The following is a 144,179-nucleotide window of genomic DNA, read 5'->3' as shown; positions in this document are numbered from 1 at the left end:
AAGCTGCCAATGTGCCTCTTGCATTCATGGTCTGCAGTAAAGGAACCATATTTGTGCATGTAAAATTACTTTCACCTTTTCAAGGAAAAACCTCTTAAAAATACCTGTATTTATACCTGCACTTGTGAATGGTATCATTAGGATCCAAGGTGGATGGGTTCTGTTAGACAGAAGCGGTGTGGCCCCACAGACTCTTAGGATGCTACATGTGATGACATTTCTACATTGGCTCCATCAGTCCACTCTTGCAAATGTCTCATGTTTTTTTTTTCCTCTGCTTTACTAAGCAGTGTAATCCTTTTCTGCATTCTCTTTTAAAAGTCATCTTATTGCTTGCTAATCCTTCTAATAAAAACAAAACAAAACAAAAACAACCCCATCATATTCCTTTCTCTTTCACACGAGTGTGGTTTCCTTCTACTTCAGTTTTCGTTCTTCTCTGCAGCACCTACATAATCTTTCTATACAGTCTCTGATGACACACTGGGCATATGCTGTCTGTCCTGCAGGACCTTGGTCTCACACTGAGCAGAAGGATAGGGAGCATCCACCACTGAAGGGGAAAGCCTGCTCAGTCTCTCGAGCCCAGGAGGGCTTATGCACAGATTATTCAGTCGGACGTGTTCTGTACCCATATACACAGAGAATACCTGTGAAGTACTTAGAATACAGTTAGGCAAGAAGACACACCAAATACTGAATTTTCCAAGCTCTTCATATTGTTCTGCTAGGTACTTGCACAATGATAATCATCTAGGCTAATCATATGGTCAAATGTGAGCCCATTTCCTAGAGATGGTGAAAATTGTTGATATTGAAGGATCCCTTACTATTTTCAACAGTTCTTCAAATCACAGATATGCTAGAAGTGCCTCATAAATAGCTGCTTAATAGCTTTAAGAGTGTGCAGGGTTTTAAAGCTAATTTTGCTTTGCTTTGCTGAAGCCTTCCAAAACTGTTTACACCTGTCAAATTGTGGGCAACATTCCATATCTGCACTAGCTCTGTGTGAGACTCTGATAGCACTGCACCTGATGCACTTTCCTCCAGTAGTACAGATTATAGTAGTCTCTCATTAACTTGGTTAAGGAGCTGTTTGCATTTTTTTTTCCAAAATCAAATTCGAGGAATAGATCAGGAGAGTTTTTTCAGTTCATTAAAAGTTTTTAACATCATGACCTTGATCAAGAAAGAAAAAGTTAGTTTCCTAAGGAGTTGAAAGTATTACAGAGATACAATTTATTTTCTAAATAAAGAAAATATTATGGATTTGGATGGCTCATTCTTCCATTAGTACAACACTTAAGCTTTTAATGTTACTATTGCATTTACTCTGGAATCTGGCATACATAGTAATGGACCTGAAACCTTTAAAATGACTTGCTGTTGAACTGAGTTGGCTTCTAAAACCATCAAAAGTATGTAAATTGCAATGCAATTCCAGAAAACTAGGAAAATAGGATGAAAGTGCTGTGAAAAGAGATTGACGTGCTCCTGCCATCTTGTGGCTATGTTGCACAGAGTCCTAAGAACATAAACTCATACTTCAACTAAGTTCCAGTATTAGCTCTCCTAATCCCTATGCGTGGCACAGGATTGCCAGTAATAGTTGTGTACACATGAACAGTTCAGATAAAGCATAGCCATGTATCAAAATATAAAACACTATGTATCAGGACATCATACCTGGAAAGAGAAAGAGATTCTTACTTTGCAGACCTCTTTACTTCTCCTCTGAGCTCCAGCCATCCTTTGCAAAGGAAAGAAAATTATATTTTATTACATTTATAGAAACACAAGTATAACAGTATAACAGTTTAAATGTTATATATATTTTATATCACATATATATATATATAATATATATGTTATATATAAATGCTAGAGATTTTTAATCTAAATGTAAAAGTATTTTTAATGCATTTTTATACTAGAAATGCATACATTTGTACATATATGTACCATTCAAAATGTATGTATATAAATGTCTGTGATTCTTAGTTGGACCTGAAGATGCCAGAAGATAAAGTACATGGTCAGCCTAACTTATTTCAATTTCACTTCTTCCTAAGAAAATCAAGACATATGATTACTTTCCCCACAACTGCTGCTTCCAGGAGCTACCGCATCAACTCAGACAATCTGACCTGAATGCAGACCATTTAACTCAATCCAACAAACCACCATGTTTCTGTTCAGATAGATTCAGTCTGAAATGAAATATTGAGCTTCTTTTCCCAACTGGAAAGCAAAACACTGCAACAAAATTGAAACCTAAGCACTGAAAATATCAATTTTGTAGACTTTGGTTTGTTCAGCTCATTGTGGTCACGCTCAGTTTACATTAGGAAACCTTAATCAGATCTAAGCAAAATCCACCAGCTTATCAATTCAGTATGGATGGAAACTGCTGGCTTAATTCATGTGCTTGTTTTGCATCTCAGAAGTGATGTTTTGGGAGCGGCTGTTGGCAGTTTCCTCCATGTCTGGCAGGAAACCAATCATTGGCTGGTTTTGGGAACTTACAATCTGTTGAACCACTGGAAAGCTGTACATGCCTCTGTGAAAAACACACGTTAAAGACCTCCCTCTTTTTCCTTCCTGTGCCTGGAAAGATTCTCTCCCCAAGTCCTGGCCTGGTGGCCAGGAAAGGCCTCCAGCCAAGGTAGGGTTGGGCCATGGTTGATAACACCGTGCTGACATCACTCCTGCCCCACTAACCGGCCCAGGGCGAGGCGGGGTCTGCAAGGCCCCAGGAGCAGCCCCGGGCCAGGCTGGCTCAGCCAAGATTCTGCCACCATTTAGACTGACCCACAACCACTGGGCCAGGGGGAGGAAAAGCCATCGGCCCTGGCGTGTTGGCTGCTGAAATGCCAGCCACTTCCCACCCCAGCCCCAGTTCCTGCCACAAGCTACTGAGCCCAGCCAGGGTGACATGACCGTCTGCAGGCCCTGAGCGAGATATTAATTCTTTCAGTGCTTCAGTCCTCCCTCGAGTGAGGGAGGACTGAAGCAAGAAAAGGACAAGTACAGGCATATAGAGGAGTAACATGAAGACACTGAGGTCAGTGAAGAAAGAATCAAGTACCAGATGGGAGGGATGAGGAGATGCCTTGATCTTAGGGCTGAAATCCTCTTGTAAAGCTATAGAGAAGGACGTAATTGACACATCAGACTTTTTTTTCCCTGCAACACATGCAAGTATGAGGAGATAACTTGTTCAAATTGTAGGCAAAGGCCTCCATGCTAAAGTAAGCAAATGTTGAAGTAGCTGTGATCTCATAAGAAGTTTGAACAGAGAAAGAGAGAAGAGTGATGAGACCCTGTGACCCCAGAGAGATAAGAAGTCTGTTCTCAGAGATGAGATAAATGAAGAAAAGTTTTGCTCTTGAAAAGCTCATCTTTAAAATAGTACCCCATAAGCTGACATGGCCTGTAGACACAGTTGTGGGAAAAAATGTGGAAAAATAGGAGGGACTTCATGACTGCAGATTTTTCTGAGCAGCTGCTATTCATGGAAATTGCATCCACAAGATAACTGTTTTCTTGTGAAAAAGTCTCCATAACATCAACAAGAGGGGCTTCTCTCCCTAAATGATCTTAAGGACTATTCTAGAGGTGACAAAATGACTGAAAATTTTAAGTTTGTCTCTGTATATTGTCAGTAGGAAAGAAAAAGTTGTAGGGGGAAGTGTTCTGAAGGTTTTGTTCTTATTCTTATTTCTCTTTCTTTTAGTTACTGTTAACAAATTTTTCTTTATACCGTTTTAAAGTTTTGAGCCTGCTTTGCCTTTCTTCTAATCCTACCTTACAGAAGGAGACGAGTAAGTACATTCTGGTGAGTAGACTAGTGATTGGCCAACACTAAACCCACCACAATTCATTTTACCTTGGAGCCCAAACATAGAAACTAACAATATTTCTCTATCCTAAGATCTTCAAGCCTGACCACATAAGATCAAGGCTTACATAGTTCATCTGCCACCAGTTCCATAGAGCTAATACACACCCATATAAAAACCAGAAAGTTAGAGTGTGAGCAATGAGTGGCCAGGTTCTTGGGGTCTTCTCGAAAAGAAGTGGCCATGATATGTGAATTTAGCAGAGAGTACCCTACAAAGAAGGTCCGTGCAGTTTCTATTGCAGATGCATTGCATCCTGGCCATATCTTATGACAATATATTAAATGCTCTTAATTTTTATGTGAAATTATTGGCCCATTAGAGCACTGCCACGACCACTCAGCTATAGATAGCCCTTTCTCTTTCTGATGGAAAACTATATTTGGAGAGAAAAGATTGAATCAGCATCTTCAGGGGACTATAACTCATAATACCATTCAAGAATTTTTATCATGGTGAAGAAATTGCAGGTGTTCACTGAGAGGATATTGCTGCTAGTTAATGAATATTCTTTGGTGCCAAGTGGCACAAATAGTTAGCAACTGTGACAATTTCTCATACACAGCTGGCATGAGTGGTTAAAATGGAAATTGAAAAACCCATTTGACTCCTTGACTCTGTACAGTGCTTTCCCAGCCATGAAAACAGTCCCAACACAGGGACTGTACTGACTCACACGATTGGAAAATACAGATCAAATACTCCCATTTCACCACCATTTTAACAAAGCAGCTAACTGGGACTGGAAGACTTTACTCCCTTTTTATAATCACCATAACTGTGTTTCAAGGGTTTGCTATCCCAAAAAAAGTGACTGTGACATATAGGATCAGCATACTGCATTGCACTCAGAAGTGCTCAGTGCTTCTCACTTTCATCACCCAGAATTTTATCATAGATAGATGAGCATGTTTATTGTATTGTATCCCTAAGCACCAACAGATGATTGTTAGTAAACTAAATATTGATGAGTCTTACCTTAAAAGTTTGTCTTGCTCAGGCAAAGAGACTTTTTTAGAGATTATAGATCTGTATAGCTTGTAAAAGACCTCTGGAGACCTGCTCAAAGCAGGATGAACTCAGAGCCAGTTGCTTAGTTGAATTACGGACATAATCTCCAAGGCTGGAGATTTCACAATCTCTTTAGAACATCCACTCTATTACTTGAATAATCTTATTGAAAAAAAAAAAAGAAAAAAAAACAAAAGAAAAAAAATTCTAGTACCTCATTGGAGTTTCCTGTACTGCTCTTTATGCTCTTTATCTCTCAGCCCTTCACTGTTCAACTGAAATAAGACTCTGACTCCATCCTCATTATACTTGCTCATTCACTATCTGAAAGCAGCAGCACCCCCCCCCCCCCATCTCAGCCTTTTTATCTCAACACAGAACAAAGACAGCACTTGGTACACCACATGTTCCAGCCCACTCTTCGTTCCAGTTGCCCTCCAGGGAACTTTCTCCACCATGCCTATGTCTTTCTTGTACTGGGGAAGCCCCAAACAGGCCACAGTAGTCCAGCCCAAATGCTAAACAGAAGAGAATGATCACTTCTCTAAGCCTGCTGACTACACTTTTGCTAATACAGTGGATATGGGTGGTTCTTTCCTTCATTGCACTTTGCTCATTCATGTTCAACTTGTGAATCTCTTTCTTGAGACTGAGAAACCCAGCACCTGGATGAGAGCTCCATTGTTTCACCAATCTCACTACCATAGCATACAGCAGGTTCTGGTTGGTATCTAAGGATCCTGAAGCTGAGGAGCCAGAGTACAAAGAATTTTTGTACAGCCTTTCTGTCCCTAGAATATCAGTTCAGATAGGAATTATATCTTGAAACTTGATATTAATACTATAAAATATTCTTTGCATATACTGAAAAAAACCCCATGATGATCATCAGAAAGATGCACTTTTCAAGTCTTTGTTCAAAAATATTTAGAAGTTTAATATCTGATGTCTTCAGGTGTCTGAAGAATAGCTCACCTAAAATAGTTGACAGGTAATAACAAGCTCTACTGAAAGGGCGAGTTTTCAGGTGCTCTGAGAAACAGACTGATTTTTCCACAATACACTTATGTTTCCAGGCACTTTCATTCTTTTGAACAACTTTTTTTCCAGCCAAAGTCTTGTGTCCTCTTGTCCTGTTTGTAAATTATTGCAGAAAATTGGAGGAGTATCAAGTGAGATATTGGTAAAAAGAAATTATCTTCTTCAGTTATGAGAAAAGAATTATAATATTAGTAATAATAATAAAATATTATAATACTGAGAGCATATTGCTGCCAATAATAAAATATTATAATACTTTTCACCTTTATTTGGATCAAATATGCTGGAGGAAAAAAAGCTTTAAGTATGAGAAAAGGTATTCTGCATATGAGCTGGAATTGTATGAGCTATGATAATTGAAAACTGAATATATAACACATTACAGTGTGATAGATCTCCATGAAACATACTTCATTGTGGATGACCATGCCTAATTTTCAGAAAGAATAGTGAATATATATGTTTAACCATATTGCAAGAGCCCATACCAGGATTGCAGCCCCCCACCAGCATGCATCGTCACCAGAATCCTGTAGCGAAAAGTACCATGTGTAGAACACAAAGACTGTCTCTGCCTCAAGCAAATAGTATCTAGGACGAGGACAAGAGAAAACAGAGAGAAATGTTAAACAATTTCTGAGGACATCAACATGAAAAAAATTCCAAAATTAGTAACATATTAAAATACTCTAGGTCCTCTATCAGTGGCTAAAATTTCCAGCATCAAGGTCCTCTGATATTAGACAGAAAGCATGAAATCCACTGGCCAAATGAAAGTTTTAGCACCACTTTAGTAGCAGTACACAGAGAATAAGTGTCAGTTTTATCAGTTGCTTTTAACTTAAATGCCATAAGTATGAGTTATTGATTTAAGAGTAGCAGCTGGCCTAATAGTTGTATGTTGCTATAAGCCCTAATTTTCTTTCTTAGCTCTTTGTCTTGTGATTTAAGATCTTGAAAATTATGCATAATTGCATATTTTTAAGTGACTGCTGCAAAATAAATTACACTAAAATTGAGAATTGTGAGGATTAAAGTGGTGTCTGGTACACTTATTTCATACTCCTGGTTGAATGCATTTAAAGGTCTTAATTATACTATCACATGTTGTGCAGATTTCTACCTCTCTCAGTATAGAGTACAAATCATTTCTTGGAACACATCACTGCTTTGCAGCAAAATAAGCACTTGCTCATAATACCTTGGTTTGATTTGTCATTGACACTGGGAGATGTAAACTGAAATTGGAATCAAGATGGCCTTCTGAGAAGGCAGCTGAAATTTATCCCACTGAATCACATTTTATCCCTGCTTCTGTCACAGAGACTCATCAGCTGATTAGAAAAGTTTTTAAATTATTTTCTCAGGTGTCTACTAATTATAAGTTTCTCATTAAATCCCTGGATAAAAATCAAGCTCTGGACAACCTGAAGTTGGCAACCAAAATTGAAACACTTTAAACCTAAAATCATATTGTACCTCAGTTTCCTTGTAAAAAAAAAAAAAAGCTGATATTTTTACATCTCTAGACATGTAGTGTACTAAACAAATTTATTGTAGTTCAATAATCAAGATCACAAGTTATAATTTTGTCTTCAAAGAAGGAAAATTAGAGTAAATATTGCAGTGAATCACACTGGGATATTGATAAAATATTAACTAGCTTCTCACTAAGTAAGCATAAATTTGAAACAATAAAAAATAAACAAAATACCTCAAGAAATATATGCATAAGGGTCTTGCTCAGCAGTAAGGTTTCACACACACAGAAAACCTTAGTTTTTGCTTCTTTTATGCTCAAGATATTTGATCTTGCAGCAGGTTCCTTTTTACGTAAGAGATTAGATTTGCAGTATTTAAATTTCAGGTAATCCCCTTCAATCTAGTCACTGATTGAATTACAAATATAGGTTAATTTTGACAGCTTTGCAAGAATCAGCATATTTATATGGTGATATTGCCATCAAATTGGAACCCTTTTTTCTTCAGCTCTAGAATAGGGCAAACTCACAATTGTAGTTTATCAGTAACACCTCACAACTACAAGAGTTCCAAATAAATCACTTCACTTGACTCAGCATTTTCTGTCTCACAAGATTGTTACGTTTTAAAGTTCCTATCACTGGGACAGACTACAGACATTAATCAGGAAAAAAAAAAACTTTAGTGTATGGCTTTATTGTCATAGAAACTTGGCTGTTGCTAGTGTGTATTTAAGCAGACAAAAGTAATCACTCAGATGCAAAGATAATTGCAGCAGGTAAACCAGAGGTAGAAATTTGTTTTTACATGACTGTGTCTATGTTGAGCACTGCAGCTCTATGAAAGACTGCAGCTTTGTGGTAAAGGGAACTTCTGTGTACTAATAATACTAGAAGTTGATTTTTTGAGACTGAATTTTCATCAGCTTATGAAAAAGGCAAAAGACTGTCAAGTTCAAAAATAATCTTTCATATACCAGAACTATATGTGGTGTGCTTTTTTTGTGGCAGACTGGCTTCAATTCAGATCCCCAAACTGCCTTTTAATGATACTTCACTTATGATTAAGTCTTTACTCACTTCGTGTATAGACTGTTTAACATTTAAAAGGAAATTTTATTGAAAATGTTGCTCCTGTGGTCAAGACACTTTTTTCTTTTTCCAAATTACTAATTACTATAGGAGAAATCCTTCCTGCACTGATTACTGAACATTCAAAAGAACAGTGGAGGACTAACCAGAAATATCCATCTCATTCCAAAGTTAATCTAACCCTATGATCCAAATGTAAACTTTCAGACCAGCTATCAGAGGTTCAGCTCCTCAAATACAACTGATGTATCTTCGTGGCCACTTATTACCATAATTAACTAAACTAAAACTTTTGGATGGAAGATGACCGACTTGCAAAATTTTGGTTTTACTGATCATAGACTGGCAAAATGATAAGAAAATAAACTGAGGTTTTATGACTAAAATAGTGAGGATTTTTTTTTATAATAGGTGATGACTTACTATATGGAACAAGTCTGCCAACACAAAAAATTTTTGCTAAAAGGGAAGTCCCATTTTTAAATTGTAAAAAAGCAATCTTTTTCTACTTGAGGGATTTCTCAGTAAGAAAAATCATCAAAACTGAATCCATTTTAAAATTCTGGGGAGAGGATATACCAGTGACTATAAACAGAGAGTCACCTGAGCATCAAAATTCTGTTCGAGATCCAGACACTAAAGAGGAATCCTAAGATTGGAAAGAAAAGGTACTGTTGAATTATTAAAGATGAGGAAGAAGATACATCACAGTATGTAGAAAGGACAATCCTAAGAGGGGCTGGAAAGTGACCCTTCACAAGCAAGAAGCAGCAGCTTCTGCTTTTTAAAAATTATACTTTATGAGCAATCCTTCTGACATTTTGGTACAGGGCTGTTCTCCCCAAAAAATTAATCCAAGCTGCCCCCAAATTACTCTTCTTTAGTGTATGGAGCAGAACTATGAGAATATGTGTAGTTCTACAGGGGACTTTTAGACTCAAAAATATTTTAAAGCAATTTAGCTAATGGTATTTGAAAAATTATCAGTAATATATACAGTTGAAAAACACTGGTGCTATCAGTACAGGAAGAAAAACAAATCCTTTCGGTTTAGGGGATATAGGAATACTGAATATTAGGTATGCAGGCTACAGCATTACTGATTAGACTGTGCAGGAAATAGATTCACTGTGGTTACTAGATCTGAATGCATTGCTCACACCTTGTCATATGAGATGCAAGGTGCTTGGAAATCCCCAGTGGAAGCAGTTCATTTTGCAGATTCAAGAGACCTTCCTGTGCCTCCTTCAGAAGGCTGCAGAAATGTAGATATTATACGTGTGGCATCCCTGTCCACAGTTACAGCATTGGGCACTCAGCAGGACCTGGCATCTTACTCAAGCTCCCTAATGGAAATGCATAGTAAGACCAAGTTTATTTTCTAATTCTCTTTAAAGAGACAGGAAGAAATGCAAATTAAAAGTTATGCAGTAATAGTTGTCCAAGAGCCCAATGAGCATTTATTGATAAAAATTTGTGTCATACAGTCACACCCACAGGGTAATTAATTGCATCTTAATATAGGTCTGTAAGAAAGTAAGGCTGAATCAACAGCTGGTAGGAACTATCTTTAGCTATTATTTTTAGAAAAAAAATCCCACATTAATAAATTAGGTTAAGAAAAGTGTTAGTGCAACCAGATATCTGTTAGACAGCCACACTTGATGAAACCTAACATATTTCTTCACTGATCACAACCTTCCCATTTGTTTGTTACTGTTCCTCAGCAGTCAGTGTCATCTTCTTGAACATCATTTCTACTGTTGTATTGAAATTTTATATAACATTTTACAATTTTATTCTTTTTGTAACATCAAAAAAGTATCTACAAACTTTTACTATTAAATGGATTGTAAATGAACAGTTTGCTACGAGAGGCAGAGCTCTGACAAGTGTCAGCTGCTTCTTAATTCTGCAGTTTTAGTCATTTTCAGGATCATCAAAAATTCAACAAACACTATTAAGTAGTTCAGCACTAAAGAGTACCTGAAAATCCAAACAGTGCCACTTTCTGTCTTGATAAAGATTGATATAATTTTCTTTGGAAAACCCTTAAAGACAGTTTTTTTCCTAGTTTCTCCATTGTTTCCTCATTCTTTGAAGTAGAGCTGGTAAATCTCAAAGGGTTTGGGTTTTTTTCAATTTCTGTGAGTATTTGGTTTCTTTTACAGTCAGGAGGTTATAAGTGAAAAACCAAAACTTGCAAAGAGGAGAAAAACAACTCAAGTAATATTTTCCAAGGCTGACATGGAAAGGCAACATTTGGGTATAGAAAGGGTTAGGGTTTTTTCATAATTTCTGTTCCTAATTTTTTTCAAGCCTTCTTTAAAAAAATAAGTACATAAAAATTACATGTCTACTAAATGTCAGTGTTGTTTTTGTTTCAGCACAAACAAGATTTAAAGAGTGAAAAAATAGTAAGCATATACATTCAAGTTAAATAAGGACCTTGGAAAGTACTACACTAAAATTCACAATACAACTACATTGCTTCATTTGTTGTTTGCAGTTTTTCTGTTCTCCCTCAGGAACTTCATGCCTATGCTTTTGAATGCTAATGTAGGTGTCTCCCTTGTATACGTAACTTGTTATTTAATCTTGTAGTTCAAAGTTTTTCATTTTGTCTGTACTACCAAGGTTATGCATAACAGAAGTGAAAAATCTGATTAATACTGTGATCAAGAGTCTGTACTAATATCTGCTATCCAGAGAAGTCATAGGTTATTTCCAAGCTGATATCATTTGTAGGGAAAAAAAGCATTTTTGAAGTTCTGACATGATTGGGAAATTTATAATTTAAAATGCATCCTCCATGTTAAGATTTTTGTTCTGTGGCCCCTTTTGCCACCTTCATTTTGTGAAATACTTCAGGAGTCTCATGATAGGCATGAAATAAGCAAAAGGTCAAAACTGACACATAAAAATGAGTACTTCAGAGGTTTACACTTAGAAGAGGTGAATCAAAACCACATATGTGTATTGCCCATCTAAACAGAAATTATTGCTGTCCTGATATTCATCCACAGTACTCATTTGTGCCATGAAAAATTTGCCTTCCACAGTATGTGGTCCCCCAGCTCAGAGGGCTCTGTAGAGAGGCCAAGGCAAGGCTGTACCTGAGCTGAGGATCCCAGCTCAGCCAGGGAGAGAAGGTTTGGGGCTGATCTTAGACAGAGCTCCTGGAATCACAAGTGTGGGTGGAAGCCCCAGGTGAGGCTTATGGCTTATTAGTGTACATAAGGCCCTGATAATGGTGAGATAGAAGGAACAGAGCAGTGCCAGACTACAGGTTCTTGGTTTTACCAGTACATAAATACAAGCTAAATATTAGCATGATTGTCCCCAGCCAGAGCAAGACAGAAACAGTAATTTCTAACCAAATAGACACAGAAAGCACAAAAAACAGCTCTTAAATTCAAGACTAATACTTCTATATGCAGCAACTTTTGGTTTGTCTATCAAAAGCTGTATCACAGAACCACAGAAACCAGGAGGAATAGGTTTAAAAACACCATCCAGTGTATTCACTTGTTCCAATTGCTGTAGAACTGCTGCTAGTCCTAAAAGCTGATCTGAAAAATCTCAGGTAATGGCTTTATATAAGGCATAAGCCTAAGATACATGCCCTGCTGGAAATTATTTAGGGTTTTGTGTAGGCTTCTTAATTCAAAGACTTTATATCAGAGTCTATTATTTCTTCTACCTCAGAGTCTATTATTTCTTATCCTAACAGTCAAGAACAGAGAGAACAGATTATTTTTTTCCTCTTTCTTCTGGTTTTCAAAACTGATAAATTGCTACCTCTCTCATTTCCTTCCTGACTAAACAACTCCAGATCCTTCAAGATTTCCTTGTAGGTCACATGTTTTAGGAGGTCAGCTATTCTTACTGTTTGTTTTTAAATCTTTTCCAATTGTTCTGTATTGCTCAAGTAGCACGAGGATTGAAAGAAATACTCTGGTTGATGAACACATGGTAAATATACCAGAAAATTGACCTTCAAGGCACAACCTGGCATTTGTCTTTATTGCATAGCACCCTTTTCAAAATTTTTTTGCAAGTTTACCAGGAACACTGAGTTTTAATGCTATCTTCTAGTGTCATTCATGTAATCTGTAAATATAAGTCATGCTCCCTATTACTTCATCATGGACACTAATGAAAATTTATTCTCCTCTTCTGGTGAAGAATCGCTAATTGATACTCTGTAAGAACAGTTTTCCAACCAGTTTTGCACTCTACTGCGGTTTAATCTAGATAATTTTTCTACAGTTTACTTATGGCAATGTCATGTAAGAAAGTGTAAAAAGATGTAAAATCAAGAGTCTTTCCTAGCACAAGACCAAGTTCATCTTCATAAATAAAACTGTTGGACTCATTTTGTCTTTAATTAATCTATACTTGTAGGGGTTTGTAAATTCCTTGTTTCATTATTTGTCTCAGTATTTTTTGGTAATAAAAGATAAGTGTCTATAATTCCCTAGATTCCCTTTGTGATGTGCCAGCCCTCCTGCAGACTTCTTTAGTATCACCTGTTTTCTAAAGGTTTACAAAGAGAACTATGAATGATTTTAAGCCCATATCAAGCTTGCTGTCTCATTTCAAATAGCTGCCCCAGGCAAAATCAGCTCCAACAAAACCTGCCTGTAGACCCCATCACTCCCTTTTGCACTTCCAGGGGTGTGGAGTAGGGGGTGACCCCCTGCATGACTGTCCTGTAGACCACACGCTGACATTTTCCCGGATCCTAAATCCCATGGATAGTTGACAGAAGATGAAGGCAACACTTCCTAAAGAACAGGGCCCTTAAAGGAATTGTGTTTGTTCTTTCAAAAGCAAAGTATTTTGTGTGTTATTGCCTCATTCCTTTTCAACTCTTTTCCAGCACAACTAGGTGTGGCAGATCTAGCAGCTGCTGTCAGAAGTATCTCATCCACTGTCTTCAAGAAAAAGTTAAAGGAAGTCAGTCATCCTCCTTATTGTATTCATTGAAATCACTGAAATAGTTTCCTTCCAGAAAGAAATGCAGTCTCTGCAGGGAATGAAAACAGCCTGCCCTTAGGTAACATAGGTTAAACCCATATGCCATAGTTTTAGATGGCCATTTTCTAGCCAAATATTTGGGTTTTTGGAGGAACAAAATAAAGTAAATACATCTTTAGCAAGTAACAATTATCTAAACCAAAGTATTATCACCTATATATTATTGTTATCACCTATGCAGAAGTCTTTTGAAAGTCAAGGACGCACAATTATTGTTGCTGGTTTTTTCATTCCCAGCAGAGAGGTTAACATGCTCTAGATGGAATAAAGCAAAAAACTTCTCAAGAAAAACTGAGAAACTTGATGCTAATCTTTCTGCCATAACCTGGAACGTCATCAACAGATTTCCATCTCCAGGTTTAAAAAATCACCTTGAAGTAAAGGTTGAGTTGAAATGTGCCTGGAATATTTTCACAGGAGAAACATCCTTTTGACCAGTTTATCAGCTATGTCTACAGTAAGAGCTTCCACATGCAAAGAGTCACTCTAGAGGTGTTTCAGCTGCACTTCAGGATGAGACCCAGTGTTTGGAGTGGGGGGAGGGTGTTGAGGAAAAGTAGATACAGAGAAAAAACAGGAATCAAATGTGCTCTAAGGTGCTTCAGTTCACTCATGACTATCCAGATTTTCAGTTTGGTTTATCAATAGATGAAGATTGCAGCATACATGAGTTCATCAGCTTAGATCCAGCTTTTCAATGAAATTTCATCTGTTCTGCATTTAAGAAACACATTTTCTTTATCTGTTTTTAGCTTTTAGCTGTAATATCCTAATTTACTTCTTGGAACTAAAATAACAGCTCCATGTTAAAAGTGCTAGAATGTCAGTCACAAATGCTGCTTTAAACAGCACTATTTTGATTGCTTTCTGCTTCTCAATGTGTCTCCTCTAGTATACATGTGTTTGTTAAATTCTGGAAATTCTTCAGAAGCCAAATTTCTAGAGACAGTTTTGACAGTTTTCACAGTCACTGAAATGTTGACAGCAGAGGGAACTAGATAGATAGAATCATAAAATCCTTTAGGTTGGAAAAGACTTCCAAAATCATTGAGTAAACCCAGGATTACCATGTTCACTGCTAATCCATGTCCTGGAGTGCCACATTTATGTGTCTTTCAAACACCTCTAGGGATGGTGACTTAAACACTCTTTCTAGTGTGTGATTTCTTCTTTCAGTGAAGAATGTTTTCCTAGAATGCAACCTAAATCTCTCCTGGCACAACTCTTGTCCTGTCACTTGTTTCCTGGGAAAAGAGCCCAATCCTCTCATGGCTATACCCTCCTGTCAGGGGGCTGCAGAGGTGAGAAGGTTTCCCCGGAGTTTCCTTTCCTCGAGGCTGAGTGCCCTTAGCTCCCTCAGCTGCTCCTCATCAGACTTGTGCTCCAGACCCTTTCCCAGCTCTGTTGCCCTTCTCTGGACACACTCTAGCCCCTCAATGAATTTCTTGTAGCGAGGGCCCCAAAAGAGGATTCGAGATGTAGCCTCACCAGGGCCCAGCACAGAGGGACAATTACTGCCCTGGTCCTGCTGCCACACTATCACTGATACAGGCCAGGATGACATTGGGTACCTTGGCCACCTAAGCACACTTGGGCTCATGTTCAGCTGCTGTAACCAGCACCCCCAGGTCCTTTTCCTGCTTTCCAGCCACTCTGTCCTCAGCCTGTGGCACTGCCTGGGGTTCTTGTGACCTAAGGGCAGAATCCTGTAATTGGCCTGGTTGAACCTCAGACCACTGGCCTCAGCCCACTCATCCAGTCTGATCCCTCTGCAGACCCTTCCTGCTCTCCAGCAGATCAACACTCCTGCCCAGCTATGTGTCAGCTGCAAACTGGCTGAGGGTGCACTCAATCCAAATCACAGATAAAGAGGTGAACCAGGGTTTTCCCCATTCCTGAGCCCTGGGGACACCAATTGTGACCAGCAGCCAACTGGATTTATGTCCCTTCACCACCACTCTCTGGGCCTGGCCATCCAGACACTTTTTAACTCAGTGAAGAATACACCTGTCCAAGCCATAAGCAGCCAGTTTCTCTAGAAGAATGCTGTGGGAAAGGCTTTATTACAGTCCAGGTAAGACAACACCCTCATCCTTTCCTTCATTTATAAGCAGGTCACCTTACCATAGGTGAATTGGTCAGGCAGGACCTGCCTTTCCCAAACAGTGCTGGCTGGGTCTGATCTGCTGGCTGTCCTACACATGCTGTGTGATTGCACTCAAGATGGTCTGCTCCATGACCGTCCCCAGCAGTGAGGTCAGGCTGACAACCCTGTAGTTGCCCCTGTACACCTTCTAGCCCTTCTTATAGAAAAGTGACATATTTGCCAGTTTCCAGTCAACTGAGACCTTTCTGGGTTAACCAGGACTGCTGGTAAATGACTGAAAGTGTCTTGGATAAAAAACTCAGGAAGCCAAGAGGGTAAGATGGAAAAGAGTTTTTCTTTATTGTTTCTAATGAAGATTTTTTGAAAAGGAAAAGAAGGTATGGACAATGAGGAAAACCGTATGAAAGTAAGTCAATAATTACATGGAAATGGTACCATGCCCCTCCACTTCACAGTTCAGTGCCCGCCAGCACCCCCCCTCCCAGGTTTAGGTAGAGGGAACGCGAGTGAGTGTCAGAGTGAACACATCAGCAGATGCACATGTAGGATGATAAAGTCCTGATCTTCACAACAGGGCTGAGATCAGAATCTGCTGAGATGCAGAAATTCACTTTCAAACGCTCTTTTAGAATTACCCTTATTCAGCGGGAATCCCCATTCAATGTATAAAATCAACTGAGAATTGCCAGGATGAATCATAGCAGTGGTTCAACCTACCCTAGTCAAAACCAGAGATGTTGTTCCAGACACCTTGGGCTTAAAATCACTAAAAAATATGTTGCTTTTTAAAGTCAAAGCTTTCATTTGCCATTATTTCTGTATGTACTTTAAGTCCACTCTGCATTAGCCATGTTGCTTCATCATAGCTCTAAGACTGCAGTAATAGCAAAGGAATACATTTATTCATAAATATATACAAAATTAATAATTCTTTTTAAATTGTTGCCTGTAGTTTGGTGGCAAACTTGATTTAGTTTTTGGTTTTATTTTCTCTTTGTGGCAAAAGCATGAAGATCTGCAAAAATTAACATAAGTAGATTTCAAGAGATGAAAACATTTAAAGAGTCAGAATCATCACTGAACAGTACGCGTATATATCACAGAGTAAAACAGCTCCACCCTGGGATGCAAGAAACAGCTGGAATTATAAGGGAACTTAATGGTATGTATTATCCAAAGGAAATAATAGTCATCTCACTGCCTTTTCTCTCTGTGATTTAGAGCCCTTAAAATACCAAAAAAAATGATTCATTGCAGGTGCAGGTCCCAAGAAGGAAACTGATTACTAGCCAAAAATGAGATGCAAATGTTCTTTAGGTAACAGTCTTTCTCAAGGGTTTGTTACAAGGGATCTAAAAAATCATTTCACTGTCTTCTCATGTGCATCATGGTGATCTCCATGCAGAAATTTAGGTTCTGATCCTACAGATTTACTGTACCTTAAACTTTTGAATAGTCCCATTAGTTTTGCTGAAATTCCTTTTTCACATGAAGCCAAGCGCTGTTATCAGGATTTCTACGACTACAGGAAAGTTTCCAGAGCTCATTAAAATATTTTCAAAGAAGAAGATTGCTGAGTAGGCCACCAGGAGTGAAAGTGAGATGTCATGTTAAGGAGAACTACACAACACTGAATATTGCTGAAATACCTGAAAATAGGTGAGCATATTTTATCTGGACATACTCCTGGAATGAAATAATTTGAAGTGCATTCAAGAAATTAATAGTGAACTAATAAAAAAAAAAAGTAGCGAGAACAAGTATCATTACTTTTACTTCACTTAATGCTTCACAAAAAGATAATGGATGCATAATCTTCTGACACGTTGAACAGAGTCGCTCTCACTTCTGTGTGCACAACCACTATAGCAGGCCTGTAGACCAGGAGAAATGAAGGGAAGGCATCGCTTCGTCCTCTCTGAAAGCAGAAGATAGGTTTGGGAGCACACTCTTCCCCTATGGCTGGTAAGAACCCTGAGTAATTTCACATTAAAACACAACGTTTCAGCGTGAAAGATGCAAAAGTGAGAGGTTTTAGATTTTCCTTGCAACATTCCTAAAAGCACTGTCAAACCATCACCACACCAGTGAGATTCTCAGCTTAAAATGACCACAGGGCACTACAAAAATCAGATTCATTTCTTGAACAGAAACATGAAGAAGTGACAATTGCGTAAAACTCCATGTTCTTTCAGTTTCAACTAGTTTTTCATTCTGAGACCTGATTTTTAATTTTGAATAAAAGATATTACTTGAGTTCCAAATTTAATTAAAATTTAAAAACAAAAAAAAAAAAAAAAAAAAAAAAAAAAAAAAAAATCCCAGATGAGATTTTCTACTTCAAACAGAGAAATCTGTCTCCACATCATTTTTCTAGCTGTTGAGACGTTGGAAAATTAAAAATAAGTAACAGCTGCATATGACAAAAAATAAGATTACACAAGATTTTCTATTTAATTTAACAGTATGTTTCCACAGTGTGTCTGAGTAAGTGCCTGTACCATACTAAGGTATATATACCTATCATATATATATATATATATATATATATAAACTCTTTGTTCTTAGAAATAGTTCATATTTTCTGTCTTCATATATTTGGATCCAGCTTTTTCCAAAGTCACAGTGAAGCAAGTGAGAGTCTTCAACAGATACAACATTATGATATATATAGGAACAGCGTGAATAAATCCACTTATTCTCTCCAGTCAATCTTCATTAATTTTACATAATATTGAGACAAAATAAAACCTGCTATTTTATGGTATATATCCCATGGGCTTCAGTATTAAGATCACAAGACACTAGTTAATATGGTTTTGAAAAACCAACTATTTTTAGGAATCCATTAAACTAATGAGTAACAACTGTTAATTGTTAATGCCATGTTATACCCTGCAAGAAAATTGGCTTCCTACTCTATCAGTGTTAAATTTAATTATATATTCCAGATGATAATACATTTCGTTCTATTTAGCTTTATTTTATAGTTTCTTAGCAAATCTGTTCCAAAGGAAAAGTCTGGAAAACTCATACTGCTTTAAAAAAATAAGTAGGAACATGTGTGCCAATGCAAAAGTTTTATTGTTGTGGTTTTAAATTAAATATCACTCATGTGTTTGATATTTAATGGACAAATTACCTTTCTTAGCATATTCCCCAGAAGGAACTGAGAATCTCAGATTTCTATTGATGTAATTGACTGGAATGAAGCATCTTTTCTTTTTTGAGTCCTTCTAGGTCACGCTGCTCCACAAGTTAATCTCTTCACTCTCGTGACCAGTGACAGGACTCAAAGAAATTGCTGGAGCTGAGTCAGGGAAGGTTTAGGTTGGATATGAGGAAAAGGTTCTTCACCCAGAGGATGGTTGGCACTGGAACTGGCTCCTCAGGGAAATGGTCACAGCACCAAACCTGACAAAGTTCCAGAAGTGTTTGGCACATGGTGGGATGCTTGGGGTAACCTGTGTAGAGCCAGGAGTCAGACTCAATGATCCTGATGGGCCCCTTCTAACTCAGAATATTCTCTGATTCTTTGATTGTGACTTTTGCTGCAATCCAAGTTAGATTTTTCTTTAAAAAATAATTACTTATTTTCCCTGTGCATGTGCATGTCTCAGAAGTCAGTCAGAATATAGTAATTTTGTTTCATAGAAAAAAAATGTTGTGGCTAAAACACAGTCCTGTTTTTAAAAATCTGATAAAACTGAGTGGCGTTTCCTGTTTGAAAGAGGGGAGCAACAGAGTCTTTCAGGAGAGTGCAATGCCAGAAACATTCAAGTGGTGCAACTGCTTTCATAGCACAGTGCTCTGAGCTGTGGGGTATGGAGTAACCTTTATTTACAGCTCAGAATGTAAGGAAAAGTATTCCCTGCACTCAAATACCCATGTGTATTGTCTTACTTATTTTACCAGGTGGTAGGAATGCAACATCAGAGGAGGTCCGTAGTGGCACATCTAAATAAAGGAATAATGTGTACTTCTGCAAAGCTGTGAGTAAATTCCTTCCCTATCCACCACATTTTATGTCTGTGGCATTGCTAGATTATGGCAATGCCATAGGTTATGATCTAGATTAGATTAGATCTAGATTATGGATCCAGTCTACTAACTCCAAACAAATCTGATCATCTGAATATGACAAGCCTTTAAGGGCTCAAATATGGGTGTCATAATTTGGACTTCTGCATATAAACATCCACAGAAAGTTTTGATGTTTAGATCAAGATAAATGTTCTTGCATTGCACTCTGTAAATAAGAAACTAATCAGTTAACTGCAATCACTGCCTGTCCAGAAAGCCCTCACTGTGCCAGAAGATGTACAGCCTCTCTCCTTATTTACAGCCTTTGACAAATAGAGGTCATTACAGGTACATTTACTCAGATGATTTTTTGAGCCACTTGTAGATAAAACCACAAATTGATAAAGTCCATGTAGTAGCTTTCACAAATGGATTTCAGACATTTTCTTTACTTTTTAACTGTGGAATCTTAGAGACTTATTTGGATCATGTTACAGCAAATTCATATATTCATTTGCAACACCATCTGTTTAAAATAAATCAATTTTGTTAATACACACCTGAAATATTTTAGAATAACTCTACAAAAAACTTTGGCATTGTGTTTCTAAAGTTGGTAATCAACACTGGATCTCAGTTACTATACCTATATAATCCCCTGCTTCAGGACAATGCTGAGATTAATGCACTTCATTGGGCTCTTCTGACCAATCTATGATTTAACCTGGGCTCCAGGAATAGGATTTGTCAGAAAAAATGTAGTGTCCAGCATAAGCAGACCTGAGCATCTGAGATAAATGTATAGGTTTTCTGCATAGGCATGGAGATAAATAGGTCTTCTAGATTACAAGTCATCTCCATCTAAAGTAGAAATCTAAACCAGGCCAGATGAACTGTGTCCAAAAAAGTATGTTTCTTCCCAGTTACAGACTGTACAGAGCATGTAACAGGGACACAGACATCAATATCATTACAGTTCATCTCATGAGATTGATCCCTTGTCAACGACCTAAAGCTGCTTGCATTCAAGCCCAAAGGGACTTCAGAATCACCCTGCTCCTATACAAAGTCCCAAGTCCATTAAAATTATTGTCCCTGGAACACTGCTGGCAACAAAGGACTCCATTAACCTACTTTTCACCTGCATATGCAGTAAATCTTGAGCAAGAACTGTCCTTTTCCATGCATCCAGACCTGCTCGGTTCTAGTTTTCATAGGAAACAGTTAAACTTTGCCCTAGGCATTTCTTACTGGGATTTTGAAATATCCTGTAGCCTCTGTTGGCAAACATCTGGAAATTTGTGAGGTCACCATGTGCTGCAATAGGGCAAATGAATTACTATACAAATGACTATAAATTGTTTAAACTAGTAAAATTAGGACAGTAAATGTAAAATAAAGCCTTGTACCTCTAGTATGACATACAGGAGACAAAAATACATGTATCTGGACAAGCTAGCTTTTAGAGTTAATTTTTAAATGTCTGGCTTTTTCAAAAATAAAGCATCCAAGTGCCCAGGCAATATACACAAAAGTCCATGCAATATGATAAATGGTGTGTCTGTAAGTAAATGAACACACATCCTTATACAGGATTAAAACAAAATCTAAAACAAGAATGAGTGTGTAAGTTTATGAATAAGTGAAAGTACACAAAGTGAGGCATATGTAAACTTATCTTGTTTTATATGAATCATTCTTGACATATGACTGTAACGGCAGCCTTCGTTAGAAAGGGGAACAGCAAAAACTTCTAAGAAATGAAGTAGGAATGCTTCCTAACGTTCAGTGGTTTGGCATTCTTTATTTGAGAAGGTGAAGAAGTCATAAACAGAGCCTGCATGCATTTCATGAGTCACTTCAGAAATTCAAATTTTGTGGATGAGGCTATGTCACTTTAAAAAGAGGATATCTATGTGGAGGGGAAGAAAATACTAGACATACATCTCGTTATTAGTTTTGGGATGTCCTTTATAAATGTTGATCTTTCAAAGGCTGAAATTTCAGAGAAATATGTGACATTTAATACCTGAACATTTTCTTTTTATGCTAGAATGTAGGTACACCCCATAGAAAGGGATTTTAGGATCTTGGGCAAGAAGTGTATGTGCATATCGGTGAGTTGCAACCTTGTACATTTTCTGGAATCATAAATTAATTTACAGATCTACTGATCCTCCATCTGATATCTTATTTTTTCTGAAAATCATTCATCAACCCATTTAGCATTGTGAGAAGTGCTCACAGTCATCTGAGGACCTACAGCAACTAACACCATGGGCTGGGGTGGAGACAAAAGAGATAAATCTGTGTTAATGTACACACTTACAATGATTACATTCAACCTGCAAGGGCAGACTGAGCAAGGTCTTTGCATGTCCTAGGAGGAATGGAATTTGCTTGCAACCAGTTTCTTCATCTCAAACTATCTTCCCTCGGTTTAAAGGGTTTTACAGCTACTGATCTGTCTCATCTCTCCCAACTAGATCACCTCTTTCCATCTCACCAGCTCTGCCTTGGCAGCAAACTTTCTGGCCAAATAAATGGTTTTTTGCATGCTTAAAACTGGAAATTCATACCAATTTATCTCTTTGTAGCATCCAATGCACAGCAACACAACTGTCTGATGTTTTAAATTATTAGAAGGGACTATGTCCCACAAAGTTTCACTTGTGCTTAGTAGCTGATAGCTACTGCATGGAGCTGAAATGACAGAGGTAAATGTTCTGGCTGATACTAGATCTTCCTTGTTCTATTCTGCCACCTGTTCTTCCTGCAGGATAGGAGCATGCAGGGTAAAGGAGCACAAGCTAAAAGAATGAGGTTCTGCTGTGGCTACATTTCACTGGGCAGAGCACAACACTGAAGTGTTGGGTTATTGGGTGTTTTCCTTAGCAAACTCAGACTCAAGAATTCTATAGTAACATCATAGTTGCAGTTTTCATTCAGGGGAGCTTGCAAGCCTTCATGGCTGCACATAAAGAAAGTGAAAAAATTATCCTAAAATGGAGAATACATGAAGGAACAGGAAAAAAAAATGGTTTACCACTTCTAAGTGAATATGCTGGCATCGTACTTCTGACCAAAGCTTTTGCACTTGGAGACATCACATGCAGCTGGTCAAGAACCCAGCAACATAGTGCAATTTTATGATAACCATAGGCCTCATGGAAACATTTCTGTTTCAAAAGACTTTTACTAAGTAGGGAGAAGCATTTCCCCTGGTTTCCTGCCACCTCATCTCTCTCAGTGAGCTCTGCTCACTGAGGCTTCTGGCCCCAGACTATTACTTCCCTTCCATTAGGACTGCCTCAGGACCAAACTGCCCTGAATTAAAGCCTCAGGACCAAACTGCCCTGAGTTATAGAAGGACTTTTAAGATGCCTTAGCAAAAACTCCAGCAGTTCTGGAGGAGCTGGAACCTTGGTCTCTGCTGTGCCCCATTATGCAGGGTTTTATGGAGTCTCTTCTGAAGCCAGCCATTCTCCTGGGCTTTACACTTCATATCAGGGATCAGCTCCTGTGTGCCAGAGATTCTCTGGATTGAAATACCTGCCCACAATTTAATGTCTGCTTCTAGAGCCACTGATTTGCCCAGACCTCCAACTGCATCACATTTGAGGAATCTCACTTCCACTTCACTTTCATGCAGTGACTTATGTGTCCAGGTTAGCCATTCTTAGGCTGAGGTAGCTTGAAATACTGGAATATTCATAGAACTACAACCTACATGGAAATAGATAGCTAGAGATAGATAGATAGATAGATAGATAGATAGATAGATAGATAGATAGATAGATATACTCTGCTACATTTTCACACAGTCAGCCAGTTTATTATGTATAATGCTACTTCTCTACTCATGTGTGTTTGCCCATATGTGTTGAGGACAGCTCTGGTCTGTAGTATTTTAATTTGTTTTTCACTTGTTCCAAAAATGTAGATGATCCAGGTCCTACTGTTAACAACCCAACACATGACCGGCTGTGTGAGGAGGGACTCTCATCTCAGAGTCCTCAGTGCTACCATGTCCTTTTATAAAAAGATCATGCTGGGACATGAAGCTGTAACTTTTCTCAGTGAAGGGTTTTGTTGCTCTCTTTCTAACAAGACAGACATATTACTTCAACCTTCCCTCCAAAAGAGAAGAAATCAGTTGAGGCTGTGACTCAAAATAAAAGTAATGGCCCCACTGAAAACCACTGCCTCTCCTTTGAAGGCCATGTTAGATCTGATGTAATAACATGATTTTTAGGTACATTATTACTAGTTGGTTTCCCAAGACAACCTGATGCTGGCACCACATGCTGTTATACCCTCAAGGCTTGATTATTCTATTTCTGCCACTGCCACTTAGTGGCACTGAAACACCCTGTCCTCCCTGCAGCCATGAGCTTCCAGGATGCCAGGAAATGTAGACCCCATTTTTCCTTTCTTCTAAAAAGCTAAATGGAAGTGAAGTTATAGTGATATTGGTTATAGTGACATCTTCCCTACCCAATGGGTTTCTGCTCCCAGCTACAACTTTGTGACACTCTCCTGCCTAAAAATCTTTCTCAGAGGTGTGTTACCTCCCTGAAAGCCCTCTCCACTTGTTTATATGTTGCTTTTGTTTCACTTATCTATTCACCCATTTCTTGAATGCAGAGTGCTTATATCTTATGAAAATTTTTAATGACTGTGATTCAGCAAATGAGTTTTTAAATTATTCATTGCTGTTCTTACTCTATTGCTGATGCTACTTTTAAAATAAACTCTATTGATTTTTATTAATACACCTTACTAACATTTAAAGAGAAAATACAATTGTGGAACAATTTATAAAGTTATTCCACTTTCCTAGGAATACAGAAAAGCATAGAATACATCTAAACATGTAATTTTTTGTTCAACATCCCTCTCTCTTTCTGACACAAAAATACTTACTACCATATTACCAGGCAATCTTTTTTCTTTCATTAATCTCATGTCTCTGTAGTACCAACCAATGTTGTCATTAAGGGTATCCTGGGAAGGAAATATTCATCATGAAGAAAAAAAGCACAAAATCCCGTGTACTTTACAGAAAGAAAAATCATTGATTGAAGACTGACTTCTTCAGAAATTTTTGAACTTTTGTATAGCTTGTAAAAATTCCCCTCCCACGTTATTATCTTTGAAGATCTCACGGAGCTGCTCCTTCCATTTCTTGCCATAAAACTGTCAGCTGAGTGTTTCATTGTGTGATACAGCTCTCTATCGTACAGGAAATTGACCTAAGTCATTTTCCCGTGAGTATAAAAGAAGGAAATAAATTCCATTAACCCTTTCAGTACATGTTATATTTACACTCTTGTAACCTTGCATGTCTTACAACAAAGAAAGACAGTCTCAGTGGGAAACAGCAGTGGCTGTGGTGAGGGTTTTTTATTTTTATGTACTTTTTGTTCTACTCATTGGGTAATTTATTTATGCACAGAAAATATTTGTGGGTGTTTTCACGTTCTTTACAACTTTGCTTTTTCTAACAGCTACAAAATATTTTTGTTATACAAAACTTTAGCATACTCTCTCAGCCTAGAAAATTAACATCTGTTTTTCTTCTTGATTTGGCAGCCTAGTATGTTCTAGTGTGTTGCTGAAACAGAGCTGTGCCAAGAGCTCAGACCCAGCTCTAAACTATCAACTCATGGTAGATATTTCTGATTGAGTTCTTCTGAAGTCTTTTGCTGGATGATTAGAGATGGGCAGACTGCAAGAGTTAAGGAGCTGTGAATAAAACAATGCAAATTCATAAACCTTATCTAAATTTTCCTAGACCTCTAAACAAAGAGAAATTCTGGAGCTGTAAGGATAACCTTGCACTGTGGAATTCTTAATGATTCTTAATGTTCTGCAGATAATGGCTTATCAAAGTTGACACTCACTTATAAGTATCCTAGTTTTCCACATGGATAAAATTTGTGGTACAAAGTGGAGAAGACAGGGCAAAGGTCCTTAGCTTACACCATAACAAGAGGTGAGCAGTGATCATAAACTCGAGATTCAAAACCCAAAATATGTACCATTAATTTCATCTTCTATCAGAATGTTTTGTCTACTACCGGTGAGTTTTGCATTCTTTTCCAAGAAATCCTTTATCTGTGCTATATTCTACCTGAATTCTCCTGTTGGAACCACTGAATAGCACCAGGCTGGAAGGAAATTCAACTACAAGTTCAACCTCATCTTGCTGCATCTGACCATAGGGCAAAGTGAGTAAATACAACCACCAAAGAAAAAACAGATGCAGCTCAGAAAGAGCAGCATGCAAATCATCTTTAAAGGCAAAATAAGCAAAATTATTTCAGGGAAAGGATTTTTGACTTTCCAGTAGCACTCAGAAAAAGCTGCAGATAGCCCCTAAAATATTGCCAACTCTTCTCTTGTGAGGAAACAAAAGGCTCACCATTCTTTTGCTTTGTATTCAGTCTTACATTCTCATAACTTCTGATCTGCTGTTCTACTTCCCACACTTTTGCTGAGCATATATGACCATGTACTTTTGGAATTTAATAATAATATTTCATTAACAGTTAGTGATTATTTTTGAAGGCAGGTGTCCCTTGGTCCAATTTCACATCTAAAACTACTTATCTGGGGAAAGGTGGGAACAAGAGAATACAGCATTTCTTTCACAGGACTAACCTGGCTTATGCAAAAAAACCCCACAATTACAACCCTCAGAAATACAATAAAACTTCTGAGAAAATAAATTCCACAGACTTGCAGTTTTCTTCAGCTTAAGTGATCAATAATCCATAGACATGTTCTTCTGATTCCCAAAAATTTCATTCTGACTTTTCAGAAGGAAATGAGAACTGAAGGATTTGATACCTGGTCTGCCCTTGGAGGCATTTACCTGTGACCAACACATTTTTCTGTGTAACTTGTATAAAAATCATACAACTACTGTTCTGACTACTCAGGGTACTTATTCTCACATGCCACACAAGGAAGGCATACAGCAGTAAATGGCCTACAGATGGAAGGAGGTTCCACAGCAGTGAAGGCAGTCAGAGTTTTCTGGTTTCCCCATCTCTGTGAAAATACAAGTGCAACAGTTGGGCTAGGAGGAGAGAAAAATTCTTTTTTAGTTTTGGGTTGAAGCTTAGCTGTGATCCCTACTAAGACACATACCAGATGTTTTAGCTTAGTGAGGGACCTAAGGGGTTGTGAAGGTCATTTCTCGAAGCTGGTGTCATGTTGTCCCATACCTACCAACACCAAGGGTAAAAAAAGCAATAGAAACATAAAACGTCCCTGCTTAAGTTTACATACATATTTTTGTGATCACAGCTTGGACTACACACATTTTGGGGTGATTAACTTCCTCAGTCATATTTTCAATGCCTAATGCAATTGTAGACTACATTATACAGCTGAACAGGAAAGCTCCAATAAGTTCTTCATGAGAAGACAAATGGAAATTCAACTTTTCTGAACTCTGCTACAAAATCATCTTTCGCTATTTCATTACACAGGCAGTGCTTCCCCCTCCTCACTCCTTTTTCCTCCTGCCAAGCCCAGCACGGATTTCTATTCTACCTGTCCTATGCTGTCCCTTCCTTCCTAGAAACAAAGTGGAAAAAGCATGGATGATAAACAAAACGAAAAATAAAGGACTGTGTCACAGTCTGCTAGAAATTAAAATTACTGAAATCCTGGTTCTCCTTTAAGAATGAAAGGCTGTAATAAAGAAAACATCCAGAACATGCAAGCTCCAGCTGTAAGCTGAGGACTCTGTTAGGAAAAATGACATTAGGATATAAATGCAAACATTATTCTTTGATGTCTGGATACAATTCAAAGCACTTAAAAATTACAGAGTATTTAGGCATTAAAAACCATCTTTTAAATTATACCTGAATACTCTTCAGTCTCATTTAGACTTATCCAGGATGCATTAAAATGTATATTTTATGACCATAGCCAATTCTGCCATGTAAAGTTAATCTCAAAAGCAATTCACATGAACATCCATTTCCTTCTTATATTAAAAACTGCTTACTAGTTCCAGTTTTCATTGCTTTCTGGGACTGAGTTTTTCCTTTAAAGAAGTAGAAGAAATCTGTTTTCCATAGGATCCAGCTTTTCAAGCAGTTTTGTCCATCACTGCTATGTCTTTCCAGGGCTTGGGCATAGGGACTTTGGAGTCAATGTTCAAATTCTGATGTCCAGTTTTTTCACTGGAACACCTTCCAAGCTGCACTCCACCATCAGCACCACCTACTTATTGTTCTGGTATGTGCTCCTGGATTCCTCACTGTCCATTTTGACATGAGTGGAGGAGGACCACGAGGTTTTCCTGAGCCTGCACATCTCCTGGGGCACTGACTCTAGGTCCTCAGAAAAGACAAGTTCCAAGTAGAACTTGGAACCTGAAGAGCATCTTCCTTTTGTGGCAGATTTAGAAAGCAGCATGTCCATTGCAAGAACAAGAAGATGGACAAGAAAGTGAAGGCACTGTTCATCAGTTTTAAAGCTCCACCAGAAAAGGAAGATAGATCTGAGCAATCACAATCTGTCTTCTCTTTGGCTCATCAGTACAATTTCATTAACACAGTAGCAGGCACTTAAAGAGTAACTTGGGCAGAATTTTGGTGTCCACAAGAAAAACATATTTCCTTATAAAAGCAATTCATTTTACTTTAAGACCCAGGACTGCACAACTTGAAGTGCCAGAAACTGTGGCAAAGGAATACAGGAGAATGGGGAGAGATGATTTTAAAAAGCTTCAAACATCCATCTCAAATGTTTTAGACTACACAGTGTGACAAGAACTGATTAAACTATATAGAATACTTTTTGGCTAACTGAAATGGTAACATTTAAGGAACTTTTGTTCAAAAATATCTTGTCTAATAAATGTCAAAATTTCCATTAAAATATTAAAAGGGTACCGAAAATAAAAAAAATTACAGGCAGCTTTTATTGCAAAGACAAGTTTTAGCAATTTTGAAATTTTCAATGGAAAAAGCCTCATTAAGGAACAAAACTTATTTCAAAAGGGAGAAGATAAGTCTGGACGGTCTGAAAAAAAATTGCAGCTAATTAAAAGAGAAGCTTGCTACATGTAGATTTTTATTACTTTTCCCAGTGATCCATATTTTAAAGCTCTGCAGTTACTCATGAAGAAGCTCTGTTTGAAAATGGTACTTCTGTCATTAAGCAACTTAAATTAAACCTAACATTTCCACCTCCTTCATTGTCTATTTTCTAATAGAGCCTAAATTATGATTTGCTCCTGTCTCTGGTAAGTTATTTTGAGCCTCAAGTGAAGTTAGTGTTGAGTGTTATGGGTCTGACCAGTGCCATACTCAGTTCAAACTCACCTAGAATCCCATAAGTTTTGGAATGGAGTCTATTCCTTGTATGAATATATTGCTCATAGAAGACAGGAAACCTAAGCATCTTTGCCTTGTCATCCAGGAGATTTATGTTTCTATGTAAGCTGGATAACTAGAAAGACTCCAGGGCTTTTCTACTTTTTATTCCTGCAAGGTGATGATATTGCTTTGGACCTCAGAGTAGCTACTGGATTCATATGAACACACCTGAAAATATAAATCATGGTTATCCTCTACCTGGAAATTATGCTGCACCATACTCAAGTGCAGAACCATGTTGATAATTGCTGAAAGGTGCAAAATAGAGTTTAGGGAGTGAAACCCAGAGGAGCAGGAAGAGAGCTTGGGACAGCCTCAGCAGCACCCCAGACCACAGGAATGCCACCAGACCACCTCACAGCATCTGTGGTCTGAGCATTTGGAGCTGATTTTCTACCTGCCTTCACACCAATGCACATACAGAACCCTGAACAGTCTAACCCTAAGTAGGCATCAATACCTAGTTGACAGTTATCCTGCTAAATTACCTGTGCATATTGTTCTTAGCAACAATAGGATTTTATATGTTGTTAAATCCAAAATTATGTATCAATCAATGTATGAGGTGTTGTTTTCATGCATTTAAAATAATCCCTTACAAATCTGGTCATTTTTTGAGCAGCAAAATGAACAAAATCTCATTGCCTATAGAATTGCAAAATTGTGATATTTAATAAGAGTTGAACTCCAATTACCATCCTTGCCACAAAAGGGAATTTTAATAATGTCTTTTCTAATCTCCACATTTGTTTTCACAGAAATTATAGGAACTTCATGTCCTCGAAATACCTCTTCATCATCAAATGCGTTCAAATTAATCCTTTATTTCAAGTTATTAGAGAGGAAACCAACAGATATGCTCACAGACATACAAAATAATTCCTTAAGTCTCATCTCCTTAGGAATATAGGTTTTCAGTTTACACTGAGATCAAGAGAATCAAGCAAGTTTAAAAAAAATAAAAAAGGAATATGTGATAAAAATTAAGAAATTGTCTTGTAATATGATCAGGTTGGAGACAATCTCAGTGTCTAATCTCACACTTCCTTCCCATAAAATCTGGCCCCAAGTTTTGGCCCTACATCAAGTACCACATAGGAGAAGATCATTGGGAAACAGGACCAAGTAGCTCAGGATTTTTTCTTTTTCCTCAGTAAGTGCCCAAGAGAAATCCAGCCTTGTTTCAAGGCACAGGTGCAGGAAGAACACAGAGAGGCGTCTGCCACAGCCTCCCCACCTGTCTAGACACATGTCTAGAGCTCAACCCAGCTGACCACCCTCCTCTCCTCCAGCAGTGTTCCCAAAGCAGGGGCCCTGGGAGACAAAATTGTTTGTGTTTCCAAGAGCTGCTTTGCCTGGGATGTGTCAGGGAAACATCACTGCTCCAGCCACAGCTTCAAACTCGTCTCTATAACCATGGAAGCCAAACCCTATCTCATTGTTAATGAGCAATGAGGTTCTGATGGAACCGTGGAAGTGCAGACCTGAGGACAAACACCAGAAACTTATGTGGGCTCACTGGAGAAAATTAAGACATTTGTAATCACACACATAAAACAAGGATAATAACAGCATGTTTAAGATGGGATTTGATGATTTTTTTTCCTTATATATCAATGGTTGGTAAATGGAATTATTGTATTTCAGCCATCTTAATGAGATCTGAAAGAAAATATTATTAAAAGCATCATAGAACTTCCAAAGCTCAAGGCAAAAAGATTCACAGTAAAAATGCATTCATTTTGAAAAGATACAAAGCTCAGTGTCTGAGAAAAATCAGGCAGTACTTGCCACCATTTTTGCTGCTGCAAATTAAAATAAACTGGATTTTTCAGGGAATATTTTCAGAACCTAAGGACTGTATGATACTGTATCTCCCGTCCATTTAAACCAACCTGTCTTTCCAGTCATCTGCAGTTGTCTTTCAATGGTGTTAAAAAATGCTATATAATTTTAGTAACAGGTTTCCACAACCCACTGGTTTACAGTCCTCCACATACACCCTAACTTCACTAAAGTATATCCCTGGTTTTAGAGGTTTTGCAGCTGTTCCAGCTACAGCTGTCCAGTGTCTCTGAACATTTCTTGAGTTGTTTTTGGTTTTTTTCCTAGATCTGCCAGGGTTAATTGTTACACAAAAAGTCCAGTCAGCACAGCCTGGATGTAAAAGGAATACAGAGAAAAGTAGGAAACACCTCACCAAAGTGAACTCCCTCTTCAGACAGAAGATACTGGCATGAACTCTCTCCCTCACACAACATACCCGCAACCTGTTTAAGTGTACCAGCACCACTAAACAATCATTTGCATTTATTATTATTATTATTACTCAATTCAAAGGCTGATGTCAAGATGTCTGAGGCAAGGAAAGTACATGGTGCATTTTTAAAAAGTCCTCAGTTTGACTGGAGTTTTCTGTTTTCCTTGGGGTTTCTCTACCTTTTTTTTCTTTTTTTTTTTTTTAAGCTCTGTTCTAAGAAAAGGAAAGCGGGGGATTTACTAAAAGCAGGGCAAGTCGGTTAGTTATGAGTCACCTTCATGACTTATAAAGGGTCTCAAGTTGTTTGGAGCGGGCTTTCTTCACCTAACTCATGCTGAAGGGATATCAGGAGCCAGCCAGACCAACACCTCTGTGGCAACTATTCCTGCCTCATTTTTCATTTACCTTCTTTTTCTGTCTCTCTCTTTTGCTCTCTCTCTCTCTCCTTAAAAGGAAAAAAAAAAAAAAAAAAAAAAAAAAAAAAAAAAAAAGCCAAGCTGAGTGATCATGGTTAACCTGTGAGATGGAACAAAGGAAGTCTGTGGCCTTCTTGCTGCATTGGTTTTGCTTGTATCTCTGTGTGCACTGCCTCATAGCAGGTAGGTTTTTCAGCTTTGTTCTTTGGTGTTTGTTTATTTTTGCATGCACTCTTTTTTAAAAATGAGAAGCTCGTGTGCTAAAGGAGACAGGACCAGACCAAGGGAGGGGCCTCCAGGGCAGGGCTCAGAAGACTCAAGAGACAGGGAGGCTGAACTTCAAACTTTTGCACACATGCAAAAATATTCTAGCAGGCATCCTTATGGAATATGCCTCCAGCCATCCAGACTCACACAGCCTCCAAAGAATGCAAAGGCAGCTCCCTTGCTGGTTTTGAATTCTCCTTCATGGTGACCTCGTTTATCTGGTGGGACAGCACACACAGGAAAGGTGCCCACATGCTGCTTGCTAGCCCGTGCACTGCTCCTTTTGTTCTGAGGTCAATAGTTTACAAGACCATACAACATGGAATAGAATTTCTACAGCATTTCAATTGCCTGCTTGGAAGAGTTTCATGATGATGCATCTGCAGTTACTGTCTTGCCTGCAGCTTGCCAGAGGCATTTTGAGGTGTGGAAAACTAACTGTGTGACTTTTTAAATTTTGACCAAAGAAGTAGTTTTGGATAATGTGTCAAGTTTTTTGTCCTTATTTCATAAATAAGCAGCAGAGAAATGCCTTCTTTAAAATATATCCATTAGACTTGCGTCATTTACTATGGTTTAATTCTTTTTAAAATTAACATTATTCAAATGCCTATATGAGAACTCAACACGGCTTTCTTGAAATCCCTAATCATATCCACAAAACAGGATCTCCATGCTCATAATTAATACCTGTCTGATGAAAACTCTAAGGTTTTATTTGATGATAAAAATTTTATCTGGATTCAAATTTTGGCAGAAAATATATAGGATCAATAATTTATTCTACTAGTTTTTCAATATGGCAATTCTTAATTTACAAAGGAGTAAGCAAAGTAGTTGAAAGTTAGTATTTAAAAAGCAGATTATCCAGCTACTGAGCCACAAAGTAGAGGCATGTTTTATTATACAGGAATATTTTTGGCAGACAAAAGCTTTTTCTATCTACCTGCATATCTTTGGAGCTCTTCCAGTATCTTAAAAACCTGAATTCAATATTTTTTTAATGTTTTTAAAAGAATAGTTTTACTTTCTGGGAAATTAGATTAAAAGACTTAAAAACCTCCTGAAAATGTAAACAGAGTATCTGAAAATGGATGGTTGTACACTGTTCATATGTAACAGCATTTTGTAGGTGATTAAAATATTCATAGAATTGTTAATTGTATTAACTCTAATTCTTTTTCAGTCAAAATTAGATTTCTGCTATTCAAAGCTAAAAACACCTCTGAAACTGGCACATTCCATTTTGGCCTTATTTTTTTACAAAAAATGGGGTTTTCCATGACTGCAGAACAACAAATATTCAAAAGACACTCTTACACTATCAAAGCGTCAGGCTTGGTGTCTATCACAGTCCAATTCTTCCAACATGACTGTGAGTTTACATGCTTATACATGAGTACTGCAGATTTCCAGCCTTTGTGAACTGCCTTTCCTCCCACCAGAAAAGGACTTGGTAGATGTGACAGCACAACCCTAAACATCAGCAGATCAGGCTTCCCAAAAGGCTAGTTCTAAATTATTTTTGCTCTTTGGAGAACACCTTTTATCTTTCTAAACTGGCTACTGAATTTTGCAGAGTTGGCACTACTTTCCTAAGCTGCACATGCTTTTCATTAAAAAAAAAAAAAAATATTGGGATGTACTACCAAGGCTTGCATGTCTTCTTCCTATCAACCCAGCAATAAAAAGTTGAATTTTATTCCAGATTGTGACAAAGAAGCCCCTCCAGTTGGGCAATAAGTAAATAAGAATTTGGTCATTGGAACTGGAGAGGCAAAACTGGCTAAATTCACATAACCTGACTAATGAGCTAGATGCTTCTAATCCTTCAGTGGACTACCATAAGTCCCCTCAGAACCTTCAGGTACCATACAGAAGTGTCCAAATGTAGAGGTGGGATTTGTCACAGTTTAAGTACTTTGAACTATACTTTTGATGATACTTCTGAAGGGAATTTGACTTTAATTGGACAGCTCCCATGGAGGCAGTAGCAGTGAAAGCAGATATGAAGTCTGAAAATGAAAATAAAACACACACCTATCTGAGGTCACTGCAACAGATGAAGGAACAGAGAAGCAGATGAGAGAATGGGACCTAACGACCAGAGATCAGCAGATAAGATAGGAAGGATACATGTTTTATTCTGATTACAGGGGAAGAAAGACAGTGCTGGAAAGGGGAAGAAGAAAGTCACACCAGATCTTCTGATTTTTTTCTTCATTAATGTTGCAAGGGAAATAACAGGGGATTTTATTTCATTATATTTAAACCTGAGGAGATAGTCACTGTTTCCACTGATGTCAAGGCCACATTTTTAGAGCTGTTTGAGAAGACAGCGGGGAGGAATACAGGTATTTGTTCATGTAAAGGAAACCTGACAGCTGTACAAAAGGCTGTTACAAAGGTTCAGCAAGAGGAAACGTGTCATTTCTCACCACTTCCTGAAAAAATATGATTTGTATTTCTGCCTTTAGCACACAGAAGCCAAACAGTTTGCAGTGTTGGAGGTGCTATGCAGCTTTTAAATCCAGAACTGAAATGCAACTATAGCAGCCTAGGCAAAACTATTCCATTACATAAATCCAAGATCATGGGAGTAGAAAAGCCCCAAAGTAAATTCTCATCTGTGGTTATGGCCCTGTGCTTTTGCCAGGAAGGGCTGGCCCTGGAGTAAAGCTGCAGAGACCAAGTGCTGCCCAAAGTCTCTCACTGCTGTCACTGCTCAACAATACTGCTGGACAGGCAAGTACAGCACTCATTCAGCTTCTAGAGAAACAATTATTAGATTATTTAAGTGATCAGTTTCAAAACTATCTCTTCTCCAAATCTGAAGGCAGACTGAAAAGTACTGTCAACCACAAATGGCTGCTGCAAACCACAGATAAAAAATTTTCTTTTTAGCAAAAGCCATTTAAGACATTAAATAGTTAGAATTTGGAAGGATGGTGTAAAGATTAGCAACCTGGAATACATTTAAGAGAGTGCAAATTAACAAACATATTCTACAAATATTCTAGGCGCGTAGACTTGGAGTTGACAGAAGCTTTTGGTATGAAAGCTCTTGTCCTATTGCCTAAAGTGATTCTTTTCCAAAGCTTAATGAAGATAAATTTAGTGTTTCCAGAGAAGGAACTGATGTTTTGAATTGAGCCCTTCATACATACCTTTTCCCACTGGATGACATCAAGTGAATAAGGACTTAGAGACATTAAAAGCACAATAATTGAATTCAAGAATAATTTAGGTTAAAAAGAATTTCTGAAGATCATCAAATTCAAATCCCTGCTCAGAGAGGGTTCAATGCAGAATGAATTTAGGTAAGACAATAATCTTTTGTTAACAGAAATTACAGATTTGCTGTCTTACTAAAAAAAAAAAAAAAAAAAAAAAAAAAAAAAAAAAAAACCCACAACACCAAAAAAAAAAAAAAAACCATCAAAAATTAATACCTTAACTTGGATCTTTTATCCTTCTCCCCTGGCCTTTGTCCTTCACCTTACAAACACATACCACAAGTAGACACACAACATTTTATCACAGGTTTAAAAACTTTTCACTTCACTGCCCACAAATGCAAATCTTACACCACAGCTCTCTGTGCCCAACTTCAGTGGGAGTTTACTCTGAACACTCACCAGAGCTCTGAATCATCACTTTAAACCTGAAGTTTGGAAATTTCTAAACCGCTTCTTTTCTGCCTACTAAATTTTATATTCACCTTGGAATTTTTGCTTGCCACACACATATTGCAGCCATGTACAAGGCTGGTTTCATTTAGAGTGGCACAAAGTGAAAGGTAATTTCCCTAAAATCTCTAAATTAGATCACATTCTTACTATGACATTTTAACTTCCTCTTAAAACATGTGTTAGTAACAATAAGGAACTTATAAAAGTACATCAGTTTCTTTAAATTTACATACACAAAAAGATCTCCAAAACTGCCTCATATATAATGTCTCATTCTCATACAAGCTTTCTTGTTACTTTTTGACTAAACAACAAAAAAAGTGGTAGTTGTTTTTTTAAGTGGTTACTGGGAGACTAAAGAGAAAACAAACAAGATTTAACTACTTATGAACTCTGCAAAGGAGCTGATACTTTGTTTCAGAAGGACAGATAAAGAAAAATATATTTCAATCAAGACATACTTAGCTGAGAACTACATGGGCACTACTTAGGCCTTTTTAAAACTGCTTGGAAAGACTGTCTCAACAATTCAACTCTTATTACTGATGTAAGTAACTGAAAATTCTAAAAATAAATCAGGTAGTTTAACATATAATGATGATTCTCTACCCTTGCTTTTACTGAGTGTTTTTCTATTTCATTATGTGATTTCTTTGCAGATTTTTGAAATTGCTGTTTTCTAAAACTCTATCTCCTTGTTTGTTTCCAGAGGAGAACTGATAATAGGCTGAAAGAAGTAAAAAAGCATTCAACTTTGGTCAAAAAGATTCATCAAATTAATTTTATGGTCAAATCATCAGTTAATGGACTGGTTAATATTATTAAGCAATTAGGAAATGGTTCAACACAGACAATTATATTAATTCATTTCATTCTAACGTACTGGTTAGAGATAGGCGTGAGGGTGTAGGAGCTCTGCATATAGATTCTAGACCAGCAAATAAAACTGTCCAAAAGGTTTTCTTTCTGCTTATTTATACCAGAATCCAAAGGAATATTTGTTGCCTAATGATCAACCTTGTATACTGAAGAAACTATGATTGTGTTTTAGCTCTGTTTCACACATCCTGTTAAAGAGTCAGCTCTCCTGAGAGGCATTTTTTCTTAGTTAAATCAGAATAAATCAAGTCATTTTTGGTTTTGTTTTTTTGGGGAGTTTAAAACATTTTGAGGAACAAGGGTTATATTAGAAGTCTTCATTAACTGATATCTAAAGGTATACAAAATTAAGCACGACCATGCTGCAGTCTGTATTCTGCCTGCTCACAGCAAGCTCAATGCACTCTGGTTCTCTCTCTCTAGCTAAAACAATGGCAAGTTTGACTGGGTTTAAATGTACAGCAGATGGATCCTGTGTATTTAACTGCAATATTGAAACTGAAATATCTCTGATATTTCTCCATTGTCTGCCATAATTTCTTGATATGTATTTTTTCTCTTTTTTTTTTTTTTTTTTTTTCTTTTTTTTTTTTAGGTATGTCAAAGGGAAAACCCAGTGCTTTGAGTTCTTTATGTCTCATACTCCAGTCTCTGGAGTTCTGTTGGCTGTATGTTGTTAATGCTAATTGTGATAGGGGTTTTTACCTATGACTGACTCCTACACATTAGCATTAACACTGTACCATGCCTCTTACCAGAAGTCACATGGAACAAACTGTTGCTGTGGAAGGAGAACAGAAATCATGAATCAGTCAGTGCTATGCTGGGAAAAACCTCTGCTATACATGTAAAAAGACAAGCTGTTCTGCATACAGCCATGCTTGCTAGAATACTTGCTAGGTATAGTCTGGAAAAGCAGTGAAAAAATAGCAGCTTTGTGTATTAGCAGGTCCTTACTAGGATATCAAATGTGTAACATTTTGAAAGCAACAACCTCGGTTGCTTTATCACTTTTTAGCTCTTTTGGTTTTACTTCCTACACAAATATTTCATTTCTTCATTTTTATTTAGGAAAGAAAAAATATGGATTAAACTCTTGACGTGTGCAACTTCTATTAATTTCTATAGAATTTAATTATACGTAAGAGCAAAACTGACAGAAAATATGTCTTTGATATTACATTGTCAGTTCTTTAGGAGAAATGGGTCAATGGGTCATTATGAGAAAATGAAAGTATCTTTAGTGTACTTTAGGATTACCTAAGCATTACAAATTTCAAGAAGTCTTAGAAAATTGTAGAGAAACGGAAAAGTATTGTTATATTTATTTTGTGGAAGGTCTAAATAGTTCCTGAATATTCAGTCACAAAACTTGAGTGACAGTCAGTTCTTAAAACTCTCTCTTATCTCTCCTTAAATCTGCTTGGGGAATAGTTTAGCTCTGAAACTTTAATTTGATGGGAGAACAAAGGGAAAACTAAAAAACTCAAAATACTTACCATAAATTAAGAAATATGGTTAATGTTTGTGATGTATCAATACGAAAACCTTTCTGTTAGCAATGTTCTGCCTGTGAATCCCCCAGTACAAGGAATGATCACAGAGCACTCAAGACCACAGAAACTTACAAATCAATGGTCTCATAAATAAGTGTCCCATACACAGAGTCTCACTGAAAGTGATTTTTACACTCAGACAGAACTGCTGCAGGGCATGGATGTTTTCCAAATCAGGCTCTAGGTTAAGTGGCTCCCCCAGGATGCGTATATTGAGAAGCCATAACCACCGAAAAGGAAAAGCCACTTTTATCCCTTACAAAGTCATAGCTGTAGCTCTGAGAGGGAATTCCCAAAGTGGTGCAGCATATTTTGGTAAAGGAAAGCATATTCCTATTAAACTTCCAGAGAAAATAGCTTTAAAACCAGGAAGAAAATTGTGGCAAAAGCGAGGAGAGTCCAGAGACAATCTCATTTCTTGGGTGACACTGAAGCTCAGTTTGATTTCCCTGTCCACTTGAGGCCACATTCAGCAGCATTGGTTTGCTGAAGCAAAGATGATCCCAGAGTGTCTATCCTGTATAGACACATGTCAATAGAAGGTGTCTTAAGGAAGACACCAGAACTTTCCCCTCACCATCCTGATTCATAGTCATGCCATAAAAATCAAGTATTTGTTCCCTCACATTTTATCTCTTTAAAATTTCTCTCTAAAAAACTTGCAAACTTAAGAAATAGATACCTATTATAAATATGGTCAAATGTTAGACCAATTATGTGTATTCTTTCTGCATAGCTGGTTCCCCAGAAAAGTGGACATAGTTAGGTTATGGATATTATATTAGCAGATACTAAAATAATAGGGTTTTTTTCACTCTGAAAAAATGTTAATGCTGTCCATGACTGGGGTTAAGTCTTGTGAAAAACCACAGCATGATAGCATTACCATTTTCAGATGGTTGGTGTTCTTCAAGAAATACCCTCTGTCAACTCTTCCCATCAAACACCTTTATGCTGCCAAGCTCCTCTGTCTGTAAAAACTAATAAAATAAATGTAGCAAGTTCACTGGCTTCAAACATAACAAAGTACTGTGCTGAGTGGAATAGTGCTAGATAAGTTACCAAAAAGCAGTAGAAGGTTACTCCTTGACAGAAGTTAAAATTTAAAGGAAAACTTGCTCTGGCTGCTGCCATGAAAGGACTTCATGTCTACCTATGATTGCTTTCATCACTTGCAAGTGTTCCCAGGGAAGACCTTTACTGCCTGGCAAGAAAAAAAATTACTCTTTATTAGCATTTAATTCCTTCTGTTATGAAATAAGTCATACTATATCCCAATTGCCTTTTCTATCTCCAAAATCCATGATAACATGAAATACAGAATATTTCTTTGGAAAAAAAATTTTCAGTTCATTATATGTGTCAGCTGATACTGCTCAGCCTTCCTACTGCCACCTCTTAGGATTAAGACACCCTGTAGCTTTAACCTTAATATAGGGTTTTCTCTTTTTGGATAAAACCAGTAAAGAAAAGGGAAAAATTAAAAGTTTCAAATTTCAAACAAGATGCAGAAGGAGGAACAACTTGAATGTGAGAAGCCATGAAACTACTGCTGAGATGTGCAACAAGGAAGAAGGCTTCAGGCCTTTTCCTCTATCACTACAGAATCCTGGAATGAGGTGGGTTTAAAGAGACCTTAAAGATCATCCTGTTCCAGCACCCCAGCCAGAGGCAGGGACACTTTCCACTAGATCAGGATGCACCAAGCTCCATCCAATCTGACCTCGAACATTTCCAAGGCTGAGGTGCTTATAAGTTCTTTGAACAACACATTCCAGTGTCACTCCACTTTGACCATAAAAAAAAAATCTTATTTATTCCTTGTCAGAACCTGGCCAGTATCAGCTTCTGCTCATGTAATGTTGGCCTAAGTGACCCTGCCCTCCCCTTTCTCCACTTTGCAGCATTGTGTCCTCCTAGATACCTCCTTACTTTTAGCTGGTTCTGCAGTTCTTTTCCTGAGGAAAAATTGCCTCTTTACACACAGAAATTTAATAAAAATAGCCAAGAAGGGGACTTGGCTAAATTCTGCAGCCTCTTTTGCCCATCTATCCACCTCTAATCTCTGCAGTTTCCTATAGTGTTCAGTATAGAAAATAACATCTACTTTCTTGTCTCTTTTTAAACTGATCAAATGATGATGTCTTCTGACTACTTCCAAAGGAGAAGATTGGGCCAGGCCCCAGGGAGGGCAGGAGAGTGCACAAGCATCCAGAATCCACACTCAGTCAGAGCTACACCATATCCATTTTGGTATTTTATATAACCCCACATCTTTAAGTTTGGTATGCAGTGATAGTTGCAGGTATGTATCTGAGCACAGCCCCAAACAGCCAGCCAGGCTGGAACCACCCTGCAGCTCAGCTGAAGTTCAGAAAAACTAAGTCAAAAAGAGAAAGGAAGCATCACTCTAGCTCAGCTGCTGCAACAGCCTTCTCAGCAGACAATTTCAGCATTTTATGCACCAATAGTCAATGGTAAAATAGGTGGCCTTGAGCTCAGGGTCGTATCTCCCTGCTGCTCTCTGGCTGCCGGGGGAACTGAGCACTGCTTCCATCTGTTCTCACACTTGTTCAAGAAATGTTCACAACTTTTCTAGCAGTGCCATCACTTAATACAGATCAAGCAGGGAGTACTCAAAATATCATATGAGGCATCCCCCCAAAAACCACAGATGTTCTTCTCTGCACATGTGGCTCTGAATCCCATATTGGCAGAACAGACTTCAATCTACATTCCTATTTCAAAATGCACTATGGTGAGAAGGAAATGAACACTATTACCCAGTTCTCTTAACTGTTGCTATGCTCTGTGAGGATCCTGGTGCTTTTCAAAGGCATCCTCCAGCTACATCTCTCCCTAAGGAAGACCTGTCTTCTGGACCTCATGGAAGTCAAGGTGTGAGATAGCACAGAGCTCTATAGAAGTTTGAGCTTTCACCATTTCATGCACAGTCTCCAGGGAAGGGTCTGCTACAGAATATCAACATTTTCAGTATTGTAATTGCACACTTGCAAAATTCCCTTTTGTGGGGATTCACCTGTGGGGTGACTTTCCTGCTGCTCCAACCAATAAAACTCAAACCCCAAATACAACAAACAAACAAACAAACAAACAAACCCAAAAAAAAAAACCAAAAAAACCAACACCCTCTCCCCAGCCTCCGCAAAAAGAACATAGCAGAAAAACTGTGAAATTCCAGACAGGGTTAAAAAAGGTATATTCCTAAGTGATAGCAGCCATGTCACGTTCCTCTGCAGCTGGTGGAATCCAGGAGGAATTCTGGATACCTAAAATAGCAAGCAGACATCAGGGGCCTTTCTGGGTTGTAATAGAACAAACTTAAGATTCAAAACAGATCACCTGGACTAGATCCCAAAATTCAGATGGCAATATTTCACCAGTCAAAGATGGCAAGTACTACATTAAACAGCAAACAAAAAACAACCAACCAAGCAAGCAAAACTAAAAGAAAACCACAACAAATCTAAAAGAAAACAACACAAACAACAAATTTTTGTATTTCTTAAGACCTCAAACAATGCCTGCTTCTTCAACAGCACGAGAACAACAGGTTCAAAGCCCAAGTACACTCCAGCAGGTTCAATTTAATGGAAATAGACAGAATGTGTAAATGCATATGTGTGCATTGAAGGTAAACTTTGAATCACAATCTTATTTAAAAAATAAGCATCTGATACTATTATAGACTGTCCTCTGCAACATCAATCAAGAGGAAAAAGCCCCATCCGTTTTCCAAGTATCCTGAGAAGACATGGGTTATACCTAAATGTATTTTACTGAACTATTACCCTGCTCTCATAAAACTGTGGTGTCAACTGATTAGGAACAGTTAATGTGATGCAGTTGATGGTAAAAAGAATAACTGAGATGAAATTCATAGAAAATATTTGCACTTCAAAAAGTAATAAAAATTTCCTCTGGTATAATGAGAACAGTTCTAATGAGTTAGGGATGAAAATACAAAATATCAGAAAACATTATCTAACAAAACCCCCTTGCAAAATTTAATTGAGGTCACCATAATCAAATCTCAAACAAAGAAAATGCATAATAAATCTTAGTACACTAGAGATCCAAGTAATGAACTAAATTCTTGGTATTATTCTGGAAAATTATCTTTAACAGCACTTGTGCAGCAGAAAGAAATCATTAAACTCCAAGAATTTTCTGGCTTTTACATTCTACTATTTTTGTATTGGTAAAGCAATGGCAATTATACTTTTAGATACTTTTAAGAGTATCTTTTTAAGATACTATTTGTCTCAACTTTTGGTTGCAGTAAGCAACAACATATGGATGGACACATGCAATTACTGTTGTCAAGGTAAGGACAGGGGCAACTTGCAAGTTACTGCAGATAAAAAATTAACTTCCCTCCACCCGCCCTTTTTTTCTTTAGGGAAACCTTTAGCTTATACTTATCTATGATTTACATCACAGAATTCAAATTAATTACCCAAAACACTTTTGTACGAGGCAGCAACAAGTCATGTAAAAATACACATTTTATTATGTTCATTTAGGGGTTCAACTTAATTTAAATTGACACAGGTTTTGCTTCTTCAGTTCCATCTTTTGCCTCAAGACATTGTGTTGCTGTTTCCAAATAATCTTCTTCAGTGACCTGCAGAAAGATATCAATTTTGTTATATTTTTAAAAATTATTTCACTCTCCTTGATCCTGAAAATCCTCCCCTCATACTGTCACTGTAACAAGAAAGGACAATCTACAAAGACTATTATCTTCTCCAAAATGAAACAACCTGAAGAACAAGAATATTCAAACTAAGTTCAGGGAAGATGCCATGGGGCAGGCTCAGAACATATCCACAGCTAACAAGTTTCAGAAGACATTAAGTACTTTTTTTTCTCTCTCTTGTCAAACAAGTAAGTAAAATTATTGATTGAAAGGCTCTACAACAGCTGCTCTTTAATTCTTACAAAGACTTCCTATGTTTAAATATGTCTTGATAGTGGTTATTTGGTTATATGTGGGTTATAATATCATATAGCTCCATTTACCTTGAAATATTTTTAATTGCACAAATCATATCAATGAAATAGTGTATGTTTTTTAAATAGTGCAATGCTTTTTAATAACAGATCTCAGAAACAGTGCTAGCATATCCTCTAATAAACAAGCAGTCAGATTTCTGATTTCCATTCACCTGTGAATATTTCCATTCTTAAAGATATGTTCTTGAGTATATTACCTACCTCTAATCATTCAAAGTGTCCTCTATCAGAGCATACCTTTGTATTTGGTAACCTGTACTTCACCTCTAGTGAGACTTACCAGCCTCTTTGATCTTTCCAGCAGTTTGTGCCACACAGTGTGGTGAGCCTGTGTGAAATGTCATTAAATGATGTTAGCAGAGGTAAAAAATAATTTTATCACAGAATAGATTTGACAAATGTATAGAAATGACGGCACAAAACCATAATAATGCCTAGTTCAAATATTCTGTTTTAACAACTTACAATTTTGGTGTCCAATGTGCCCATATTCATGTGGGGGACTTGAATAAATGTTTACATGCCCATCACATGCCCCATCCCTGAAGTGTTTCATGGCCAGGTTGAAGGGAGCTCTGAGCAGCCGGGTCCAGTGGAAGGTGCCCCTCCCCATGAATGAGAAATTGGAACTGCAGGAACTTTACAGTCCCACCATTTTATGGTTCTATGATTCATCCACTGTGTGGAATCCTTGAGGAATTAATTGGCAAAAAAGGGAATTATGCTTAGGAAGGGAACACAGAGATGAGCTGAGGAACCCTTGAAAACTTTCCCAACTAAGACAATAGTACATGTGCTGGATCACAAGGTCAAAATCATGTAAGTCAACACGAATGGGACTCCTGCCTCCACCTTCAAGTTCTTTGTTTAAGACTCGTTAGAGCTAGGACATTTTTTATTGTTGCTACTTTTTACTTTGGTGTCATGAAATTCTTTGAACGGTGTATTTATCATGAGTATAAATACAAAGTTCTGCTCTTTTGAGCACTGTCAGAAGCCTAGATGCCAGAACACTGGCATGTACAACTTAAGCAAGCAGAATGAAATACCCATGCAGGAATTATACAACCAAAACAACACCTTCCATACTGAAAAATAACATCATAGGCCCTCTCATGCAAACTTTTCTATTTCTGACTGCACATCCACAACTGTTTCAGGAAAATGAACCCCAAATATCCAACACAGTCACCATCAGGGGCCCTCCCTTTCTATGGCTCTCAACTGAGAATTCCATTTAGCTACCAACAGAGCACCTAACAAAAATGGAAGCACAGGTAAAATGCCCTAATTTAAAGAAGGAAAACCTGTGCAAAATGGATTACTGACCTTCAAATGGACTGGCAAGGACACACCCTGGAATCTTCTTATCAATTCAGACTGGTCAGTCTGAAGATTATGGGCTGCTGTTATCTCATACTGGAAACAGAAACTTGTTCTTGGAATATGAGGACCTTCACTAACATCTACAAAGTCACCAAACCTGGGGGGATGAAAAAAAACCCCAGCTTATATATCAAATATATTTGGAGCAAAATACAAGGAGATTAGGTTTTATTTTTGATTAGCAAATTCCAATCAACACAAAGAAAATCCACACAAATCCCAAACCAAATCTAAACGCATCTCCAGCTCAGCATTTTTAAGTTTCCTAAACAAAAAGTACAGGTCACACACTTTCCTTGAATGAACTCAGAAAATTTAAACCTCAAGTCTAGGAAAGGATCTTAGGTTTAAAAAGTCTTTGATTAGTTGGCTCTAAATCTGGATAACTGGAATAACTGTCATTCACCAGAAAAAGATTTGTCTCCAAGATCACCTGGTTTCCACAGTACAGTGTTTACAACCTGCACAGGCATTTCCCTTTCCAGTTCTTGGAAAAATGCAAATCAATTAAGAAAAGACAGACAGCATAGTACAGCAAAGAAATACTGAGAATGAACCTCTCCCAAAAAGCAAGAGGTAAGCCCATTTTCCCCTTTATTGAGCAAATCAGAGTGGGAGGAAGGAAAGAATGACACAACATTGTTCTACAATTTCAAGAACCACCACTGTAAAAACATCTGTTCCTTTAGACAAATGATGCTCCTTAAGGTAGAACAAAAACAAATTAGGAACTCTTTAGACATCTATACAACCTAATATCCTACAATAGCCTAAGACAGAGAATTGTCTGAGATACAAGCAATTATCCTGCCTCCAGACTAAGAACTCAGTATCTTACACTGTATCCCCAGGATGCTGTTCTGTTCTCATCTCCACTACTACAAAGCAGTAGATTGCAAGTTAGGAAGATCTTGACAACTTTGAAAGAAAAATCCATTATACAGTGCTAACTCTTGCTTTCAAACCAGTATTTGGCTTGTGTTTTATTTAGCCTGTCAAGCTCTAGAGATTTGTTTTCATGTAAAAGCACTGAAAACAGTAAGACTTCTCTGGCACTTACCACCATTAACATAACAAGAAATAGAAACATAGTATCACAAAGTATCACAAAATAATGGCTATATTTAAAAAAAAACAAGCAAAGAAACCACACTAACAACTTCAGACAAACCACAGACAGTAATGAATACAAGTGATCTTTAAATTTAAAACCATCCCAAGTAACTTGCTCTTCTCACTTGCAGAGAGTACTTGCAATATACTCAAATGTTCCAGTGAATCACTACAGAATGGGAGGGCAGTTTTGCTTACCTATGTAATGGTACAATTCCTTCCATATTCTGAGCAGCTTTTCTTTCTATCATCTCCATTTTGTATCTGGACAAGAAAAAAAAATGTTTTAAAAATCCTCACCTTTAACACCTTGCTCTTATAAGAGCACTTCAGAAACTAATTTAATTCATTTAAAATTCCTAAAAATCATGCTTGTATTTATGTGAGCTTTGAGACTGGTTTAAATTCCTAATGAGAACACATATTGAGGTGCTTCATTAACAGACCTGTTAGTTAACCTCATTTCATGGAAAAATTACAGAGATTTTACTGAGCACTACTGAAAGGCACTTTACAAATAGTGCAATCATCAGGCACACTTAACATGGGATCCTGAGACAGGATGTTTGGGAATGGTTTAATGCTGTGCTGGGAGGCAGTTCAAACAGGACACCAGGAAGCATTTCCTTAGGAGATGGTGCTCAAACACTGAACAGGCTTCTTGGAGAAGTGGTCAAAGTCCCAAGCCTGTCACTGATTAAGAGGCATCTGGGCAATGCCTTTAATAACTTGCTGTAACTTGTCAGCCCATCAGTCAGGCAGCTGAACTCGGTGGTTGTTGTAGGTCCCTTCCTATTGAAACACCTATTTCAGTCTATTCTGTGCATATTTTACAGGAGGACTATGCTCCCACAGCAGTTTTACTCAGAAAGATACAATGGACCTACTACTACAAATAAGAATTTTTCAGGTCACCTGTAAGACTAGAAAACACCATGACACCACTTAAACTGACCTGATGCAATGTGTAGCCCTTAACAGCTGGCACCTGCAATACAGGCAAGTGTATACACAATATCTAAAGGTACCACCAAAAGTCAGCTCCCACCTGGAGATGATGATCCCTATGTCATATTAAAATGACCTTCAGCATTAAGCTAAAAAATCGCTGTTTATTTCACAAAATTATAAATTATTTCTCATTTTCCCCTACATCTCTCCAACTGCCAAAAAGCTGTGGACCAGAAACATGGCTGAGGTATTTTTTTTTCAGCAAAGAAGGCAGGAGGTTTTGAACAAACCTTTTTTTCGTAGCACAGACCAAAGTATTTTATACATTTCCCCCTGCACAATTCAAAAACTGCATTTCATTAAATCTTCATTTGAAGATACCAGGACATGAAAAATATACATTTCTTTAAATATGGAAGACTTTCAGAAAAGGCTACCATGTCAAGGCTAACCACCAGAGTTTCAATTTAATAGCAGTGGAATCTTGAAGCTCACTGGCGAACAAAAGAAGTCTCAGTCTTTCAGTTTGTCACAAAACTACATCCAGTAGAGTGCCTGGTGCTGGCTTCTGAAGAGAACAAGAACTAAGTTGGTGTGAGTAAGTTGGTGGAAGAGAATGGAGGCAGGCTCATTCAGAGCAGTGGGAGAAGTACCTTCTTACTTCACCCATCACATCTTACTTTAGATTTATAAAACCAAGCAGAGATTTGACTTGATTTCAAATTGCCTCTTTGAAAGAAAGGCAAATTCAGACACTCACTTATTATGCTGAAACATTTCACATGCTACTTTTGCTTCAACATGCAGTGTTTCAAAGGGCAGGTCTTGCTGGATCAGCTTTTTGGCATCCCTTGTAAGAGAAAGGAAGTTGTCCTAATAAAAGAACATAAAAACTGTAACCACCTTTTCACAGCTGTAGTGAGCAGATAAAGCACAGCAAACACTAAATATTAGTCGAAGAAACAAAGATCATCTACTATAAACCCTAAATACAGCAATTTTACTGCAGAAGTGTCTTACTATTATCATAAGAGCACTACAGATCATAACTGTTTTAATGGACAGACTCAATGTCCAGTCATTTCAGTGAGAAATAAGCATTTTTCCATCAAAAACAATATATATTAATTAAACTGCCCATGTAGGCAGTTTAATAGTAGGTTTTCCCCACATGGTACTACATACACAGTCTTTCTACTGTTGAATACTCATCTATAAATCTTGTTTCCCAGAGTATTGTCTTCCCTTATAAATAAGCTCTATTATGATAGATCAAAGCTAAAAAAAGGTACTAAACATTTAATAAATAAAAATTTGTCACCTTGGACCAGAATCTGAGGTTCTGCGTAATTCAGATTTACTCGTAAATAAGAAATTGTTATGAGGTGAAATTACATTTAAAATGTCACATAGAAAATATTTCTAACTAAATTACTTCAGCTACAAAATCATATTGAAGAAAAATTCTGCATTGTACCAATATTGCTTTGCTGGCCATACACCCTGCTGGTTTTTGGGCACAAGAATAAGAATGGGCCCAGATGGGTAAAACATTTGTGATCACAAATGGTTCTGAGATTTAGAGCATTCAGATTATTAGATTTACAGCAGAGCATGAAACATAAGCAAGCTATTAAGGAGAGCTGCAGCTGAATGTGCTCACAGATTTTATTCAACAGCAAACTGATTCTGCCGTAAACCCCCAGAAAATATGCCTTATACACACTTTTATTTTCAGAGACTCTACTCACACAAAGACTGTGGCTGCATCTACATTACCAAGCAAGAGCAGCTGAGGAGGAACAGACTAGAATTTTCTCTAGCTCCACAGACCTGAAGCCTGAAAGCATGTGGAAGACAGCACAAGGTTTATTTTTGTCTGAAAGGAAATGTGAGAGCACTCTGCCATAGCACCAGTGTGTGGTAAATGCAGATATCAGCTCCCAAAGACTACTCTTTGGGAAAAAAGCTCTGTCTCTTCTCCCCTGTCAAAAAAGAACAACTGGACAAGGACACAAGCTATAGAACTTTTTGGGTTTATGCCTGGAAAGTGCTTACATTTGTTGGTTTCCAGTCATTCAGTTTACTGTCCAAAACCACATCATAACAGAAAGCTCCAGAGATCACTGCAATTCCAATCCAAAGATAAAAAGATTAATGTTAGTAACAAAGTATGCGTTTCACAATCATACTATATTCTTACAACAAAATTAATTAGAAGAAAAACATAATTACTTCTAGAAATTCATCATAAAACAATTTTGCAGCCCTGATTATACTATAAAATGACAGATTGAACTTGTGTTGTTTTAATTTCATTTCACTGAATGAGAAAGTAATTTGAAAGGAGTTTTAATGCTACGTCAGTGTAACAGAATCCAAATAAAGAGGGGAAAAAATAAACTGCTTCACAAAACTGCAGCTAATGCTGCAGAAAAAAACCAAAACCACCTACCTTAAAAATACGTCACCACATTTCCATTGTATGCCTCATATAATAAATGAGAGCTATTAAATTTTAAAGAGGAATTTTTTGCATAGAGAAATCAGACAATATTACAACTGTTTATCCACGACAGAAGCAATGCACAAATTTCTGGTAAAGGCAACACAAGTTTATCTGGCAGGTGTTAGAACACTCTTTTGTGTATATTGAGTAATGGCTATTTAGAAACCAAATCTATGAACCCGGTAAGATCACACTATTTCTATACATGCAGTATAATGATATAGTTGAATATATCCAAGATTATTCCAAATTCTGGTAGAACTGAAATATTTACCTGTATTTATCAATCACAACAAATGCTAAAATTGCTAAAAAGAAAAGCAGTTATAGCACTCCACATGACCAGCAACCAACCTTTTCATATATTAATGCATAATTATGCAGGTTCTGTTACTGAAACAACCTCTTCTCTTGTGCATTTTCTCACTTTTCTAAATCTTAAATCAGATCATGGATGAGCAGAAGTTGTTCCTAAGCTTGTCTGTACCTCAACAATCTTCCAATTTGGTGCAGACATTGTCATTTTTAGAAACTCAAGTGATGGACAAGGTTATGCAGTTATTAGAGCAAATTCCACAGAAACATGTCTCATCACATCTAGAAACCTTGCTCATGTCACTTCACAATACAGAGGCTTAGTTACTAATTTCAGCTATGAAATCCTAAGTGGTCTGAAACCCAGTGGCCACACGGACCTATTTTCTGAATATTAATAAAAAAACTGGTTTTAGTGTGGTGATTATAAATTAAAGGCAACTACAACAGCATGTAATACACATACCAATGCTAAGTACCATCAGTCATTGGAAATAATTTTTTTCTAAGTTTGGTTATTAAACACTCGCTTGAGAAGCAGCAAAAGACAATCAATATAGAACACTTTTATCACCTGGCACTTCTGGAGCTTTAACAAGGTTGACAGAGTATTCATCCTTGAATGCTCGCTTTAGCACACACGCCATGATCATGGCACAGGAACGCCAATATGCCTGCAAAGAGAATTTCAGAACAGGAATTTAATGCCTGGAAGCCAATTATTCCAAAAAAATTCCCCAAAAACTTGGATGATGCACAAACCCAAACATTCCACCCCTGGAAGTGTTCAAGGCCAGGCTGGATAGGGCTACCTAGTCCAGTGGAAGGCATCCCTGCCCATGGCAGGGGGTGGAACTGGATGAGCTTCTAATGTCCCTTCCAACCCAAGCTTTTCCATGATTCTATGATTACTTTCTTTAGTATTTAAACTTCTATTCAGAAATTATTCTCCAAACAGAATAAAATTAGAAAATCAAAACTGCATTTAGAATGCAAGCCAGATGTAACCCTGGAGATATTTAAATATGAAATCCCAATAGTACAACAGCTGAAAGGAAAGCCAGCAATTCACCTAGCCCACACACTAGTCCAGCTAATGATAGCCATGGTGCACATTTAAAAAGACATTAAAAATGTCTGAACTTCAATGACAACAAAGTTCAAGAAAGCAGACATTGATGGAACTGAAAGGTGCACACAGAATCAAGAGGTCATAATGTGATGAGACAAGGTACAGAGAACCAGGGTCACCTACAACGGAACAAGGTAATAACTTACCTTGTTTACTTCCTCTGGATCTTCATCTTTGAAGGTAAGGAACTGAATTTCACATGATTTGGTCAGGGGTCTGTACATGTCCCAGATTTCACCATCCACAACAGCCAGAACAGAGTTCATGCAATGCCATTTGCTTAAATCTAAAGAAAAAAAAAAAAAAAAAAAAAAAAAAAAAAAAAAAAAAAAAAAAAAAAACCACCCACCTGAATTATTAGTTAGTTATTGACCATATTTTTCAGGATCAGCAGTTCAGACTGCTACATTTCTAACAACTGCAAGTCTCCTATTTGTAGATGACCTGGAAGGGTGAACTGTGAAATAAGCCTCCGAAAATTAACTGTTTCTATTTCAACTGGCAGCACTACATTCACCCTGAGGGGCTAGGTCAGAAGTCCATCCACTTACGCATGGCACAGTTATATGGCGTAGACAGAGCCTTGTTCATGACGAACACACTGCCAGGGTGCTGCTTCCCAGTGTATTTCACTTCAATTTTCTCAATCCGTGGGTGAAGAGTCAATTGTCTCTCTTTCTCTTTGGTGAAGAGCTCATGACGCATCTGAACCACCTCACTGGGCGTCAGCTGAGAGAAAGCTGGTGCGGAGATGTACCCTGGTGACAGGAGAGACTGAGTAAGCAATAATCCTGGAAAAAGCAATCCTGGGGTGAGTCCAGCCAAGCATCCCTCTCATGAGGAAAGGCTCAGGGAGCTGGGGCTGTTCAGCCTCCAAAACAGATGAGTGAGAGGGGATCTCATCAGTGTCTGTCAGTGCCTGCAGGGAGGGGTCAGAGCAGGGACCAGGCTCTGCTCAGTGGTGCCCAGCAATGGGACAAGATGCAAGGGACAGAAACGGATGCACAGAAGTTCCACATGAACATGAAGAACTTTCCTGTACAGTGACCAAGCACTGGAACAGATTGCCCAGAGAGGGTGTGGAGTCTCTCTAACGGGAGATATTTCAGAACCATCTGGATGCAATCCTGTGCCATGTGCTCTGGGATGATCCTGCCTGAGCAGAGAGGTTGGACCAGATGGCCCAGTCTGGTCCCTTCCAACCTCAACCATTCTGTGACCCATCCTGAGTTTTCAAAGCCTCTTTATAAGGTTTTGGTTTCTACAGCACTACTGATCACCCATATTTTTTTATTATATTTTTTATTATATTTTGTATTATTGTCTCAATATGTACAAGGTAGCACTTATGCAGCTCCAGCAAGTGGCCACGCTGGGCCCCTGCACTGCCTGCCCAAAGTCACAGCAGGAGACTGAGGCAACAAAAGGGGTCAAAAAGATGATGAGGGGTCACAAGCATCTCTCTCATGAGGGGGGACGACAGGAGCTGGGCCTGTTTAGTTTGGAGAGGAAAAGACTGAAAGGGAATCTCATTAATGCATATAAATATCTAAAATAATGCATATAGATAGCTCAAAGGTGGGTGCCAAGAGGTTGGTGCCAGACTCCTTTCAGTGGTGACCAGCAACAGGATGAGAAACAACGGCCATAAACTAAAACACAAGAAATTCTTTCCATGGAGAGGGGCAGAGCACTGGAATAAGCTGCTCTAGGAGGGTGAGGAGTATCTCCCTGGAGACATTCCAAATCCACGTAGACATGTTCCTGTGTCACCTGCTCGTGGTGGCCCTGCCCAGGCAGGACTGGATGATCTCCAGAAGTCTCTTCCAACCCTAACTACTCCGGGTAGTTGATCCTATGCAAAGGTTAATGTCGCTCCCTGGCTGCAAAGGTCCTACCCTCAGGTCAGCTCCCCCGCGGCCTAATAAGGGCACCTCAGCCCCTGAAAGCACCGCCGTAGTACGAGCCCGAGCTCGGCCCAGCCCCGCACTCACGGCTCCCGGCTCCCGGCTCCCGGCTCCCTCCCGCAGTCCCGGCTCCCTCCCTCACTCACGTTTTCCGGCCCGCACCCCGCGGGCGGCCCAGGGCGCAGCCATGCTCTCGCAGCCGCGGTGCCACCTCCCCGCGCTCCGCCAGGAACACCGGCCGCAGCCGCGCCGTTCCGCCGCCGTTCCGCGCGCGGCCGCCGGGCGGCGGGAGCCTCCTGGTCCCGCTGTCACCGCCACCTGCAGCAGCCCCGCCACAGCTCCGAGCCACAGAATGTACTCTGCGTTGGAAGGGACCCGCAGCGATCATCGGACGATCTCATCCCGGTGGGTGAGAGGCTGGACATTCCTCGACCGTGTGCTCATCCAAAGATGGGCAGCAGGGCAGGGAGGGGATTCTGCCCCTCTGCCCCGCTCTGCTGAGACCCCACCTGCAGGGCTGCATCCAGCTCTGGGCTCCCGGCACAGCAAGGACAGGGAGCTGCTGGAGCCAGGCAAAGGGAGGCACCAAGGTGATCAGAGGGATGGAGAGCCTTCGTTATGAGGAAAGGCTGAGAGAACGGGGACTGTTCAGCCTGCAAAAGGGAAAGCTTTAGGGCGTCCTAATTGTGGCCTTTCAGTCAGTCTGTCACATGTCTCTGCTGCTGCTTGCTCCTCATGACTCCTCATGAGGAGCAAGCAGCAGCAGAGACAACACTTTTCCAGAGTGGGCAGTGGAACCTCTGCTCTGGCGCCTGGAGCACATTCTCCCTCTCCATCTGCACTGACCTTGATGCCTGCAGGCATCTCATGCATTCTCAGTCCTTCCTTATCTGCCTGCAATTGCTGCTGAAGAGTAACTTTTTTCCCTTCTTAAATCTGTTATCCCTGAGCACTACCACTATCACTGATGGTTAATTTTGGCCAGCAGTGGGTCTGCCTTAGATCCAGCTGGCATTGTTTCTGTTGGACACTGACATAAATAGGGCAGGAGATCTTTCTCCTTTTCAATGCCTTTATTAAAGAGATTCAGCTCAGCTGGGGAGAAATCGACAGGTTGCGTCCACGTCCACGCCGCCGCTGTCCCCAAGAGTGGCAAGGAGGAGGAGGGTGATGCAGCTCTGTCCGCTGGTCTGCAGGCAGAGCTGGGGACTGCGTCCTCACGGGAGATTGGCAGATTCCCGCTTTTCAGTCCAACACTTCGGGTCCCCTCCTTATGGAACATCTCTTGAGGTCAGGGTGTGAAGCAAAAAGGATCCAAGCAGGCACTGGACTTCACGCCCGTCCTTAGACATCACCTAGGGTCCCCTAATTCTGCGTTGGCTCGTTGTTTTTAGGGGGTTTCTAGGAAAACGGGAAAATTTTGGCGCGGTGCATTTCTCATTTGCGTACGTGGTCCCAGGCCACTCCTATTCTCCTGGGCTGCGTGTCCAGGTGTAGCTCCGGGGCAAGCATTGGGAGGACAATGGCTAAATCACCAACCATTAACGGGCAATTAAAGAACTCTTTACAATTAAGCCAATTTAACAGCAACTGGTCCCACCGTTTTTTTTTCTCTGTAACCTTAAAGCAAAATAGGTATATTTTTATTCATAACAGACACCAGGAAAGCTTCTGTTATCTTCTCACATAAAAATACACGGGTTCTCCCCGGTAGCTCCCCCGCTCTGTGTTGGTTTTGCATCATGGAAGTGATGTTTTGGGAGAGGCTGCTGGCAACTTCTTCGTGTCTGATAAAAAACCAATCCGCTCTGCTTTTGCTTCTTGCTTCTGTTAGTTTAGCTAAGCGGTCCAGATTTTTCCCTGGACTGTTTTTTCCCTTCCCTTTTTGAAACCATTCAAACCTGCTCCGGACTGGGACCTGGGAAACACCAAGAGTTTACATCTTGTGGCTGCAGCAGCCATCCCCAGCGCCAGAGGGAGCAACAACAGAGTGACCTCTCCCAGGAAAGACTTTCTGAATTTGTCATCCTTTTCAGATTGGTGAAAGTGTTGTTATCTGGTATTGTTCATTTTGTGTGCTGGGGGTGTTTTGCTTGTTAAATAGGTTCTTTCCACTTCTCTCTGAGGAATCCTTCCCAAACCAGTGGGGCAAAGGGGCTGTGTGGGTTTGCTTTCTGTGGGGGCCCCCTTTGGAGGTTTTCTCCCAGATTTGACCTAATCCAGGACAGGGAGGTGCGTGGTTTGGGCAAAGCTGAAAACTGCATCTTGGGAGTCTGGAGGCTCCCCCGTAGAAACTGGTGGGCTCGGGTTCCTTCTTTCTCCGCTGCTGTGGTCCAGGGCATCGGCTGCTGGGGCGCGGCGATCTGCACGGCCCTCCCGCTCTGCGGCCCCGCTCCCCCCGCCACCTCCGGGCAGAGGGCTGCGGGCTCGGCCCTGCCGCTGCGGCGGCTCCGGGCGGCCGAGGCTCCGAGCAGCCAAGTGGCAACCACATGGCGCGGCGGGCCGGCGGCTCGGGCCGGGTGTGCTCTGCATGGCAGCGGTGGGCTGGCGGCGGCAGGCTGGCGGCGCGGTGTCTTGCGGGGCCTCTGTGTGGTGGTGGAGGGGCTGCCTGGGGCCGCCCCATGGTGCCAAAGGCAGCGGGGAAGCGGTGTTCTGCGGGCTTCTGAGCTGTGCTGGCACAGTCCATTTTCATCTCGGGGCTGTCAGTGCTCTTGCCGAACGTTGGGTGCCATTTGTTGCAGTTCGTTTGGTGTGGTGGGCACCCTGGAGTGTCCCCGGAGGGCCCCCTAGGCTGTGAGTTGGCTGGCAGCAGCAGGCAGGCAAGGAGACTCCACATGACTTCTGAGGGTGCTGATTAGATGAAGGATTATTGGGGGTCCCATCCCCGGGAACAGCATGGTTACTGAGGGAGAAGGGAGAAAAGGGGGGGGAAGCCTAGAGGAAGGAAGGGGCAAGAGGGGGAGAAGGCTAAGAGAGAAGAAAGGCTAAGGGGGGGTAAAGGCTAAGAGAGGGGGGAAAGCTAAGAGAGCGGAAGGGCTAAGAGGACGACTGATTTCACTAGCACAGATTAAGAGGGGAATTGAAGTGGGCGCAGAATCAGATTTGGGCCAATGGGATGACAGATACATGATGGTTCAGGGCAGGACCAGAGGCTTGGGATATACCATACATTTTAGAGGGGTGAGACAGAGCACACCATTTAAACAAAATGCAATACTGCAAATAACTGAAGAGTTCATTTTGATGCTTTACAGTTTAGCTGATGATGGTCTTCATTGCAGTCCTTAGCTGGCAATGATATAAGTAGCCATCATGAAGCCAGTGTTAGACAGTTACACTGAATTAGTGTCATTAAGAGCTAAAGCATGTAATTAAACTCAGTATCAAAAAAATAAAATACATGGTATTTTATATTGTGGCAGTACATCTCTGGAGCCGTGGGACAGCTGGGTCCCCTTGGTTTGGTACCTGGCCCTGGCTTCCCTCTTTACGTGAACTCATCCATAAAACCAGGGGTGTGAGTAAGGCAGCTGTTTGTGCCCTTGGTTACATTATTTGATAGGTTAAGAATTTCACCAACTCAATCATCCTGTTTCCTCATTTTAAAAATTAGTTAAATACAAGTTATGTAGAATGATGCCAATATTTGCGTAATTACAGCTCAACTCCACCATTTCTCCTATTAACTCAAGGAATCATATGCAGTCAATGATCACATGACATAATCATTTTGGTTTAAATGGTCAAAAAACCATAAGCAAAACAAGGTTACTAGACTAGGGTATAAAAGGAACACTTTTATTCTATAAGTAGATCATTCAGAATGTTCATAGAATGAGAGACAGAAACAACCCTGTTCTGTCACTGAGGGAGTATTGAATGACAGGAGTAAAGTCCTACTTAATACTGCACACTTTATTATGCATATCTATATTAAACTGGCACTTCCTAATCGCTCAACCTTCTTTTGTACAAGTATTTGCAACTTTTTATTCAGCTGAATCTTCAGAAGAAATGACGGTGGGATATCTGCTCTGTCCTTTTACTTGTTTGGTGTAGCTCTGGAAGCACAATGTAGATATAAAAAATCTGGGATTTGTAACACACTGAAGACTATAGAGAGGAGCAAGGTTATCTGCCTTTTGGTAACCCTCAGCCAACACAATGACAAGTGCAAAGCTGTACCACCCAGAGAAAATCAAAATACATCGAAAAGTGCTGTAAATTTCACCCAGAGTTCATTGAGAGCAGCTTTGTGTAGAAGGACTTGGTGGTGATGGTTGATGAAAAACTGAACATGAGCTAGCAGTGAGTGCTCCTAGCTCAGAAAGCCAATTGTGTCCTGGGCTGCATCCAAAGGAGCCTGGACAGTCCAGCTATTGATCCCTCAATGCCTAAAGAAAAACAAAGAAGAGATCGCTTAACAGAGCTGTCCAAGAAAAATTACAATCAACCACTCTTCATAAAGCCCTTTAATTTTCAGGAAAACCATGTCTATTGTTTTATAATGGTCAGAAAGTATGAGGTTTCCCTCTGAAGCAACAGGAACCCTGTTATTGCTCTTATGCCATGGTATGTGACCCAACAGAAGTGTGTAAGCAAGAAACCACGACTGTTTATCACCCTCATAGTCCCAAAGCCAGCTCTGAGCTCACTTAAAGATTGCTTCAAAAGTAAAATTGGCTTTAAAATTCCTGTGCCTCCCTTTGCCATTCTTTGCTGTTTCTCAGTGCTCATCCTCTAGGTAAGCAACTGTAGCAGCACTGTACAAGGCACTGAATGCAAGTTTGCTGAAGTGATAAAATTTGCAGGATGAGTACTGCTGAAAGATAATGTTTTATTCATATGATTAACATTATTTCTTATACTAATTTTCATGCACAAGCAAAGTGAGAGCAGTAATCCATGGCCAGAAGCAGCAACAGCCTTGTAAGACAACATACAGTGTAACTATATCTTATGAGGTGTATTCTTCATAACACCATAGAATTATAGAATCATGGAATCATTGAAATTGGAAAAGACCTCCAAGACCATCAAGTCCAATCTTTAACTGAATACCACCACATTGACTAAACCGTATGACAAAGTATCACATCTACTTATTTTGTGAACACTTCTACCACTTCCCTGTGCAGCCTGTTTCAGTTCTTTGCAACCCTTTCTATGACAAAATTTTTCCTAATATCCAACTTGAACCTTCCCTGGCATGACTTAAGACCATTTTCTCCTGTCCTATCAGTTGTTACTTGGAGTAGAGACCAGCCTGGCTACACTGTCCTGGGAGGTGGTTGTAGAGAATGATACTATCTCCCCTCAGCCTTCTTTTATCCAGGCCAAACAACTCCAGGTTCCTCAGGCACCCCTCAGCAGACTTGAGCTCCAGATCTTTCCCCAGTTCATTGCCCTTCTGGACATGGTCCAGCACATCAATGTCCTTCCTGAACTAAGGAGCACAGAACTGAACGCAGGTATCGAGATGTGGCCTCATCAGTGCTGAGTGCAGGGAATGGTCACTGCCCTGGCTGGCCATACTTTTTCTGACACAAGCCAGGTGCCATTGGCTTTCTTGGCCACGAGGGCATGTGCTGGCTCATGTTCAGCTGCTGTAACCAGTACCCCCAGGTCCTTTTCCTGCTTTCCAACCACTCTGCCCTAGCCTGTCCTGCAGGGGGTTGTTGTGACCTAAGGGACGGACCTGATAATTTGCCTGGTTGAACCTGGCCTCAGCCCTTTGATCTAGCCTGTCCTGCTTCCTCTTGCAGACCCTTCCTGCCCTTCAGCAGATCGACATTCCCACCCAACTTGGTGTTATCTGCAACTGACTAGGGATTCAGTCAATCCCCTCATCCAGATCATTTACAAAGATATGAAACAGGGTTACTGTAGAAATGTGCCCCCTAATGACAGAGTGGCAAAACTAACTTTTGTCCCCCAAAAAAGGAAAGAAGCCCAGAAGTTTCTCTCAGCGATTAGGTGAAAAGCCACCTCATAGGACCTCAGGGACTTCACCAAACACTAGAGAACATCTAATTGGATAGAAGCCAAAAAGTCCCGCCTGAGCCATCAGGTAGAAAAGAAGACAACAAAAGAGCTAAAAGGCTTTTGTGAAGTGTTTCTACCAGGAGCAGACTTCTGCATCTGGCTCGAGTTTTATTGTTTGTTATTTTGCCTTTCATTAAACCTTTTTTGTTTCTAACACTGCAGCAGAAGCCATCCTGCTTATTTTATGTCCCCAAAGCAATAGCTGAGCTATCCTTGGGTGTATTAAGTTTGTTTTGAGGGCCTATAAGAACTGGCCCAAGAAAAACAAACTTAATAGGTTACCCCCAATATTGAGCACTGGTGAGCAGTTGCCAACTGGATTTAACACCACTCACCAGAACTCTGAGCTCTGCCATCCAGGCATGCTTTTACCTAGTGAGCAGTAAAGCATTATGAACACTGTGGCAAAATAATTCTGAATTCTCCACCAGCAGCATCGTGGCTAATGCATTGTCCACTGTGGCTTAGGCTGAATTGTGTCCCACAATGACATTCTATGTGATGGATCTTTTTTGGAAATGTACCTTTAATTTCTACTGAGCTGCCTACTCGGTGGCAGTAATCTTGCAAGTTCATCTAAAAAAAAAAAAAATCCAGAAAATTATGGTGGGCTGTAGGAGGTTTCACTGAAAAACACTACTGAATACCAGTAATTTGTATTGCTCTTTACTTGTTCTACCCTCACATTTTGTGGCCTTCTTGGTTCAAGTTTGGCAGTCCCATTAGGTAAGAAATATTTTAACAGTTTAATAGCAATACAGTGTTCTATCACTACTCCAGTCCATTGCATTACAGCCTGGAAACTAATCCATGGCATGCTCTGTCTTTAAACAGCCATTAATGACAGCTTGGAGAAAAAAAAAAAAGTATCTGAAAATGTTTTTTTGCTTCTTTTTGCAAAAATATACTTCCTCACTTAGTTTTTAGTTTCAAATTACAAAACAAGCAGATAATCTGTCAGATAAATCAGGGGGTTTTTTCCCCAGATTTGAGTTAAAAAAATTCACATGGAGCAGCTATAAAATATAATAAAAAGGCACAGAACTGAAAAGGAGACAAGGCCTTCTGTAACCAGGGGAGTGGACAGGCATTAAAGCAATACCCCAGGACATTGTAACAAAACAGATGTGGTGATAACTAAAATTGCAAAAGAAAAGAAGTGTCCCTTAAATTGAAATATCAGCCTGTCTACACACTTACATATGGCTGCTGATTATTCTTTGCACTAAAGGGCAAGGTTTTCAAGCTGATAGATTCAGTGTACTGCAGGCTGGCAGTCAAAGCTGCACAAAAAATGCACAGCACATCAATCAAAGGATTTTAGAAAAAAAATTTTTGAAATGGATTGTAAAATATGCATATTGGCAATATAGCTAAATTAAATGGAGTCTGTTTTAGCAGTTTTACAAAATACTATTCCATCAATTTGTCCCTTCGCTATGCCTGGAATCACATCAGAATGGTCACTTCACAGCTGTGTGCTACTGTATTCAGCATTTATTAGAGCAAATATATGTGACAACAATGTAGTGTGCTTAGAAAAAAGATGTGTACAGAGATCTTATGCACAGGCTATGGCACCAAATTTCAAATGGCATCTCTGACCATCTCAAACATAACATTTCTCTTTTTAGAAATCTGAAAAAAATCTGTTTCCTCTTCATTCAATATGGAAAAATATTCAAATGTATCTTCTTGATCAAAGCTGAACCATGTGCGTTCCAACAACAGTAAGCTCTCAACTGTCCATATAAAGTATGATAGGCATGCTTATGCACAGGAATACTTTTTTATTCTGTGTCTTTCATCTTCTCCCTTTGTGGCTCCATATTCTACATCTTCCCCACTGCTACTCTTACAATTATTAGGCACAGTTATCAGCAAACTTGCAGGGTTATCTTCTCTTATAGATGAACCAAGAGACACTAAAACATTTAAAGCTCAATCATGGTAGGAAAGCACAGGAAGAAAAAGGAAAAGCAGCACAGAACTGTAATCCTTTATGCTTTGACTGGCATTTCACTCTGCAGACAAAAGAACAGCTTCTCCCAGATCATCAGACATCTATACTACCTGCTTATCAACAGAATAAAAATATGCGCTTTCTTACATGGAATGAGGGTTGCATTATTTAATCTACTTTAATTCAGTGAGTAAACTTGAGATATGCCTGAATGTGACTGACTAGGGAAACATTGTCTTTCATTAAACTTTTTTTCTAAAGTTGTTTTTAATGGCAGTGCAGGGATGAACATTCATTATCTCTTCTGCAACTATCTTCTAGTCTGGCATATGTAAGCCATAACAGAAAAGAGATTCCATAGAAATTAGCATCTTACTCTTCAAGGTGCTAATTAAACAGCCAGTTCTCTTCATGTACTGCCCTGCTTTTGCCCCTCTTCTATGCAGGTTTTTGAGAAGAGGAATCAGTCATCTTCCTTGCTAATCTATCTGTGATAGGTGTTTGAGTATCTACATTGCAACACCTTTGCAACCAAATTTAGCAGTTCTAATTTGTTATACTGATTTTTTGTTATTGTTATTTTACATCAAAGCTATTCTAGAAATCAGCATGCAAATTGTAGAAGAATAAATCTAGAGAGATTTTGTTCCTTCTGAAAAATAAAATATATTTTGAGTGGAGAAATCATCAAAAGGAGGATTCTTTCAATATAACTTAGTTTCTCTTGATTTGTTTTTAGCATACTACAGCTAAGAAAGATAAAATGTTTCCCAAGTGAAGAGCTAGAGGCTTATGGTCTTTCATAGAGCTTTTACAAATTATTTTTCAAGAAGTTTTTCTGTTAGGTGGGGAGAACAGAACTCTTCGACAGTGTGTCACGGACTGAAGTAGTTCATGCCTTAAACATTGTTATGAAAGAGTTTTGCCTGTTATACTAGAAACTGTATAAAGAAGCTACAACCTCAGGAGCCTATCACTCCTTGAAGATGCCTGACTGGAACTTTACACTGTGAGTTAAGCTGCCCAGATAAGAAAAATGCAACGTTATGTTCAATCATCTCAAGTCCGGGGAGAAACAAACAAGACTGAGGGAAATGAATGCATATCCACAAGAAAGCCAAACCCAGCAGAGAACCATCCCTGGCTGGCTTTGGGTTGGGGGAGACCACAGCCCACGGAGGCCAGGTTTGCACAGACTCCCCACAATGGAGGGCTGAGGAGGAGGTTTCAGATGTGTGGTGTAACCTCTGGTCAGAGGCACTGAACACCCATCCTCCCTTACACAAAGCAGCCCAGCTGTGGAACCCCCAACCCCACAGGCCACATCCATGCTGCATTCACATGAGAGGCAGCTGAGGGGGTGTCATAATCTATCAAAGATCCTGAATGTGTGCCCTAGAGACCTTGTACCACAAGATTGCATGGATGCAAAAAGACGCAACAGATCCAGAGCCTGCTGCAAGAGACTCCCTCCTTCCAGGGGAGGCATCTATCTGGGCATTCTCAGCTGTCCTGGCCTGAGTGTATATTAACCCATTGGATTCTATGCTTTTCAGGGGGGGACACTCACCACCAAGATGACCAGCTGGAGAGGATCAGCAGAACATCGCTGGGATTCACACAGTAGTGATATTTTCTTTGATCTGTCTCTGTTACTCTCTTTCTGTCCCCCACCTCTTTTCTGTTTCTTTCTTTCTCTCTCTCCTTCTCTCTCTCTCTCTCTCTTGCTGTCTCTACATATTTATAATTAAATAAAATCCATATTATTGGCTTTGGCATATGGTTTTGTTAGCACCTTAATTCAAGCAGAGGCATTTATAATAACTCTAAAAATTGGACCATAACACAGTGATGGTGCAATAATAAAAGAGGTAAACTCATTATTAGAACGATTATCATCAGCACTTCACATTTGCAATAGAAAATTTCATTAAAAAGAGGAAGAATTCCATTGCAATGTAAGAATGTAGATTTATCTAAAATATTGCCTAATAAAATAAGGGCAGTCTTTCATTTTATTAATTCCTGGGATTGTTACAAAACATCCAAATCTTGAAATCATGTTGCAATTATATGCAATTTTTCAAGGCTTTTCTATACAAAGAACTTGACATACTAGACATACTAGTCTATCTCAAAATAAGACAGCCATTCTTGACTAGCACTTTGGGTACAGATGTTAATTATAGACTATTTTTATTATTCTAAAAAGGAGTGTCTATGGAAAATTCTCCAAGAATAACTGTTAAACTGAGCATCTCAAACAAATTCTTCCATTTTGGACTCTATGTGTTATTTAATGAAAAAAATTTCTACTCCAACTTTAAAAGGTAAGAAATATGGATAGCAGTCTTGTGCCCTTCTAATAAAGTACTTAACAGGATTTTTAAGAATATAATTGTTGAGCAAAGTACATAGAGAAAAACTGTATATATTACATTAACTATATGTATTACAACCACTTTTCCAGTAATTCTGTAAATGCCTTCAAAATACTAACATTTAATTGTTGGTGTTTCCTGTAGTTGTATAAAACAAGTGGAGAAGCCATGATCTAGTCATTGCTGAAATAAAAGAAGGGAATGGAAAGAAAATATGAACTGTACTAGAAAAAGTCAGAGAAATGTGGGGGAAACACTAGGAATTTGCTTCACTTGCAAGAGAAATGAAATAGTGAACAGAAGAAAGGAACTTTAGTCTGACCTCATGCTTGTATAAAACCTTTTCATTTAAATGGATTTACTGTAGTATAAGAGCTGTGTTAATGAATCACAGAATCACAGAAAGCTTTAGGTTGGAAGGAACCTTAAAGTCCATCTCATTCCACCCCCTGCCATGGGCAAGGACACCTTTCATTAGAACAGGTCACTCAGAGCCCCATCCAGCCTGGCCTTGAACACTTCCAGGGATGAGGCAGCCACAGCTGCTCTGGGCAATCCATGCCATCATGCTCAGTGTAAAGAATTTCTTCCACATGTGTAAACCTAAATTTTCCCTCTTTCAGTTTGAACCCATTATTCCTTGTCCTATCACTACATTTTCTGATGAAGAGTCCCTCTTCTACCTCCTTTCAGATGCTAGAAAGCTGCTGTGAGTTGTCCATGCAACCCTCTCTTTTCCAGGCTAAACAGCCCCAAATCTCTTAGCCTGTCTTAATCCAGGAGGTGTTCCAGCCCCCCATCACCTTGGTGGTCTCCTCTGGACCTGCTCCAACAGGTCCCTGTCCTTCCTGTGCCAGGAGCCCAGAGCTGGATGCAGCCCTGCAGGTGGGGTCTCAGCAGAGCAGGGCAGAGGGGCAGAATCCCCTCCCTGCCCTGCCACACAGAAGGCTTTGGATGAGCCCAGCACACGGCGGGTTCTGGGCTCCCAGCACACGCAGCCAGGGCATGTTAATTTTTCACCAACCATCAGTATTAATAACATCGTATCACCTATCCTTTAATTTAATTCCATACTGCCATTTCTTAACATTCCCCATGTTTATAACTTTTCCACTAGACTCTTGCCATATTTAAATGTTATATCAAGTCAACATTTCCATCATTGTCTGACTAAATAGTAAAACAGTCCTACTGAAATCAATGAACCTTTGTACTTGCCTAAACTATGATGTGCTGGGACACACAAAAAACTTTTCTGTTTTCAATGGGACAGTTTTGATTTTATTAAATGCATGTCATAATGCCAGTAATATATACTGGACATATATATATGCAGATTTTTTAAAGAAATATTACTTGTGTTCTGTATACATTTTTTCCATGTGAAAAAACAAACTAAGGAGCTTTTGCCATGAAGAGCATCATGGCATCCTACTTCTTTGCTCTCCATTAAAATAGCTGTTAGAGATTTTATTTATAAATTATCTTTCTTCATTTTGTTGCCCTCTAACAAAATATAGCTGACATTGCTGTACTGATTACCAAAAAAAAAATACTTGTGATACTTTTCTTGTTATAGAACTGCTTTACATCAGTGGTAATGCATTTTTCAGATGTCACTGGAAACTACTCGGATACACTATTAACTATCAAGATGAATAATTTTCCTTGATTCATAAATTTAAAGAACCATTACACCACCTGTATATTTAACAAAAAACTCTCCTAGTCTGGTATAAAATAATAACATAATAAAAGTGTTTTGAAGGTCACTGTGTGAGCCATCTCCTGCTGTAGGTGGGATTCTGTCCAATCCAGCTGTGCCTCCAGAGAGGCACAAGGAGTCACTGTGACTTCTTTCGCCTTAAAACAGCGCCTCGCCCTCACATGGCTTTTTTTATTAGCCGGAATATCCAAATGTTTGTTCCGTGATTCCACCCCGTTATCCCTACTTCCTCTCTGGGGGGATTTGCCTGAGGGAAACGCACCAACAGGACAACGCTCTTCTTTGAGAAACTAAATCTTTTCCTAACGAAAAGTTTATTCTGTTGCAACAAATGTCCTTGAGTTTATGAAGATATCCCAGCTTAAAAATAAATAAATTAACAAAACGGAGAGAAGAACTTCTGGATTCAACATAGCACAGTCCCCGGGATGGGCGGGGGCTTTGCGGGGGCGGCAGAGGAGAGGGATGCTCTCGGAACCGCGGCTCCCCGCTCTAGGGCGGGCGGGCGGGCGGCCAGGGCACATCCCCACCTCAAGCCCCAGTTCCTGCGTTCGGAGCGGGAGACGCCTCCTCGGACACGTTAAAAGTTTGGGGCGGCTCCGGCTCCGGAGGAGGCAGAGCACGACGGCAGGAGGCAAGAGCTCGGCGGGCGCTGAGCCCCCGGCCCCGGGCACCGCCCCACGCCGTCGCCGCGGGAAGATGGCGAGCCGCAGCCTGCGCCTGCTGCTCCTCCTTTTCGTGGGGCTCCTGAGCTGTAAGTCCCTGTCCCGCGGGGCCATCGCGAACCGCCGCCTCGGGGAGCTCCCCGGGCCTCCCGACCCGCTGCGGCGCTGGGCTGGGGGGGACGGTCCCCGCGAAATCTCCGTGTGGATGTTGAGGGTGATGGCTACCAGAGTGGTCGCTTCCCCTCCCTCATCCCGGAGCGAGAGGAGCCAAGGCGCGTCTCCAAGAGCGAAAGACGAACGAGCGCGTCCCCCCGCCACAGCCGGGGCGATGTGCGCTGATTCTTTCCATGTGTCTTTCCATGTTTTTGCGCAGATGTAACCTGTTTAAGGTCGGCCTGGTTAAATGCAAGTCAGCGGCCGTGCAAACTTTAGGATACGGGCTGCATAGTTTGTTTTTCTGATGGCCTTTGCAAGGCGAATGAACAAGGGGCGGGAGCGCGTTTTCTGTTGCCAACGCTGGCTGCTGCATCTTCGGAACAGACTTGAGTTTCCAGTATTTTTGTGGTCCTAACTCCTTAGGGAGTTAGTACTATAGTTAGTACCCTAAAAGGGTAAGATTAGAATAAGTTGAGCAAAGATTCCCCAGCTGGAAAGCACCCATAAACAATAGGAGAAAGGAGATATGTGCAGCACATACCTGCAGAGTTGTGATATGACTGTCACTTTCAGATCATGTCTTGCAGTGCTTCTGTTCTAGGGTTTTTGTGTCTTATTGATGTTTAGGGAAAGGGCTGTACATGAAAATAGTGTTTTGAAAAGACTTATGTAGCTTATGTCTTCCAATGAAATGATCACCTAGGACCAGACCAAGATGGGTTCTCAATCCATTGTAGATGTGGAACATTCATGGGTATATTTTGAGGTTTACCTTTCATTTCTCTTAACAGAAAGTTACCTAACAGAAAGCTCTGTGTGTGTAAGTTATGCATGTCTGATAAGTCTTTGGCTTGGAAATTTTTTTTCCTCTGTTTTTTCTCCTACAAGATCTTATGGAAATGTTGGGCTGTTAAATGAACAGCTAGTGCAGAAATTTTCTTTCACATAATAACTAATAATAATAATAATAATAATAAACAACATGGGTTTTGTTTTTTTGTTTTTTTTTTTTTTTAACCTAATTTCTTCTTAATTGCATGCTATACCTGAGCAGGTGAAACTGCTGTGATTTTTTTTGGTGACAGGTTTCACTGTGTTCAGGCTGCTCAGCCTTCTGGTTAGTCGTCTGTTGGCAGTGCTGGCTTTGACTACTAAAGAAATTATAGAGCATGCAATATGGTGCATCAAAGTCTGGTGCCTACATTGTTACCAGACTTGGAGGCTTCTTCTTGGTGGGCTTTTTTTTCCCCTTCCTGTCCCAATTCCAAAGAAACACTAGGTGAAAAGCAAGTTTACAAGCAAGGTGCTGATAAGAAGTATTTTCATTAAGAAACTGATTGTAGGCGCATGGGTGTGCAAATGCCTGTTGTTTGTGGGAGCCAGAGGAAAACCAGGAAGAAATCCAGGCAACCAGAAGTCTGCTGCTGCTCCTGTGGCTGGAGTGTGTTTACATGAACAGTAAGGCTGAGTAATTCAGGTGCCCTAGCATATGGGCTGAGCAGTCCCTTATGTGGGACCCACGTGTTCTGGAGATGGTGGAGAATGGGCAGAAACTAGTGAGGAAAAGGAAGTAGTGGTTGATACCTCACAAGCAGCATAGGGGTTGGCCTCTTCTCCCAGGCAACCAGCAACATGGAAGAGGACAAAGCCTCAGGCTGAGTCAGGGGAGGACATCAGAAGAACATGGAAAAGGTTGTTAAGCATTGGAATGGGCTCTCAGAGAGGTGGTAGGGTCACCATCTCTGGAAGTGTTCAAGAAACAACTGGATGTGGCACTCTGTGCCCTGGTCTAGTTGTGAAGGTGGTGATAGGTCAAAGGTTGGACTCAATGATCTTAGAGATCTTTTCCAGCCTAAATGGTTCTGCAATTCTGTGGTTAAATTGTGGAGGAGGTATAGAGAACTTTCTTGGTAGCTGAGCTGCAGAAATCAAAAGCTGTGTAAGTTGGTCACAGGACATCAGCATAGCCAAGGCAGATGATGTTTGAATTGCTTTTCATTGTGAACTTGCTAAGAAATATTAATGACCTGCAAAAATTATAGTTTCTGTGAGCTAATCTTCCCTTTCACCTTTAATTTAGGGAAAGTAAGGGAGCTGGGGGTCTTTAATCATGTTCTCTCTCAGTATAAGCTTCTGGAATTGACATCTCAAAGTTGTCAAAGGTGCCGCAGTATAAGACTTGTGAGCTCTGTTGGCAAGACAGAATATGTACAGAAATTGTTATTAACCATCACGGCTTCATGGGAAGAGATAGCATGTACTGAGCCTTTCTGAGAAGCGTCTAGATGTGATTTTTCTTAATATTAGTGCACATTGAAATTAGACTTCAGGTGGTGATGCTGGAAGCAAATGCAGGACAATATGTGAGTGTGAGGACAATGCAGAGGCAGTAAATAGTAGTCTTACTAAACATTTGATGAAGCTCACTGGGGTAGTTTGAGCAGTAAGTAAGGGTGATATTTTTTAAATTTATTTTGGCTCAAGAAAACCCCACTCCTTATTTATCAGAAGACTTTCACTCAGATACAGAGATTCTAGACCAAAGAAGCCTTTTGTTTCTTTCTCCCCCCAACCCTGACAAAAAAAATCATAAAGCATCACTGCATTGCTGTAGGAATTGACAGTGGAGGTGTTTAAACTATACTTTCTTCACTATATGTGATACACAACTGATGTACTCAAAATTAAGACTATTGTCAACCCTCAGCCTTTTGTTGAACCCTGTTTGTTTGCTGGATTAGCTTGGTAGGAACTGATTTCTAAATTAGGCCATATTCAGGTGAGATGGGTTTTCTTAAATTTGTAAAACTGCATACTTCTCTAGTAATGTCTGTTCAACATAGTGCTATAAAGCAGACAGCCTGGTTTTGGAGGAGGAGTGGGGGAAGAGGCATCAACTGAATGTTCATTCTCTTGTTGGTTTAGGTAAGAAGCAGTATTTCTTTGCTAAAGGCTGCTCAAGGTTTAGAAACATGCACAGACTCTTAGACACTGCAATATAAGTTGTAGGAGGATAATAAACTGCTATATGTAAACAATCAAATTAAAACTAAGTACAAAAAAGCAATGTTTGTTTCTAGTCTTCAGCCTAATATTTTCCATTTATGACTGTTGTAAGACTGCACAAGATACCCATATGCTTCTAAAACTGACACAAATTGACATGGTAGGAAAGACTACTTCTGTCTTTAAAAGGGATACGTGCTTCTCTCTAGCTTATTTAATAACCTTTACAATTTTACCCTCTTGCTTAGATCCTCATGCCTCAGAAGAAACTGGCTGTGAGTTCTGTCTCTCAGAAATCATGGCTTTTGCTGCATTTCAGCAAGTTATGCTGTTTTCCTTAAACCTGGGCATGCTGCTTAGAAGAGGCTCTGTATTCCTGAGAGGGCTCAGCTACAAGTGTTGCTACTCTCTCTCTCCTGTCTCTCTCCAGCAGAGGAAGCAGAGAGAGAGAGCTCTTCCTTGGTTGGCCCATGGCATCATTCTTCTAGGTTGCTGGCCCCACAGACTACTATTGGATGTGCAAAAGAGAAAATGAGGGTGGCTGTCTTCCCTCACTGTATGGAGGAGACAAGAAACATGCCTGGAAATGTTACATCAAGACAGTTGCAATTCCTTGTTTCTTTTTTAAGGTGGATGTTTGCAAGAGGAGGACTTGCTTTTGTTATTGCTTGGCCTCTGAGATCCAGTTTTCTCAGTTGCAACAATTCTTTGTTCATGTTGTAGGATACATATTTTTGGCATCTCATGTGAATATCGTAGGTCATCTGGCATTAATAATCACAGTTAAAACTACCACTGTGATTTGCAGATCTAATTGAGCCTGGATAAGGTCGTCCCATTGGCTATTTAACTGAATTATACAAAGAGATTTATGTGATTACTTCCTGTATTACACCTGTAATTCCTGCAGCCTGTTTTGGTAGCTGCCAGGCTCTGCTTCAGAAACTGGCTGATGCCAGTGCAAATGATTTGGTGAGAATACAGAAGTAGTTGAATTTTGACATCATCTTTTCGGTTGATTGATTTAACAGAACATCTGGTTACATCTTTCATGACCTAGAGCTACCAAACTTGTGTGTGTTCACTGACTAACTCCAAATGTTATTTGGGGTGTGGACAGACCTGTTTTTAAAGAAGTGAACTAAAAACTTTACAGCAGACACTTACCCCCCTCCTCCAAGGGTGCCCCAGGTGCTTTAATTTCTTCTCAAGTGGTGGTGGTCACTAGGGAGAAGTCCTCTTCTGAAGTATGGGAGAATCTTCTTGTAGATCTGATATTAGGAAAATTCAGTTTCCTCGTAAATTCACATGAGTAAATAACAGTAGTATTTCTTCACTGAAGATAAACAGTGACATGCATATGAACCTTCTGCACTAGCAGTAAGCAAGCTTCCTTTGTTGGAGATGGAATAGATTTGGGTTGATGGTGCTTTTAGAGAGCCAGGAACAACTAGTAATGTAGTTCTGCAGTTGGGATATAAAAGTTTCCATCTGGTATGAACTTCTTAGAATCCATCAACTCTCAAAATGTAATCCTCGTGTTGGACCACTTCTGAAAACACTTGCTCCTTGCACATGGTGAACCCTTTTAGGAACATTTTTCTTAAAGTACGGCTTAGTGTCATACTTTCCCTTAGAAATGCTAGAGGTGACTCCAGTACAAATGCTTATGTAAAGGAAGGTTACTTAGAAAATAAATATCTTGTCTATTAAAGCAACTGAAGCACAAGGCAGACATATGTATTTGGCCTTGCAGACTGTTTGCCAGGGCCATATGGAATGACTAAACTCCCTTGAAGTTATATAACGATATCAAGCAAAACAAAATTTGCATAAAATAGTGTCCTTGTGGATGTGTACAATGAGCTGTCTTACTGCTGTTTTTTCTTGTTTTGCTGGGGTTTTTTTCTCCACCATGTTAACTTTGTGGCAGTTTTGCATAGATGTGGGAAAACAGATGGTTTACAAGTTCTTACTCTCTGGTTCAGGGGCTAGTTTAGTTCTAGTTCAGTACCATGGGGAGAGCACTTTAATGGAAACTGAGGGAAATGTTATGTGGAAGCTGTTTATTTTGTTTCAAGTCATTCATTGTGTTCTGGTTAGCTCACGCTCTCTCCCACCCCACTTTTGTTAAGCTAACTTTGTTACAGTTTTACTTTCTAGCATGTCTTCTCCCATCCCCAGTACTTTCCAAAGAACTATCAGTTTCAGCAAAACATTTCTGCAGAAAAGCCTGTCACATCTTCCTCAAAGCATTGTGATTGTTCTGTAATTCAACTTCAGGAAGCTTAAGGCAAATATTATGGTGTCTTGTAATCAAGAGAAATTATTTGTTTCCTTCATCTAAATGGGGTTTTTTAGAGAATGGAATATGTATTTCAAAGAATGAGACAGCAGATGAGGCTGGAGAAGCATTTGGATGATTGCCATTGCTTGAACTCACCTGTATCTCCAAAGTCACTTTTTTTCCTGGAGGACTCCAACTCATTTTGTGACCTCTATGCTCACAATATATCATCAAGCACTCAAGTACTTACATAAAATTTCTTAAATCAGGAAGAAAGTAAGCTTGGCAGCTGAACATCTGGTCCTGTTCACTTGTTGTTTTGTAACACAGTGGGAGGTGGAGGAGCTTTTGGAGAAAGAAGAAGGGGGAAATAGCAATTTCTGAAAAGAGCAAGTCATAGCATTCATAGTTGTTGAACCACTACTAAGTCTGTAAACCTTTCTGGTTAATAAAAATTAAAGCAGACATCCAATTTCTCCCAAAGATTATTTGCAGGTGAAAACATGAAAAAAAATCTGGTACTGAACCTTTTTGAATTAGTCCTTTTTAGAAGTTCAAAACTCAGCAGTTTTCAGTAAGAGATGGGAAAATAAAACTTGAATTGAAATAGCTACAATTTGATTCTGATTGTTTAAAGAGGTACAAAATGGTGAGATTTGAGCTGGAAAGAACAGACCCTACAAGTATGAAGTTTCAGTAGATATATTTCATAACTCTAAGATGGATTAACATCTTAAGGATTGAAAATGCTTTTGACCCCATCCAAACCACTGGATCAGATTCAAAGATCAAATCAGATTCAAAATGTATTATTGTCTGGATGGAAAAATGATGGTTTTTTGATACTAGATAAAAATAAGTTTTTTTTGATACTAGATAATTTTAACAAAACAGGCTATATTTGTTGTTCACAAACTTCTAATATACTACTTGGAGGTAATGATGGAAAATTCCTGAGAAGTTACATTAGCTCAAATTAATATAATATACAAACCAAAATTATTTTATCTCAGCCTGCAGAAAGAGCCCAGTATGAGCTGGGAGACAATCTTGGGGGTGTTATGTGGACTTACGTATGTTTGTTAGAGTTGGGCAAGCGTTTGTGTTTGGCATACTTGTAAAAATATGAGGAAAACATATGCAGTGTGAGAAACAACCTCTCACTTTAAAATTTCAAAGATTTACTAAACCTTAACAAATACAACAAATGACTGAATAAGGAGAAATAGCAGCACTAGAAGCATGGAACTAAACCACCACGTGCTCAACCACAAAATGGCTGCTTCACCTTTTATACTCCTGGTGTAGCATCAGGTAACCCTAACCTGTCCCAAAGTCAGTCAGTCAACTCTTCTTCACTGTCCATTGTAGGAGACTAATTTCTTGCAATTTGATTGAAGGTCAGGTGTTGCCATGCCATGCCCCCCCATCAACAAGCCTGCCCTCCCCCCAAATGCCCCAACTACCAAGGCCATCCTGTGACAACAATAAAATGGGAGGAGAAAGAGGACTATGGGGAGAACATATCACAATAACATAACTATACATCAATAAAACTTCTCTTAACATACACATAATATTAATTCCTTAATTGTGAGAGCCAACCATTGCATTACTCATCTATAACATGCAGAAAAACAGCATTTTAATGCCTATTATGTGAGGCAGACAGCAGTTTGCCACTACAATGTGTAGACAGTACTTGTCTCTGGAGGCCCTGTCTCATAACTGAAGCCTTCTAGCAGCTAGCAAAAATGCGTAAAAAATGTTGGAAGTTAGGACTTTTCCTTTTTTTTTTCTTCTTTCAGGGAATTTTCTTCCATTTGTTGCCTAAGAGATGATAGTGATCATACTTATGAGACAAAAGATGTGGTTGAGAGGAGGAGGAGGAGGAGGGGGAAGGGTGGGCCACCCTCTTAGCTGGCGGGCTTTCTCTTGGGAAGTGCAGAGATACCATGTAATTTTGGCTGGGAGGGGTGCTGGTCACTGGAGCTAGGCTCAGCTCCTTGCTCGCTCTCAGGACAGAGAATGGTCAGGCTGTTGCTGCTGCGGGGAGAATTTGCTGCCTCCACAGAGTTCTGTCCTTCACTGCTTCTCTTCAGTGCGTGAGCCTTTGATTGTAAGAGGGGCTGTTGTACTGGTACCTTTTCAACACCCGACCTCGCTGGAAAGGATCCTCACCATCAGTCTGGGTGCCTCAGGAGAAAACCTGGGACACCGGCCCATTGCTGAGGAAGCATGTCCTGGCTGCCACTGCACAGCTCCACTGTCTTCTACCGCTTTTTGTTACGCTTTAACCTAACAGCCCATGCCCGCCCAGACATGCCGCTGCTCCAGAGTTTTTGCTACACCTTGTTTTGTCACCCCACTTGTGCTTGCCTCTGCTGCTCCAGCCTTCTGCTCCGAGGTTCCTGCTATAGTCCATATTACCATCTGGAGGGGTACCGGGACTGGCTGCCCTGCATGAGTTTTTAAAGGAATCCCCTTTTCTCTCCCTCCTGCCAGCCCAGCCGCCATTGCCGCGTGGGGTGGTGCCCGGGCCCATGCCACAGCGCCCCCTACAGCCATGGGGGAATCACCGCACCTGCCCTGCCTGGCTGTGAGCCACCAGCGCCCCTGCTGGCCGTGAGCGGAACTGCACCGAAGGGGAGAGTTAGCTGTTATTGGGTATCTAGAGCTTTTCTCTGTTTGTTGCTGTTGATGTTGTTTGTTTGCATTTCTGAGAGATGACTGCTCACTTTAAAAATTTTTAAAGGTTTATTTCAACCTAAACAAAAAATGCAACAAGAGGACTAAATAAGAAAAAGCAGAGCTGGAAGCCTCCCCGTGGCTGGCTACCACGTGGCTGGCTCATCTTCAAGATGGATGCTTTGTCTTTTATATCTCTAGCTCCTCCTAGAGCCTTGTCAGTCAACCCCTTCCTTGCTGTCCAGTGGCGGAGGTCTGTTGTGGTGTGTTTTTGGATTTTTAACTGTTTAAACTGTAATATGTTAGATTTTCCTATTTTATGAAATGGTTTGTTCCACACTCCCCTGTTCAGTTTCAAAATTAATTAACACATAATGTCCTGGTCGAATAGAATGAATCGGAAAATCAAGGGGAGTTGTCTGAGCTAAAACTCCTTTTTCTCTTAACTCCTTCAGATTCTTGGCAATAGTTATTATATATTCCTGGATGGTTCTATCCCAAACTAACGATGGGTCCGTTGTCATACCCTGAGGATAAGGCATTCTATATAACATCTCATAGGGTGAAATCCCAGTCTCAAAATGAGGTTTAGTCCTTATATTTAATAAAGCTAAAGGGAGACACTTAGTCCATGGTAATTTTGTTTCTATCATCAACTTAGTCAATTGTTGCTTAATAGTTTGATTTATCCTTTCAACCCAACCTGAACTCTCAGGATGCCATGGAGTGTGATATTCCCAAGTAATTCCCAAAGCCTGACTCAGATCTTTAATTATCTTAGAAGTAAAATGTGTCTCCTGGTCTGAATCAATGACCCTCACTAGTCCGAATCTTGAAATTACATGGTCCAATAATATTTTAGCTACTGTTTGAGTTGTAGCCCGAGCAGCTGGAAATGCTTCAATCCACTGAGTTAATTGATCTATTATAACTAATAAATATTTCCACCAACCCACTCTTGGCAATTCCATAAAGTCAACCTGGATCTTTTCAGATGTGTTTTCTCCTGCAAGCCGGCACTTTTGATGGGAGCCTCTTCAGCGCGCTTATTTTAACTCATTTGCTTATGCGTTATTATATTTATAACTCTCCTTTCCAAGGGAGCTTGGTCTAGTCTCGGGACCACCCAAAATCTGGTGGTGGGGAGCTCCTTTCCCGAGAGCTATCCACCTCCCCAGGACCGGGAGAGTTCCCGGGTTTCGGCACCAAAAATTGTTATGTTTGCCCAATTATCCAATCACAAATAAAAGGCCAAACAAAATTAAATATAACAATAATTTTAATAAAATTTAAATGAAATAGTTACATTCAATAAATGGGCAGTATAATTTGGTTATAATAAAATATATTTTGGTTCGGGTAATGACGTATAAGCAAAATTACCGCGGGGTACGGAGCGCGCGGGCCTTGGGACCCCTGCCACCTCACGTACAAGCTTGCCAAGCCCAAAATTCCCCCCTTTATCCTGTCTATTATCAGCATCTCCTCCTATTTTCGATTCATCACTCTGGTATCTCCACCCTCACCTTCATCTTCACCGCGCATGCGCCACCATCTTTTAGGGGGTCGCACCACTCTTTGGGGGTCATCCAGATGAAGGCCGCTCCTCTTCCTCAGGTGTCCTTTATTATTTATTTGGGTTACACATGCACACCAAGCTAATGTCATATATGCCAAAACCAAAATTATATAAGCCAATATAATAAATCTTGTAAATTAACATATTTCTGATTTCCACCCAAGTTTTCCCTCTTTCAGTTAATTTTAGCAAGCTTTATCTGTCTCCTTTTCCTGCCTCGAACATCTGCAGAAAATAATGGGGGGGGTGGACCCTTCCCCTCTGCTTTCCTAGCTTTTTACCTTTTTAACCATTTTGTTATCTCCAAACATTGATTACTATATCCATATTGATCACTGTTTCAATTTTATCAGCATGAATCACACCTATTTATCACATTTCCCATTCCAAGGGAGGTTCCTACCTTGTTTGGCAGGCACCTGTCTTTCAAACCAAGACAAAAAGCATCTCTAAAACTATATCTGTAGAATGTATTTTTGTGTTTAGGGGCACACTCTGGGTCACTTTTGTGCTCTAGTACCCTTACTCTTTCCATAAAATGGTCTTAACAGTAAATAATGATTCTTTGCACTTTAGACTATTGGGCCACCTAAGCTGATTTTTCTGCCCTTTCTCCAGTCTTTGAGGAAGTCACTGACAAAAGAGAGAAATTCTCTCTTAAACTCTTGACTTTTTTGTGTCTCTTGTTTAATGTACCCCTGAGCCAGATGGACTGGGATTTTGGGAAGTGTGACAGGACTTTGATTCAGCTTTGATACTGTCCAAAACAGTGGTGCTGAGCATTTCTGAAACTGGGATTCAAGCAAGTTGTCCAAGTTATTTATTTTAACAAAAGGCAATATTCTGTATTTGGGCAGTCTGATTCCCTGCCTAAATAGAGAAAAGTCTGGGTGAGGATGAGAAGTGATGGCTTTGGTGTGGCAGGACATAGGAGCACTGCTGGCCAGGAATCCCTTCAGTGCTTCCCTCTGAGGATGGTGAGGCCCTGACACAGATTGCCCAGAGAAGCTGTGGCTGCCTCATCCCTGGAAGAGTCCAAATTCAGGTTGGATGGGGCTTGGAGAAACCTGGTATAGTGGAAGGTGTCTGTGCCCATGGTAGAGGGGGTGGAACAAGATCTGGAAGAAGGTATATTCTTTAATAACTTCCACCAGATGAATGCCTATTGTTTAATTGCTTGAAACGTACAAGTTTCCAGTCAGGAATTTATATTGCACATCAACAACTCCATCTTGTTTGAAATGTTTGCAACACTTGTAGGAATGATTAAATAGAAGAGGATTATCCCTAAACCCAAAGAATTAGATTATCAAAGAGAGATATCTCTGATACAAAGTAAGGAGATGCATCTGGAGTGGAAATATGGTTAAATATCAAAAAGTGGCCTTTTGGGCTGAAGTAGTTTATGGTTTTTTTTACTTGCCAGTCTAAGAAGCCTTCATATAATTCCACTTCTTAGTCAATTGCCTTTTTTTTCCCCTCCCTTTCATAAACAAGACCTATGTCCTGGATATCAGCTAGTGCTGTTTGAATCACGTGATACAGAGGTTTTCTGAAATGTATTAGGCATAAAGAGTAAATGGAATTATTCTCTATGTGTTCAATGAAGTGTTGTTGAAATGATGGCTGGGGGATATTTGCAGAAGTTAATGTACTTGTCTTCTATAGCAGTTGTCTTCAAACTCTTTCAGTTGTCTTCAAACTCTTGTTTTTGGGGGTAAAAAGTCATCTGGGGAAGCTCTGTCAACAGGGAATCAGTAATATTTGTAGAGACTGACTAAAGATTTTTTCAGCTCTGCTTTCTCCCTGCCACTGCACACTGTTTGTTATTTCATTTATGTTCCAGTTGTATCTCTAGCTGTGCAGTCAAAACAGGAACAATCCACACAAAGTTACTACTCACTTTCCAGTTGTGTTTAAATTCTTAGCCACCTTTCTAAGGGATAAGAAGGGAGGGAAAACAGTGCTACAGAGGCTTTGCCCAGTTGCTGAAAGGCAGTGGCTTTCTAGCATAAGAAGTTGTTGGGAGGAGTGATTTTTGTAAGAGAAGAATGAAATGATGCCTCTGTAAGCATTTGCACATATTTAAAGTTTATTCAAAGCTTTTGAAAGCTATGTGAACAGAGAAAGAGGAGGGGAACAGCCAGTTATTTTCTAGGTACAGATTTTCAGGTGCAGAACATATTTCCTGAGCTAGCTCTGTCTCAAGGCACACTATTTAAATAGTATGTTCAGTGTAGATATATTAGTAACTTAAACACTCTCAGTTTTGGAATGGGACTCATCAGTTTTGAAAAGGGAGAAATTATGCACTGCTTTGTGTTGCTGTTAAAGCTGTAATCCTGCATCTGTATGCTGTGTTTGAATCCCCTGTACCTTTATGGAACCCTGCTGAAATCTTGCATGAAAAAAAAATCTGGGTATTTTAGATTGCCAGTTGTGTTGACTGAAGGGTAGACAGTTAATTTTTAAGCTGTCTCTGCTGTGGGATGGGATACATGTGCTGGGTGGACACATAATCTCCAAGGAAATTTTATGGCTAAATGGGACAAGAGGCTTTGTTATAAAATTAGACTGTTTAAGTAGAAGATATGTATAGACTTGACTGTGAATAATTGCATACAAAGATTTGCATTATATATCTGTAAACTCTGAAGTGGATAATCTTTCCTGTATAAGAGTAATTACTTTTGTCCTGTAAAGAATCTATTCCATTTCTGCCCTAAAACAACACCCGATGCTCATAAACATAAACAAAAACTTACAGGCTTATTTTTCAAAAGTTCTTTCTGCAAAACTGTTGAACTTTGACTGAGTTGGCAATGAGTTTCTCTTTGGGAAGAGAAATGCTGGTAGCAATGTATTATTCAACAAGCCATCTTGTTCCCTTTTTTGATTTCTTGGCCACTCATAGAACTGCTGATGCCCTGTACCATCCAGGCTCATTGCAATAAGTTCAGCCCTGGAACAACAGTGGGAATAAATCTGTAAATGTACCTAGATCCTGTTATGAAAACAAAACTGTTCTGTGAATTTAGAGCTGAACTCTGAAGACCTTATTTTATGATCACAGTGTTTATGCTGATGTGCATCTGCCTGATTATTTCCCAGTATAGTCCTTGGACTGTTCTTCAGTCAAAGTGGTTTTATTTTTTCTTAATGTAATCAGGACCAGGGCAATGATTGTCCTCCTGTCCTGGGCATTGGTGAGGCCACCCCTCAAAACCTGTGTCCATTTCTGGGCCCTCACTGCAAGAAAGACATGGAAGTGCTGGAGCATGTCCAGAGAAGGGCAACAGAGCTTGGGAAGGGTCTGGAGCACAAGTCTGATGAGGAGCAGCTGGGAATTTTCAGCCTGGAGAAAAGGAGGCTCAGGGGGCAACTTCTCACTCCTGAAATGAAGGTGTAGCCTGGTGGGGCCATGCTCTTCTCCCAGGGAACAAGTGACAGGACAACAGGAAATGGACTCAAGTTGTGTCAGGGAACATTCAGGTTGGACATTGGGAAGAAATTCTTCTTGAGAAGTGATCTCAAGCATTGGAATGGGGTGCCTAGGGAGGTGGTGGAGTCCCCACCCCTGGAGGTGTCAGTGGATGACTGGACATGGCACTCAGTGTTCTGGTCTGAGAGACAAGATAGGGATTGGTCACAGGATGGACTTGATGGTCCTGGAGGTCTTTTCCAACCTTAATGATTCTGTGACTTCTAATGGAAACTTTAAGCAATAATTGTATCACCCAAGTTTCTAGAGCATCAATATGCCACAAGAAGTTGGTTATAAAGGGAATGCAGGCAGAAGTAGGCAAAGTACATGACAAAACATTAGCTTAAAGCAGCATATATGCTTATATGGCAGGCATGGCTTAATAAAATATGTTGATCTATTGACTCTAACAGGTATTCTAGAATTGTAATGTTGATTTCTTCTAATCAACCTTCTCCTTTGAGTATGAAAAAGCATTTTCTGTTTGTTCTAGCTTCTCTAGGCATGTGTTAGCCTTAATGGAAGTAGAGTGGCTTCAATCTTGTTCAAATGTACCAGAAGATGTTTCTATAAAGTTTGGTATTAAACAACTAAATTGATGATATTATATGTGTTATTGAGGTATTGCAGACAGCCACTTTAACCACCAGACTTTTAAGCACAGAAGTTGTGCTGGAGATAGTAGTGACACAGGGGGCAGAAACTGCAATTACATGTGGTTTACTCTAAAAAAGAAATCATGGCTTTAAAAAATATTTTTATTGTGTTTTTACAGAATTGCAGAATTGCTGACATCTTTGTTTTATTTTTGTCTCAGTTTGAGACGATTTAAAGGAGAACACTCTGGAATGAGTTGCCTCCTCTAAAGTGTTCCAACAATTCCTTTCCAGCAATAGGAAATGAATACTAATAGATGAAAATAACAAAACTGCACAACAGTTTATTAACAGACAGAATGCCCACAAGGCAGGAAAAAAAGTAAATAACTGCTAGATATGAAACTGTTAGATTTCACTCCCCACACTCTGGAACAAAACCCCAGAATGCCAGAGATTATCTGCTGTCAACATGCAATGCGGGATGGTGTCAGCTTCCATCCTGGGAAGGCAGAAACTTTCACGGAGCAGTTCCAGCAGCAGACGGAGGCCTAGTGGTTCATCTGGCATCAACCTTCTCCCCAGGACAAAGTACAGCAGATAATGGCAGGTAAAGCAGCTGGCCTGGAGCCTCTCAGTGTGTTTTCTTCCCACTTTGGCATGGTTCATGGAGTATGGCTTGCATTGGAGTAGGGCAGCTCTACTCCTGCTGACACAATGTCCCTGGTCTCTGACAAGGAGCTGCTCAGTTCGCCTTAAGGCAGCCCAAAGACTGCTACTGCAGCGTCTCTGAGCAGAGGAAATGAAAAGCTTTTTGCCTGGGCCAAAAACCAAACCAGCCCAGCAAAACCCACGCCACACAGAGCCATGAAAATGGTGGGCAGGGAGCTTTTAAAACCACTCATGCAAAAGCAAAACTCTTCATCCCCCTGGTTCCCCACACACCAGCTCTTGTGCTACAGGGTCTTAAAAATACAATACCCATTTTTGGGCACAGAGCTGAGGATCGTGGAATACACTAGCACAGTAAATCACTCTAAGACAATTTTTGAGACAGTGAAACAGCTTAGTCTAAGTACCTGCAGACAAGATCATCATATTCCATTACACGAAGGAGCAAACCACTGAATTGTGACTATTGGCTCATGTCCTGAGCTTTCCCTTTTTCTGATGCAAAGTTGCAAAGTGTTTCATCAGGGAAATACTTCAGAGGATGTGGCTCCTAAAACATCTTTCCTGTGGAAAGCTGTGATGATCACTGAGTTAAAATTTATGCCTGATTTTAAAATAGATAAGGCATAGAGGTTTTTTTATTCCTGTTTCCTGTGTAACTTTCCAGTGTTGTTCTAATATTTTCTAATCTGAATACCTGTATGTTGCTTTGCTTGTGTAGCTTTTACTGTGATGAAGACTGTAGTGTTTTGCAGTTGTGTTTTTAAATTTTCTTTGTCCCCTTTAAGGAAAACTTGGCACCTCTTATACTGTGACCTATTGTTCCTAGCTCTACCTTCCGGAGGATTTCTTCTAATCAACCTTCTCCTTTGAGTGTGAAAAACATGTCTTTGCTGTAGCTTCTCTTGCTAGTGTTAGCGTTAATAGAATTAGAATAGCTTGTCTTGTTCAAATATGCCAGAAGATGTTTCTATGAAATTTGGCATTAAAAAACTAAATTATCTATTAAAGGCATGTAGAATTAAAGTTAAAAATATACATTCATACTGTAAACTACAGAGTTGATTGATGGTATCGGTCATCAAACATGGCTTCAGTTGCTTCTGCCAGGAAAGGACTATTGAGCAACCTCGGCAATGTAAAAGAACTTGTGAATGAAAACGGGATGAGCAATTTGGCCATTGCATTTGGATTTTAGGAAGGGTTCACTATATTCCTTTAGCTGTGAGAACTGATAATCATGTTCTCTGCTCATATTGGCAAAGAACCTGGTCTTTAGTCTGGAGGACAAAAAGCTTAAAAACTAAGTTCAGAGCTGTCTAATAGGATGCAGTCCTCAAATTCATGGGTCAAGTGACATTTACACAAGTGAAACCACCACTCCCACCCCAGTTACTGGAAGCATCTTAGAAATCCTAAATTCACAAAGCATCACACAAGACCCTTGCTGAATATTTAGAGAGCAGCCTACCCATGCTGGAAGGGCCTGGTTTGGGTTTTTTTTGTTTGTTTTTTTTTGTTGGTTTTTTTTTGTTTGTTTGTTTGTTTGTTTTTTGTGTTGTTTTTTTTTTTTTTTGATGGGCATGCTAAATAGAATGAAGTCATAGTATTGTGTCCCAAAGTCAGCAAAATTTGAATGAGAAAAAGCATACGTAACACCATTTTAAAAAAATCACCTCAAGGTTTAAAAAAATCACCTCAAGGAGTTACACACATTGCATATAGAAGTATATTCTAGGTCAATATTAACACCTTTCTTCAGAGAGAAAGGGTGTTAAAAAAATTTAAACTATTTCAGATGTTTTATCTCCTTCATTGGTGAAACATAGTGGGATATAAGGTGGCAATGCTGACTTGGTCATTATACTTTGCTGCAAATGAGACATTTGTCTGTAGTTGGCCAAATTAGCTATCCTGCCTGCTATTTGAGATGTTTGCTGTGCACAATTCTGGTTAGTTAGCTACTCCTATACCTTTAAGAGCCAGAACTTAATACAGTGTTGTATGTACTCATCCTTTGCAGTGTTTTGTAGAAATATTGAAGTTAATCAAAAAAGTGTTGAGAAGATCCATTTGAGAGGAACTGAGGATGGCAGACAGGTTGAAACTGGATGATCTTTAAGGTTTTTTCCAACCCAAATCATTATATGATTATATGATGCACAAGATATTTGGTTCCAGCTTAAATTAGACTAACTACAGCATGAGACACCTCCTCAATTTACCAATGTATTTACTTAGAACAATTTTAAACTATACTGTCAAGGTGTTCCTCCTAAACATACATGCTTCTACAGTAAGGGAACTTGTCTGACTTCACTGGTTCTGAATGGGCAAGGACTCCAGTTTCATAAGGACTACACTGGAACTGTAAATAATAATGGTTGATAGAGTTTGAAAGTAAACAAAATCTGTTTTCAGGATTTTAGGATAAATAATGAGTGCATTTATAGATTTTTAAGTGAGGTGACTTCATGAAAGCGTTTATTCTTTCCAAATTGTTTGGCAATTCCAGCAAAAGTCACTTAAAGGTTGTAGGAGACTTCAGTGATCTTTATCACCAATTGAGGGCCAGAATGGTTGTGCTCATTTGGCGAGCGGTGGGGTATTGTTTGTTTCTTCTGATTTTCCAACTCTCTTGTGTTTCAGAGCTGATTTTACAGTTGATGTAAATCAATCTTGGTACTATTGACTTCAGTGGAACACACTGGTTTGCACAGGGTACTGAGCTTTATTTTGCAAATTTAATAACATTATGCAGTTTCACAAGGTGTTTGCACAGGGAAATGTTTCTGCTGGATTGTTACCCCTAGAAATGCAAAGGGAAATCTGTTCATCTTCAGCTTTGCGCTGTATGATATGAGGGGGGTGGGACAGCAGTGGTAAGGGGCTTCTACACCAATGGCCTATTTACATTGTCTTTTGAAAAATGGTGGCACTAGACACATGTTCTCAGCATCTTGATGCATCTTAAAATAAGCAACAGCTGAAGCAGCTATAGGTTCTCATTGCATTTGCAAGCTGTCTTTGAGCTGCCAATGAGTTGCTGTGGAAACCATTCGTGAGCAGGACCAGGATGTGGCTGGAAAATAGGCTTTTTTTGAGAGCCTGACTAGTTTAAACTCCCATCCCCCATTTGCAGAAGCTCCCTCCAAATTGCCATGGAGACAAGAGGAGTACTGGTGTTTTGAGACTTGTAAAAGTGTGAGCTATAAATATTTATTTGGCTAACAGCATATGCTTTCTGTGATGTCTCTCTGTTGGAATAAACTCCATGCTACATTGAACCTTTGCAAGTTTCACATTCTGTGCATGCAAGCCCTTCCTCTCTTCTCTGTGAGTAGAAAAGAAGGAAGCAACATAAACATTGAAGGGAATTAAATTTTACATTTTGATTATTAATTATAAAACATTAAATTATAATTTTTCCTCTGTATTTCCCCCTCTCATGCAGTACTCCTTCAGTGTTGGCGACTACTGAAAGAAAAGCTTAGGAGGCTGTTGAGTTTATCTAGAATTGTTGTACTTTTGTGTTCAGTTTTTCAGAAAGGCTGACCTAAATAATCTCTTGCTTTCTTGCCCTGTGCCACTTGACTTTTTTTCCCTTCCACTTTCTTCTCTACAAGCACTTCAAGTTTTGTGTTTCTAGAGCCAACTGTCCTTGGGGCTCTGAAATTAAATTAACCATTAACATGACCTTAAATTCTTAGGACTCCCACTGATAACTTTAGATAATTGGCTCTGAAAACTTCAAAAGTCTTAACAAAAGTCTTTTGTTACTTTTATTTTAAAGGGTTTTTTTCATTTTCTTTTTCTTAACTTGAAAACTAAGACTAAAAACACCATGACAAATGTGCTGGCTTTCCAGATTTCACTTAACAGTCCTCACAAAGCTGAGGATTAAGGTAACTGAGTGACTGAAATTGAGTTTCTTTTGCCTATTTTCCCCCCAGTGATGTGGGATAACTTCCTCTAGCTGTTGTTCAAAATTTGAGGTCTTGATGCTGTGTTTATGTTGTTAACTTAATCACAGGGTCACAGAATGGCTTGGATTGAAGAGACCTTGTTGGAGACTGAAATGTTATGGTTTATGGCTTAAACATCTTTATGAAAAACTTTTGTCTGTTATAGCAAAGGTGTATAACAGCACTGCACCAGCAAAGCCCACCCTGGATGGGCCTCCTGACTGAAAACCCTGAACTGTGGGTTAAACCACCTCTAAGGCAAATTGAGATAAAATGACGCTATTGTGTGAAGCATCTGGAAGAGCATCCACAGCAGGGCCCAGCCCAGCACCTTTGGGGTGGAGGCCACAGCCCCAGGTTTTTCTGCTGCCAGGCTCCCACAGATCCCTACATAAAAGCAGGGAAGGAGGAGAGGGTTCGGGTGGGTGGCATGGCCTCTGGCTAGATGCAGTGAACATCCATCCTCCACTGGGCAGACTGGCCCAGCTGTGGGGCCCCCCCTTTCTCCCTCTTTTACTATTAAATAAAATAGGTCAATTTTTTGGTATCAGCATCTCACCTTGCTTGGTTTTAATCACTTTTTTGGTATATTCAAACTTTTCTGCATTCAATCTGTTTTATTCATAGAGAATTAGTTCCCTTTCTTCTTCTCTGCTTAAGAGGGGACACAGCGACCCTAAAGCTCATCTAGTTTCAATCCCTTGGTAAGAAGACCAGATGGAGGGAAGCAGTGAGACATCACTGAGGACCTTGGAAGTGCTGATAAGTTTCTGCTTAATCTGTGTCACTCTCAGGGATGGAGCATCCAAAACTTCTCTGAACAACCTGTTCCAGTGCCTCACCACACTCACTAGGAAGAATTTCTTCCCAATATCTAATTTAAACCTGTCCTCTTCCAGTTTAGATACATTTCTCCTTGTCCTGTCACTACCTGCCCATGTAAAATGTCTCTATGCATGGCTCTTGTAACCCCTTTAGGTACTGAGAGGCTGCAATAAGGCTCTTTTCCAGGCTGAATAATTCCAATTCTCTTAGTCTTTCCTCATAGCAGAGGAGTTCCATCCGTCTGGTCAACTCTGATCAGTCCTCTGGACTGGCTCCAACAGGTCCATGTCCTCCCAATGCTGGGGACCCCAGAGCTGGATGCAGCCCTGCAGGAGGGGCCTCACCAGAGCGGAGCAGAGGTCCAGAATCCCCACCCTCCCCATCTACCCAGAGGGCTTTGAATGCAGCCCATGACGTGGTTGACCATACTGACATGTGATTGACTTCACACAATGAAGCTGAGTTTATTCCAGTTATTTCCGGTTATATTTTGATGCCTAAACCACCAGTTTCAGAGATGGGTTAAGGGCTTTGGGTAGCTCAGGAGACTCCAGCAGAATACTCCAGCTGTGAATACTCCCAGTCTCTCTCCAGCATGCCTGCTGGAGATTGGCATTCACCAAGCAGAACTGGTGGAAGGGGAAGGCTGCTTAACACAGACCCTGACAGGAGTGTGGATGGGGAAGAGTGGTGCGTCTGAGCCCTGTCAACAACTGTCAGAGTTAAGATGGTCCAGCCTGCTGATGCCACTCTAAGCAGTGTTGGTAGCCTTTGGGTGGTAGCAGCCACATCTTGGACTACTAAGAAGAATGGGAGTTATTAGTCTGGGTGTTTTTTGATAATTCATTACTAATCCTGTCCAACGGTAGGCAGCTTTTCCTTCCCCTTCCCCTTTTATGGACTATGTAGTCTGTAGGCTACTTCTCCTAGAGAACTGCTGAGACACTTGGATATTCATAAATCTATGGGATCAGTTAGCCTGATTCGATGATCTTGAAGGTCTCTTCCAACCTAGTGATTCTGTGAATTCTGTGAAGTATGGCAAAAAGGGAGCCAAAACAGGTGTGCATGACAATGGCAAAACTCCAGGTATCATCTGAGTGCCTTGTGGTAGGTAGTTCCATGGCTGAGAATTTTGCATCAGCACCTAAGGCTTTACCCTGAAGTGGTCACGTCTGAAGGATGCTAACACCAAACAGATGTCTGGTTTCCTATTCTCTTTCAGGGACTTCATAAGAGAATTGGCTTTATTCTTGAAATACTGGACTTCCTAAATTTACAGTATCCTCAGAAACCCTTTGTTAAACTTTGCTTTAGACCACCTGTTGTTTAGAACTTGGCAAAACAAATGCAAGACTGGTTTTTCTCTTGTACTTATAACTTTGTTTTGGTTCTGTTCTCATGTAATTTCTTCCAGGCACTTTTGATTTGTTTGAACTAATATGTTTTTCCTTAATGATTCATCTAGCTAGTAGTTTCCGTTTACAGCTGTGTTTATCAAATGGAAAGTGTGGTTTTTTGGAGTTTACTTCTAAACAAACATAGCTACTGACATGTAAAAGCAGCTCTTTTTTTTTCTTTTCTTTTTTCATGGTCTTTAAAAAGCAGTCTGAATAAAAGGTTTACTGGTACAGTGATACGTCATCTTTTCAGTATTGCTCTTTATGTGGTGAATTAAAATCTAAAGCTGAAGACTTGGATTCTGAATATTTGGCACAGACATTTCTCGAAGGATGTCTAAGGGAAGAGATCCTCTAGCTTTAAGGACCTCTCCTATCTTTCTGCTTGATCAGAATATATAATGGTTTTAATATAGTCAGCTGTCTCTGCACCACCTTACATTACTGTTTAAACTCTAAGCTTCTTGAAAAGGGTCATGTATATGTGTGGTTTGTGTGTGTGAGGAGGAGGGCTGTGTCTTTGTTGAACTTCTTTCTCTCCCTTTCTCCCCCTCTTTCTCATATTTTCCACTTAACTGTATTGTATAATAGAATCTTCATGTATTCTGTAAATCTCTTGATGTAAGGGTAAATATGGAGACTTTGTGCAGTTGCAAGCTCCCAATAAAAAACATGCAAAGTAATTCTGTAATGACTTCCATAGTGGAAAGTAAACACCATGCTCTTGCCCCAGAAGTCATAAAATGTGTTTTCCTTTTGTGGCTTCATATTCTGTGAATATTTTGATGATGACAGTGAGCTGCATGATACCTGTATTAATGAGGAGGAGAGAAATTTCCAGGCCCATGAAACAGAGAATGTAATACAATAGTGAATTGCATGTACTAGAGCTGTTTTGTGTCCACATAGCAGAGGCTGATGAGACAATAATTTATAAATGGTTTTATCCACACATTGGACACCTAGAAAGGCTTCCTTTTGAAATGTTATCAGTCATTAACTGTTAACAGTCTCAGAATAAAATGATCCTCCCCATCATGAAGGAAGATGTTATTTCAATAGATAAATGTAATTTGTTAACTACTGGCATCTAGAATATGGAGGAAGAGGGGGCAAGAGGGGTATTGTTCTAGAAATATGGTTTGGGTAGAAGTCACGTGTTAATTTTTTTCCCATAAATCTAAATAGGACCTAATAGGTTAAAAAGAAAATTACTTACTAATTCCAGGCTATTCTAGACCTAGCCTGAACAAAAAAAAATAAAGGAGCTGGGCTGTGTATAGACTTGCAGGAGAAATTATTGCTTTGGGAGACACTGGAGAAATGGTTTCCTCCTCTGGTTTCAGCAGGGTGTGAGGGGGCTTATACAGAGGATTTTAAAAATTTCTTTCTTTAAAGTTCAGTAGGAAACCTTTCTTGGAGGGATGGAAAAAATTTCTAAGTTCTATTTGTAGTGCAAATATGTTTTTTGCTATTTCAGTATTCTCAGAGTACATAAATGTCATTGCTAGAATTCTTCATGTCTTAATATTATAATAGTATCATGTTATAATATTTCATATTATAAACAACTGATTATAACTTTTGGGGTAACATAAAGTGGATAGAATTGAAACATATTACAGACAGGATAGCTATACACAATTTGCATCTTTTGGTAATGTGCACACATGAAAATTCACTTTACACTGTCAGGTGAGGCTGTGTTCTTTTAGACACAAGAATTGTTGGACATGTATTTGGAAGGGGATGTGAGATAGCAAGAAAGAACCACAGAGAATCCATGTTGGAGCAGGCTCCTGGCAGTAACTGTGACCTATAGAAAGCAACCCATGTTGGAGTAGGGGAGAGCATGCAGAGGAAGGAGCAGCAGAGAAGAGCACATTCCCACAACTACTGCATTTACTCTGTTTTAAACTGGCAGTAAATTTAATTATTTTTTCCTAAATTTAGTCTGTTTTGCCTGTGATGGCTAACTAAACTCCCTGACTCCCATCTTTCTCTTGATCCATGAGGTTTTAATCTTATTTTCTCCCTGGTCATGTTGAGGAGGAGGAGTGAGCGAGCAGCCATGTAGGTGTCCGGCAGCCACGCAAAGTCAATGCACCACAATTTACAGTGAATGAATAACTGAACTCTTGCTACAGTGCCAGGGCCTCAGATACCATTTCTGAGTGTTGCTCCATGACTCAGAAGCAGTGGTTACAGATACCTGTAGAACTGTACTTTGTATTTTTAAAGGATGCTGAAAAAAACTCTAGAAAATTAAGGAGGGAAAAGGCCATAGGAACAGAATCAATGAAGAATTCCCTCTGTGGTGTTGGACTTAAACCATAAGGAATGATCTTTAATTGACAAGAAAACTGTGATAGGGTCCTATGTTGTATAGGATCAATGCTGTTTAATGTCTTCATTATTGACACAGACAAAGGGATCGAGTGCAGATTTGCTGATGACACCAAGATGAGTGGTGCTGTTGCTGTGCACTTGAAGATTTGATTGTCATCCAGAAGGACCTGGACTAGCTCAAGAAATGGCCCATGGGAATGTCATGAGGTTTAAACAGACTGAATTCAAGGTGTTCCACCTGGGTGAGGCCAACCCCTGGTATCAGTCTAGGCTGGGGGATGAACAGAGCAGCCCTACAAGAAGGACTTGGGGGTGTGGGTGGGTGAGAGGCTGGACATGCCCCAGCTGTGTGCACTGGGAGCCCAGGAATCCCCTGTGTGCTGGGCTGCATCCAAAGCCCTGTGGGCAGTAAGGAAGAGAGGGGACTCTGTCCCTCTGCCTGACTCTGGTGAGACCCCACCTGAAGTGCTGCATCCAGCTCTGGGTTCCCAGCATAGAAAGCACATGGACCTGTTGGAGCAAGCCCAGAGGGCCACTAAAATGATGATGGGGATATGGCATGCCTCCTGTGAAAACAGTCTGAGAAAATTTGGGTTGTTCACCCTGTGAAAGAGAAGGCTCTGGGAACACCTTATTGTAGCCTTTCAGTGCTTACAGGGGACTTATAAAAAAGATGTGGACAAACTTTTTAGTAGGGCCTGTAGTGGGTTAGAACAAGGGGTAATGGCTTAAACCAAAAGAGGGTTGATTCAGACTAGCTATAAGGAAGAAGGGTTTTACAGTGAGAGTGGGGAAACACTGACACACATTACCCAAAGACATAGTGGATGCCACATCCCTGGAAACATTCGAGGTCAGGCTCTATAGGGCTCTGAGCAACCTACTCCTGTTGAAGACGTTCCTGCTCATTTGTAGGGAACTGTAAAGATGACCTTTAAAGATCCCTTGCAGCACAAACCATTCTGAGATTCTATGATGATATCTTCAAACAAACAAAACTTTGAGCACTGAAAGCCCAAATGGACTCACTCAAGGCAGAAGTGAGGCACTAACTTCAACAAAAGTAATCAACTGTTAAAAGAAAGCCGTAAGAATCAAGAAATTGTTAATTTGTTTGTGTCTTCAGGTCAAGACTAGATATTCATCTGTTAGGGTGTGTGCAACTCTTCCCCCATTAAGCAGGGGGAAGGGAAATTAATAATTTAGGGATGGACAAAGGAGGTCTGTGTGCTTAAGAACATCTAATCTTGCTATTTTCCTAGTTTCTGTCAGTCAAAAGAAAATTGTTTTTAACCAAGTCAAGTTTTTAAATAATCATGGAAACAGGTTCTCAGTTCTTGTCCATTTCTGCTATAGCAATTTTTCAGTTGGCTGATGCAGATGGAGGAAACAGACTGCATTAGAAGTGTCTGTGCTGTCTTCAAAACTGGTACTAAACCAAGAGAACTTGAGATGCTTTGGGGGGGGGGAAAAAAAAAAAAAAAAAGTACACCTGTGTAAAGAACTGTGTTCAGTTGTTAAGCACTTGCTAGCCTGACATGGATTAACTGTAATACCTGTGCCCAACTCCTGGTAGCTGGGTGGGGGTTGATGTGGTTCTAGTGGTTATTTCACTTGTTCTTTCTGGAATTTCAGTGTTCCCAATACATGAGTGTGAGGAACCAATTTAATTTTGAGCTCTGTCTTGATATTATTTGAAATTACCAGAGGTGTGGGGGGAGGGGCTGTACAAGTGCAGGAGGCAGCTAGGAGAAGATGGAAAGCCCCATCTCCCAGAAGACTTTGCCTGGCAGCCATCTCACATCTCACATACAATAGGCAATCAGTAGGAGACCACTAAGGACACTGACCTCCAGAGAGGTTCTCCAGTCAGATGGTGAAAGGACAAATGGCTGCAATGGAATGTTGGACTGGGCCAATGATCTCCTCTCAGCACTGCAGACCTTGGGAGGAGCCAGGGGTTATAAAAGTAACTATGTGAAAAGCTTTGGAGCTTTTTGTCATTTTGCCCTGACTAGCTGGTTATTTTGCCCCCATTTTTGCCTTCACCGGCCCTTGTTTGCCCTTGCTCTCTTGCTGTCCCCCTCCCTGGCTGGGCACTTGCTGACCACTTCCTGTGTCCAGCCCTCCCACTTCATCTCCCTCCCATGCTCAAGCTGTCGCCTGTCCTGCCTGCCTGTGTTCCTGCCCAATGCTCTACCTGCTTCAACTCCCTGCCTGCCTTGTCCCTGCCTGAGCCACCCACTTCCAACTCTGCGTCGCTGATCTAGCCTGTCGCCACGGTATCCATGACCCTGCCCAGGGTTCTGCACCTCCTGCCCGAGCCCTCTCACCTCGTGTCTGGCTGCCCGTTCATGCAGGAGCCGTGTCTTTGCTCTGGGAGTGGCAAAGGCTCCCCACGGCGGGGTGCATGCCCACGCCACCTGCCAGCTGGACGTTGATGGCCCACTCTGAGGTTCTGGTGGTAGCGCCCATTTTTTCTCTCAGTCGCCCCCCTCTCTTTCTCTGCCCATTCTTTTTCCTTCTCCGTGTTCATTTTCTGTCTTTTCTATTCTTCCTTAGTAGGGCAACATGCTTTTCGCTACCAATAAATGGTTCTCACTCGCCTATGCTTTAAAATCATTTAAAAATTGGCAATACGGACCCACATAACCCATTTATTACAATTAAATGCCCATTTTATCTTTGCTGCCTACCACCAAAAGCAAACATCAAGTCAAATGCACTGTTTACAACACAGTCCTCACTGCAGTTGTATTTATTTTTATGCTGCGAAACTGTGTAATTACTGCTTCATTTTTAAATTGCTGTCATATTTCTCTCTATCTTTCTGACGAAAAAAGGGTGAATTGTGGTGTTACATTTTAGTTAAATGATATGCTCTGTCTCACCCCTTGAAAATGTATGGTTTATTCCACATCTGTGGTCCTGCCCTGAAGTCTCATGTGTCTGTAATCCCATTGGCCCAAGTCTGATTCCGCGCCCACTTTGAATTTCCCTCTTAAGCTGTGCGAGGGAGGCCAGACTCGCTCTTGGCCCCTTTCTCCCTAAGCTCTCCCTCCCTTCCCCTTCCCCTCTTTTTCCTCAGAAACCTTGCTGTTCCCAGGGGTGGGACCCCAATAATCCCTCATCTAATCGGCACCCTCAAAAGCCGTGTGGAGTCTCCTTGCCTGCCTGCTGCTGCCAGCCAACTCACAGCCCAGGGGTCCTCTGGGGACTCCCTGGGGAGTCCCCTCAAACGAACTGCAACACTTTTCACTACCAATAAATGGTTCTCAGATATAATACCTGCCTCGTTTCATGTAATTCCATCCTCAGCCATCTGTTTTAGAAGAACGTCCTGCAGTTCCCCCTTAGTGGAAGGTAACAATGAGATATGAGAGTGTATGGGGATTTTTTTCTTTCTTTGAGTTAAAACTAGATAAATCTTTATTATCTTCCTTCCCATTTCAAGAAGAATTTGAGATAATTGCCAATTATGGTACATATTTTTACCCTGTAGAATCTGTAAGTGGTATTCTTCAGAAGATATGCATGCCTTGTAATAAGAATGTTATGGAAAATACCCTTATTGATTAATAGATGCCTCCCCAGTTATAAACAGACATTGCCATAGTATAAAATGTTTACTGTTTATATAGAACTTGTTACATGCAAATATCATTATGCCACTGTAAAAAAAGAAATATTGCTTATATTTTACAGATGCCAGAACCTGGAGAAAAAAGATGAACTGTTCAAGGCCAGCCCTGGTCTAGCCCTTAGTTTGTACTCTCTCTTGTAGGCAATGTCTAACTTGCACAGTGTGAGGAGGTCTCAAAAATATTGCTTGAAGCTGCCACAGCACATGTGAAATCACAAATGTTTATTGCTGAATTGTCTTTTCTTTGCTGTCCCCCTGCAGATCCTGGTGTGTCTGGAATCTCCATTGAAACAGATAATAAAAATGTAAAAGCAGAGGAGTTTAAAGGTACAGTATGGGCATTGTTGTGATAATTTTTAATATATACACAATACATGCAAACTATGTATACAGAGGCTGGGCAGCTATTGAAGTTTTCTTCCTCTTTCCTGAAGGGTCTTGTGCCTGCTCTCTCCACTGATTCTGCATTATCTTGATCTTGTCCCCATTTTCTCTTACTCGAGGTGGGGTTGACCTAGGTGCTCTCCAGAGATCCTTTTCAACCTCCCCTGTTCTGTGGTGCTGTGACTTGTTTGTCAGCAGCCTGGTTTCCCTTCCATAGAATATTATGGGAGCTGATGGAAAGGAGAAACATTAAATATGCTACAAGACAGAAAAGTGAGGGACTAAAGAGAACACATATAAGTTAGTTAATTGTAAGTAACAATAATTGAATGGCTATTTTTACTTGTCATTAGCTGTAATGGCTATTTACATAGTTATATATGTATATATATACGTGTCATATATAAAATAGCAAATTATTTCTGATGATGGGGTGGAGAGCTTACAGAGGCAAAAAGGAAAACCTGTTTGCTGGGTAGATGAGAAAGGGGAGTACTATAGTGTGAGTTTTGTGGGTTATGTGGGTTTGTTTTTTGAATTTGATTGGAGTAGAGAGAGAGCTGGGAATTTGGGATCAAAAAACTGTTCTCTGAGCTTTAAACCTTATTCAGCTTCTTGAGGTAATAATCAGATATTTTAGAGGTCTCTAAAACTGTCATCTGGACTTCTGTTAGGTATTCTTCTATTGACAGAAAGCATTTAGAGCTCAAGGCAGGCAAAAGCAGAGAGAAATGCTTCAGCTAATATTAAAGTTTGATTAAATTCTCTTTTTATATGGCATATGGCTTGCATTTTTTCTTTTGCTATTTGTACATTGAATGGAATCAGTTTTGCACAGCTCAGATGCCGAGCCAAGTTCTCCCTGTGTAGCAGCACTAAGGGATGGTAGAGCCCATAGACAGTTATTCCACTGGGTGCAGCTGGTCTGAAATGCATTTTCCTTTTCTCCTCTAACTCCTCTTACTGTAGAGGAGGATGGTCAGGCACTGGGACAGGCTCCCCAGGGGAGTGGTCATGGTACCAAGCCTGACAGATCTCAAGGAGCATCTAGGTGACACTCCTAGTCATGGTTTTGTTTTAGGCAGTTCTGCAAGGAGCAGAGAGTTGGGCTCACTGATTCTTAGCATTCCTTCCAACTTGAGATATTCTATAATTCTATCACCAATAATAGCCTCCAGACCAGATGTAAATCCAAATTAAATATTGTGCAGATCTCTCCAAGATTCCAGAGGGCTTTTGTAGGCCTAGCAGTACCAGTGCTGATGCACGGTATCCTGTGGACCTACCTTAATGCAAATCTGGAAAATACCTCTCCCTGACTCCATTACTATGGGAAAAAGCAGGAGAGGGGTGCTATAACTAAGGACAATTTTATTTTATGTTGTCTCTGTTCTGTGCACACTCCCTTTCTTCCATCCATTCCTTTTCTCTGAATAAGATTAGTGGGTGGGCATCACTGCTGGGGTTTTTTTTCTGAAACAAAAACATGTGGCATGCAAGAAAGGGACAGCTCATTTGAGACAGAGGTGACTTGTTCAGCTGAGAACACTTCAGCTGAGCTGTCTCTGTGTCAGCTAATAGAGACCAGCTCATTTGACAAGCCAACTGTCACAAGGCCAGTAGCAAAAGCAAGCTAAGCTTGAATGATGGTTTTTCTTTGTTAGAAGGATACAAAAACAAAATGGGAAGGAAACTAGCAAAATCTTAAGATTCAGGAAGCCTCCACCCATACACTCAACCTGAAGTCAGGAACCTCAGACTTCCTGAGTGCACAGTATGTTTTTCAAAGCAGCCAGTGCACGTGTAACATGTTTCTGGCAAGGAATGCCCTCCTGCCTCAATTTTTCTTTCAAGTCTGGATATTTTTTTCCCCTGTGAGGTTTCACCAAGGCTACCAGTCTGGGTTTTTGTTTCTTTTCAGAGCAGACCTAGGAAATCAGACTCTGAAGGGCAAGAGAGTAGATCTGTCTGTAGCTCTTAATTACCTTCCAGCCTCATTTGTTTAGACTGGAAAGGAGAATGATGGCTGATTATGTTTGAGCAGTGCATGTTTGCATTATGGAAGCTAGATAGGCCTTGTCAAAACTATAAAGGCTTTTGTTCCGGATACTGTGGCCTGTATAGGAAAATTAGTGGCTTACAGGTAGCAAGGTCTATATTGCATTTGTTTCTTTAACCATCTTACTAGAATATTTTTCATCTCCATTTAAACAGAAAAGCTATTGATACTGAATTCAGAATGGTAATTCAAAAAATATGTTTATAACATGGTCAGAGTCCCTTTTATTAGGGGCGATCTGCTCAGAAATGTTTAAACTAAAATGAAGGTAGTAATAAAAAATAAAAGTAGATATTCCCATGTTAGATGGGGAAAGTAACAAACCCTATCCAGCATGGGAATCTTCAGCATCTGAAGTTTGACCCAAAAGCCACTGAAGTATAAGAAAATTACTGTTTTATTTTTCCCCACTGTGTTTGTAAATCTGGAGAAGCATCACTTTGAGAAGTAGATCTGGCCATTGCTGACTGTACAAATTCTTTTGAAGGAGGAACATGAATTTCATGGAGCCTGAATGTATACCAACACAGTACTAAAATCTCTAATTTTCTCTTTTGTCTTCTTTTTTTTCCTTCCCTCTAGAGGCTATTCTTAGTTGCAAACACAAATTTTCGAAAGGAATGAGTTTAAGAATAGAGTGGAAGAAAATCCAATCTCAAGGAGTCTCATTTGTCTACTACAATAGTGAATTTACAGGTACAGTACTGCAAACAGATGGTTTAACATGTCGTTCTCTAGCATTACTATTGACTCTTTCTTGGGGAACAGCACCAAGAATAAGATTGAACAAGAAGGCTCTTGACTGTTCATATAGAAGAGCTGTCATTTTGAGAAAGATAATTCTTCTCAGGGGAAAAAAAAAGGCATTTCTTTACAAAATCATCAATTATTAGTTACCTTTTAATTAAGTTAAATATAGTAAAATTAAAGACTAAGAAAAATGGTACTGCAGATTCCTTGGGATTTTTCAACAATGAAATTACATGTGGATGTAAACTCCCCTAAACTACTGCAGGCTCTCCACTCCTATCCTAAAAAGAGGTTTCTGAAGCCTCCTGTAAAGCAGGAGGCTTAGATATGAATAATGCAGCATTTTTTATATACATAAAATATAAACTCAGCTGTGTATTATAAATTATTTGTATTCTTTTCAGAAGTAGAATTTCTCTTTGCATGTTTTGAAAAGGACTTAAGCTTTGTGTGTTGGAGAACATATGGGTCTCTGTTACATTGTACACAATAAATGAATGTTGAGAAGTAAAATAAAAGCACAGAGATTTTGTTAATTTGTAGAGCTTGCAGATGTGTTGACCTTGATGAACTTGGTTTTTTCCTGCATGTATTTAATTTATAGAAACACTAGAACTCATGCTTCTGTGTGTGCATGTTATTTTCATAATAAGCTGTAGAATTAAAAAAACTTCTTCATTGTTAGAAGTCTGATGGCAGTACTGTTGCTAAATCCATCAAGTTTTTCTTGGCAAGTTAAAATGTCAAATATTCTGCTGTGGTCACACTCACAACTTTTTCTTTAAAGTAATTAAGTTAGTGATTGTCATGTCTCTAGTGGAAAGGGATGTCTTTCAGTCACCTCACTACTGCTATACATATTTTCTTGAAACACCTGCAGAAAAATGCATTCTATCTTCCAAGTGGATTATGTATGGCAGATGGAGCTTTTTTGAATTGAGGGTGGTTTTTTGGACTAAATGGAAGGTTCATACTGTTTTGAGAAGGGGATTACATATTGCTCTTTGCTGATAGGTAACTAACACTGAACAAATGAGCAATAGTTTCATATACAATATGACGTAAAATATCAATAAATTGTACATGACTTCAGAATAAGCCAATGAGCCATAGATATTTGCTTCAGACTGAAAGAGGGGAAATTTAGGTTAGATATGCGGAAGAAATATAGAAACGGAAATCTTCCCTGTGAGGATGGTGAGGCACTGGCACAGGTTGCCGAGAAAAGCTGTGGCTGCCCCATCCCTGGAAGTGTTCCAGACTAGGCTGGATGGGGCTTGGAACAACCTGGTCTAGTGGAAGGTGTCCCTGCCCATAGCAGTGGGGATAGAACAAGATGATCTTCAAAGTTTCTTCCAATCCAAACCATGCTGTGATTCTATGATTCTATACGCAACGAGCAGAAACTTCTCTGTCTGTTCTCCCTAAAGGTGATCTTCGAGGCCGAGCAGAGATGTTGAATACAGGAATCCGAATTAGGAATGTGACTAGAAGGGATTCCGGGACCTACCGCTGTGAAATCAGTGCCAAGAGTGAAGAGGGGCAACGCCTGGGAGAGGCTACTATTACTCTCACAGTATTGGGTACAAACTTTATTACTTAGGCTTTTTAAAGAAACTGGATGATGGGGAGTTGGGATGTTGAAGGTAGGGTTGTCCACACAGTGTGTGGCTGCTGGGTTTTTGGGTCTTCTTCAGGCTGGGTTTATAAACACATGAACATTCTACAACATCACAAAACAGCTTAGCAAAAGTCACACTTGCATTAGAAGGGGACATAACTAGGGTTTTATGAAATCAAAGTGACTTTCAGTTCTCAAAACTGAAGTCGCTCAGTGACTGAGAATCTGGATAAGATGATCATGGTATTTGGCACTGGAAAGTCAGCATCTGTCAACACTTATCAAAAATTCATAAGCAGAAGTTCGATCCAATATGCTAGTCTTGTCCTGGTTTTGGAAGGAGAGAGTTTTTGTGCAATGACAGCCAGAGAACTGACAATCAGTGGACTTTATTTAGAAGAGAGGTGGTGGTGCCTGCTGGGAGCAGTTGTTCTTTGTGGGTCTTTGTTTTCTTTCCCAGTTAAGGAATTGATGGAAAAGTGAATGCTGAGAACATTGTTCTCACATTGGGTTTGGTATTTGTTGCACTGGATGAGTGGTAGAGGCCAATAGTTTTCCTTTTTTAGCTGTACAGGCACAAAAGAAAATACTTGCTTTTGTAGATTCTATATTTGTCCAATTAAAACTAATAATAATTGATTATTCAAAAGTATACATAAAGTTTCTAAGTTCTTCATAAAAGATGATAAATGCACGAACTTCTGATTAGCATCAACAATGAGGTAACCCCACTTTCTTCTACTTTCTCAACAGCTTTCCTGTTTTAAATGTGGCTTCTTAATTTAAAGTTGAAGTCTTCAAGGGCCAAGGAGAAAGGGTGGGGGGAGGGTATGTGTTGCTTACAAACCTTTTTGAAAGATAATGTGAATTAGTATTTTATTTGGTTTTCTTTATTTCTGCTTTTTATCTTAAAATCAACCAAGAAAAAACTATCAATACTAGTTAAGGTGTCAGTTGTTCTTTTAATGTTCCATGGATGCCTCTTCACCATTATTTTTCTTCTATATAATGTTAAGTACCAAAAAATAAAAAAAATCAGTTTCTTTTCTGTTCACATATTAAAAACCAAAAAAGAGATGTTCATCTTCATAGGAGAAGGAACAAATAGTTCTCCTACATCTGTGGGGGAATGTTCATTTTTAATTTAAACTGGAATGTAGTAACCAATTGGTTTTGGTCCGCAGACTGGGGTTTATAAAGTGCCTATGATGACTGCTGATGTTTCTGACATTCACTTCTCAAAAATTTACTCCTTTTAACACAAAACCTTTTTTTCCTCTTCCTCACTTGCATTTTTAAATACTAGGGTATGGGAGGGGCCAATTGCTGGACTACAGATTCCAAGTTATCCCATCTCTGTCTGTGAACAAGAGGTTGCATACAAAAAAGAAAGTGAAACAAACTCTCTGGGGTTGGATGAAAATGAACAGATTGGAGACAGAATGACACAGCATATGGTGGGGGAAGGCTGGCAGTGAGCACCTCTTTCATTTTTAGCAACTCATAAATTTTACTGTGCTCTCAGTAGCAGGATTGTGCCTTCCAGCCTTCTCCTACACTTCATTTCATTGATGTGGTAGTTATCAAACGTGCACAAGTGCTTATCTCCTCACAATGACTGTCAGCCTACTGTCATGTTGTCATGATCCTATTAGTAAAGTTCTTAGAAATGCCCCTGCCCAAATCAAGGCACAAATGAAACCATATGTCAGTGACAATAGTATGGGGTTAATTTAATAGTAAATATTTGAGAGAAGGAGAGAGAGAGAAATAAGAAATAGGTGGGAGGGACAGAGAGTAACAAGGACAGAATAAGGAAAATACCACCACTCCATGGATCCCAATGATGTTTCACTGATCCTCTCCAGCTGGTCTTCTTGGTAGTGAAAGTCCCCCCTGAAAGCATAGAATCTGATTGGTTAATATACACTCAGGCTAGGTAGGAAAATTCAGGCTTCTCCCTTGGGGGCAGGGGGTGTTTACCATGTCTCTTACAGCAGACTGGGTTTGTTGCATCACATGCAGTCCTGTGGTACAAAGCTTCAGGAATGACTCTGGGAAGCACTTTAGGGGGCCTTTGATGGGTTAAGGCACCCCCTCAGCTGCCTCTCACCTGACTGTCCTGTGGATGTGGCCTTCCCAAGGTTAGGGGTTTCATAGCCAGGTTATGTAAGGGAGGATGGGTTCCCTGCCCCGAGCAGAGGTTACAACACGCCAAAACGTCCTCCCCCACCTCAGCTGGGGAGGGGGAAATCTGTGCAAACCTGCTCCTAGCAAATGGGTCAGTGGGCTACTGTGACAACTATAGCTGGTCTATAGCTGCACAGATAATTAGGCCATAAGAGACACCAACTTGACCAGCCTAGCTCGTTAGAGAATAAGGAGTAACAAGTGCCCAGGTTTTAAGTTGATAGGCTGAATTCAGGGGACCCCAGCCAATCCCTTTGAACAGGAATGCATCCATATCATTGACCAGTGAGCTGGGCAGAGCTAAGACCTTTGACCAATAATATCTGTAAGTGTGGGAAATTGAAAGCCCGCACAAAGCAGGCTCGCATCGATAAACTCTGGCTGTTGCTGCATGAACCTTGGTGTGTATATGTCACATTCCTGTCTCCACTATCAGTGAGAGGCTACAGCCTCCCTCACCCCAAAGCAAGCCCGAGATAATTCTTAGCACAGCTGCTGGGTTTGTCTCACATTCTTTTCTTTGTTTACTTGCTTGTTTCAGGGGATTGAAGAATGAGTTTTCACTTTATTGAATCTCAGCACTTTGACTTTCAGTCCAAAGTCCAAATCAGGTATCTTCAGGGAGTCTTCTTTGGTTGTAGCTTCTTTATAGTTTTTGTTATAATGGGCAAAACTTTATATCAGTGTTTGAGGTATGAACTACTTCAGACTCTGACACATGTGGGCAGTATAAGTACATGTGTAACAAGTTCAATTTCACTGTCCAGTTGCTCCAACTACTCCAGTGTGTGAGGTACCCAGCTCCGCAATGACAGGAACGGTTGTGCAGATGAGTTGTAAGGAAAATGAGGGCTCCCCTCCATCTGAGTACCAGTGGTACAAGAATGGTGTTGCCTTGCTGGAGAAGACAGGAACAGGAAGTGCTAGAGCAGCAAATATAACTTACACCATGAATAAAAAGTCTGGCACTCTGGTAAGTGTAATAACCAGCTCTTTCATAGACAGCTATCAAGGAGACCAAATTTACTGTTCAGTAAAATGATGCATGGGGGTCTAAATCCAAAAATTCACAAGGTCTTTGTTGGAAGTCAGTGTCATGCTGAAATGTGCTGAGAAATGTACAAGGTGGTTTCTGCCTCAAACCAGTGACAAGCCATAGACATTGAATGATACACACAAACTGGGTGAGGTACAAGGCTGCAGTACTGATAACTGAGTATCTGGAAATACATGACAAATTTTACCTTGTCAGTTGGCAAACTAGTGCCAGGTGCAAATGAGGTTTTGGTATGGTAACAGAGATATGTTTGACGGAACCTTAAAATTTGGAATAGTAGCTTCATACAATTCAAGGGGAGTGCAGCACTCAGGGCAGTACAGGATCTCTGAAATCCAGTGCCATTTACAAGTTCCCATCCAAGACCTGTGAAGTCAGGAAGAATGAGTTGGGACTGTAAGTAAGCTTAGTTCTTCATTTTAGTTGTAGTTTGTTTTTTGGGTTGTGGTGTTGGATTTTATTTTCCTTCAGAGCTGACTGTCTCTGTCATTCTTTCCCCCATTAGCTGATCCTTCAAAAGAACTTGAAGCTACTTAGGGAGCTGAGATTTTTCAGAAGTAAAGAGTTATTCTAAGAACACTGCTCTTGTACAAAATCAAATATGGAAACTGAAGTATGACTAAGCATTCAGATGTTCTGAATGCTCATCATGGAAATCAGGTGGAGTACTCAAACTTACTAATCACTTCTGAAAATATCAAAGTATAGCATACATTAAAAGAAACCGTTAACAAGTCTAATAATTAAGAAAATAGAAATACTGGAATTGTCATGAGGTCAGTTTCTATCCATCTCTTTGTTACAGATCAAGTGAGAGGTTTAGAAAAGCCCTGCCTTAGGCTTAGATTTTTTGCAGCAGCTCTACTTAGGTGACCTGCACCTAAATCGCTCTGGCTCACAAGTTCTTAAGAGTGGACAGTTAGGTCTATTATAAAATGAGTTACTTATTGAATTGGCAGAAAGTAACAGACAAGAGGCCTTAAACAGTTACTTAATACACAGTGTAAAATAAAAGAACTACTAGTAGATTACATGAAACAGTGCATGACATTAAGGTACCTATATTACAGCTAGCAAGGGAATAGTATAGGTTAACAGTCAATGTAACTTACCATCAAATTGCTGATAGCATACACAGGGTCCTTACAGCCCCCAGGAGAGTAACCACAAAGTGGGGTCCTGACTTTGGGGGGGAGACCCCACACATTTCCAGGGAATGTGCAGATTTCTGCTTTGTGAAAATATGGTGTAGCTGTTATAGTTTGTAAAGTGAAGTGTATGTCAGTCAGAAATTCCAGCTTTGTCTTCCCACATCTGCTTCCACAGCACGATGTTTACTGTCAGCTGAAAGCATCAATCCCATGGTGATGAAATAATTCACTACAAGATAAACTGTCCTGATTGAGTTACTTCACCAAGGCTCATGTGAGGCTCATGTGCGAGCAAGATGCTCTGAGTTATTGCACCAACAAGCAACAGATAAGCTCTTCTGTGGTGGGGGAAAATGTCCTGCTACCCTCTCATTTTCATTTCATTTTCATTTTTACAGTAGTAGTATTTGATAAATAGTATGGTTTAGCATTTCTCTGTTGGAAGAAGACAAAGTGCATTTTTAGAGCGTTGAGAACCACCCAAACAACTCTTTACTTCTGAAAAATTTCAGTTGACAATGCATCATAAGTAGTATGTGTCAAGTTTTTTTATGGATCTGGTAATGGGGTTGTTGTTTTGACAAAATGAAGAAACTATTTCAGGTTTTCTGAAATTAGAGCATATCTAAAAAAGTGGATATTATTGGAAAGTTCTGGTCCACTGAAAATTGATTTCTTTGTAGATACACTCCACTGAGTTAATGTCCATCTAAAGGAACCTCTTAGGCAACAAGCAGAATTGAAGGACCAGGGAATGTGACTAGGGAGCTGTTACAAGGTTGAAATGGACCAGAATTTCTTACTTGCCTTCAGGGGTTTTGGGTTTCATTTGTTTAAAACAAACAAATCTACACTGACATGTCAAAATTTCTGTCCTACAGGATTCCCCCCCGCCCCATTCTGATAATGGTTTTGGACTCTTTCTTAACAGCTGTTTAATACAGTTACAAAGAATGATACTGGAGAGTATTTCTGTGAAGCCTCTAATGGGATTGGATTATCTCAGAAATGCTCAGTGAAGCGAATGCAAGTTGGTATGTGTTAAAGAAAAGTATGGTGGAAAACAGTCTTGTAGTAGGATTTATGTAATTGCATGGTATAACTAAGAATCTAAGACCAGATTGAATTAAATATTTTTATTTGATTATGGCATTTGGGGGGAGGAGAAATAATAAGTTCCTTATCGCAGTAATTAGCTTTTTGATTGCTAAACACTGAACTTCACAGAAAAGCATCAGTCAGAGGAGAACTTTAATATTTCCAAATGCTTTTGTGGAAGGCTTACAGAAGAGTGGGCCAGTCCACTGGGGTGGTTTTTTTTACATAAAGCCTCCCTTTTGGGATTCATTCATGGGAAATCTTAATGTAACAGTCTGTAATAACCCAAAATTATATGTGAGGGTTTTTTTTTTTTTGCAAAATATACAACTGGTTCTTGCAGATATCACAGGAAAGCAAATGGTAACAAATCCTAATAACTACTGCAGGGAAGATCCTGTCCAAGTGTTCCATAAAGAAGTACATGGTACTGCAAAGTTCCATATGGTGCTTTCATGGAACTTAGCTGAAAATCACTGTGTCATGGGTTTTAATGCATTCTTGGTGGATCACGAGCACATGTTCCTCAAGCTACTGAGATAGAATCACTTTGTGAAAATATGCTTAAGTCTTAAATTGCTGTCAGCCTAAATTGTACAAAAATTTATTAAGTTTTGGGGTAAAAATCTCAACGATATACTAAAATATGCTTGAAGTTGGGATGCAAATAATTGGAAACAAAGAAAAAACTATGAAAATGTTTCTGCTTCTTGATAATTTTGGTTTCCCTAAAATGAATGATAGTCTGAAGCTCTTAGTGAGTATATCAGGATATGGGTGTGGTCTTTGTCATGGCTGAAGTCAAACCTTCAAAATAAAAATGGCCAGATGTTTTAGCAGCCTGGTGTAGAGTTTAATTTCATGCAACTCAGCTTTATTGTGTTGTATTTTAAAAGCCTTGCCATTTAAAATCATTGCATTTCAAAAAACTCATTTGAAGAGTTCTTTAGAAGTGGAACTCAATTGCCATCAGTTGTTTCAGTTGTGTTAAGCAAATTAACTATATGAAAAAACTTGCTTTAACACTGAGAAAGATTTCAAGATGTTTTTCCTCAGAGACATATGACTTGGGTAATACTTATTTGGGGTAGATATGATAAGGAATATGTATCCCTTGGTCCTTCTTATTCTTTCCTTACTTTTGACTCAAACTAAGCAGTTGATGTGTACCAAGCACTTCTGTTAAAGTAGCTGTGGCACATTAGTGCTTTTTTACTGCTGAAATACATCTAACTGTCACTAATTAATTTATGCATCTCGGGCCAAAACCCACCTATAGATACAAAGATGCCTGTGGTAATTATGGAAAAATCCAGCCAGTGGAATTTTCTACAATTTAGAACACAGGACTTCTGCTTTATAATTACAGATGACCTTAATGTAAGCGGTATCATTGTGGCTGTAGTACTTGTGGCTCTGGTGATGGTGCTGTGTGGCCTTGGAGTATTCTATGCCCAGAAAAAGGGCTACTTTGCAAGTAAGTAGAATAAAATCACTCCTTCCTCAAGTCAAAAAATGTCTTTATTTAGCAGTGTTTCCATGACACTCTGTCTTGCCCAGAGAAGCTGTGGATGCCCCATCCCTAGAAGTGTTCAAGGACAGGTTGGAGGGAGTCTTGAGCAACCAGATCTAGTGGAAGGTGTCCCTGCTTATGGCAGGGAGTTGGAACCAGATGATCTTTAAGGTCCCCTCCTACCCAAACAATTCCATGATTTTATGATTCTGATGATGTCCTCCTTTCCATGAAGGTTCTAACTCCATGGTACTAAAGCTGGAGACCATTAAAACAGCAACATTTTGTGCAGACATTTTTATTCTGCCAACATCTACTGCAAAAGGTACTTTGAAAACAACATGGAGATGTTTGCGCAGTTGCTTAAGGCTACGAAACAACAACCTAGGGAAAGCAACGTGCCTGACTCTGGTTCTTGGAACCTCTCCACCCTCGTTTTGATAAGGAATCCATAAGAAAGCCAAAATAAAATTAAACCTGTTTTAGTCAACAGTGCCTGACCAACTAAGTTCTGATGAAAGGGAAACTAACTGTCTTCTTCCTCTGGGTCATGGAAAAAGTTTGCTTTTAGGGATTGCTACATAAAGCTTGACATCCAGCAACCCTCTCTGTAGCATTTACATTGGTTACCTATAGGCTTGAACACAGCAAAAACAGATGCCAAACATCGGGGTCTGAAAAGGTCAGCTGCCTGAAATTACCAGAGGTTACAGAGCTGCTCGTTAGAGTTCACTTGGAGTTTCATTTACACTTGAAGCCTAATCTTTCTTCAGCCTAAACTCACTACACCAAAAAGAGACATTTGGTTCAGAAACTCCTTCTAGAAACTGAAGAGCTGACTATTCTAGGAATAACTATTTCAAAGAACTTTAAAACAGCTAAGGAAACTGTTCTTGTGCTAATTCTTTTTTTTTTTCCTTTCTTTTTCAGAGGAAAGTTCTTCCCAGTAAGTATGCAAGTAGTACATAAATCACTACAAACCTCATTTACATAACTATATATGTAACTATAATGATTTTTACAGCCTTTCTAACATGATTTTTGTGCAATAGCTTTCTTGACGCTGAGATAAACCTGATCCTACACACTAGCTGGTTTTCTTAATAGAAACCAGTGTGCTGGTCAGAAAGTGAATCATTACATTACTGTGGTAAATACACAGAGATGTGTCTTTTTACATAATTACAGCTTACACGTCTAACTCAGCTATTCATGTGTCTCCTCTTCAAACTAGACAAAAGACAATCAGAACCAAATTGAACTGCTCTCATATCCTTATCTACAAGTCATTTCAGGAAGTGTTCTGTAAAAATATAACTGGTAGAAACTTTCTGACAGTGCCAGCTGTATTCCTTTGATATGGATTTATTTCACTCAAATTTCTTAATAGTAAGTCAGAATTCCTCAAGCTATTTTAGTTCTGGCCATGAGCTAGACAAAAAGTGTAACTGGAAGACTTGGAAAGACGAGCTAGAGAAGGTGTTTGACAGTGGTTTATGAGATAATGACTGATACCTAAAAGCATTCAATGGATTTGTTTTTGTAAGTTTTTTCTAAGAGGAGGGGAAAAAATCCCTGAGGATTGCTGGAAATCTGGAAAAATGCATTCATATATCAGGCTCCTAAAGAGCCAACAAGCCAACACCAGAAAAGTTGCTATTTCACCTGTATTCCTTTCCTGCTCTGTTAACAGAAAGAAGATGAACTATCAATCTACAAATGAAAAGGCAAGGCTTTTGTGTTCACTAGTGTGTTTTAAAAGCTTTAAATATCTTCAAAGTTCCTTAGATCTGTAATGTCTTTCCATATATACAAACTCCTCACTCCTGCTGTGCCCGTACCTGGCAACACATTATCTGTCTGCATTTACAGCTTCCTATTGCATGGTCTTAAGTGCAACGCAGCTGCAGCACTTTGCTCCATACTTTGCATCTTCTTGTACATATTGATTAACTAACTGAGACATGGTCCAAGACAGCAATGAGAGAAAGATTGGGCCCTAACTCTTGTACAAATAATGTGGGTCAAAAGCCTTGACTAAATATGGAAGCTGAATTTACTACTTCCACCCCCACTTCCTTGAGTCAGCTCAAAGGGCTTTAACTACATCTACATCATTTCAGCTTTTCACATTGGTGCAAAAGGAATAAAACTTCAACAAGGAGTGACTTAATGTCACTATCTACAGTTTAAGGACAAGAGGAGTTAAAGTAGCATGAGTAATACTGATGTAACTTTAAAAGATCCCTGAACGCCACCCATTTTCTTAATCAAAACAAAACATACTAAATTGCATAAGCTTAATCCTTGACCTAGTATGTATATAAGAAATTTCCTGAAACCAACTATCTGTTTGCTATCTGAGAAAGATAAAGCTTTGAAGAGCTATGGTATCTGTTTATCATTGTTAATGCACTTAAAAATCAGATGCTCTGAACAGAGCTGTTTGATACCTGTATTTATGAATAGGTTGCTACTTCTGTGTAGAGTGCATTTTGCAGACCTCCTGTCTCAGAAAAAAACATTTACTAACAGTACATCAGACACATTTCTTGTCAAGCTCAGTGCCTTAGTTTCTTCTGAAATGTACACTAAATATTAACCTGCTTAAAATCTTTGAACTATTATTTATTGTAACCTTGTTTGCTTCATTTAGGATTTCAAGCATACCAAGTCCTTTGTTATTTAGAAGATTTCAGCCTCTGTGAGGGACATCAAATTACTACTTGTTATACAAAAGTATCACTGTCCTGGTTTCAGCTGGGATAATTTTCTTCATAGTAGCTGTGTTTTGGATTTAATATGAGAATAAAGTTGATAACACACTGCTGTTTTAGTTGCTGCTGAGTAGTGCTTACCCCAAGTCAAGGAGTCCTCAGATTCCCATGGTCTTCCAGTGAGGAGGTGCAAAAGAAGCAGGGACAGAGCACAGCTGGGACAGCTGATCTGAGTTGTCCAGAGGGATATGCATAGAATCACAGAATCATCAAATAAGCTGAGTTGGAAGGGACCCATCAGGATCATGAAGTCCAACTCCTGGCCCTGCACAGGACACCCCAAGAATCACACCATGTGCCTGTCACATTGTCCAAACGCTTCTGGAACTCAAACAGGCTTGGTGCTTGGTGACTGCTTCCATGCCAGAACATCACGCCCAGTATTAAAACTGGGGAAGTTGGCCAGGAGGAGCCAGCTGCTGCTGGGGGACAGGCTGGTCATCGGTCAGTGAGTGGTGAGAAACTGTTGTGCATCACTTGCCTTTCTTGGGCTTTACTCCTCTCTCCTTTTCACTACAATTCATATTATTATTGTTATTATTGTCATTAGTATTATTAGTATTTTATATTACTTTGTTTCAATTATTAAACTGTTGTTCTCTCAACCCACCAGTTTTACTTTTTTTTTTTCCCAATTTTCCCACTGGGCTGGGATGGGGACAGTGAACAAGCAGCCACATGGGGCTGGGCTGCTGGCTGAGCTGCTGGCAGTTCTTTTTGGCACACAATGTGCGACTCAAAAGGTTGAGATGAAAGCAGATCTGACTAGAGCATGTTAGAACAAGTTTGTTATAAGCCTTCATTGTATTGGTTTTATAGTTTGCTGGCCACCATATTGACTCATTTGCTCTAGGCCTGGGCTAAGGTTACCACTGTGTTGTTCTGGCTTGTGAAACGATAGAATGGCTGTTCATGAGCCTGCCTGGTGCGTGTCCCCACTGTCCTTTGGGAGCCATCTGGTGGAAACTATCCACAGTTACATCTACTGCCTTTTACCCTCAGAGAGCCAACCCACGGCAAAAACACCTTCCTTCCCCTCCAGGATGATTACAATAGCATTTGAGAATTTTAAAGACTTCACATATCCTGTGACTACCCTTGAAACCAACCAGGTCCTTTTGGTAACAATCAGTACATTGCATATGGTTTAGGCCTTCTTTAGGGTTAAGAAAAGATCTGTGGCAACCGAAACCCCACCAACATGTATTGTACCTACAAAAACTTCAGTAACAGGCCAACAAGAGGCAACCACTCAATCCTTATTTCTGAGTGAGCTGAAGGATATACACAAGTATTTCAGCTGTTGTCCTGATGAGCATACTACCAGCTAGCTGTTCCAATGCTGTGATTGGAACTAACAGACTGGAATTAGAGGGCAGGAATCACTTTGTAAGAAAACAAGCATTGACAAAGTGATTGCAAGAGAGACACAAGTCCCCAGCCTCTGGAAGCGAGTCCTGTCAAGCCTGAAGGAAAGGTATCCTTACAAGAATGATACTACATGTCACCATGCAAGTAGAAGATATCCAATACTTGAGGGAATTGGCCAATTCCTCTGCACATGACCCATGTGGTGGAAGTTTGTAGAGTGTACCAAGACACACACCAACCCACTGATGTTAATCTGAAAAGACATCACACCACCATCTGTGGATACAGTGGCTTGCCGTCTCTGGGAATTGGAAGACAACCTCTTTTCCTCTCATCTGTAGAGAAACTATCAGATAAACTGTCCCAGAAGTTTCAGCAGTTCAAGAGGTTATGTTCTATTCCTCATCTCTACAGACCCATGCTAATGAGAGTAAGTGTTGGCTCAAGAGGGAGGATATGGAAGGCACACACCATGGGATACTCTGGGAGTTTAGCTGAGAGACCACAGAGAAGGCATGAGGAATTGGGATGGGAGACCTCCCTTGACCCTAGAGACATGAATTGTAAGGAAAACAATCCCAAATGGGGGTTCTTCCAGGAAAGCTGCTACTCCCATCTCCAGTGGATGGTTTCCCAGGCAGAGTGGAAGGGCTGAATTTCCTCCTGATCCTATGGAAATTCTAATCCATTTCTTCAAAAAGTAAGAATGCAGGTTTAGATGTGGATTTTTTGAAAATGCATACTCCAAACTACTCTGATTGTAAGCCCTCTTTATCAAGTGATTCAGAAGAATGATTTCACATGGGGCCCTGAGCAACACCAAGCTTTTGACCAGAATAAACTAGAAATACTTGGAAAACAGTCACAGACGCTTGGGCCAAGGAACATGGCATTTAGTGGGTATATTGTATCATGCACCAGCTGAGAAAACCACATGATCCAATGGACTGTGAGACTACACTGAGAGCAATGGCCAGGGGGAACCTTCAAACATGGGGATGCACATTGGCAAAGGCCACCTGGTGAATGGGCACTAGAAGATCTACCAAGTGGGCTGGTTCTGCCCAATCAAAACTTTTCCTGTAGGAAAGAATAAAATTCCTGTAGTGCATATGAAAACTGTCCTGCAGAAGACAGTCTGGGTTGTGCCTGCCTTGGACAAAGACAAACTCTTCTGTGGAATTGTTTCTGCTGAAGGACTTGGGCACACTTTTTAAGACAGGGGGATGGGCAAGTCTGGTTTGTGCATTGTGTGATGTTAATTTCCGTGTAATGCTGTGTATTAGCACTTCTCCGTCAGCTGCATGCCTGCAATTGCACTGGGCACCTCATGGTGCCTGTCTCCACCCCTCCAGCTTTGGGGATCTGAACCCAGCTCCCCTGAACTGCCGCATTAAGAATGAACTTTGATGTAACTGGACAAGCAGAGCAGTGACGGAATCAGAACTGGCTTCAACATGCAACAATCCAACACCAGACACCCTCTTTCCTGCGACTGTCATAAGCCAAAAGTCATGGACTGAATTAATTCAGTAGACTTCTACGGGGATTGTCTATAGATTAAGGAAATGGTATCTGTGTGTGCATCTATAAAAAGATGGGAAAGGTGCTGGTATATTGGGAAGTGTGGGATTCTGCGTGACATAAAACAGATGATACTTTTATGGTTTCAGCTGAGAGTTAATTTTCTTCCTAGTAGCTGGTATAGAGCTGGGGTTTTTTTAATTAGTATTAGAATAATGTCAATAACATAATAATGTTTCAGTTGTTGCTCAGTAGTACTTACCCCAAATCAAAGACTTTTCAGTGTCTGATGCTCTGCCAGTGAGAAGGTGCTCAGGGAACAGGGCCAGGACCCTGACCTGAACTGGGCAAAGGGATAAAACATGATGCCCAGTATTTAAGCTGGGGGGAAGTTGGCTGGGAGGGGTCATTTGCTGCTGGGGAACAGGCTGGGTATCAGTCAGTGAGTGGTGATGAGCACTTGTGCTTCTCAGGTTTTCTTTCTCTCTCTTTTTCCCATATTTTTACTTTGGTTCAATTATTTAAGTGCTTTATCTCAACCCATTAATTTTGTTTCTAATTCCTTTCCCTACAGTAGGGGGAGGTGATGGAGTGAGCCAGAGGCTATGGGATGCTTAGTTGCCAGCTAGGGTTAAACCACAACATCAAGTGATCTTTTGACCTCTGCTCTGTAAATATTGTTTCCATGTCTTACATGCTGACAATACAAACTGCCAATATTTAGTCAACCTAGCTGTGATGGCATTTCAAAAAAACCCAACCCCCAAATAAACTTAAAGACAAATTAACTCATATATTCTATTCAGTTCTGTGTGAAAGCTTCTCATTTTGTTCATACGTACATGCAGCAATACAAGATTCACTCTTGCAGCTTGGAACAATCTATTCAAATAACTTTCATAACCACCTCACTACTTGTCTCTCAGCCATTGTCAGGGCTCAATTTCTTCTGCAATTCTGATTTACTAGGACTTAAGAGATGATTTTGGCAAATCTGATACAATCTCAAAGTGTGTAGAAGTAACCTCACTATGCTGACAAAATAAATCTTCCTGTAATAAAAGCTCAAGCAGTGTTTCAGTGTTTAATGTGGAAATCTCTCTCTCTGTAGACTGCGTATGTAGTTTCATTCTGAAGAAAAATCATGTCAGTACAATTCAAACTGTAGTATGAAGACTCTAACTGTCAAAGTGTTTATGTAGTTTCTCAGATATAATTATTATAAATAAATAGCTCCTCAGAAGCTAAAGTGTTTGTGTCAATAGTTCAGTCACAGAAATTCACACCTTACAACCTCTTTAGCAGATTTCATTTTCTTTTGGAAGATTAACTTCATCACCTTTATGTTCATTGATGCAGTGTAGCATTAGGGCATTTGTGCCTATGCTTTTGACTGTGCACCTCCATCACTAGTGTAGAGGTTTGCTACAGACTTAAGGTTCATGGAGATTATTTTTTCTGCAGAAGCTTTTTGGATAAACTCAACAGAACAAACAGTTCCTTCCTGGTATATCATTACAAGTGTTATAATACCTAAGCATTGAAACACAGCACACAAAGATATTTTGCAGTTAACACTGAGCAGCGCTACTCAGCTGCCTCTGTCATGTAGGAGTTGATGATGACAGCCAGCTACACTCACCATGCAGTTAAGAGCTTCTTCACACCACTGAAATCAAACTGAAGCATTACATTTATTAAATTACAACTGGTGCCATGTTCAGCAACTCCATGGCTGTACATTGCTGTTTGGTGTAAAAGCTGCCGAATCACTTTGGAGTCTCCTCAAACTTGGGCTCTACAGGAGGAATGGGAGAGAGAAAATTCTTATTAGTCTCTTTTTTTAACATCTTCAAACACCACAATTAATTTGTAATTCAAAGAAAACTAACCATTACATGGGCAAGCTAAAGCGGTACATTGCAGTCTACACCCCCACTGACTGATTAAATGTGAGCATCAGTAAACAGTAACTAGGCTGGGGACAGGTCTTTTTCACTCTGCAGGAGTTATGTATAAAGGCTAAGCCCCAGTAATATTCTGCCTAAACAGCTTTTAGTGACACCTGGGATAGGGGAGAAGACAGCAGAGAAACTGAAGAAGTCAACCAGAATGTTACTGGATGAGTATTTCCAACATAGCTCTAATAACAAGTAATCTCTCTTCTCTCCCTTTCATTAGTTATCATCAGTGTATATTAACAGAGAGGAGCACACAACTTCAACTCAACTCAGCAAGATATTCTCCACATGCACTGACCAAGGAGTTCCTGATGTCAAAGGTACAGGCTCACAAAGGTTAGGGCTTTGGGCACTTGGGCTGCTAATGCCTGCTGTTGTTAATATGAAGTCTGAGAGGCAAGGGTCAGCTTATAGTGAGCATCCCTAAGGTAAAAAAATTGATGTTCCTACTCATATAATTACAATTTGAAACCTAATTGAGATTAGATCAAGGATAGGCAACAGTGGCAAAAGAAAAAAGTAATGTTGTGTCTGTGCTATGCTCTGTCCCTATGGTCCACAAATTCTTTTTCCTTACAAAAACAAGTAAAATTTTAATATGCATAGTTTCACATATGACACAGAAATAAAACTGAATGTAGAGAAACTACATCCTTAAAATTGTGTAAAAATAAAACAGAAAAACCATAGATCCTACTTTACAGGTATTCTGCACCTGACACCAATTTTACCCAACTGAAATACCACCAAAACCCAAAACATTTTCAGGTTTAAATAAGAATTCTCAGACAGTCTGATCAGAACTACAATTTACTGACTATGGTTGCTTGGCCTTGGCTGGCTGCCAGATACCCACCAAGCATTATGCTATCTGCCCTTTCCCTTCCACACTAAAACAAACTTAGAGCAGTTAAACAGAAGTCATATCCAAATAGCTGAAGAAAAAATATAATTTAGCCAAAAATAATAGTAAGGAAGTTAAGTCCTATGTTCATTTTCTGAAATCAGTGGCTTTCCAGAGGAGCTTACAAAATCAAAAAAAGTCACAGTTTGGATGATGCTAAGACTAACTTATAGTCTGCTGATCTTTTTGGCAAGATGAGAAAAATACAGAACTTAGGCTATTTCTATTTGAGCTCTTTCTTTAGGTGTCTGAAGGACAATTAAGATAGCCTGATCTGACTGTAAGTTTTGTTAATCATTAGTATAATGAAGGCCACGCCTCTGCTAGAAAAGGCAAATAATCAAAATAGGAGTCACATGGAAACCGATGTGAACTGTGCAAAAGCATAAGATTCCAAGAGGGCATTTTACACAAAATTAATGGTACAAATATAAACAAAAGCGGAATTTAAGAAACCTGTGAGTGAACATGTCTCTACTTGCAATTAGAGTTCAGTAAGATTGTTAACTCACCCTCAAATTTAAATTCCGGAAACTTGGTGAGATCTCCCTCACCATACGCGCGTTGAAGTCTCGCAAGGGATTCATTCATATCTTTTTGAAACTCAGGTCCTGCATCAACAGGCCCTCCAGCTTGCCTAACAAACATTAAAAGTTGTAATTAACAACTCAGTTCTAATATTCACATGGAAAATTCTACGTTTTCAAGCCCATTTATAAATTAAAACCTTTCTAACAGCCAGCCAAAGGAAATAATTTAAAATATTTCCAAAACTCAGGATATGACACCTTAGGACCTCCTTACCTTACATACAAACAAGATTCTAAGGGTGAAGGTTTTCTGCTGTCAGTGATGAAAATCCAACTACCAGGGATGAAAATCCAAGCCTTTTGAGACAAAACGTGGTCTCCTGAGGCAAAACCACTGACCGAGTCTTTTAGTTTTGTTTGTTCCAGGTGTGAATTCCTAACAAAACTGTGATTTGCACCTCTTCCGTCTCTGAACTAGTTATCTCAGTTAGTAAAGCTTAACTGTTCTTGCCAAGAGAATGCATTTTGAATGCTAAAGAAGCAAAAATCCCCTCCACAACAGGAGCTTCTTGGGATTCAAGCATCAGATAACTAAAATAGTAACTCTTCAGATTGCCAGCACTCAGTTGTACCAGCACATGATCCATGCTTACAATTGGTAAAACCACCAAATATCTACCTCCCTACACAGATGGGTTTGCAGGTAGGGATAGACACATCTTCTACCAGTAGAGCTAAGAAGCATCTTAATTCCTTCCCAGGAATACTTCCCAAGAATAAATTACACAGGTTTACTATGGTTTTCGTTTCCTGGCCAGCAGTTCATTCAAACATTACAATAATCTAAGATTCCATTTGAAGGAACTGCTTATTAACTTAAGATGTTAAATGGACCATCCTGATAATTCCATTAATTCTCAATTGGTTTTGGAGGCTATTTCCATTCAGCTTCTGGAAACAAGACTACAGAATAACTGTTCTCCCCAGCCAAAAAAAAAAAAAAAATTTGTTTACCTTTTTCCCCCTATTTATAAAGCGTGTAGATAGGTAAAAAGGTAAAAATTAACATACCAGTACATTCATGCAACGTGCAAGAGACCTTAACTGTGTGGCTTAACTGCCCAAGAAGAACGGCATCAGATTTTTTTCTTTTTTAAGGGAAAAAAATTGGTATTTTATATTAGATATGCAAGAACAACCTTTCCCACTAGTGAAAACCATAAGTGTTGCAACAAAACACACCATAAATATTTACAGACCAGCCTAGAGAAGTATCAAACTGTGAAAAATCAAACACTTCAGATTTGATGTTTTTATGTCAAAATCAACATATTTTCCCCTTTTGCCATTAGCCCCCACCTTAAGACAATTTCCTTTACTTACTTGCTCTTGGTGTTGTACTCTCTGATCTTGTCCAAGAAGAGCTTCTGGACCGGGTCGAGTTCTTTTGCCTTGTTGAAGACAATCGCAGAGAGCCCAATGTTCCTGCGCAGGTGAATGGACACAGCAGAGTGGAAAAGGGAGGAAAGCCGCAAGATCTGTCGCAGGATCATGATGGCACTACTACTTTAATCACTAACAAAACACGAAAGCAGGAATAAAGGATTAGTCACAGCGATATAATAAATGCATTTAAAAAGCAGGAAAAAATAGCTTGGAGCTGAAATCAGAAAAGTATTTAAAAGCTATTTCCTTTAAGATATTAAGATAAATACATAAAAAGAAAGAAAAATGTACTCTGGAGCTGAACTTTAAAGCAGAGAGGTATTCAAAGGTTATTTAAAACAGCGTGGGGGGGAGGGGAAATTCCAGCAAACACCGAGTGCGAGGGCACCGTGATCCCACGGCTGCAGCTCCGCGGCCCGTTCGCTACGGAACCGCGCCACAACAACCCAGACAAACCGTGAATTCCGCTCTCCGCGTTGTTTAAGCAAGAAAAAAGGTGACAGCTTCAACCCCAGAGTCACCTTGACCGAACCACTGCCTCCGCTCTGCCCCGCCGCCCTCGCAGTGCGCGCCGGGAACCACCACCCCTCACCCCCCGCGGCTCCCCCATCCGCACACACAGCCTGGCCCCGCTTAGCGCCCGCCGGGTCCGGCGGCAGCGCGGGAAGAGCCCCGGGAAGAGCCCAGCACGCACCGTAGCCGCACAGCGCCGCTCCCAAGTGAGGGAAAGAGGCTCAGGGCCTTCCGGAGCCGCGGGAGCCGCCGGGAGTCGTAGTTCGTGCGGGGGCGCGGCGGTATCGCGCGCTTCCCCGCGCTGGGCCTGCGCGCCGCCCCGACTTTGGCGCAGCCCGCTCCTGGACCCGGAGCTGGGGGAGTTCCTGGGCGCGGACGGACGGCGGGACGTGTCGGTGCGGCGGGCGAGCGGACGCACGGACGGTGGCGGCGGCGGGTGAGCGCAGCGCGGCCCGGCCTGGCCCGGCCCGGCCCGTGTTTTGTTTCCGTTTCTCGCCCGGCGGCTCCGCGGTCCCATTTCCGTTTCGGGTTCAAACAACGACATGGAGGCGCCGCGGGAAGCGGGGCCCGCGGGGAGGTGGCGCCTTGGCGGTGGTGGGGCAGGGCCCCTGGGATCGGGAATGGAGTGCTCCCGCCGCGGGGCTCGCGAGGCCTCCCCGGCCCGTGAAAAGTCATCCCCGCGCGTAAAAACCTTGTTCTGGCTGGAAACGTAACAGGATGTGTGACGTCTTGGGGCTCTCCTCTTGCAGTGGTGAGGAGCCCCTCGAGTGATGTGTGCAGTTCTGCGCCGCTCTTTCCGAGAAGGACATTAGAGGGGCTGGGGCGAGTCGAAAGGCAGCGGAGTTGGGAGAGGGTCTGGAGCGGAAGGCTGGTGAGGAGGAGCTGGGGGGACTCACCTCAGGGAAAAGGAGGCCTGGGAAGGATCCTCTGTTCACAATTCCCAGAGAGGAGATTGCAGCCAGGTGGGGGTCGGGCTCTGCTCCTCCGCTAACCAGTAATAAATAAAGAGTCTTAAGCTGTGCCAGGGGAAGTTTAGGTTGGACAGTAAGAGGAATTTCTTCACTGAAGGGGTGATTAGACATTGGAACAGGCAGCCCAGGGAGGTGGTGGAATCACAATCCCTGGAGGTGTTAAAGACTGGATGTGGCTCTTCGTGGCATGGTCTAGTTGACATGGTGTTCAGTCATGATGATTTTGAAGGTCTTTTCCAAGCTAATTGATCCCATGGTCTTGCGTAGTTTGCTTCCTAATGTTTGGCCAGGTATGTGGTGCACAGCCACAGCTCCCAGTTTGGCTTTATTTTCTCACTTCAGGCTGTTGATAGGGAAGTTAAACACATCAAATCTGGTGTGATTTTCCCCTACCCTATTCAGTGCTCCTCTGTCTCCATCATAAAACTGAACTGGCTCATGAGTTGTAAAAGCTGATCTGTAAAGAACAGGCTATCTGCTTTGTTAGCTGCTTTGTGTTGGTATCTATAATTTGCATAATATGGATGGGTAGGAACCATGTGCTGCACACACCAGAGCTTCTCTGGGGCACAAATAACTCCAGTGACTGGGCTTCAGTATCAGCTGATTATGTGTAGGAGCTCCAGAACTGGACCCCATCTCACAATTACCTGGTGGAATAGCAAACAATTCTACTCATAGAGATTGTGCCCATTTCACAGTGGGCTCATTCCTTGCTTAACTCCTTGTGTTCTGGGGAAAAGATAGATCTTAGAGCAGGGGGACTACTCTTCTTACTGTAAAAGATACCAGAGTAGCACTGGGCTGTCATATGGGAAAAAGGCTCTGTTGACAGATGCCTTCTTGTATGTTAGTGGGGGGTCAGCTTTCTTCTTGGCTAACAGGTAAGTCTTAGGTCTTGTTAGGTTGAAGGGAAAAGTACAAACAAGCAGAAATCAGTAGGCTGAATCTTCCAGGAATCAACCACAGGTTTTATGTTGCTTTGAACCAATGCTGCTGTTGAAGTGTTCCTGCCACATGAAGCCTCCAGGCAAGCCAGGCTCCTTGAGCCTTCTTGTCTCTCAGTAGCCTTCAGGGAAGGGGCAGGCAGGCAGTTCAGTCCCATCTGAACCTGTATTCACTTTCAAACTGCATCATCCTGTAGGAACAAACTGCTAGACTTCATGTGAAATGTTTATATTGTAAGAAATCTCTTTATGCTAGTATAGGGAAGGCTGAGTAATTTTCCCCTTTAGGCTTCTATGAACTTTAATGAGTTTATGTGTTTACATTATGTTGTTATTCTTTATACCCATCTCCCTTCTTTGTATCTGTGCTCAGCGGGACCATCTTTCTTCCTCTTTGTGCACCTGCTTTTTGTGCCTGGGTTGCTCTTTCCTGCCCCTCCAGGGATCCCGAAATACAGCAAAGCCTGAGAGATTCAACCATGAACTGCCTTTGAAGAAGGAGTGAACAGTTACTAGTCCCAGCTGCCAGTTTGGAGTCCAATTCATAGGGACTTCTAAATGCCTTAACTAATTCTGTACTGCTACTGTGGGCAGTAATATTTTCTCACTCTGCATTTAGCCATATTGAATAATTTGTGCCTGAAAACTATCAAGGTGGTGAGTTCTTTCTGTAAGTTTGCACTATTTTCTCAGTAAATAACATATGAGTATGTCAAAAAACAGAAATCCCAGCCTAACCCCATTGTGACCTTACTGGTAAACTCTCTCTTCATCACAAAAAAGACAATTTACCTTTGTTTTGTGTTTTTATTGATTGCTGATACAGAAAAGACATTCACCTCTTTTTTATCAAATCAGTTTGCTTCTTTGGGAGTTTTCAGTAAGAGACATTGCCCAAATCTTGCGTTTGAAATATTTTTTAACAGTCTGACAGATCACCTGTAACCATGTGGGTGTCAGGGCATTCAGATACTTAAGCCTGTCTGTATTCTTCAGAAGCTGTGTTTCAGTCTGTCCCATTTATCATGAGAATAACACACAAGATTAAGTGATACTGGAATTGGATTCCTGGGGCCCTATTCAATGGACACTACACTGGCCCTTTGGAGATTTTCACAGAGCCAGACCTGCCAACAGGTTCTGGGTTTGCTTCTAGTGGTGAGATGTTGATAAGGTGGTTTTTTACTTCCTAACCTTGGTAGTTTCTTACAGAATGAACCACATGGAGCACTTGATTTCTTGGCAGCTGATCTTACGAAATAGTTTTTGAAGGAGATGATGAGTACTTTGAATTTCTTTAGACAGTTTACATAGCAGCTGTAAAACATAGTTGGTACTATGGCTTCTGAGAAGTTTTAAAGATTAATGCATATCTTTATTATCTTGTCATCAGAAGATACTCTTGCTAACAGTTGGGTTCGGGATAGAGTAGTACCTGGGAAAGGGTGATTCCAGGATGGAAACCTTGGTGACCTCTTCTGTTTTGGATATTTAAATAGTAGTAATGTTTTGCTTTTTTTCCAGAGGTTTTTGTTGTTGTTGGTTTTGTGTTTTTTTTTGTTTTGTTTTTTTTTTTGGTTTTTTTTTTTTTTTTTTTGGTTTTTTTTTTTTTTTTTTTTTTGTGGTTTGTTTTGTTGGGTTTTTTTTTTTTTTTTGTTTTGGTTTTTTTTTTTTTTTTTTTTTGTTTTGTTTTTTGTTTTGGTTTTTTGTTTTTTTGTTTTGGTTTTTTTTGTTTTTTTTTTTTTGTGGTTTGTTTTTTTGGGTTTTTTTTTTTTTTTTTGTTCCTCTGTACTTCTACTTCCTACTTCTTTTGCTGTGAATTCATGATGTTATTTATTGTAAACTGCTAATATAATTTGGCCTGCTTTTTATCATACATATTTCATAGTTATGGTATATGTGCTGGTTAGTGGAAAACAGCAATACCAGACTAACTATGTCTTTACAGACCAAGTGCTGTAATTCTTAGTTTCCCACTTATGTTCCCAACAGATTCCAGTGTTCTACCGGGCATGAAAATCTGTAGTGTTAGTGAGAACGTCATCACAGAATAGCTTTTCATTTAATTACTAACATCCTGCTTTAGTATGGGACTTCGCAAGATACATTAATTGTGCTCATGCCATCAACTGTTCACCTATGGGAGACATGGGTGGAAAGATGAGATTAATCAACACTTTGTTGTTGACTTTATTTGCCTATGAAGAAGTCATGCATCTTCTCCCTAATTGCCTCCTGCAGCATTTAATGTAAAATGCTGCTTAAATTTATAAGCATCTTTCAGCCATGCTAGGAAGGTAGTTTGGATTTTAAGATGTGCTTTGCTGTAGGTGGCCTGTAGCAACAACAAAAAAAATCCATAAATTTGGGTGCCTCCAAGAGAATCAGGCTTTGGGCTCTGTGCAAATGTCTTAATAGTCCCATGTTTGCTTCTAGAACATTTATTTGAAAACAGGTCTAGTAATATATTTTGTGAAATATCTATTCGCTTTTGGATTTATTTTTGTCTTTAAAAGACTATTCTGGTATTTGATTTAAAAAATGTGTGATAGGACACAAAATATTGTCTAGTCTTGTTGGTCTGTGACGTACACAAAAAATTGTTTTCTGTTCATAGCTCTGTTCTTAAGACATTGCAGCCATGACTAAGAGAGAGGCAGAGGAGCTGATAGAAATTGAGATTGATGGAACTGAGAAACAGGAATGCACTGAAGAAAGGTATGTAATGTACTGTCTTTGCTTTCTGGGATCCTTAGGCAGCAATTAATTGACTCATTTGGTTTTTTGTTTCCTGTCTAATTAAATGGCTGTTTTCCAGAAGTTGAGATGTATAGGAAAGCAGTATAGTGTTGCCATGTTCCTCAACTTTAATTATCTAAATCCCAAACTGTTTCGGTTATCTCTTGCTATGTTATTGGTATTTTACTTTTCCTATTTTCATGTCTGCAGTAGTATGTCTGTGTGTGTGCTGCAAACATTTCAGCTTCAGTGGATCCCTCTGTAATTGAGATGGACCTTTCTATATATCCAGTCCTTTGCTTTACTGTTATACAGGATTTGTACAGGATGATTTGTTTTAAACAGAGCAGAAACGATGCTTGCTATCAACTATACTATTGTTAGGGCCATTGAAACCATACATTCTGAAGTAGGATGCTCTCTGATTTAATTACTTCAGCCTGGATTTTTAGTTTCAAATGCGTCCATTCTAATTTTCACTACTGTGTTTGGAAGCTCAGAGCATCAGTTAATGTGTAGGATAGTGCTGCAATCCGGTCTAAGCACAGAAGAGCAAAGAAAACTAATTCTCTGTGAATAAAACAGATCGAACACAGAAAAGTATGAAATATAACCCAAAACTTGATTAAAACCAAATGAGGTTAGATGTTGATACAAAAAAAATATTATATATTTTGTTTAATACTAAAAGAGGTAAGGAGAAAGAAAGAAAAAAAGAAATAGAGGTGGGAGGCGGTGTCAGGGAGAGTGGCAGAGATTAAGTAGAAACATATCAGCCCTTCCAAGGTCCCCAGTGACGTCTCACTGCTTCCCTCCATCTGGTCTTCTTACCAGTGAGGGTCCCTGCTGAAAAGTATAGAATCTAATGGATTAATATACATTTGGGCAGGTGGGAACACACAGGAACCTACCGGCAGTGGGGCAAGTTTGACACTGTCCCTTGCAAGACTGCAGATCTGTTGCATCACGTGCAGTGCAGGCTCTGGGGACCCCTTTGGTGGGGGGCTTTTGTTGAGCCAGGACCCCCCCTCAGTTGTCCCTGACATGGCTGTCCCTCACACAGATGTGGCCTTCCAGGGATGGAAGGCCCCACAGCTGGGCCAGTCTGCCCAGTGGAGGATGGATGTTCACTGCATCTGGCCAGAGGCCATGCCACCCACCCAAACCCTTTCCTCCCTCCCTGCTTTTGTGTAGGGATCTGTGGGAGCTTGGCAGCAGAAAAACCTGGGGCTGTGGCCTCCACCCCAAAGGTAGCTGGGCTTAATCCTTTTGTGATAAATAAGTAATGCGATGGTTGACTGTCACAATTAAAAGACAAATATTATGTGTATGTTAAGAGAAGTTTTATAGTTATGTTTTACCTCCCCCTTGCATTGTTGTCACGGGGTGACCTGAGTAGTCAGGACATTTGGGCAGGTTGGCTTGTTACTGTGGCGGCACTCGACTTCCAATCAAGATGTAAAGAAGTGAACTCCACCACTGGACAGTGAAAAAGGAGTCGATGGACAGACCTTTGGGAGGAGCTAAAGGGTTAAAAGGCAAAACATCCATTGTGTAGATGAGCATGTGGTAGGAAAAATCCTTTGCTCCTGGCGCTGCACTATTTTCTCTATTCAGTCTTCTGTTGTATTTTTTATAAGGTTTTAATAAACTTTTTAAAATTTTTAGAAGTTTAGAAGCTTTTAACTTTTATCACACTCTTGTGAATGTATTCTTTTCCCCCAGCCCAGACTTAGGTCACTTTAGCTTATGTCTATTAACTTGCAGTTGAGGGCCTCAAGTCAGGAGGCCCATTCAGGGTGCAGTTCTTTTTACCTACTTTTGCTATAATAGGCAAAAGTCCTTCATAAAGATGTTTAAGGCATATACCATAACATTTCAGTCTCCAACAGGCAGAAAGAACTGAGGCTGGTTAGGTTAACTACACTTTAAGAGCCTATTCTGGACAACTGATTCAAAGCCACTTACTAGTTTCTTACTGTTCTAAGTTCCTTGTGTATTTCTACCACTTACAGACTGTGTACATTCTGATTTCTTTCTGTGTATATGAAGAGAGTGCATAAGGTCGTTGTTGTAATGTGTCCCATAACAATGACATTTCCGAATGCCTGTGCCAATACTGTCAGTGTTGTAGTGTGGGACAACCATGTCATGTGGCTCATAGTTCCTTCAAGGCTCCATGTTGCTGTACTGCCTTCTGATTGTCCCTTTTATGTGTTAAGCTTATTATTCTTGTACTGACGGGTGAAAAGACATGGAAAGTTGCTATGTATGAGCATTTTTTTCCTTCTATTTTCCCTGTGTTTCTGTGCTTGCTTTTAACTTGAATATATTTTAAATTCAGTCCAGTCAAAGCAAATAAAATTAATTTACTCTACATGCAATTATTATTAAGTATTATTAAGTATATCAAGATTTGAGAGTCAGTATTATTTTTTATTTAGTTTACTTCCAACTTTTATTAAGTTTTCCTATATCTGCTCTATTAACATGTGAGTAATGATTTATTGTATTAATTTGCTATTTAAGCATTGTCGAGCAAAGTTACACCACCGCAGAATTTGTTAGTCAGGCTATTGACATCAGTGAACCCATTGGAAACCTTAAGAAGTTGCTGGAACCCAGACTGCAGTGTTCCTTGGATGCACATGAGATTTGTCTGCAAGATATCCAGGTAAATTGAAAGGTTATGAAACATTTAGCTTCGTAATGGAGAAGTGTTTTACATACTTTTTCCCTTTTTTCCATTGTCTGTGGAATTCGTTTCATGTGGAATATTAGCTACAATTAAGTGTTTAATTTCATGTCAGGTTCATTATCATCAGGCCATTTAATATATGCACACTAATTCAGTGTGAATACAATCAAAACATTCTGGGAGTTCCTGGTGTGCGGTTAAGAAACCACCTTGCAAGTGAAAGAAGAATGAGGGTGATGACCATACTACTTTCTCTTGAGGTAGCCCACATAATTTGTTGCTGCCAGAACTTCCATAATTCTAATCTTGTTGTTAATCTAAGTGAGAAGGTTTCTATATTATTGAGGTATAGAGATAGCAAAGCATTACTCAAGATAAACCCCCCCCCCCCCCCCCCAAGATTTTTACAGGCATTGGCACACGTTAGACAGTGTAACTGTTTTGTGTTTTATTTGAAGCTACAATCAGACATCTGTGGCTTTTCCAGAAACAACAGGAGAATATTGTTATAAAGATAAGAATTTTTATGATGGTGTTAAAAACTCAGAGAAGGAACTGTAGATAGTTTTCAGGTAGTGAAGGTACCTCCTCCTATTGCATTACTTCTTTTAGGTCAAAAAATGTTCCTGTAGGCAGAAATATCTTAAACAGAACAGAGTGGCAAGTTTCAAATACGATCAAATTTTTTCTGTTATGTACTATATCTAGACAGTACTAAAAATATTTGCATGCTTATTCAGAAAATTTGCTGCAGGCACCCAGTGTTTCTAAAATTTAAAGGAAAGTTAGTTTATTGTCTCTGTGAGACTAATACGTATTTTAATTTTTTTAATTTTTAATGCTTTTATCAAGCTGGACCCAGATCGAAGCCTTTTTGATCAAGGAGTGAAAACAGATGGAACAGTGCAACTCAGTGTACAAGTAATATCTAGGCAAGGTAAGCAGTTACATTTGTCTGTTGTACAGACAAACTAATATTGCACAAATACTTGTGAGCAAACCTAATCTCCTATTCCTGGCTGTAAAATTGAGAAAATCAATGAATGGTCACAGAGCTTCAGATTGTCTTTTTCATTGTGTACTGTAGTTCTAAGAAGTAAAATTAAAATAAATGTCATGCACTGATGCTATTTGAAATGTTTTTTAAAGGAATTTCATAATGTTTTTTATAAGTAACAAAATTAAACACAAATTCAGAACCCAAACAACTTTTAGTCAAGTAGTATCAGTTACAGTATGAGGTTTTCCTCAAGGCTGAGTATTATCTGATGTGGCAGGATTTCCCCTTGTCAAATACTCAGGAACTAGCAGCTTCATTGTTTTACTTTTTAACCTAGTTTTCTGCTTTGCCCCCTCCATATGTCTTGAATGGAAGGACAGCCGGACAGCCACCACTCTTTATAGACAATGTACATATTGGGCCGTGGGAACATCTACAGGTGTTTATTTCTGTATTTTTAAACAGGGCAAGTTCATACAGGCATAGATTAGTTATCTGTTTTGAGTTACATTAGCAAAGCAAATGAGCAACATTTGGAGTGCACTCTTTGGCTTCGTTGTAGATTAAACAGAAGAAAACTTTTCTGCTTTGTATTAATAGTCTTTGTATTGCTTTGTATTAATAGTCTTCAGTAAGACACAGTTTGCATTTAATGCTGAGTGTCAGGTGAGTAGTGCTAGGTTGAGTCCTCAGTTCCCCATAGGTAATGGGAAGTATACTACCTTTCTACTTATAAAATAGAATGGAAATATCCTTCAGAGAACTAGAATAAGTGCTCTTAGGTCATGCCCAGTAACTTCTAGTATTCAGTGCTCAGACTTGCATTTTCAAAAGGATGTGAGTGATGAATATCTTTACTATCATCTTCATATTTGTCATGGTTTTGCATGGGAGACATTTAGAGAAATGATACAAAGCTTCCAGCCACTGGAAAGCTGGACGTTACTCTGTGAAAAACACATGTTAAAGAGCAAAGAAGTGCAGGAACTTCCTCTTTCTCTTCTGGTCTGCAAAGAGGTAATATGCCCTGGCCCCCTGACTCAGCCAGGCCAGGGCCAGGCGGTCCTGCCCACAGGGCTGGGCCCCTTCCCCTTGAAGCACCTGCTGGCCCCCTGCCATTGGCTGCCAGGCAGGGCAGGGAGTGCCATGGGCTGGGCCGGGCAGGCTCTGCATAGGGCCAGGCCCCTCTCTGGGGGTCTGGGGGGCTCACCAAGCCCCATCCTGCCTGGGCTGGGCCCCAGCAGCTGCCAGACAGGGAAGGCTGCGGAGCCCTGGCTGAAGCAGGGCTGGGCCATGGCTGTTAAGATCTCACCACCAGGTCCCCTCCCCACAGCGCGGCCACTGCACAAGATCAAGCGTCTGAGACCAGGGGCAGCCCTGCAACCTGTGCAGAGGGGCCCTGTGGCTGGAATTGAATGCAGAGAAAACCAAAGACCAGCCATGCAGCTGATCCTGACATAGCCCCAGCCGGAAGTTCCCGCCTCTAGCACCAGTGACCATCTGCAGGCCCTGGGCAAGATGTTAACTCTTTCAGTGCTTCAGTCGTCCCTTGAGAGAGAGAGAAAGGAACAAGATGCAAGTATGTAAAGGAGTGACATGAAGACACCAAGGTCAGCGAAGAAGAAGTCAAGTCCCAGATGGGAGGGATGAGGAGATGCCTTGGTCTTGGAGCTGAAATACTTTTGTAAGGCTGTAGAGAAAAGACTGTGTTTCCCTGTAACACATGAAAACCATGGGGAGATGAAGGGTGCAATTTGATATCGAGCAAAGGCTTCCGTGCTAAAGTAAGCAGATATTAAAGTAGCTGTGATCCTTTGAGAAGTTAGAACAGAGGAGAGAAGAGTGGTCCTGTACCCCCAGGAGAAGATCTCTGTTCTCAGAGATAAAGATGATTTTAGAGACAGATAATGAGGACTTTTGCCTTTGAACAGCTGATCTTTAAAACAATACCTCATAAGTTGACATGGCCCACAGCTGTGGGAAAAGCTTGTGGAAAATGGGAGGGACTTCAAAATTGCAGATTTCCCTGGGTGGCTGCTATTCATGACAAATTGAGAGCCATGAGAGAACTGGCTTTTTTTCCTTCGTGGAGAAGTCTCCATAACATTAACAAGAGAGACTTCTCTCCCTAAGTGAACTGAAGAAAGACTATTCTGGAGGTGGTAAACTGACTGAAATTTTAAGCTTTGTTTCTTCACGTTGCCAGTGGAAAAGAAAAGGTTGTGGGGGAGGAGAAGTGTTCTGAAGGTTTTGTTCTGATTCTTACTATTCTTTATTTTAGTTATTGTTAATAAATTTTTCATTATACCCTTTTAAAGTTTTGAGCCTGCTTTGCCCTTCTCCTAATCCTACTTCACAGCAGGAAGTGAGCGCATTGGTGGTTGGCCAGTGCTGAACGCACCACACTCCTCGGTGCGCCACCTGGGGAATTTCAAAATTGGCGAACCAAAACCACTACGTGAAGTTGGTGTTTCCACCCGGTTTTGAGCTGAAACCGCCACAATGTTCTTCCGTGTTTCGTTTTTTCCCTTTAATTTAAACTGAGGTTCATGATCACATAACTCAAGGAACTCCTTGCTCCATGCCCCCATCACATCTTGACTCTCTCTCTCCCTCCCTCCCCCCATCCCTGTCTCCCATCTTAAAAGAAACATTTGAATATTAAGTACTTCTGTGTCACTTTGGAAAACTTCCTCAGTGTTGTTTTTCAGACCTTCAGACTTTAGCAGCTCCTAAGATACCTGTTGTTGAAGGCATGTAAAATATGGCAGGGCAGAATATCAGAAAACAAATAGCATGCATATAAACAAAATGAAGATGCTTGAATCACTAACAGGAAAATGGACTTGTTACTCTTGACCACAGTATCCCTTTGAGCCAGATGGGAAAAAACGGTTTCTTACTCCATCCTCATATTTTACTGCATGAATGAGGTTTTGAGAAACTCTCAGTTCACTTACGTTTATTTTCTCCTCACTTATGTAATGTAAGAATTCAACTAAGGGTAATCAGTGATGCTAATCCTTGTGGTGGATTGGACTCTTTCATTTCTTGAAAGAAAAGCTGCTATGTCAGTTCAAATGTTCTACCAAATTTTGATGAGATGGCTTTAAATTCAAAGACAACAGGTGAAACATAGTTCTTCTTCTGTAGTTAAACTTGAGTGTAGTTCTTTTCTAGCATTTCATTCTACAGCAGATAAAATAGCATTCCTATTTTTTCATTTTGCTTATAAGACTCTTACAGCACTCTGCCTTGCCCTAACTCATTTCCTCTGGTTGAAGTAATGGGAATCTGGAACTGGTCATCTCGTATACAATAGGTAAAGGGAGAAGAGATGTGAGGAGAGATGCAGGCAAACCCAGGGAATTAATGTTGTTCTAGTGTTGCAATAAGTTAGATGGCAGATTGTTAATTCACATTTTTACTTACAAGGTGTTTCCTGTACAGAGACTCATTGCTTTGATCTCCATGTTTGTATTGTGGATGAAGAACGAAGTTCTTTCAACGTCGTTTTGTGACACATAGTGAATTATTTTGTTGAGCAATAATGAACTGTACCTCTTTTTTCTTTACGTTCTTTTTTGAGGATCAAAAATAGAATCTTAACCCTTAGTAGCTTCCCTTACCCATTTTGTATGATTTTGAAAGAAGCCTGTGTTGTGCATATTAATTTTTCATGGCCTAGATAAAACACTCTCCTAAGTAAGGTATTTCCTTTTTCTTCATATTTGCTTCTTCATCTAGTCAACCGCTTACTGGTTGTCAACATCTGTTTTCACGTCCTTGATTTCACATTGCTGAGTTTTGTACTCTAGGGTCTTTATAATGTTTGTTGCCTTTTTAATATTTTTTTCAAGCTGAATGCCTGTTAAAATCTAGAGGAATACTTGTCTGGAAAAGACTTGTTTTTTCTTAATTGTCGTACAGGTACATACTCCATTTGTTTTCCCTTACAAAGTATGACTTGATTGTGGATTTAGCATTTAAAATTGTTACCTGCAGAACCATCTCATGTTGTGCTTTAATATAGATTAGACAGGAAGGACACAAAGTAATATCTTTATGGTACAAGATACTGAAGTTACTCTGGCCATATGATGTTCTGTGAATCTGACTTTCATCAGCCTAACCATAGTCAAGGTTTTCCAACTCATGATAAAATAGAATTGTAAGGATTCTTTTTTTATGTGAAAATATGGTTGATAAAAATCATTAAAATAAGCATGGTTGTTGGCATTATAATGAAAATTGTATGTTACAAAAATTTAAATAATTTTGAAAAAATCTTCAGTACAGTGTATGAAAATTGATGAGGCACTAGCTGGACAAAACACCTCAGAAGACAGCAGAGAAGGTGGTAATAGAAAGCATTAGTGAATGTATTCTTTCTTGCTACAGAATAGATGCAGACATATCTTGTTAGCTCCATGATCTAATACCTGAAATGACAGACAAAAAGCCAAAACATTAATAGCTGATGAAGCGTAAGATGAGAAGAATTTTCTAGGTTTATTTTAACTTGCTGTTTAACACACTGCCTGCTTCAGAGTACTGAAAGAAAATATTAACTGCTTTGTGTAGACCCCAGAGATAATCAGGGAAGTATTGTAAAAGCTGAAAGAAATGCCTTATGGTTGGAGTAAAGCTGGATATTTGTTCTGGGTCGTTTTGGAGGTTGCTTTTTCTATTTGTTTTGGGGTTTTTTGTATGGTGTATTTCTTACAGACCAAAATACTGTATTTTATGCTCACATGCTGACCATTCTGTTCAAGATCTGTGAAATAGATCACTTAAATAAAACAGGAAGCTGTAATACTGAGGGAAGAAGGAGGGACAGCTTTATTATTCACCTTACTAAAGTACATGCTCTATAATAGAGTATGTCATTTTAATTTAGTACACTCACAGAAATTTGATGACACTCCTGTGTCCTGCTTTTTTCCTGAGTTTGGTAGCCCTACTAATCAGAAAGCTTTAAAACAACGTTTTTGTCATATTTGCATTACTGTCTTTAAGTTTTGTGATGTTTCCATGCTTAGGGATGGAGCCCAAGTTGAACATCCTGGAAATTGTGAAGCCTGTGGAGACCGTGGAGGTTGTGATTGATCCAGATGCTCATCATGCAGAGGCTGAAGCTCACCTTGTTGAGGAAGCTCAAGTGATAACCTTGGATGGAACAAAACATATTGCAACAATTTCAGATGAAACGTCTGAGCAAGTGACACGATGGGCTGCAGCACTGGAAGGCTACCGGAAGGAGCAGGAGCGCCTTGGAATACCTTACGGTAATAGTGCACAGCTATGGGTGTACTCAGTTGGGGGCTGGGCTCAAGGACCTCAGAGGAGGAAACCTGTGGTATGGGTTAGTACAATGCAAATAATCTGCATAAGGGACTTCTAGAATCATGGAATGGTTTGGCTTGGAAGGGACCTTAAAGACCATCTGGTTCCAATCCCCTGCCATTGGCAAGGACAGCTTCCACTAGATGAGGTTGCTCCAGGCACCGTCTAGCTTAGCCTCGAACACATCTAGGAATGAGGCAGCCACAGCTTTTCTGGGCACTGTGCTAGGGCCTCACCTCTCTCACAGGGAAGAATTTTTTCCTAATACCTAATCTAAAAACCAAGGAAAAGTAAAATGAATGCTCATAATAGTTTCATTAAATGAGTGCTTTTGTGCCAAACTACCTTGTCAATGCAGTTTTTAGAAAGCAGTTTTCTTCCTGCCCTCCTTAAAAATGCATGTGTTAGTGATAAAGTTCTTCAGGTGCATGTGGAATTGAACAGATTCGGTATTGGGGCATTGCCTGTAAAGTTGCGGAAACAAATTGTTCATGGTCTGGAAGATGCTGAATATTCTGTTAAATTAGATTTTGTATGAGAAGCTGTGCTGGACTTCTTCATACTGGAGGAGGATGATTCAGAACTGAAAATAAATATTCTTCTAGATTATCATCTTTTTTTGAGTTAATGTTACTTAGCAGGTTGCTCTTTTAATGTTAGCTTAAAAAACATCTCTGAATGTCTGTTTAATGACTGTTTAATGACTATTTAATGAATGCTAATGACTGGAACTGTGGGATGTAGACTTATATCATGTCTGGGAGATGATCCAGCTGAATTGCTTCTTATGACTGGCAGAAATGTACTGTCAAGACGTATCAGGAAGATGTTCTACATGAGCAGACCTGTAAAACTGGAATATATTTGGCTAGGGGGAAGTTTGGAAGGATTTAAGAATTCCAGTCAAGTCATAGCTCTTTGCAGGACATGCAGCTTGCCTATATTTTGAGCATATTTTTGATAACTAACTAAAGCAAAGGCTTTTTCATGGCTTTTTGGTTTTCTCATTGGTAAGCACTTCAGAAATAGTTTTCCTCATGCTATGTCTGTTGATAATCAGGGATTTGATGTGTAATGTTTGGGAAAAAAAAAAAAGTGAGGGATTATCAGAAGCAGACTAATGCTTTTCATCATGCTGTCACATTAATATTAGAATAAAATTACTGAAACCAATGTTGTTATATTGAATAATATTTTTAATAAACTTTAATAATGTTGATGCTTTAAGAAAACCCTACAACCACAACTGTGGCTTCAAAAGTTCAATGATTTTTGGGCCATAGGAGTGCAGATTTTTCAGGAAAATCATATTATTTCGTTATGACAGAGATCCATAGATTATGAAAAGTAGTGTTCTCTTGATATCAAAAAAATGTGCTAAATTAGACACCTAAAAAGAATAACATTTTAAATGTTTTGTGAGTAGACATTACAGGGACTTGGGCTGAAATAAGGTGCCCCTAAGTTCTGCATTATAATCCAAAATTACTTATTGAATCTTTTCAGAAGACAGGATGCGTTGATGTTAAGAATCAAGGCTAGTCAATAAATAATCACCCAGAAAAGTAGGGTTCATTGTCTTCTTTCTTACAGGCTTCTCTGGTTTGCTGCAAATGGAAAACTAGCATTTAGCAGGTCTTTAAAATGTTGTTTTATTTTATGTTTTGGGTGGATTTTATTAGAGATTATAAATATTTTTCTGTTACAAGTATTTCTGCTATTAGAATCCAAATATTTGGTACCTAGAAGGAAGGAAAATATTAATCATTATGAGAAATAAATGCAGAAAACAGAGCAGCAGAAAGCTTGGAAATCACAGAAGTGGTTAGAAAAAGTAATAATTTTTGTTTCCTTGCAGATTGTGTTCTCTCAATGAGAAAAAATTAGCAGCTTTTTGATGGAAGCTCACTGTTGCTGATGTTTGGTAGATCAACCTTCTTGTGGTGTCTTTTAACACAGGATTACATTGCTCTGTTTTAGGTGGCATTACTGAAAAATGATACCATGTAGCTGTTCTTCGTTAACCAAAATTAAATTGTAGCTCCTAGATAAATGTTTATAGACTTAGGATATTTTTCTTTCTCTAAATCTTAATTTCATTAATTTTTCTTAATGCTTAATTTTATTTGTTTTAAATCTTAAAATAAAAAATTGTCAAGGTGACATCTGCTTGGAATATCAGAATTTAAAAATACATAATCACTCTGCTCCAGTGAAAAGCAGATGTCCCTACTTTAGTTTCTTGTTCTTATGTGTTGGCAATTTTAATATGTTGTATAGAATGTTAACATCCCAAAACTTGATGGTCTGGCTAAAAAGGTCGTGCAGAAGCAATCACTCACCTCCAGTAAGCCAATGCTCAGACAGGCTCTATGCAAGGGTGTGGCAGTCATATTTTCTGGAAAAATCCCTTCACCCAGGATTTATCTCCTGGGAAGATGAGAAGCCTCATAGAAAAAAGAAAACAATATTATCTCATTTGCTTCTCCTGTGTTTTGCTGCTTTGGAATGTGGTTGGAGATTGTTTATCCAACAGGTGATTGTTTCATTGGATTCATGTGAATTGTTTTGACTTAATGGCCAGTCAGGGTCAATCTGTGTCAGGTTCTGGAGGGAAAGTCACAAGTAGCTTTTAGCCTTCTGTCTGTATCCTTTCTGTATTCTTTAGTATAGTTTAGTTTAGTATTCTTTAATATAATATAGATCATAAAATAATAAATTAGCCTTCTAAGAACATGGAGTCAGATTCATCATTTCCTTTCTTCATCTGGGAACCCTGCAAATACAGTACAAGGGATACTTGAAAAAAACCTGGTCCTGAGTTTTATTGCCCAGTATTCCCTGTAGTGTGGAATATCCCTTTGTCTGTTGAGGTCAACTGTCCCTCCTCAGTTTCGTGTGCACCCCCTGTCTACTCACTGGGGTGGCTGAATGAGAAACAGAGAAGGCCTTGCATTGGAGTCCAACAGTCTGACAAGATAGTTTGTTCTTCTAGATATTCCATGTGTGGAGGGTGTAATATTGAATATCAGATTTACTTGAGAGTCCTTGATACTACATGGGAATTCTGGTTTAGTAGAGTGATACAAGGTACATTAAAACCCAGCACAGAGGTAAGATATACTTGAATGAATACAGCAGTTTCAGAACATTGCACAATCCCAATCCCTATCCCAACAGGATTCCTGGTACAGGTGTCTATAATATACTCACCATCACAAGGTTAAGTGTTCCTAATGGCCAGGAAGGAGAGCATGGGTTGCAACCAACTCAAGCCCATTGTTCTCTTTGAAATTCACTTGCTAGTTTTGGCCACACCTTCGTGGCCTCTGCAAGCGCTGCTCAGCAGTGATCAAAACATCTCAGTGTTATTAACAGTGGTTTGGTCACCAGCCTAAAGTACAAAACAATAGGGGCTTCTGGGAAGAAAATTCATTCCAGACATACCCAGTGGTGGTTTTTGTCAGCAGAAACTGAGATTATGTGAATGAGTTTAGAATGTAGTATTTTGTCATAATCACAAACTGATCAACATCTTTGAAGGAGAGTATCCTTCTGTGGGAGAGGGCACTCTTTTCTTGAAGCTGAAGACCAGTGGAAGAAGAAAATTATTTTTTTTGTGTTTGAGGTATGTCAGGCATAGATCTGATGTAAAAATTTTCTCTAAAGAAAATCGTTCTTTCACCCTTTCCATCACCCCCCCAACCCACACCATTTCATCACCATTTTAAGTGCAGTCACCAACTTTCCAGGTATATTTGGTCTCAGTAACTCTGCTTCTTGTTGTGCTTTTACTCTTATGGAAGTTATTATATAATAACCTTGCAGTGTATGATGAGGTGATTTGCAGTTTCATCCCTCTTTTCCAGACCCAGTTCAGTGGTCGACAGACCAGGTGCTCCACTGGGTGGTGTGGGTAATGAAGGAGTTCAGCATGACTGACATCGACCTCAATGCACTCAGCATTCCTGGGCGGGACCTCTGCAACCTCAGCCAAGAAGATTTCTTCCAGCGTGTCCCACGGGGAGAAATCCTCTGGAGCCACCTGGAACTTCTTCGAAAGTGTATGGCAGTTTGGTTTTTTATTTAGACTTTTTTCTTGAACTATGAAACCAATTATGAGCAGTCATTTTTCCTTTACTTGATGTTGATGGTAAAAACGAGGGTATCAATACAAGATAAGAGAATGTCTGCTGCCATGAAACATTGTCTGCATACTAAACACTGTCTGTCTTTTATCAAACCTCATAACTGATAGAAGGTAGTGAATGATTATTCCACCTTTGTTTTTTATAAAGCTTCATAGTTTGTGCATCCACTGAATTTGTTAGTTCTATAATTAAATACTGACTTTAAGTTATTAAATGTACATTTCTCTGTCATATTGAAGTGGAGATTTTTAAGCACAGGAAGTGAAATCCTTAGATGGTACACAACACAGCTGCTAAGTGATGCATTGTGTGTGCCTAATACAGTAACATAATAAATATATGTGCATTTCAGATGTACTGTGCTTGGAGGTAACTTGCTAGACTAATAACTAATTCTGTCTTCATTTACATAATATAGCAGAAGGTTTTTGGGGATGGAGCTAGCGGAAATTTGCCATGTACACCCTTCTAAAAATGAGTGACAGATGTTAAATGTCTCCACTTATAAGACCATGAACTGTACATGTCTCTTGCAAATGGATACCAAATTTTTCTTTCCTCTATGAAATAAGAAAGTTTTTGATCTTCAGGTGACTTGTTATTTGTGGGTTAAATATAAACCTGTTGGATTTTTTTTCCAACTTGTAGATGTGTTGGCTAGCCAAGAACACTCTGGAGAAATAGCAACTGTTACAATTGATCAGCGTAAGTACTTCTGTCAGCATTAATTCACACAATTCACTGTGTGCAGGTTTAGCACTGTACTGTGGTTCAGAAGTATGATAGTACAACATTTAGAAAATTACTTGAGAGAGTATTTTTCCTTGGGAAAGGGAGGAGGACGTATTTTAAACTTTAAAACATAACATTGAGTTTCTCTATATTTTGTTACTAGCTGAAAGGTAGTGTTTGACCTGAACTATAGAAGTTTATAACTTTCATTTTGGATGGTAGATTTTTCACTTTCTTGAAATAAGCTGTCTAGGATACATATTTGAGGTTTTTCGTTTTTCAGGGCTTTAGGTTATATATTGCATTAATGAATGGATCTATTTAAATATTAATTTAAAATAAAAAAGTGTTTCCAAAAACTTAAGTGTTCTGTGGAAGAGATGACTTGCTTAGAAACCAATATTAGAAATAATACATTAAATTAACTTTCCAGTTATTTGAAACTCATTCTTTCACCTAAGCAGTGTCATCAATTATTAAAATGAATAAATTTTCAGATAATTTATAAGTATCTTATATGTTAAATAGACATACTGTTTATTACATCCTGTGGTTGTGTCTAGTTAAAGCCAGCTTGAGTGGGGCATCTGTATCCTCCTACACCATTGCAATAGAAGGTGTTTGCTGTTTGAATATCAGGTATGGAGATTGTCAGGTGACTGTAGAGAAAAGGACATTAGGGCAGATATTGTGGGAACAGCATGAAGATAAAACAAGGGCTTGAGAGAGTTTGTATTCTTTCTGTGGAAGCATGTAATACACGTGATGATGAACTAAAACTGGTAATGTGACACTTCTGCAATGAGTCTAAAACTGAAATTTTCATATAAGAGGTAAAAAGGTCTTTAAATTATATTTAGCATTGTGACTTAATGCAATGTGCCTTTTTAGCAAACGAAAAAAACTAGTTTCTAGATGTTATGATAATACAGGTAATAATAAAATATGCCTATTTCTGTGCGAGCAATTTATTGTTAATGTTCTGCAACATTCTCTGCTCTACAGCTGTGCAGATTATACCAGCATCTGTACAGCCTGCTACCCCAACCACCATCAAAGTGATAAACAGCAGTGCAAAAGCAGCTAAAGTACAGAGAGCTCCAAGGATCTCCGGGGAAGATAGGAGCTCTCCTGGGAACAGAACAGGTATTGCCTCCACTGTTTTTACATGCTAATGTGCTGAACACTGACCCATTAATTTGAACTGCAGTTTGGTGAGATGTGTTTTTGTAGCTCCAAATGTGAGGTTTGTAGGGGTCTTTGTGAAGGGAGTGGTGTGAAGGGAGCCATAGGTACAAAAATCTGTGGTAAGCACAGGCAGCCCTGGCAGGTTGGTCAGCTCACATAGGCACCATGTCAACATGATGCTGCAGGTTTTTTCCATTCTGAAGGAAATAAAATGGATGTGTTTCCCCACCGCTTAACAATCTGTCCTCTCAAACCACTGCATGGCATTTATTCGAGCTTTTAACTTTTTTCTGTTTGTAGAAAGGGAAGAAAATAAACTATGTTGTAAAATGTAGCCTAGCTGCTACTTGCACTATATGTTGTGCTCCTCCTCTGTTTTTCCCCAATCTGGTGACTTCAAAATTTATAAAGTTTCATATTTCTTTTTTAGTTGAATGAATGCATGTCTGGAAAACTGCACACTAAATTCGTAGTTTAATTTTGGAATCACGGTTATTTGTACATACTCTTTGATTATTAATTTCTTTATTTTTTTCTTGCCGTCATTTTTGTTTTGCTTCTCTTTAATGTTGTGAATTTTTCTGTTAAATCCTTCCTTCTCTTCCTCCTTGAATTTTTATTTGTTTTAGACTCTATAAAGGCATCTATGACATCCATCTAATGATGTCATTCAGAATTTTAAGGCTAAGGTTTTATTAGCTGACATTAGTGAGAAATACTGTGTGTTTCTCTCTTTAGTCATCAGGTCTGCTCTCTTTATCTCGTTGAGAATTTAGGAATTTTACTGTGGGTACTTGAGTTAGAAAAAAATCTTAATGATTGGATGTGAAAGATGCAACATTGATATAAACTGAAATTTGAGTGTTTCTTCTGTCTTTCTCATATTTCATGTTGAAAATTTGAGACCAAATTTTTTTTTAAAAATAGCTATTACACATATATGCGTGTATGTGTGAAGATGAATTAGCAGCTCTTGATAAATCTGTTCTGTTTTAAAGACAGATATGCTTCTAAATGATTATGTTGAGGGAGTTGTGATTTTTTAAGTTCTAGGGGAAGATTTATGTGAAATCTTGATTAATTTTTTCCTGTATTGATAATTTTTTTAATAAAAATGGGTACTGATAACTTTGCAGGAAAATATTTGTGAAAGGAACATTAGAAGGGATTAATTAAGTGGAAGTTTTCCTTCCATCATATAGTCTATGCTGGTCTGCTTTAATATGTTGGTTGCAAGTTTTTAGCTATGAATGGAACATGAAAAGGACAAGTTGAAATGAAACTTGTTATTCCTGTTTTAACAGGGAACAACGGCCAGATCCAGCTGTGGCAGTTTTTATTAGAACTTCTCACAGACAAAGATGCTCGGGACTGTATTTCTTGGGTTGGTGATGAAGGAGAGTTTAAATTGAATCAACCTGAGCTGGTTGCACAGAAATGGGGACAGCGCAAGAACAAGCCCACAATGAACTACGAGAAGCTTAGTCGGGCTTTGAGGTAAGAAAATTAAGGAACTCATGGGGTATTATTTGCTTTCATTTGGCTATCTCATAAAAATGAGTAACATAATGCAAAACTTGGTTATTTTTTAGTAAAGGCAAGTCTTCTAAAGCTGGTCCTTGCAATGAGATCCTGCTAATTGCAGGGGAGGGGTATTTGCTGGGCTTTTTGCCTTTGTGGGTTTTTTTTTTTTCCTTTCATTTTTAAAGAAGCTAGTAGAATAACCCATTGAAAATAGATTTTCTTTTTTCAGGATCATTAATTTGGGTTGCTCACTTCCAGAAATATACCTGGTTTTTGTTTATCATCAATATTTATGCTTTTAGTAGCATGCCAAACAATTTTGATTATTGATGAAAGATATAAAAATATGTGAAATATTAACTTATTTTTATGTTCTACTGTCCGTATTCTTCTTGCTCTTGTTTTGAAATAAAGCAGATACTTGTCTGTAATTGTTAGTGATTTTCTGTATGCACGAACCTTTTCTAACTTCAAATATTCATTATTTCATGTCATTGTTCTTATTGTGTGGATCTTAAATTGAAAAATACAGTCGACAGCCATGTTCCAACAGTTGCCTTTCCAACATCACAGTGATCTGAAGAAATGAAAGTATTTCAGTACCTTCATTTGGTTGAGATTTTTAGTTTGACATTGATAAAAAGGACTTTTATTGATTCATTGTGGGTGACGTACTTGAAGAGGGGGAAGAGTGCAAGTACCTGAATTTTAAACTACTTTTCCCTGATTGTTTTAGTCTCTGGAATCATTTGAAAATTCATTCATGTTCTTTGAAATCATTGAGAACTTCTGATTTCTTATTCTGATATTGTTAAATATATTTGTCTTGATTTGTTTTCAAGAAAGAAGTTTTTTGCCTAGTCCTGCAAATTATTCAAGCAGTTTTAGAAATTCTTTTTGTATGAGTGAAGTTGCATTTTGATTGAGGTGTGTGCTTTACTTACTAGCATTTTCACTTTTGGATATGTGTTGTTTGCTTGGTTGGTTTTTTTTTGAAGTGAACTCCTCTAGCATTATATAAAAATATCAACTTCTATTTGAAAATACCTCTGTAAGAAATTATGATGAAGTATCATATCCTGGCTTTTTTTACCCTTTATAGGGAGTGTTTATTTTGCATTTGACAGGCATGAGATACACAGCTAAACTATACCCTTTTGTTTGTCTTAGAACTTCTTTAGACACAGTACTGCAGGTGCCAGAATTATTTTATGTGTTTGACAGACAAGCAGAAAAATTAATGAAAAACAAATATTTTGAACAATATTAGGTATTGAAAGATGCAACTTATGAGAGTTCCTGAGCCTCAGGTCACTAAAAGCAAGGAGGAGCATTGGTAGGTACTTACTCTCATGCTTTTCCTTAGGTCTCTTGGAGTCTTGTTTCTTTTTTCAGTCTCTTGGAGCCTATTCCTGTTCTACATGAATCTTTAGTCTGGTCTTGCATTATTTATATATTAATGAGATTGTTACTTTTTTTTCATAGAATCACAGACTCTCTTGGGTTGGAGTGCTGGAGGAAGTTTCTGGTCTAATCTCCTGCTCAAAGCAGGACCTTTCCAGTACAGCTCTTCCCCAGCCTGTATTGTTCCAATACCATTCCCATGTTTCCAACCTGTGTATCTGTGAGTCTGTGTACTAAAGGCATATGTGAAAACCTTCTGATACATAAAAAATATGTAAACCATGCTGATGTTTTTGGGTTTAGTCAACAAGCTCCACAGAAGATCCCAAAGGCAGCTGAAGAACTTTGGAATAATGTTCTTATCAGTGGGTTATTAAACACCAGTTTGCATAAATCACTACTAGAAAAGTTTCACATTTATATTTTAGTCACAGAATTACAGAATTCGCATTCATCAAAGTGGTTTTATTTTGGCAGCTGCATCATTATTGACATGTTTTCTAACAGTTTATTGTCTGAAGGGATGACTCTTGCTGCTCCTGTGATAAACACTGTTGCCAAGCTGAAGTTTAATAAAGTATTATGTGTTTTGTTTACTAATGTATTGAAATCACAGTGTCAATTATTGATTAATACAGGAAATTATGTTGGTACTACTGGGAAATATGCTGGCTCTTCTGCCCAGCTGTAGGAAAAGCAGGCATATAGAAACTAGGGCAGAGGGGCAGAAAGGGGAGAGAGGCTTTTTTTTGTTATAAACATTTATATTTTGTTATATAACTTTTACCAACATATTTTGGTAATTTTTCTAAAAATACAGGTCTGTTTAGTTATCCAGTAGGGAGGTAAGACTTGAAGAAAAATAATTCATCTGTATTATTCTGAAACAAAGTTTCCATGTGTCTTGGAATGTTCCAGTAACTTTGTGAATTTGCATGGGTATTTAATTTTACGTATTTTTAGCTTTCTTTATTTTTGAGTAGGCAAATGCTGTAATCAGAAATACATTCAACATAGTATTGAAAATATCCTCTCGCCACATTAACTGGTTTTAACTTGAGTGTTTTGAGCATGAGATGTGGGAATCTTGCATGTTTTGGGCCTTCATATAAGCATGATCTAATTTCTTTTGATCCTTTTCCTTTCCGATCGTATCAGTAATGTGGAGTAAGTAATTCAAAGTATATTCAGTTTTTTAAAACATTTTTCTACAGCACTTTTTGAGATAGGAATGATTCTGTGGGATTGTGCAATAAATGGAAAGGCTTGTACAGAGTTAACAAACTTTAAAAAATGATGATTACTGCCACTTGACATATGCCATGGCCACGTATTGCAGACTTTGTTTTTCTGCTTCATAATTCCCCAAGTGAGCAGAGCTCAGTTTTTCTATGTCCTCTACCCTGTCATATTCAACATGAGTGTCTGCCCAGTGTTCCCACACTGAACCCAGCGTTCCCTTTCACACACAAGGGATGCACCAGGTTATTGCTCATCCTTCTCCAATTCTGCCCAATACTACAAGACTCTGCTTGAAAGCTGAAAATAAATTATGATCCCACCCTCACGTTTACAGAGTTCAATCAACCCACTGCAAATAAACCTCAATAAGAGGCTGAAAGGGCTGGACAGCATTCCACAGCAGTTCCTTCAGCTGGTGCTGAGATGTTTTGGAGGGCAGGACTGGCATGGAGAATTGCTGGGAGGAAGCTGTAGTAGCAGCCAAGAGTAAGCCTAGAGATGCAGAGAAGGAAATGGAGGAGTTGAGGGAGGCAGGTGGTAGTTTGAGGGGTCGAGTGAGGAGAAGGACTGAAAAGGAAGCATTTATAATTTTATGTCACTCAGGAGAAAGCTGAAGGAGAGCTTTAATAAACAAACCACACTGTCTTTACCCACAGAGCAATAAGTTACTCTGACACTTCCTGTACTCCATGACAGAGCTCTGCAGTTTCTTGTATGATCTCAGTAACCAGCAGATTTACCAACATTGTTTTCTACACAGCCTGTCTCTCCTCTGTCTTTGGTCCTGCTGCTTAGGTCCCGACCCTCAAAAGTAAGAAATTAAAAGGCTTATTTTTCCAGAACTTGAGATGTCTGAAGAATTTGCTGGGATTCTTAGTTACTTACCTCTTTTCCACTAGAGCTGGGAGTCAGAAGTTCGTCTTTTAATTGACTTAATTTTGCTACTGAGCAAGAATCATCTTTGCTTTATGAACATGTCAAAGAATTGAGTTCTGGACAGTCAGGAAATTGGGTGATGGTTTTGAGGAAATTATGTTATGTGAGTTGGTTGAGTTTTTATTATTTTCCAAATTTATCACAAGCTTTCAAGCTCATCAAATCCAAGTTACATCCCAGTCATTTAAGTTTCCTTAATGAGAAATGTGATACACATTCTATTGAAGCTTGTAGTGAGAGTAGAGCAGCAACAAAACTGAAAAATTCTCTCTTCTGTTTTATTGGTATGACCTAAACTGTCGGGGGGGGGCAGGGGGGTTTGGGTCATGTAGACCTTGTTCTCTCCCTATATTTCTGCCCAATCTGATAATTCTTTTGTCATGCAATATAAAAGAAATTTATAGCTAGAGGACTCACTTTTAGTTGTAAATAAAGGCAAAGATACAGTTTTGACAGCATATGCCTTATATAACAAAATAACCCCAACCCAACAAAGAACAAAGAAAACAAAAAAACTAAACCAACAAATCCAACACATGCCTTCCTAGTTTTATTTCCATCTTTGAAGATAGTGTGGAGAGAATAGCTTCTTTCATATAATACAAACTGCTTGGTAATTTTCAGCCTGTTTCCAGCATTAATTTTTTCATCAGAAAAGAAAAGCAAAGGACCATAATCAGGAGAAAGTATTAAGGCAAAGCACTATATATACGACATCTTCCCTGCCAAGCTGTTTTTAAACTGCTCTAGGACTTAATCCTGAACTGGTGCTTCCAGTAGCCTGTAAAATAATTACTGTGTTTTATTTCTCCTTAATATACTAAGGTACAAGAGATAATTTTCAACACTTCCCTTTTCTCATATAGAAAATGCCTAAGCAATATCTTGGAATATGAAATTATGAGAATCTCAATGAGAAAAACAATAATATTTTAGCCTCTGGCGACCTTAAGTAAGTAATGGGTGCATATGAAAATTACAGGTGCTAAAATTCTCTGTTGCTGATTTCTATTTTGCAGGTATTACTATGATGGAGACATGATCTGCAAGGTGCAAGGCAAGAGGTTTGTGTACAAATTTGTGTGTGACCTGAAGACTCTGATTGGGTACAGCGCAGCAGAGCTGAACCGCTTGGTCACAGAGTGCGAGCAGAAGAAGCTGGCCAAGATGCAGCTCCATGGCATTGCACAGCCAGTTACAGCAGTGGCACTGGCTACAGCATCCCTGCAAGCAGAGAAAGATAATTAAGCACTGGGACCTGTAAGTGGGAACCTGAGGCCTTTCCTCTATAAGCAGAGCAGTTGGATCAAGCTCTTACCTTGATCAGAATTGGAAACGTCTTTTGTTTCTTAATTGTACAATATAGAACATTAATTTCTATAAAGAACTCAGACATGCATAAATTTGGATCTTTTAACAGCATTTATTTTAATGTAAGTTAAGGGATTACCCCAACTTCTGCAGCTAGTGAGAGGTGGAGCCTGTGACCACAGCTGTGCAAAGTAATTTCTGCAACACTTTTAACAAAAATTAAGTCCCTGTAGTCCCCAGGCTGATCAGTTCTGTGAATGCAGCCTTTTCCAGTCTTTTGTTCTCTGCTGAACTACCAAATCGCATTTGATGCTTTCAAAGTTTACAATATATTCATTATTCTGTTAATCAAGTGGAGCTGAAAGACATGTTAAATGTTACAAAGCATCAAGTTCTTAAAATAGCTTCTGTGTTTAAAAGCAAAGGAAACTTAAGTTGAGACTTAACTGGAGATCAGTGCTGAAGAAGAAGATCCAGGTTTAGATATGGCTTAGGTGAAAAGCCAATTATGAGTATTTCATTGTAGTATGCACATAATATACATATATGAGGGCAAATACCTGTTTTGAAATACGTACTTGATATTAGCCATTTTGCAGAAAGCAAAGGTGAACTTCTTCCCCCCATGCCGTTCCCCATCAGGTAATTAAAAAACTTGAAAAAACAGCCCTCACCCAAAGAGTAGATTGTTTTGGTGGGGAGTATTAATGCTGTGTTCTGCAAGGTGCTTATACCTACATGGTAGTTAACCTTAGTGTCCAAAGACTTAAGTTAATCACAGTCAGTAGTCCCTGGTTAGGAACAGAAAGCAAATTCAAAATAGTTTTACAAAGAACTGTGGTTTCATTTCCCAATCATTGTATAGTCTAACGTATATTAACTACAAAGTGGTACCTTTTATTTAAAATTAAATTCTCTTTGAACTTCAAGTGATATTTTTAAAGCTACTTAAGCCAAATGCATGCTCCAGAGCTGGGTGCAATTTGAAGTCTGGATGTTGAGTCAGAAATAGTTGGGATGTATCCTGAATTCTGAGCTACTCAGTGCTTCTTGCAAACTTACACATGCAGTAAAAAGTCGGCTTCAGCTTTTGAGTTTCCATACTGGCATCTCTTAGACTGCTTCTTTTGATGTCTGAGAATGGTATGATTTGGGGGTTGCTTTTGCCTCTTCCTGCTAATAAACAGTATAATTACTATGTCAGCATTGATGTTCACCAACTTTTTATAAATTAAACCCCCTCTGGTTACACTTAAATAATTACAAGGGAAGACCTTTAATTCTGTTAGGGATCGAGCTACTCTTAAACCTTAAATCTGAAGTCCTTGAACAGTGAGATTCTGAACAAAGTGTGTTTGTGCTGAGCAGTGAGAGCACTGGGCTGCTGCTCTTGAGCCGAGCAGAAATGGTTACACTTGCAGGCAGAAGGCAGAGAATACAAAGACTTCTGTGTATCCTAAAGATGTGTTGAAGACAAGGGTTTTTTTGTAGGTGGGTGCTCATCTGCAGATAGTTTTTGCTTGACTATAAGGTTTGCATATAGTTCTAACTTGTGTTTTTTCATCATTGGCATGATTATAAAATCAAAGGTTTTTTGCTGGATTATTTTGGTAACTCTTACTGTTTTCATCCTTGAGTTCTTACAGCACTCCATCTGCTGAGCATGCTGATGCCATTTTGCTTTTCAAAAAAATTGTAAGCCCTGAGCAAAAAATGTAAATGTATCTGTCATAAAAGGTCAACATCACCCCTTTTCTTGCTGTTAGAGTTGATGTCAAGTGTTGGAGGTGTCTTGTGCAGGAGATGCAGGTTTGCTTAACCAAGAATTATGTGAAGCTGATGTTTGAGGGCAGCAACTCTGCTTGTAACAACATTCCATGACTAAACACAAGTCCAGTACAAGTCAGTACTTCTAGTTAGCAGAGTTCTTGAGAAGCCTTTTTAGTTAAAATACAGGATAAAAAGAAAAGAAGCTTGAAATAACCAGCTTTCTATATCAAACTGGACTGTGGATAAACACACAGCAAAATTGAAAAGCAGTGTCAATACTTCATCCCCCTGCCTCTTCTTGTTACATGGTAAGGCCAATGGGGGAAACTTCTGCTCCCATCTTTTGTGATTACATCCTGTTGTTGCTCTGCAGCCTTTCGGTAGGAGTAAAGGTCCTTGGGGTTCTTTGTTGTGGCTCCATCTGCTTTTCCACCATGTTCTAATTAGTAAAGAAAGAACCTTTCAAGTGGTATAAAATTATTATCACACTGTCTGTAGTTGAGGGAGAAATCTGTGACTAACTTGATGTCTTCAGTAAAACAAAAGATGTAGAATATATTGTCAAAGGATTTTCTGTTGCTGCCAGAAGGAAAACATAGAATATTCCCAATTTTTGTAAAACAGAAGGGGTTTTGCATACTTTTTACTCTTTAAATAAAGACACTTGTACTCTGCTAATTATTACAAATTTCTTTTGTGTTTTGCTTTTTTTTTTTTTTTTTTGTAATTTTCCATGAAACAATTATTTTTTATTTTTACTCGGATAAAGTATTTGTGGATAAAATGTCAATATACTAAAATAAAAATGTTATACAGCTAATTTGCCTTCTTAATTTTTCAGACATTTGTAATGTCTTTCAGGGACAAGCAGTTCAAAGATACATACCTGCCCTTTATTCTCTTTTCTCTTAAAGTCAGAAGCTCAGTACAGAAAGAAGGCAAACTCAGCTTATATTCTAAAGATGCATCTTCTTTGACTCAATATTTGCCTATGTGTTTCCACTTTTAATCTGTAACTCAGTGTCCTTTTTTTCTGTAGCAGCTTCCTTTAACATCTTAATGGTAAATCGCAGAATGGTGCTTAAATGAAACAAATTATGAAAACTCAGTAGTAGGACAGAACAGAGCCCTGTGAAATTATTCTGTTTATGCTTTTATCAGTGTTTAAATCAGAAGGGTTCATGTTGACCTGTAAATTTTGGACTTTTTCATTCCTGCAGATGGCCCCATTTACTTCATGTGGCTCTGCTAACAAAACTGCTAGTACTGTCCATGTTAAAAACAAGATAAAATTTTGATTGTACTGCTCTTACTTTATTTCTACTGAGACACAATTTAATAATATTCTCATTATACTTCTGGACTGCCAAATTCAAGACTGAAATATTTTGTCATCTTTACACCTACCACA

General features: G+C 39.6%; 4 protein-coding genes across 9 annotated transcripts; 2 read left to right on the top strand and 2 right to left on the bottom strand.

The window, feature by feature from the left end:
• Positions 1–42,688: 42,688 nt before the first annotated feature.
• Positions 42,689–52,783, bottom strand: MRPL39 (mitochondrial ribosomal protein L39). The gene is made up of 10 exons (XM_041414794.1): positions 52,677–52,783; positions 51,175–51,381; positions 50,770–50,909; positions 50,066–50,165; positions 48,726–48,793; positions 47,428–47,540; positions 45,915–45,980; positions 44,547–44,700; positions 43,498–43,545; positions 42,689–42,825 (listed from the first exon to the last, which is right to left on the bottom strand). Exons 1-10 carry the CDS (start codon positions 52,717–52,719, stop codon positions 42,739–42,741), a joined length of 1,026 nt encoding a protein of 341 aa, XP_041270728.1. The 5' UTR covers positions 52,720–52,783; the 3' UTR covers positions 42,689–42,738.
• A 12,303-nt stretch (positions 52,784–65,086) lies between these two features.
• On the top strand, positions 65,087–110,704 carry JAM2 (junctional adhesion molecule 2). Of its 2 annotated transcripts, XM_041414804.1 has the most exons (10): positions 65,087–65,399; positions 92,222–92,287; positions 94,986–95,099; positions 96,584–96,736; positions 99,732–99,937; positions 102,104–102,206; positions 103,640–103,747; positions 104,714–104,729; positions 105,477–105,510; positions 106,440–110,704. In XM_041414804.1, the coding sequence occupies exons 1-10, from the start codon at positions 65,111–65,113 to the stop codon at positions 106,470–106,472; spliced, it is 1,122 nt and encodes a 373-aa protein (XP_041270738.1). In that variant the 5' UTR covers positions 65,087–65,110; the 3' UTR covers positions 106,473–110,704. The 2 variants fall into 2 exon arrangements, with proteins under 2 accessions (XP_041270738.1, XP_041270737.1); XM_041414803.1 differs by lacking the exon at positions 106,440–110,704 and having other exon boundaries at positions 105,477–106,430.
• Positions 110,705–111,130: 426 nt separating this feature from the next.
• Positions 111,131–115,124, bottom strand: ATP5PF (ATP synthase peripheral stalk subunit F6). Of its 3 annotated transcripts, none has more exons than XM_041414807.1 (4): positions 114,991–115,124; positions 114,234–114,425; positions 112,833–112,957; positions 111,131–111,253 (listed from the first exon to the last, which is right to left on the bottom strand). In XM_041414807.1, the coding sequence occupies exons 2-4, from the start codon at positions 114,401–114,403 to the stop codon at positions 111,225–111,227; spliced, it is 324 nt and encodes a 107-aa protein (XP_041270741.1). In that variant the 5' UTR covers positions 114,404–114,425; positions 114,991–115,124; the 3' UTR covers positions 111,131–111,224. The 3 variants fall into 3 exon arrangements, with proteins under 3 accessions (XP_041270741.1, XP_041270743.1, XP_041270742.1); XM_041414809.1 differs by lacking the exon at positions 114,991–115,124 and adding an exon at positions 114,818–114,955; XM_041414808.1 differs by lacking the exon at positions 114,991–115,124 and adding an exon at positions 114,753–114,901.
• On the top strand, positions 115,107–143,580 carry GABPA (GA binding protein transcription factor subunit alpha). Of its 3 annotated transcripts, none has more exons than XM_041414800.1 (10): positions 115,107–115,245; positions 119,345–119,445; positions 121,996–122,140; positions 123,017–123,101; positions 128,207–128,452; positions 132,380–132,574; positions 133,310–133,366; positions 134,399–134,539; positions 135,886–136,078; positions 140,707–143,580. In XM_041414800.1, exons 2-10 carry the CDS (start codon positions 119,369–119,371, stop codon positions 140,933–140,935), a joined length of 1,368 nt encoding a protein of 455 aa, XP_041270734.1. In that variant the 5' UTR covers positions 115,107–115,245; positions 119,345–119,368; the 3' UTR covers positions 140,936–143,580. The 3 variants fall into 3 exon arrangements, with proteins under 3 accessions (XP_041270734.1, XP_041270736.1, XP_041270735.1); XM_041414802.1 differs by lacking the exon at positions 140,707–143,580 and adding an exon at positions 136,335–139,926; XM_041414801.1 differs by lacking the exon at positions 115,107–115,245 and adding an exon at positions 115,425–115,560.
• Positions 143,581–144,179: the final 599 nt, after the last annotated feature.

Source organism: Onychostruthus taczanowskii, unplaced genomic scaffold (assembly GCF_017590055.1).
Source record: "Onychostruthus taczanowskii isolate IOZ18803 unplaced genomic scaffold, ASM1759005v1 scaffold47, whole genome shotgun sequence".
NCBI lineage: Eukaryota > Metazoa > Chordata > Aves > Passeriformes > Passeridae > Onychostruthus > Onychostruthus taczanowskii.
Note: the sequence above shows the minus strand (reverse complement) of the source record. Positions and strands in the feature narration are given on the sequence as shown.

Bases quoted from the DNA above. Each gene is read 5' to 3' on its own strand.
- ATP5PF (XM_041414807.1), bottom strand. From the start codon at position 114,403: ATGATCCTGCGACAGATCTTGCGGCTTTCCTCCCTTTTCCACTCTGCT. The intron at 112,958-114,233 runs GTAAGTAAAGGA...AATGTTTGTTAG, and splicing joins GAGTACAACACCAAGAGCAA to GCAAGCTGGAGGGCCTGTTG. The intron at 111,254-112,832 runs GTGAGTTAACAA...TTCCTCCTGTAG, and splicing joins TCCGGAATTTAAATTTGAGG to AGCCCAAGTTTGAGGAGACT.
- GABPA (XM_041414800.1), top strand. From the start codon at position 119,369: ATGACTAAGAGAGAGGCAGAGGAGCTGATAGAAATTGAGATTGATGGA. The intron at 123,102-128,206 runs GTAAGCAGTTAC...TTCCATGCTTAG, and splicing joins ACAAGTAATATCTAGGCAAG to GGATGGAGCCCAAGTTGAAC. The intron at 134,540-135,885 runs GTATTGCCTCCA...CTGTTTTAACAG, and splicing joins CTCTCCTGGGAACAGAACAG to GGAACAACGGCCAGATCCAG.
- MRPL39 (XM_041414794.1), bottom strand. From the start codon at position 52,719: ATGGCTGCGCCCTGGGCCGCCCGCGGGGTGCGGGCCGGAAAAC. The intron at 48,794-50,065 runs GTGATAAAAGTG...TTGGAATTGCAG, and splicing joins TAAAGCTCCAGAAGTGCCAG to TGATCTCTGGAGCTTTCTGT. The intron at 47,541-48,725 runs GTAAGCACTTTC...TTCTTTTATTAG, and splicing joins ATGACTGGAAACCAACAAAT to GACAACTTCCTTTCTCTTAC.
- JAM2 (XM_041414803.1), top strand. From the start codon at position 65,111: ATGCTCTCGGAACCGCGGCTCCCCGCTCTAGGGCGGGCGGGCGGGCGG. The intron at 65,400-92,221 runs GTAAGTCCCTGT...GTCCCCCTGCAG, and splicing joins TTTCGTGGGGCTCCTGAGCT to ATCCTGGTGTGTCTGGAATC. The intron at 96,737-99,731 runs GTACAAACTTTA...TTCACTGTCCAG, and splicing joins TATTACTCTCACAGTATTGG to TTGCTCCAACTACTCCAGTG.